The sequence below is a fragment of the Mesoplodon mirus genome (genome assembly GCF_964341445.2).
Source record: "Mesoplodon mirus genome assembly, chromosome: 2".
Lineage (NCBI taxonomy): Eukaryota > Metazoa > Chordata > Mammalia > Artiodactyla > Ziphiidae > Mesoplodon > Mesoplodon mirus.
Genome location: NC_138977.1, coordinates 78,798,970 through 78,943,148, shown reverse-complemented (window position 1 = coordinate 78,943,148; position 144,179 = coordinate 78,798,970). Strand labels below are relative to the sequence as shown.

The 144,179-nt window shown below is 36.7% G+C and overlaps 2 protein-coding genes across 2 annotated transcripts; one reads left to right on the top strand and one right to left on the bottom strand.

Annotated features, from left to right (window-relative positions):
• Nucleotides 1-64,664: 64,664 nt before the first annotated feature.
• On the bottom strand, nucleotides 64,665-142,174 carry DTHD1 (death domain containing 1; the record flags this gene model as incomplete). Its single annotated transcript, XM_082611607.1, is given in 11 exon segments — nucleotides 64,665-65,026; nucleotides 70,067-70,124; nucleotides 104,196-104,440; nucleotides 111,394-111,683; nucleotides 113,387-113,551; nucleotides 131,209-131,453; nucleotides 132,528-132,707; nucleotides 135,328-135,658; nucleotides 139,342-139,681; nucleotides 139,684-139,950; nucleotides 141,904-142,174. Coding segments are annotated over 11 exon segments (2,754 nt in total).
• On the top strand, nucleotides 122,707-123,893 carry LOC309798875 (zinc finger protein 740-like). The gene has a single exon (XM_082611608.1). The coding sequence runs from the start codon at nucleotides 123,116-123,118 to the stop codon at nucleotides 123,692-123,694; it is 579 nt and encodes a 192-aa protein (XP_082467734.1). The 5' UTR covers nucleotides 122,707-123,115; the 3' UTR covers nucleotides 123,695-123,893.
• Nucleotides 142,175-144,179: the final 2,005 nt, after the last annotated feature.

Here is a 144,179-nt window from a genome sequence, read left to right as displayed (position 1 = left end):
TGCTTTTGCCATATTAGCCTAACTTTTATACATGCTATTTGCTTGATATTTTTATTTAGATGAACTCACATTGTACTCACTATATTTATTTTAATGGAAACTTTATATCATAACTATAAATAGAAAATTGAGCATTATGTTTCAAATATGCAAATTATACTTAATAATAAATGTAATGGGAATTGAGCTTAGCTAATGGCATGGTAGGTAATTAGGGCAAATCCTCCTACTAACACCAATAGGAAAAGCTAAACAAGATATTTTGTAAAGTTTGTTCCAGCATGCTGAAAGTCTACCAAGACTTGCAAGAATTTAAAAGGCAAGATCTGGGAGAATATAGGAAACCAGAGGGTTGATTCTTGCATTTACAGCCACTTTTTTCCTACAAGTATTTGTTCTGAGATGCTTCAGAGCCAAGCAAAGCTTTCAAAATAGCTGCACTTCTAAAGAGGGGGGAAAAAAGAGAATTTCAGGACTTGACAAGGAGGGAGGCTAGTAAATAAGCAGGCTTTTGGTTTGGACCCCAAAAGTGAACTAGAAATATGCCAGTCCTCACAAGGGTGAAAGTCCAGCTCTCAATCTCCAACCCTGATTGGATTAGGCTGGTGTCTGTAACCTGACCATTTGTCAGAAACAAAGGTAAATCTTTTCTGGAACAAGATAATGTCAAACAGATCCCAACAATTATCTCTGATTTGTTTTATATACAAGAGACAGGTCATGGATTGATAATTAAAAGAAAAAATAGCCAAAGAGCCATAGTTACCAAGCATAGACTTTAAAATAATTATACTTATTTTTAAAAATATTTAAAATTCCGCTTAAACAACTGTGAAACACAGTTGAGATTTTGACTGAGAACTAGAAAATAGATATAAGAAAATAACCATACTGAGGCAAGGTGACAAAAAGGATGGAAACTAGGTATTTTAAATATAAACCTTATCAAACTAATGAAGTTCCCTTTTGTTACTAATTTTCTAATTTTTTGTTATGGATAGATGTTGCCTTTTATCAAATGCCTATTCTTTATCTATTGAGGTTATTCTATAATTTTCCCCTTTATATTATTGGAATTTTCATATTTTCTATTTCTTACATAAGTTTTGATAATTTTTTAATAGGATTTTGTCCATTTTTATCTAAAATTTCAAATGTATTGGCATTTTAAGTTCTGTAGGATATTCTGTTTGTAAACTCTAATTTTGGTTATTTGTACCTTCTCTCATTTTTTTCTTTTCTTATATCTATTATTTTTTTCTTTACAGTTTCCTTGAGTTAATCTGCTGTTCTTTTTAAAAATCTCTTACATAAATTTGTTCTTTTATCACTTTCTGGGTAACGCAAGAAACTTTGACTGTTTCAACTGCTTTAAACATCTTCCAGCTAATATTATATAGACATTAGGTATTTTAATTTTCTATATACTTTAAATGTCAAAAGACTATTTTCTTTTGTTTTGTACAGTAGAAATTTGGCATTTATTTAGATTTCCATGAGTGTTTGTGCTTTCCATTGCTAGTCATTCCTTCCTGCATCTGTGACCTTCTTCTGTCCAGGATCATTTTCCTTCTGAGGGTCTCTTTAGTCAGGTTCTCCAGGTGGTGAATACTCAGAGTTTCTGTTTTTTTGAAAAGATCATTATCTTCCTTGTTTTTTTGAAGCGAAATCATCTGTTCTGAGTATATGTCTGTTTATTATTTTTTATGAGCCCTTTGAGAATTGGGGGAAAAGGGAGAAAAGAAAAAAAACAAGGTCATGTGCCGTGATTTGAAGCTTGTATGATAGAGGGGGTGAGCACAGCTGAGACTAGCAGGAAATTAGACCACAAAGAGATTTAGGACTAAATCACGTAAAGTTTTAAGGATTTCTTTCTTTTAAGGTTTTTACTCTAAATGAAGTAGAATGTCACTAGATAGTTTTGAGCAAAAGGTTCACATGAATTTACTTATATTTTTAGGCAAAATTATCTCTAACCTATCTTCTGTACTTAGAATAGATTGGGAAGTGATTTGAAAACTGAGATCCCATTTAGGAATCCATTGTAATAATCTACATATAATATGATGAAGAGTTGAGCTAAGATGATAACAATGGAGTGGAGAAAAATGGTTAGATTAATATATTTTTAAGGTAAATCCAAGAGGTTTCACTGATGGATTGAAATGTTTGGTATGAGGAAAAGAGAAAAAGTCGAAAATAACTCTAGGGACTTCCCTGGTGGCACAGTGGTTAAAACTCCATGCTTCCAATGCAGGGGGCTGGGGTTCGATCCTGGTCAGGGAACTAGATCCCACATGCATGCCGCAATTAAGAGTTTTCATGCCACAACTAAGGAGCCCACCTGCTGCAACTAATACCCTGCACAACCAAATAAATAAATTAAAAAAAAACCTCTAAGTTTTTGACCTAAGCAATACAAGAGGGAGATTTTTCAATTAATACTTGGATGGTAAAGGGACAAATATTAGAGGTAAAAATCAGAAGTTCATATTGGTTATAGTGAAGAGGGAACAAGACCCTACTTTCAGACTGAACAGGTACTAAAATGTTGTTCAGTTCACCCTAGGACTAAATGAGTAAGTCTGGAAACACTCTAGTATTTGCCAAATTGATACTGGAAAAAAGGCTAACTCATTATAATTTCTATTTTTGCATTTTAAAAATTCATCCAATCATTTCAAAATTAAAAAGACTCCTCTGGGGAGGCGTGAATGAGTGGAGCACAGAGGATTTTTAGGGCAGTGAAAATACTCTGTATTATACCATAAGGATGGATACATGTCATTATACATTTGTCCAAATCCATAGAATGTACAACACCAAGAGTGAACTCTAATATAAACTTTGAACTTTGGGTGATTATGATGTGTCAATGTAAGTTCATCAATTGTAATAAATGTACCACTCTGGTGAGAGATGTTGGTAATGGGGAGGCTATGTGTGTGTGAATCAGCTCTGCTCATTTAAAGTACAGAACTTGATTATGGTACTTTCTTCCCCTTGTCTATATGTGTTTATCCACATCTAAATCTTAACCACCTCCTGAAAAGACTACTATTTTTTATTGCTCTTACATTATAATCCCAATTCCTGTGTCTCACTGGTTAAATGGTAGTGCTTCATTAAAGATAGTTTAGAAGTTTTGATTCTAACCAAGTTTTCCAGCTCTGTGGAGTTCTAGGACAAAATGGGATACAATGTTATATCTTACAATGGTCAGTCTATCCATTTGGTTATAAAATCTGTCTTGCAGTGCACTATGGAACTATCTCGCACAGTTAATCTAACATATAAGAGATGGAAATGAACAAATCAGCTTCTTAGATCTTTTAAAACTTGTAGGTGTACCTGTGCAAATTGGCTTATGAAGATTTAAAAGGACATATAGATTTAAGATATGAGAACTGACAAATTTCCAAAGGAAAAATAACTTTAATGCTTTAAATATGCTCATTATTTAAGGGGAAAAAAGTTATGCAATAATAACAATGGCCTTTTGAGTTATTTTGAAACCTCATAAAGTCATTAAACTATGGGCTGTGGGTGCATTCATTGTTTTTAAGTGATTTAACAAGTTTCAATAATTGGTATATAGCTCTAAAAAGGGGCACATTCAATTAATATATTTAATCAAGATGAATTATTGGAAATTATACTGGTTTGATAATATGCTTTCCCTCTGATTTTATCAGAATATAAAAATAATAAAATGTAAAACAATGCCAGAAAATATTAATATTCTAACTTATGCAAGACTTTTCTTTTTCAATAGAAAGCCTAAATAACTGGAACTTTCTAAGCTTCCTATTCTGGCTTTACTGGTCAAATGCACTAACACTAATGTTATATATATTTCCAATTATGAAAATAAAAGCATGTTTTTAACCAAATTTATACATAATAGCTAAAGTTTTTATAAAACAGATTGATTATTACAACTTCCGATAGTGCTGTAACTTATGTGAATCTAGAGAACTATCCTACTCAAATAATTTAGATAAATTCTAAAAAGTACTTTATTTTTATAGAACTTTGTAATGTCAACAGTGACCATATTGTTTTTTAAAGAATGACTCTAGGGCTTCCCTGGTGGTGCAGTGGTTAAGAATCCTCCTGCCAATGCAGGGGACATGGGTTTGAGCCCTGGTCTGGGAAGATCCCACATGCCACGGGGCTACTAAGCCCATGCACCACAACTACTAAGCCCGCGTGCTGCAACTACTAAATCCTGTACACCATAAAGCCTGTGCTCCGCAGCAAGAGAAGCCATCACAATGATAAGCCCACTCACCGCAAGGAAGAGTAGCCCCCACTCGCTGCAACTAGAGAAAGCCCGCACGGAGCAATGAAGACCCAATGCAGCCAAAAATAAATAAATAAATAATAAATAAATTTATATACCAAAAACTCTAATTTACTCTGTAAGGCCTGCAACTGGATTTGAGTACTTGAAAGTCATTAGTGAATAATTTTTATTACAAAAAATAAAAATTCCTATAGAAATCAGTCTCCCTAAATCAAAGAGAACAATATATCCCTAAACCAGAGAGAACAAATATACAGACTTGTCGTATAGTATTACTTACAATCTTGCAAGAATATTCTTGCATATACAGTTGACCCCTGAACAACATGAGTTTGAACTGCACAGGTCCACTTAAATGTGAGTTTTTTTCACTATGTCCATACTAAAGCATTACACCGTCCATGGTTGGTTGAATCTGCAGTCCTGGAACCTCAGATTGGGAGGGCCAAATGCAAAGTTATATGTGGATTTTGCGAGGGAGGGTGTTGGCATCCTTAACCCCTGAGTTGTTCAAGCATCAACACACATCTGTGCATTTGTATCTTATAAAGGTTAAACCACAATGCTAAAATCAGTTGTATATAGACACTGTCTTATATATAAATAAGTTTAATTATATTTTAAGGCCAAAAAAAAGAGAAACTTTAAATAATATTGTCATCTAACATTGTACAATATGACTATGCTTTATGTTTAAATATATTATGCCATATCAAAAAAAAGAAAAAAAGTCTTAATTATAATAAAAAGGAGAGAACTGATAGGTAAATGAAAAATGTGGCCTTAGATTATACTTTTAGCTTTTAATATGAGGGGGAAAAATAAGTACTGTTTGGCACTTATGTAAATGTTTTACTCAGTAAATCAAAGCCTTTTTTTTTTTTTAATATAGACTTTCAAGTCTCATGAGTCTAATTTTGTGCTTTCATGCTGTCTTTTACCACGCCCCTAGTTGGTTTTAAATAGAGCAATAAGAATTATTCACTCTAAGAAAAACTAGAATATTCAATATGTATTGTTAAACTATGCATATTTATTTTAAATATTACATGTTATTCTGACTAACAAAGGGGGCAACACACCAAAAATTCTTTGTGTTTTGAGCAAAACGTTCTGACAATGATTTTTAATAATGTCTTTCCTAATTCTGACCCCAGTTGTTTAAAAAATGAAATTGTTATGGTATTTTTTTTTTTTTTTTTTTTTGCGGTACGCGGGCCTCTCACTGTTGTGGCCACTCCCGTTGCAGAGCACAGGCTCCGGACGCGCAGACTCAGCGGCCATGGCTCACGGGCCTAGCCGCTCCGCGGCATGTGGGATCTTCCCGGACCAGGGCACGAACCCGTGTCCCCTGCATCGGCAGGCGGACTCTCAACCACTGCACCACCAGGGAAGCCCTGTTATGGTATCTTTTAAACCTAAACTATTACTAGATTTTCTCAGGTGGCCAGTGGCCGACCATAAATACTAGTTCATAAAAGGTAGGACAGAGGAGTTCATAAGTGGCATACTCTTCGAATTTTATTTATTTTTGTTTTGTTAACTCAAAACAATTTGAAACCTCTTTTGGTTACTAAATACAGGATTCAAAAATACATTAACAAATCAAAAGAGAGTTCATTCCTCCTGAGTTAATGATATATAAGTAATGTGTTATTAAGACATTACTTTTCAGACTGAAAACAGGCATACTCATGCTCTCATAAAAGACTGACACTGTATCTATAATTTGATAACAAAAATGATTTTGCTCCTATATTTAATTGACTTATAATTGTAACATAATTTATACTAGAAAAAAAAGAGCACTAGCACTTAGAACGCTGGGGAATGGTGCCAAATTGGGGATTCAGTGTTGGTTTTTACAGGTCAGACTATTCTGATTACTGCTCTGGGTCCATTGTCCATCATGGTAACCACACTCGCTGTGTCTTTGGTGCCACCACTTGTCCCCTGCCACCCCAGGATCCCATTATCCCCATTGAACTTAGAGATCCCAGTTTGATGATGACAGTTCCCACTGGCATTTCTGACCTGCAGAGAAAAGAGACCACAGAGTTCTGCAGGGTTACGGGGCTCCCTCACAGTTTCATCTTATTCAGTTGCGGAAGAAGGTGCATCCTCTGGCCCCTCCCAAGGTGGGTGAGCACATCTTAACGTGATAAAAATACTAACTTTCCAGTCTCCTTAAGCCGATGAACACCCTCCTCTAAAGTATACCAAGACAGTCTTGGCATTTCAATTTCCTTTAGTGTAGGCCATGTTTGAGTCCATGTTTCAGTTAACCAACCAAACAACTAGAGCTTTTTCCAACCCCTCAAGCTAAAACTTTGAATCCAGAATCTCTTATATTGGGCTCATATCAATAAATTTAATTTAGCTTGATCCAATTGTATATTCTCCCACCATGATCCTAAACCTTTAAGATCCATTCTCACACACATTCCCAAGATTTTTGTCTATATGAATTGAAAAAAAAAACCCATACAGTTCTTTTGATATACAGTGAACCTCTTCTTGGGTTACAATCTCTACCTTAGCCTTTGGAGCCTCCTGTGAATTGAGTCATAATAATAGGCTTAGCATCAAAGAGGGGTGGGTAGTAAGGGTCTTGTCCTGAGAGGAATTAGTAGGTACCTTGTCAGTCAACTGCTTCTGGGAGGCCATTATGGTTTCTTTAGGCAAAGATGAAAGAGCTGCTTTTCCTGGCAAAGAAGGCTTGGCAGAATTTAGGGGTTCAGTAGCCCCTAAATTATTGGGACCTACCTAAATGACCCTCTTCCGAATTTTAGGATTTTATTACTTCCCAGTCAATGCCCTCACTTTAACAGAAGACACCCTGGGAGGTTGAGAATTCTATTTGTATTGTAATTCAGTCAGTCACAGGATGAGACTCTGGGTTTGGTTTTCAGAAATCTTAGCCCTGAAACTACAGTAGACAAAAGTTTCTTTTAGGGAAGATATAGAAGCTTTAAAGTTATTTATACAAAGCTTGTGCTGGGAATTTGAAGTCTGGAGATCATCCTTTTCTTTCTCCACTTTCTATAGTTCAGTTAGGGGCTGACAGTCAATTTCATTATGCTACTTAGTTTGACTAAAACGCCCTATAATAGCAAATACATGCTCATCCAGAACTTTTCCTTCTATAGATATTTGATTAGTAATGTCCAATGCAATATTTTGCATACTTCTGTTGCCACATCAAGCCATGGACTAGGTGCTCTCTTTACTACTGGAAATGGAGTCATTAGTTCCTTAGATCTATCAACTAGAGAACCAATTCCAGAAAACCTAGAACCAATTCAGAAAACTCATCTTTCATATTCTGTTCTTCTAACCTCACCAAAATTTGTATTAGTCGGTGTTCAACAAAAGAAACAGAACCAGTAGGAGGTATATAATCATAGATTTATTATAAGAAATTGGTTTATGTGATTGTCAGGACTGACAAGGCAAGTCCAAAATCTGTTGGACAGGATGTCAAGAAGGGCAGCCTGAAACTCTTAGGCACATACTGAAGTTGCAGTCATCTTCAGGGAAACTTCAGCTCTGCTTTTAAGACATTTCAACAGATTGAATCAAACCCACTCATTTATCTAGAATAATTTCCTTTACTTAACGTCAACTTAATTTGGACTTTAATCACATCTACAAAGTACCTAGATTAGTGTTTGAGAGATAAGTGGGGACTGTAGCCTAGCCAAGTGAACACATCAAAAGACCATTATATGCTTCTTTGTTTTTTTTTTTTTAGTATAGAGCATGTACTACCTTTGTAATTAAAAATAATTATGACTGAAAGCTTCTCTGTTTAAATGACAGCAGACATGTTTAGACTGAAGTTTGTTTTCTTCTTTGTACTTTACTTAGGCAATAACATAATTGGATCCCTTTTTCTTCCCTCATTGACCTTTCTTTCATATTTGGCCCATTTTCCTTGTGTTTGAATTGTCAAAGACAGGTGATGTAGCACACTTAACAGTTTTTAGATGGTGGTTCCAAATTAATACAACTTTCATAGATAGATTTCTTTTCCTAAAATGATAGGTTATACCCTGAGATAATTTTACCTTTAAGTACCAGAAGCTCCATCAAAACCATGAAACATTCTTTATAATATTCTCTATAATATTCTGAACTTTAGGTGAATAAATAGTGCACAGTGACTATTGGTTAATGAAACAAAAGACACATTAATTTAAAAAATAAAGGGGGAGGCACTTTGCCCTAGTTTCTGTAACAACAGAGGGATAGCCCAATTCTACACAGTTTGATATTCAGACTCTTCATTAGCATGGGCTTATTTCCATGGTAGATTCAATTATGCTAAAGGCATAATGCGAAGTCTTTTTAACACATTTTATATCATTTAATTTTGCTCTGTAATCTTGTTTGGTCTCTGTCATTTTCTAAATAGTTCAGCAGCAAGATTTCAAACAACTATCCACATTCACATTGATTCACTTTCCAGGAAATCTCAGTGCTGTCTCTTTTCATTAGAAAAGAAATGACTAACCAGTCAACCAGCAATTTTTGGTGTCCTTGGCAACAAAACAGGGTGACTTCTTTTCAATAAAGACCCTAGAGAAAGTCATTTGTGTTCCGAAAACATTTTTCTCAATATCTTTAAAGGAAAAAAAAATGCCATTCTACTAATTGAATCACCCTGGACAGAAGCCTGTTAAAAGTATAATGAGAAACAAATCATACTTAAAAGAATGCATAATTTTAAAATAGGAGGAAGATGTTGCATAGGAATTAACACAGAGAATCCACCTATTTGTTATTTGTGAATTATTAAATAGGTAACTGGTTTTTACCCTTAAAACTTTTTAGTCTATTCCTGTACTTTTTCCTTTATCATCTTCATCAAAAACTGAGAATAAGTTCTGAGGATCAGATGTACAGCATGGTGACTATAGTTAATAATACAGTATTGTGTACTTGAAAGTTGCTGAAAGTAGAACTTAAGAATTATCACCACAAAAAGATGAAAAAAAAGGAGTTAACTATGTGAGGTAATGGATGTGTTAATTATTTTGATTTTGGTAATTATTCCATTTTATTCCGTGTGTGTATGTGTATATATATATATATATATATTCATCTCATTGTAGACTTTAAATATATACAATTATTTGATATTTGTCAAATATTCATCAATAAAGTCAGAAAAAAAAACTGAATGGGAAAGCTGTCCTATATAGAATTGCTTCCTAAGAATTATTGGTTTGAAACGGAAGTCTTTTCATACAACTTGACCTCCAAGCAGTTGTGGAAGGAAATTGTTTATATTCAATTGGTGTATTTGTCGTCTCTGTCTGAAAGACATGGGTGGAGCTTCCTGCCCAAGAATGATCTGATGCAATCTGAGGTAATGTCTGTAAGGAGATGTTATTTTCGTCTCCCTGAAACAGAAGATTCCCAGGCTGGGTGGGGTGAACCAGGATATGTATATAATTCTTTACAATTTACAAATCATTTCCTTAAAGTATCTTATTTAATCATTTAATCCTCACAGTAATTCAATAAATTAGACACTATTGCCTATGTTTTTAAAAAGAAGTATTTGAACCTTTGACAAACTGAGTCCCTTGCCCAACTTCACATAGCATTTAGCTCATTTCTGACTCTCAATCTCATAGATTTTTCTGTTAGAATGACCTTTTCTCTCAGATGAGATAGCTTATGCAATGCTTCTGTGTTAGTCTGCTAGGGTTGTCATAACGAAATACCACAGACTGGGTGGCTTAAACAACAGAAATTTACTTTCACACAGTTCTGGAGGTTGGAAGTCCAAGATCAAAGTGCCAAAAGGGTTAGTTTCTGAGGAAGATTCTCTCTCTGGTTTGTAGACAGCTGGCTTCTTGTTGTCCTCATGTGATCTTTCTTCTCTGTGAACTCATGGAAAGAGAACTCTCTCACCTCTTCTTCTTATAAGGACACCAGTCCTACAGGATGAAGGCCCTACTCATATTACCTCACTTAACCTTTATTACCTCCTCCTACCTTTGTAAGCTCTATTTTCAAATACAGTTATATTGGGAGTTAGGGTTTAATGTATGAATCTGGGGGGACACAATTCTGTCCATAACAGCTTCCTTACAGAGAGATAAGAATCCGTGTGCTTCATATAGACTCAAAGATTTTTACAGTCTGAAGGAAATTCATTTTAAAGTAAAATAGAGGCCCAGAAAGAAAAATAACCTATTAATATAAACCATCTAGTAATAGTAGAATTGGGACTAGAACTCTGTCTTTAATTTTCATAGCACTACCCTTTCCATTAAACAATTCATGTCTTATGATGTTATTGTTCATATGAAGTTCCACACACAAAGCAGAAAGTAGATGCAAACTCATCAATTTGGAAGGGACTTCCAAGGAGACCAGTGAAATTGATCTAAATTGTAAATTGATCTAAGGCAATGTGGGCCCTCATAGTTGCTGGCTTTAGTTTGGTATCATAGCATCCAGTCTTTATTGTTAGGTGAGTGCTAAGAGCTCTCCTCCAGACACCTATGGCCAGGTATCAAAACAATCATTAGAATAAATTTTGTACACATACAAATGTTAATTAGCAAACAGAAACTAAGACAACCATGCAACCTGTCCCCTTAAGCTCAGTGAAATCCCAGCTTTCTGTCCATGGTTAAATGCTTTGACTATGCTTGGCATGAAAGCTTCGCTGAGAGAAAATGTGACAATATGCTAGAGACAGGAGTCTGCTTATCTATTTGTAAGCAATGTACAATTAGATTCTTTCAAAGTAGCGACTGAATACCAGCCACCTTGGGAATAAAAATCCGAGACCCATCAAAACCACACAGATTGCTGGGTTCACTCTTTGTGTGAGGGCCAGTGTCTCTATGGTGTTTCTAACCAATATAGTCTTGACCATTACTCACTTCATTAATGAAGTCTTTTTTGTAACATCTGTGATGCTAGGTAAATAACACCTTGTGTTGATTAGATAAATAAAGCTCAAGTCTCCTGACAATATCTCAACAATCTCTTTCTTCATCACTTACTCTGTTCTTAGCCCCACTAACTTTCACTAAATTTCTTCTTTGAATATACCAATGGCATTCTAATATACATTTATATTTATAATTGGTTCTGTTTCTCTGGAGAACCCTGACTAATACATCTATGTGTGCCCCAAGACTTTAGTGATATACATATATAAGACATTGTTCTTACACTGCTAGGATTGTATTACTAGGATTTCTTAAAAATATCTCATCTAGGGACTTCCCTGGTGGTCCAGTGGGTAAGATTCCACGTTCCCAATGCAGGGGGCCCAGGTTCGATCTCTGGTTGGGGAACTAGATCCAGCATGCATGCTGCAACTAAGAAGTCTGCATGTTGCAACTAAGAGGTGTGCATGCCACAACTAAAGGTACCGCATGCCACAACTAAGACCCAGTGCAGCCAAAATAAATAAATAAAATTTAAAAAAAAATCTCATCGAGACAACCCCTGGTTACATAATACTATGAAGCCTTAGACATAAAAGAGAAGTCTAAGGGCCAGTCACTTGGTTTAAGAAAAAGGCTACAGTGATGACTTTTAATCACCAGAGAACACCACTGGCTCAGCCATTGGTTCTATAATGAAGAGATATTTTATTATCTGGTGCATAATTAAGATTCCTTCACTTATTCAAAAAAGCAATTACTGAGCACAAAATATGTTCTAGGTCCTGGGGTTTACAGCAGCGAATATGAGAAATAAGGTCTTTATTACTGATCTTGTTTAGGTTTCATTCAAAAATGATGGTTTGGGCAGCCTAAACTAGTTAGAATTAAGACACAAACAAATGGAAGGAAATCCCACACTCATGGGATGGAAGACTTTATATTGTTAAAATGCCTGTACTACCAAAAGCAATCAGCAGATTTAATGTAACACCAATCAAAATCCCAATGACATTTTTTACAGAAATAGAAAAGTCAATTTTAAAATTCATATGGAACCACAAAGGACAAGGGATAGCCAAATCAAACTTGAGAAAGAAGATATCCACAACTGATCTTTGACAACAGTATCAGAAATACACAATGTGGAAATGACAGTCTCTTCAAAAAATGGTACTGAGAAAACTAATCTCCAAAATATATAAGGAACTCCTACAACTCAATAGCTAAAAAAAAAAAAAACAAAAAAACACTGGTAACTCAATTTTAAAATGGGCTAAGAAGTTGAACAGATACTTCTCCAAAGAAGACATACAGATGGCCAGCAGGCACATGAAAAGATGTTCACCATCTCTAATCATCAGGGAAATGCAAATCAAAACCACAATACCATATCACCTCACACCTCTTTGGAAGGCTACTATCAAAAAAACAAAAGACAGCAAATACTGGCAAGAGTGCAGAGTAATTGGAACCCTTTCACACTGTTTGTGGGAATGCAAAATGGTACAGCTGTTATCAATAACAGTATGGAGGTCCCTCAAAACTTAAAAATAGAACTATCATATGATCCAGCAATCTCACTTCTTGGCATTTATGTAACATAATTGAAATCAGAATCTCAAGAGATATTAGCACTTCTATGTTCATTGCAGCACTGTTCACAGTAGCCAAGATGTGGAAAAAACCTAAATGTCCATCAGCAGATGAATGAGTAAAGAAAATGTTGTATATGTATACAATGGAATGCTATGCAGCCTTGAAAAAAGAAAACTCTGCAATATGTAGCAATATGGATAAACCTTGAGGAAATTATGCAAAGTGAAATAAATCAGTCACAGAAAGACACATACTACATGATTCCACTTATAAGAAGTATCTAAAATAATCAAACCTACAGAGTCAAAGAGTAGAATGTTGGTTGCCAGGGATTTGAGGGAGGGAGGGAGAAATGGGGAGTTGCTAATTAATAGGCATAAACTTCTAGTCAAACAAGATGAACGTGCTCTGGAAATCTACTGCACAACATTGTACTTATAGTCAACAATAATGTTTTGTACACTTTAAAAATGTTTTAAGAGTGTAGATCTCAAGTCAAGTCTTATAACAATAAAATAAAACAAAAATGATGAAATGCTGGGGCAGGGGAGACTACTGTATGCCATTGTATTTGGACTGGGTATTCAACAGTGAACAAGACAAGGTTGTCTTACTTATTGAATTTACAACATAGTTAGGGAACACAAAATTAATTTTTAAATGTCCAATTATGACCAGTGATAAGATGGTAAATAAATTGCAAGGTGATGCCACAATACACAATAGGGTAACTTTTTAGAGTTTAGCAAATGCTTTTCTGAAGAAGGTGAACATAAGGATGAGTAGAAATAACCTGCAAAAATTTTTCCAGGAAGACATTCTAGAGAGAAGTAACTTTTGAAAAGAACTCAGTTAACCATAGCATGATATGAGAATGAAGGAAGAACTATCTAAGCACAAAGAGGGTTTGGCATAGAAAAGTGGCTGCTTAGGAAGCTCTTCTAATTTTCTTTTCTTTGTGGTGTTCTAGGACATAGCTGTTAATCTGGCACCTAATCAAGAGTAACCTCAGCCTTAAAACAGCCCCATGACCAATCCAGAGCCATTGACTTCGGGACATCTGGATGTTGCTTGTCAAAACAAAGTAAAACTCACTGAGTTTAATTAGAATGAGACTGACTTTAGACCTATAATAAGTTAAATAACAATACACATGACTCATAAACGGCCAATGATACAAAACACGCCTAGATCCAGGACAAAAATGCAAGATAACACTACACAAGCAAAATCAGTTCCATTTTGAGTAAGATGGCAATTAGTATCTCAAAGGTACTAGAGATAGGGGAAGGACCAATAAGAAATCAAGGTACTCTCATGAATCTGAGGGAATGTGGGATTAGAGATTTCAGGTATATTTAGTTAGCTTCACGAATGAAATAACTAAATTTGTTATATTTCTGCTTTTTAAAAATAGACCCAAGAAATCACTCTTTTTTGAAAAGTGAAATTGTCTTTTGCAAATAATATATATTATTAAGCTTACATAATTTTTTTTTCTTTTGGCTTCCTAGGAAAGTGATTTGAAAACTGTCTGAAATTAAACATTAAAAGAAATTTCTTTAAGAAAAGACTCACAAAGGCTGAATAAGAAGATAAAAGAATGCCAAAACAATGTGAATTGGTACAGCCGCTATGGAGAACGGTATGGAGGTTCCTTAAAAAACTACAAATAGAACTACCATATGACCCAGCAATCCCACTACTGGGCATATACCCTGAGGAAACCATAATTCAAAAAGAGACATGTACCAAAATGTTCATAGCAGCCCTATTTACAATAGCCCGGAGATGGAAACAACCTAAGTGTCCATCATCGGATGAATGGATAAAGAAGATGTGGCACATATATACAATGGAATATTACTCAGCCATAAAAAGAAATGAAATTGAGCTATTTGTAATGAGGTGGATAGACCTAGAGTCTGTCATACAGAGTGAAGTAAGTCAGAAAGAGAAAGACAAATACTGTATGCTAACACATATATATGGAATTTAAGAAAAAAAAATGTCATGAAGAACATAGGGTTAAGACAGGAATAAAGACACAGACCTACTAGAGAATGGACTTGAGGATATGGGGAGGGGGAAGGGTAAGCTGTGACAAAGTGAAAGAGCGGCATGGACATATATACACTACCAAACGTAAGGTAGATAGCTAGTGGGAAGCAGCCGCATAGCTCAGGGAGATCAGCTCGGTGCTTTGTGACCGCCTGGAGGGGTGGGATAGGGAGGATGGGAGGGAGACGCAAAAGGGAGGGGATATGGAAACATATGTATATGTATAACTGATTAAATTTGTTATAAAGCAAAAAATAATAATAAAAAAAATTAAAAAAAAAAAAAAAAAAAAAGAACTCGTACAACTCAAGAACAAAAAGCCAACCCAATTAAAAGATGGCCAAAGGACTTAAAAAAAAAAAAAAAAGAATGCCAAAACAGAGACAGGGAAAAAAGGATAGTAGTACATGTACTTATTTAGTATAATTAGTAATCATCTGTTGAAGACCCACTAAGTGCCAAAAACTGGATTAGACTCTGAAAATGAAATAATGACAGTATTTTTTGAAGTAATGTTTGCATCTTATCTTTAGGATTTTCTGAGTTTGATCAGGGCAAGAAATATAAAAATAATCACAAAGCAACATGATAAATACTGTAATCCAGAATACAATCCAAGGTCAGGTGTGAGAATAGTTAACTACCATTATTTTTGCCTTTTCAGTATTTCTTACCCCTCCTTTCTCAGGTGACAGAACTCTTCTTTTCAGAGAAAAAACATTTCATGTGGTTCTGTAAAGCCATTAGAATATTTCTTATGACCCCAGTCTAGCCAAACAGGGCTCTGTAGAGCTCTGGTCAGAGTGACTAGTTCAGTAATGATCATGTGCTACATGCCAGACAAATATGTCTTTTTATGGACTTTTCTTTAAGGACTATCCTTCCACTGAGGTCAGTAAGCTTGAAAGATATAAGTGTAGGGCTTCTGGCAGCCATTTTGTGAATCACTGCAACAGCAGAGATAACAAGAGATACAGAATCTGAAGGAGCCCCAGGACTTAGCCATGCCTAAAATCGACCATACCTCATCACATCCAAGAAATTTAGCATGAGGTTTTTTTCCTCCCACTTGTAAGTAAAAATAATTCTGACTTACACAGTGGACATCACTATACTACAGTCAACTAGTATATACATTTTTTTAAAAAGAAAAACTATCTTGAATTTCAATCTTGAATATTTCATTAAGGAATTATAAGGTCATAATTTTTCCATTCAAAGGCAGACATGTCTAATGAATTCTGATTTTTTTTTGCTTTGTTGATTAGGTATATCTAAAACAGTTCAGAAACATAAAAGAGAAAAGCAAGTTTAAAAGCAAGTTTATGAGATATTAGAATACAGGACTGCTGAGATTATTCAAACAACACAATGGCTTGTGTTGGATTTTAAGATTGTGAATCTGGCATAAAGGTAAAAATACACACAGCAAATGAGGTGGATTATTGAGTGTGTGGAGAGAATCTAATATAAAACTCATTGTAAAATTTACCTATTAACAGATTAGTCCACTACACATTCACTCATAAGTGTATCTTAATAGACCACAAAATGAAAGAGAATGTATGAAGTGTTTAGCTCCCAGCATAAAGCTGCTGGAGTTGACAAGTTCATTTTTAATATTTGATTTGAAAATCTTGGGCACAGCAGTAGCAAGTTAAGATGCAAATTAAATTTTTCAGTAAACAGCAGAGATGCACATTTTAATGGAATTTCCCATGAATAAAAGGTTATAAAGTCCCCACTGGAGGGGAAGCATCATTGTTTCACAGCCTGAATTTCACTTTGGGTGGTTTGGGAGGAAGACTTAAAGTTATCTTTTTTTTTTTTATTTTGTTCTCCAGTTTGAATTAAGAATCTCAGAATATTATCAGAAGGACTAGCAGAACATAAGCTTTATTTTAAAAGCAGTCAAAGGCAACCAGGTGAATGAGTTCCATGTGATTTGAGATCTGAAGCAGATGCCTTGATAAAGGCAATTCATTCCCTCAAGGACACCTGCCCAGGTAACGCTGGGCTAGTATTTACATTTAAATGCCATCTGCAAATTTTTCTCTGAAAAATCTCAGTGAGCCTAAACTAAATATTAAATCCCTTATTCTTTGACCACCTAAGGGTAGCCAGACTTTTCTCCTCATGTACAGGTAGCTCTTCACAGCTTCATATTCAACTTTTAAGACAAATACAAAAGGTTAAAAATGCTATTATCAACTCTACTAATGTTGTAATGAATTACAATATTCTTTCCCTGAAAGACCCAGAGGCTCACACATGTTAGGCTCCCATTTCGTGTCTGATGCTTTCTCCATAATGCTACAAACATACAGATGCATGAGAGTTTGCTAAGACAAGAGCAGTAGAACGAAAAATGGTATCAGGAATTGCATCTTGAAAGGGAAAAGATTATCATGTTCCTTTACTGATGACAGGGATGAGATTTTGGAGTGAAGCTCCCAAAACAATATCAATAGAGAAACGACAGGAAGGGAGGTGAGAGTGTGGCTTGGGTCCAGAGCCCAGGGCTGTCATGTTGAAGCTGTGTGAAGTCCAGTTCCAGGCTGAGCTGGTCACCACAGTGATAGCTGGGACAAGAGAGGAATGAGACTGAGACACTGAAGCCGTGCAGAAGAGGTGTTTGCTACATGGGGACTGATGGAAAACTTAGATCCAGGTTTGTAGCCAATGAATGCAGAGAACATATGCCACGCATTGTGTATATTAACTCCAGTTGTTTTAAATTGAAATTTTAATTTTTCGGACCTTTACCCAAACTTACTCCATTTATTTTTCTTTGCCTTGAAGCAAGCAGGACTTTGCACCTGTAACCAAATTTGTAACAACAACAGCAACTAAACCCCACTGTGGATAGACTATACTATATGCAGTTTATAAAGGGCTGGTAAAATTCAATGTTGTATACAATGAACAAAGAAAAAAATCTGACATTTCGTTACATTTGAGATAGTTGGAATTCTACCAGTACAAACCTCTGGTATCAGAAACTTCTTTTCCCTCTTATAACAAAAGACTTTTAATATATTGAAAATGCATTTTGGCTTTCATCTTTATATGTTATTTCTATCTTAGAAACTCAATAATTATTTCATAACTTCTGAAATGTCCATAATTAAGTTTTTATTATATGTGTGTAAGGATATGTAGAGTATGTTGTATGTACTACATGACATAAATACAAATAACATATATATACATATACATATATATGTATATGGAGAGAGACAGAGAGGAGGAGTTGGGGAGATTACATACACTTTATTATGTGCTACTCTGATGAAAACATGAAGTTGATGTGTATATCATTTATTCTAATTGGTCGAATGTGCATTTTAACAAATTACATTAAACAGAAAGCCAGTTGCACTTCAGTAATGGCACTGTCCTGATTAACAATGATCCAGAGAATAAATTACATTTCAATTTAGCTGCAGCTATTCCTAGGAAATGTAAGCTAGGATTTTGTGTGGAATTTTGCATATTTAAATATTTATGATTGGTTTATAAATATTTTATACTTTAATAATTCTGTAGATTAAAAATAAATGAAAACCTGCTATAAATACATACTAGAACTGAACAATTATGTGAATGGATGGTGGGTGGTAGGTGCCAGGTTTCTCAGTGTTATAGTGGAAGGTTACAGATAAGCAAAGCCAAGAGGCTATAATGATCTACATGGTAGTGGATTACAGTTGGAGACATCACTATGACTCATTTAGCTTAATGTAGTTTCAAATGGTTACATGTGGAAGTATATATAGATATGTGTATATACGTAGGCTAGTATATACGCATACATCTTGCTTTGTCAGCTGAGAAGGTCTAGAAACAACTTGGTAGCAACAAGCACACCTAGTGCCCTGATCTTGGTTGCTGATACCATTCTCCAATAAAAGACACCAGGGCTCCTTGGATCCTTAGAGAAAGGGTTGACAGTAATATGGGCAGGAAATATACAAGATGAGACTGGAGCACTTTGTGGTGTCAGAAAGTTAGGAAGTGCTAAAATTTTTAAAAATAAATATAAAAACTATGTTGATGGGAGTATGTTAAAAGCACTATAGGAGCCTAATGAAAGAGCTCCAAATGCCAAAATTAAGCAACAAAGTAAGGTATCATTAGATTATAACCCAAAGTATAAAGCAAGTACCAATGAGTCCATCCTAATATAAATAAATGGGTTAGACTATAACTCCCCACTCTTTAGGTGTGCATTGCATATAACAACTGTTATGGGTTGAATTATGTCCCCCAAAACTACATGTGTTGAACTCCAATCTCCTAGTACTTCAGAATTTGACTTTATTTGGGAATAGGGCCATTGCAGATATAATTAGTCAAAATTAGGCCATACTGGAATGGGGGGGCTCCTAATCTAATATGACTAGAGTCCTTTTAAAATGCGGAAATTTGGACAGTCACAAGCACAGGGAGAACACCAACTGAAATGAAGGTAGAGATCGAGGTGATGTGTGTACAAATCAAAGAACTTGAAAGATGCCAGCGAACCGCCAGAAGCTGGGAGAAAGGCATGGAACAGATTCTCCCTCACCACACTCAGAACAAGCCGACTGCTTGACCTCAGATTTTCTCACCTCCAGAACTGTGAGACAATAAATGTCTGATATGTAAGCCAGCCAGATAGTGGTGTACTTTGTTACGGTAGCCCCAGCAAACTAAACTGAAGCGACTTCCTTTCAAAGAGTAGAATGTGGAAAGAAAAAAGAGTAACTTTACAGTGGAGAAACCTGACAAACACCATCTCAGCCAGGTGATAGAGGTTAACATCAATAGTGATGAGTCACATTTATTTAGCCTTAATGTGATGTGATGAAAAGGACACTTTCCCTCTGTGGTCTTCCTCACAAAAACCCATAACCCCAGTCTAGTCATAAGAATAATATCAGACAAATCCCAACTGAGGGACAGTCTACGAAATACATGACTGGTACTCCCCAAAACTGTCAAGGTCATCAAAATCAAGGAAAGCCTGAGAGACTGTCACAGCCTAGAGGAGTCTAAGGAGACCTGATGACTAAAGGTAATGTGCTTTCTGGATGGGCTCCAAGAACAGAAAAAGGGCATCAGGATAAAAGTAAGAAAATGTGAATAAATTATAAACTACAGTTAATAATTTGTCGATATTGGTTAACTAATTATAATAAAGGTATCAAACAATATAAGATGTTAGTAATATCTTATTACTTATTAAAGAATAAGAAACTGGGCCTAGGTTATATAGGAATTCTCTGTATTCTCAACTTTTATGTTAATCCAAAACTTTTCAAAAATTGTTTATTTTAAAAAGTAAATGAAAAAAATTGGATCAGCTACACATCTGGTACTGTACTTAAAATGCGTAAAGCAAAGTATTGTGAAATACAGGTATATTTTATATGAAATTCAGTTTGCAGTAATTCCCAACATGCTCATAAAAGCCAATGTGAACATTAAATAAAAAATAGTGTGATCATGAATTATTAATACAAATTATGCAGTTCAGTGAGGCAGAATGACATTTCAAACATGATCTCTAACAGTTTTTGTATCCTTTCAAAATTGAGACTAGTAAATCGTTTTTCCCTGTCAGTTTACTATCATAATATTCTTTGACATATTATCCTCAGACAGTTACATAAACAACTTCTGCTTCATTTCATTTCAGTTGAATAATTTTTTATGTTCTATAGTAAAGACATAAAAAAAGCAGAGTCAAATATTTATCAGTATTTTTTAATCCTGTGTATTACATGCAAAATCAGGCCTGTTTTGGGATTTGGGACAGACTTGTCAATTTCAGGCTATTGCTTTTTAAAATCAACAGAAGGCAAGGTGGACAATTTTAAAAAGCATCTGAACCTCTAAACTACTAAGTCATGTGTATTATATTAACTTTCCCAACAGGACAAATTTTTTCCATAATTACTTTGTGTGTGTGTGGGGGGGGCAACATTTAAAATCTACTCTCTTAGCATAGCTTTCAAGTATATAATACAGTATTGTTCACTATAGTCATTATGCTACGTATTAGATAACCAGAATTTGTCTTATAACTGGAAGTTTGTACACTTTGACCAATATCTCTCCATTTCCCCCAGCTCCCAGCCCCTGGCAACCACCATTCAACTCTGTTTTTATGAGTTTTATACTCTCTACGAGTTCAGCATTTTTGGATTCCAAATATAATTGAGTTCAAAGGGAATTTGCCTTTCTCTGTCTGACTCATTTCACTTAGCATAATGCCCTCAAGGTCCATCTATGTTGTCACAAATTGCGTGATTTCCTTCTTTTTACTACTGAATAATCTTCCGTGTGTGTGTATATTATTCATTCATCTATTGATGGACACAGGTTGTTCCCATGTCTTGGCTATTGTGAATGATGCTACAATAAACATGGGGGTGGAGATATCTTTTCAAGATAGGAAAAACTTTTTTTTTTTTTTTTTTTTTTGCGGTACGCGGGCCTCTCACTGCTGTGGCCTCTCCCGTTGCGGAGCACAGGCTCCGGACGCGCAGGCTCAGCAGCCATGGCTCACGGGCCCAGCCGCTCCGCGGCACGTGGGATCCTCCCGGAACGGGGCACGAACCCGTGTCCCCTGCATCGGCAGGCGGACTCCCAACCACTGCGCCACCAGGGAAGCCCGGAAAAACGTTTTTTATTACTTTTTAAAAATTGAGATATAGTTGATGTACAATATTATATAAATTACAGGTGTAGAACATAATGATTCACAATTTTTAAAGGTTATACTCCATTTATAGTTATTAGAAAATATTAACTATATTCCCTGTGTTATACAATATATCCTTGTAGCTTATTTATTGTATACATAATAGTTTGTACCTCTTAATCCAATACCTCTACCTTGCCTCTCCTCCCTTCCCTTTCCCCATTGGTAACCACTAGTTCTCCATATCTGTGAGTCTGTCTCCATTTTGTTATATTCACTAGTTTGTTGTATTTTTTTAGATTCTGCATATAAGTGATATCATACAGTATTTATCTTTCTATGTCTGACTTATTTCACTTAGCATAATACCCTCCATGTCCATTCATGTTGTTACAAATGGCAAAATTTCATTCTTTTTTATGACTGAGTAATATTCCATTTTATGTATGTATGTATACCACATCTTTTGTATCCATTCAACTGTTGATGGACACTTTGGTTGTCCATACAGAACACTTTGGTTCTGTATCTTGGATATTGTAAATAATGCTGCTGTGAACATTGGTATAATGTATCTTTTTGAATTAGTGGGATTTTTTTTTTGGATATACACCCAGGAGTGGAATTGCTGAGTCATATGATAGTTCTATTTTTAGTTTTATGAGACACTGTCATACTGTTTCCCACAGTGGCTGAACCAATTTACATTCCCACCAACAGTGTACGAGGGTCCCCTTTTCTCCACATCCTTGCCAACAATAGTTTTTGGTGGTCTTTTTGATGATTGCCATTTTGACAGGTGTGAGGTGGTATCTTGTGGTTTTAATTTGCCTTTCTCTGATGATTAATGATGTTGAGCATCTTTTCATGTGCCTGTTGGCCATCTGTGTGCCTTCTTTGGAAATATGTCTTTTCTGGTCTTCTGCCCATTTTTCAATTAGGTTGTTTGTTTTTTTGGTGTTGAGTTTTATGAGCTGTTTATATATTTTGGATATTAAGTCCTTATCAGTCATATCATTTACAAATATTTTCTCCCATTCAGTAGGTTGTATTTTTGTTTTTTCAGTGGTTTCCTTTGCTGTGCAAAACCTTTTAAGTCTAGTTAGGTCCCATTTATTTATTTTTGCCTTTATTTTCTGTGCTTTAGGTGATAGACCCAAAAATTGTTGCTTAAATTTATGTCAAAGAGTATTCTTCCTATGTTTTCTTCTAGGAGTTTTAGATATCTGTCTTACATTTAGGTCTTTAATGCATTTTGAGTTTATTTTTGTATATGGTGTTAGAGGGTGTTCTAAATTCATTCATCTACACGTAGCTGTCCAGTTTTCCCAGCACCACTTATCGAAGATACTGTTTCTTCCCCATTTTATATTTTTGCCTCCTTTGTTGTAGACTAATTGACCATAAGTATGTGGGTTTATTTCTGGGTTCTCTATTCTGTTCCATTGATCTATGTATCTGTTTTTGTGCCAGTACCATACTGTTTTTTTTAATTTTATTTATTTCTTTTTGTGGTACGCGGGCCTCTTACTGTTGTGGCCTCTTCCATTGCAGAGCACAGGCTCCGGACGTGCAGGCTTAGCAGCCACGGCTCATGGGCCCAGCTACTCCGTGGCATGTGGGATCTTCCCAGACCGGGGCACACACCAGTGTCCCCTGCATTGGCAGGTGGACTCTCAACCACTGTGCCACCAGGGAAGCCCTACCATACTGTTTTGATTACTGTAGCTTTGTAGTGTACTCTGAAGTCAGGGAGCATGTTTTCTCTAGCTCCATTTTTCTTTTTCAAGATTGTTTTGTCTATTTGGGGTCTTTTTGTTTCCATACAAAATTTTAAATTTATTTGCTCTAGTTCTGTGAAAAATGCCCTTGGTATTTTAATAGGGATTGCATTGACTCTGTAGATTGCCTTGGGTGGTATGGTCATTTTAACAATATTGATTCTTCCCATCCATGAACACAGCATCATCTTCAGTTTCTTTCTTCAGTGTTTTATAGTTTTCTGAGTACAGGTCTTTTACCTCCTTAGATAAGTTTATTCATAAGTAATTTATTCTTTTTGATGAAATGGTAAATGAGATTGTTTCCTTAATTTCTCTTTCTGATAGTTTGTGGTTAGTGTATAGAAATGCCACAGATTTCTGTATATTAATTTTGTATCCTGCAACTTTACCGAATTCATTGATAAGCTCTAGTTTTCTGGTGGTGTCTTTTGAGACAACACTTCTTAAGAATAGATTAGAAACATTTTATTGAGAATTATATGTCTGGAAATAAATAATTTCCATCTTGCTTCTCATGTTAATCATAATTAACATTCATCTTTTGTTGGTGAATCATCCCAGTTTCAATGAGCAGAGAAGTGTCAGTCTGAGTGTTTTTGAGCTATTATAGGAAGTAGACCTTACAGAATTGTTGAAAAATACAGGTCCAGAAGAGGTGTTGGATCAGAGGTTGAGTCACCAACCAGTCAATTAGAGAAGCCATGTCCTACCAGCCATAGATGTAGGACCATGAAAGGAGAGTTTGTGGAGAAGACTATGAGAAACCATTGCTTCTGAGTAGCTGCTGAATCACTGAGTCCACAGCCAAGTGTCTGGGGGAGACCCTGAGGTCACTGTTGGTCAGCATGGCCAGGAGCCAAAGAGGAACAACCTCAAAAGTTGCTGTGAGGAATAATAATGAATGTCTATGAAAACTCAGCACACAATGTCTGGCACATGGTTAGTACTCCATAAACATAAGATCCATGAAGGCAGGGATTTTTTTATCTGCTTTGTTCATTACTGGAACCACAGCCCCTAGCCCTGCTTAGTTACATTTTATGTAATTAACTGATTAATAGCAGCTGCTTATATTGCTGTTTTTGTATTTGTTGTTAATGTAAGGTCACGTGGTTTATGACGTTCATGAAAAGTAATATCATGATTTCTTTTTAATCTCCAATCCACCTAGGCAGGGCCCATCCTTAAAATATTGAGGGAAGACAGGTGTGCTGTTGAGTTTCCAATATATCAGGTGTTTCTACCTTCTTAGTCTATGAGAATCAGTCTTTTCTAACATCCTTATTATTCAACAGCATTTACCCCTGCCCCCCATCTCCCAATTCGTCACATGAATTCACTCTTAAAGGCTTGTGGTAGTCACTTTTGATTTTTACTTCTCTCCTTAGGCATTGTAGCATAACCTTTGCTGAACAAACTTCTGTTATTTCCCAGCTCTCAGAGTCTATGTGTAATACTTTATAACACTTGAAGTCATGTGTCATGCTTTCTCCTCTCTTCCTGTTAGTTTCCTGGGTGTAGCAAATGCCATTGTTGTTTCACCTAACCCTTGCAGTGTCCAGCATATAAAGTGGGGACAAAAGTGTGCCCTTTTAAAGGCTACAGCCATTTCTAAATTCTAGGGTGAATGCCAACATCCTCCCTTTGCTCTTTTAAAGACCTCTTTGATGACTCTTTTAGCCTTGCATATATAAGGACATGAGAAAGTGAAAACACTCATGCTTCAGACCAAGCTATTGCTAATATTTAATCATATAAAAGACTGCTTATTTTGAGTTGAGTTAGTCTTTGCAAAGATTATTATGTTGTTAGGATACATTGTTTTCTCTGGCTAAGAACAAGTAGGGAGGGTGAATTAAGAGCTGAGAAAATATGAATTTATTCCAAAGAAAGAGAATCAAGCCCCATTAATATGGAAATAAGCCAGCAGCTGACAAAGATGTGTCTAGTGGGAAAATTTAGATCAAAGATAATGAGCCAACACATTAGAGGAAGAAAATTATCAGAGAGCCAGTTTTAACCTTTCATTATCTAGATTATAATTCCCTTCCATTTAAGAGAATGGACTCTATAGGCAGATTGCCTGGGAATGAATCCTGGGTTGATCACTTATTAGTTAAATGTCTTTGGGAAATTTATATATCTTCCCCATGTTTCAGTGTCTTATCTAGAAAGCAGGGATAGTGATAATACCTTTAGCATAGGATTGGTGGGATAAATAAGTGAATATATATACAGTGTCTAGTCCTAGCAAGTGCTGAATGTATTATTGTTATTATTACCAACATTATGATTATCCCCAAGAGTTACTAAAATAGTAAGGATAAGAGTATCACTCTAGCTATGTTTAGGGGCCTGTGTCCATGTTTTGGGATGAAGTATGTTCAGGAATGAGAAAGTCGTGATGAGACAGCTGGAGGCAACCTGTAAGACAGAAAAGAAGTGATATGCAGGACAAAATGGATTTCTAGGACACACAAGGAGTGATCTCAGAAATACTTAGGAAGAGAATTAGACTTCTTGCAGTTATGTAGTATTGGAGCTCAGATTATTGTTGCGTGTATATTAAAAGTAATAAACATACTAGAGGGCTGAAGAACTTCAGGACACTGAGGTTTTGATTATTATTTTAATAAATATTTACATATGTCACAGACAATTTATTGGCCACTGTGTGAGCCTAACACTTTCTAGGTGTTAGAGATACAGCTGGAACTTACATTTTGGTTGGAGAGAAAAATAATGAGCTAGTAAACAAATACATACAAGATAATTATGGATGGCGATAAATGCTATTAAGCAGGGCATAATGATAGAGAGTAATTTCTAAGCACATACTTTCCATAAGGTTATCAGGAAAGGATTCTCTGAAAAAGAAGTATTTAGGCTGAAACCTAAAATATGTGAAAGACGGAGCCTAAAAAGCCAAGAGAATAGTTTACCAGGTAGAGGGAAAGCCAAGTGCAAGTGTTCTGGAGCAAGAAAAAGCTTGATGTGTTCAAGGCACAGAAAGGAGGCCAGACTGGCTGGAGTTTAGTGCAGCATGGAAAGCAGTAAGAGATGGTGCAGGCAAGAGAGGTAGAACCCAGGTCATGCTCAACCTTGAAGGCAAGGGTGAGGATTGTGGATTTTCTTCTAAAACAAGGAAAAATCATTCATAGGTTTTAAGTGGGGCGGGGGGTGAAATAATATATTTTATGCCTTTAAAATACCGTAGATGAATTTCCATGTTTCTAAAGCAAATCTCTCCACTGATGCCCAAGATCAAGGATATCAAATTATCCTCTCTAGTGGATTTTTCCCAGTAACACTCAAATATGCTTTTTTTTCTACCATCTTTTAAAAAATGTTCTCAATCCCCATTCCCACTTTATTTACCATCTAATTTCTCTCATTTTTTTACATTAAAAAGAAGGAAGGAGGGAAGGAAGGAAGGAAAAGGAAAGGAAGGGAAAGAGAGAGGAAGGAAGGAAAGGAAGGAAGAGAGAGGGAGGGAGAGAGAGGGAGGAAGGAGGGAAGGAAGGAAGGAAGGAAGAGAGAAAACGACTTGAAAAAGTTGTCTGTACTCTCCTACTGCAAGGTATCTAATTCCATTCTCTTTTAATCCCATTCTAAATAGACTTGCACCCCCACTCCACAGAAACTGCCTTTTATCATGGTTATCAATGACCTTCATGTTACAAAGCCACCTTGTCTGTTCTCGGTGTTTTATCTCAGGTGACCTATCAGCAACTGTTGCCTTTGTTCATACTACCTCCTCCTTCCGTCACTGACTTTCAGGATAACACGTTCTCCTAACATCCCTCCGACTCTTTTGGATCCTCAGTCAATTTTGATGGTTTCTTCTTGTCTCCTCAGTCTCTAAATGTTGGCATCTCCTGCACCACTATTCTATCTATATTCCCTAGATTACTTTATCCATTCCTGTACCTTTTAAATATCATTTATATTTCTGAAGTCTCTCACATTTAGAGCTCCATCTTGAACCTCTACCCTGAATTTCAGACCCACATATGTAACTGTCTACTTAACACCTTGGATGTCTAACAGAACATGTTAAAGCAGCGGTCCCCAACCTTTTTGGCAAGGACCGTTTTGTGGAAGACGATGTTTCCACGGCCTGGGTGGGCGGGGAGATGGTTCAGGCGGTAACGCGAGCGATGGAGAGCGGTGGGGAGCGGCCGATGAAGCTGTGCTCGATCACCACTGCTCACCTCGTGCTGTGCGGCCGGGTTCCTAATAGGCTGCAGCCCGGTACCGGTCCATGGCCTGGGGGGGTTGGGGACCCCTGTTTAAAACGTAGCTCCTGGTGCCTGTCCCCCACCTGCACAAAAAGAAATGGCTCCGTTCTGTTCATGGTAGTTTCATTGTTCCAATTGCACAGGCCAAAACCTTGAAGCCATTCTTAAAGCCTCTTTTATCCACTTTATTGTCAAACCTGGTTGGTTCCACTATCAAAATATATTCATAAGCTCTCTGGTTATTTTTACCTCCACTGTTGCTATCCTTGAAAAAAACCACTATTATCTCTTGTGTAGATGCTTGCAAATTGGCTCCTAAATGTTACCTCTGTTTTTATTTTTGTTCCCCTAAATGTATGCTTACTATAGCAGCCACAGTGATACTTTGCAAACAAATTTCTCGTCATATCACTCCTAGATTTAAAGAGGAGTGGTTTTGGTAGATTCAGTGGTGTCCCTTCCCACTCAAAACAAAAACCAAAGATTTTTCTTTTTTGTCTGTAAGTTATGAGGGTGTACATGATCTGGCCCTTTTTGACATCTCTAAATACTTTCTTCTCACTTACTCTGCTCCAATCACAGTGACTGCCTGGCCATTTCTCAAACATTCCAGGCATGCTTCTGCTTTATGAGCTTTGAACTTGCTCCTTCCACTGCCTGGACAATTCTTCACCTAGACATTCACATGGGTGGTTCACTAACTTTCAGCAGATAGTGATCAGCCCGGAAACACAAACCAAATGAAATCTTTCAACAGAGAAGATTTGATATGGAATTGGTGAAGCAGGTGAAGGACCGGAACAGCCAAAAGCAACAGTAAGGTTAACACCAGATAGTAAAGGCAGGAAGCAGCTACCACCTCTATAAGTAGGAGAAGCGAATGGAAGGGTTTGGGGCTATCAGAACCCAACAGCTCAGAAGAGTGGCCATGGAGATGTGGCTCAGACACCTGAGGCTGGCGTGCTGATCATCTGATGTTGGGACCTCAGGAGCTCAGAGGAGGAACCCAGAAGATTTGGTCCCGTATTACAGAGCAAGAACCATTGCCCACATGCACTGATGCCTCAGAGGAGCAAATGAGGGGACTGGAGAACTGAGACCTAGAACTGTGAATTGGATGTTCTCAGGGGTCAGAATGAGACTGGTTCTGAAAGTGCCAACAAAAATGGAAAAATAGAATCAACTTTCTTCCAGAAGGTGCCACTTCTAGAGTGATGCTGACAAGAATAGAAAGCAAATAGGAATGAAGAAATCCCTTCCTTTCTTTTCCTGCATTCCAGTATCTTCTTAGTGAACTCTGTTGGGAGAAATGGTAAGAAACCAGCTGACAATAGAGAAATATAACTTATAGAGCTCCAACCATTAACCTGCAGATTATAGAATCACAATGACTTGATTCCTGGGCTCTGTTCATGGAGAGAAAGTCTGACTCAGTATATGTTGAGTGAGTACCAAAAAATCCCCAAATCAGTGTTGCTGTTGTTGTTTTTGGCTGCACGGCATGCGGGGATCTTAGTTCCTTGACCAGGGGTCGTGCTCCCCTGCAATGGAAGCACAGAGTCCTAACCACTGTCTGTCTGCCAGGGAAGTTCCCCCCAAATTTGTGTTTTTAAGGTATCCAGGTGATTCTGAAATTCAGCTAGATTTGGAAACCCTGACCTGGAATAACCCTTCATTCTCTAGTAAGGAAACTGAACAAAGAGGAGAAGTGTCTTATGGTCTATGATGGCTTTTTTTTTTTTTTTTTTTTTTCTTTTTGCGGTATGCGGGCCTCTCACTGTTGTGGCCTCTCCCGTTGCGGAGCACAGGCTCCGGATGCGCAGGCCCAGCGGCCATGGCTCACGGGCCCAGCCGCTCCGCGGCATATGGGATCCTCCCAGACCGGGGCACGAACCCGTATCCCCTGCATCGGCAGGCGGACTCTCAACCACTGCGCCACCAGGGAGGCCCTGATGGCTTATTTTTATGTGTCAATTAGCCTGGGCCATGGGGTGTCCAGCTATCTTAGTCAAATGTTATTCTGGGTGTTTCTGTGTTTTGGGGTGAGTTTAACATTGAAATTGGTGGACTGAGTAGAGCAGTTTGCCCTTAAAAATGTGAATGTGCCTCATCCAATCAGTTGTTCTATTCAGGCCTGCATAGAATAAAAAGGCTGACACCTCCCTGATTAAGAGAGAATTCCTCCTCCCTGACTGTCTTTGAGCTGGGACATTGGCTTTTTCCTGCCTTCAAACTGGAACTGAAACATTGGCCCTTCCCAGGTTTCAAGGCTGAGGGCTTTGAACTAAATCTACACCATTGGCTCTCCTAGGTCTCCAGCTTGTTGAATGCAGATCTTGGAATTTTTTTGTTTGTTTGTTTAAGGTGTTTTTTTTTTTTTAACTGAAGTTTAGTTGATTTACAATGTTTCAAATGTAGAGCAAAGTGATTCAGTTGTGTACATATACATATATGTATATTTTTTTCAGATTCTTTTCCATTGTTGGTTATTAGAAGACATTGAATATAGTTCCCTGTGCTATACAGTAGGTCCTTGTTGTTTATATATTTTATATATAGTAGTGTGTAGCAGATTTTGGAATTTGTCAGCCTCCATATTTGCATGATCTCATTTTTTTTTTTTTAAAGAAGATGTTGGGGGTAGGAGTTTATTAATTAATTAATTTATTTTTGCTGTGTTGGGTCTTCGTTTTTGTGTAAGGGCTTTCTCTAGTTGTGGCAAGTGGGGGCCAGTCTTCATCGCGGTGCGTGGTCCTCTCACTATCACGGCCTCTCTTGTTGCGGAGCACAGCCTCCAGACATGCAGGCTCAGTAGTTGTGGCTCACGGGCCTAGTTGCTCCGCGGCATGTGGGATCCTCCCAGACCAGGGCTCGAACCCGTGTCCTCTGCATTAGCATGATCTCATTTTTATAATAAATGTCTTTCTATGTATATTGGTTCCGTTTCTCTGGAGAATCCTGACTAATATATGGTCTATAACTCTGAAGTAAAATGTAAGAAAAAAATGAAAACTTCTCTTCCTAAGTATTTGTCATCAACAATCACTGTGTGCTTAGCATGGATCATTTGTTCTTCTATAGTTGGTTTATTGATCCACTGGGTATAAATTATGTTTCACATTCACTTGAATGAAAACATAATCACACATACTAGATTATAATGATACACTGTAGTTTTTCCCAACTAATTAGGAGATGGCCATTAGGGCACCACAAAACCCAGCGTTTAGCCCAGTGATGCCTAACAAATTGTTAGACGTTAGACATTGTTAGATCTGGAAGAGAGAAAGATAATAGCAAATGTATAAAATATGTGGGTGATGCAAAGATTATAAATGATACAACTAACAGAAAGGGAAAAAATGGAGTAAGCATTACTTTCAGGGGATTTTATATATACAGAATGAACAAAGTGGGATTGAATATGGAAAAAAATATCCCAATCAATGTGGTATGAAGTGAGAAAAATATTCCAGTAAGATGCGAGCCATTTGAGAACAGGGTATGATTGTCGTTTTCTGTGTGACTGTGGGGAAGCTTCTCTGTGTGTTAACATGCATGTTTGGTGGGGATAATAGCATGTTTTCAGTCTAGAGCACTGTGTCATAAACCTATATGATTTAGATTTAAAAATACCCCAGACTGTTGATCAAAGGAACAGAATCAATGCAGGCGAAAGGCACTCTATATTTACCCTGTCCTCCATACATTTTGGAACACCATAGTTCTAAACTATGAAGGCTAGAATGCCCATGGAGAATAATTAGAATAATTGTACTTTAAGATTCAAATCTGGGGCTATCTGATTACTTCTTTTCCTGATAGTTTCTCTTCTCACCAAATATATTAAATATCTTAATATATTGCTCTTCTTCCCCCCAATATATTAAAATATAAACTATTTTTATTAAACTTGCTATTTATTCTCAAAGAAAACAGAGATAATTCTTGGTATTTCAAGCCTATGAGAATTTTTCCTTGATTTCCTACACTGCTGTTCTACTGACAGCAATAAATAGAAAAATACATGCACAGGACTTTGCATGACATCTGCTGGTTAAGAGTGTACATTATACAAGAGCTCATGTTTCTCCAGACACATCAGTGAGTAACTTCTCAAGCCTGCCCATGTAAGGACAATGCCCACAGGACCAGAAGTCTTCCTTTCACCCAAAGTGTTCCATAGATCCATTCTTTAAAGGGCACAATTTCATTTTACATAAGTAAACACTAATAAATTAGAAACCAAAAGACAGTCTAATTGGGACATCCAAACCTCCTCATCTCCTGTATCTGATTATTTTTTTGAGTACCATAGCATTTCCTCTGGAAACACATTAACTTAGCAAATCAGCAACTGCAGCTAACTTAAAAGTTGGTGAATGACTGAAAGCAGCAGTGAGTTCTAGTAACACAGAAGGTGTGTGATAGGGATGGCACCTTGTAAGAGATCAGTATGATCTGAGGGTCAAGAGGTAGCCCTCACCAGCCCAAGATATTTCTTATCATTACCTTAAGTTACACTATTAGAAGATTATATCTTTAGTTTAAGGTATATCCCTTATTAATATGCAATAATATAGTTTATCCATTTGCAACATAATTAGAATTACTTTTGTACTCCTAACTCTCCATTTGCCTCTCATCTGGATCCAGTCTCTGACCTCTGCAACCCCAGGTCTTGACCACAGCAGACTGCATCACCCAGGCTCCCTTGCTGTCTGGCTTCTGGGTGGGTTGGCCAGTGCGAGGCAGCAGCAGGAGAACAGGTAGCAGGAGGAGTGAGATATCATGGTGTTTTTCTTTACTCCTTCTCTGCTTGGATGCTGTGCCTTTGACAGGGGCTGTGTCTCTCCATGAGCATAACTCCTATCTAGGGTTCTTCCTTCTGGGTTCAGGAACTTGCCATTGTTAGTTTCTGAGTGTCCCCACCATCCTTTGTTATTCCCGTAGCTTTGATCATGCCTCTTTAAGTAGTGACTTCAATAATGGCCCTTTATTTGAACCCTATCCTTATTTACCAGGACCTTTAATGATAATGTTCTAAGGGAGACCCACTTTATATGAAAGGGAGGAAACAAAAGGAGAGGAGGGGTAATAGAAGAAGGAGGAAGGGTGATGAAAGGTCAGGAGGCTACAACGGTGGGCTCCACACTTTATTTGGGATAGACTTTCCCCAAATGACAACACCTAGGTATGTGATAGCTCCTACTCTCCAAATTAATATTCTGTGTCTGGGGGCGATTTTTGTATATTACTCCATTAGAACTTAAGCTCTATGAGAGCGGGGTAGTTTTTGGTTTTGTGTTGTTTCTTTTTGACTGTTTTGTCTACTAATAACCAAATAGCTAAAACTGAGCACATAGTAACTCAACAATAAGTATTTGTAAAATTGGAGAAGTAACTGGATTATTGTTGGAATGCATAAATTAATGGATGGATAGATGAACAGTCATTTGCTGATTCATTTTATTTAAATAGCCTACATATCCTTGGATCCTATCCTGACTATTTCTTCGAGACACAGTGATATGTACCAACTAAGGTGCACTCATAAAAAATAGGGGATGCTGAAATGATGTTCTGTGATAGCAAAGGATTCTACTTAATTACATTTAACATAAATACACTGTACATCAATAAAAAAATTAAACTTCCCAGTTATTGCAAAGATTAAAACCATGCATTATAACAAACAGGTTTTTATGTTTGTTTGTTTTATCGACTGGGTCATTCCATCATTGGATGACTTGAATAACATATATATATATATATATATATATATATATATATATATATATATATATACAGCAGGTTCTTATTAGTCATCCATTTTATACACATCATTGTATACATGTCAATCCCAGTCACCCAATTCATCACACCCCCACCCCCACCCCCCTGCCACTTTCTCTGCTTGGTGACCATACGTTTGTTCTCTACATTTGTGTCTCAATTTCTGCCCTGCAAACCAGTTCATCTGTACCATTTTTCTAAGTTCCACATATATGCGTTAATATATGATATTTGTTTTTCTGACTTACTTCACTCTGTATGACAATCTCTAGATCCATCCACGTCTCTACAAATCACCCAATTTCGTTCCAATATTCCATTGTATATATGTACCACATCTTCTTCATCCATTCGTCTGTCGATGGGCATTTAGGTTGCTTCCATGACCTGGTTATTGTAAATAGTGCTGCAATGAACATTGGGGTGCATGTGTCTTTTTGAATTATGGTTTTCTCTGGGTATATGCCCAGTAGTGGGATTGCTGGGTAATATGGTAGTTCTATTTTTAGTTTTTTCAGGAACCTCCACACTGTTCTCCATAGTGGCTGTATCAATGTACACTCCCACCAAGAGTGCAAGAGGGTTTCCTTTTATCCACACCCTCTCCAGCATTTACTGTTTGTAGATTTTTTGATGATGACCATTCTGACTGGTGTGAGCAGATACCTCATTGTAGTTTTGATTTGCATTTCTCCAATGATTAGTGATATTGAGCTTCCTTTCATGTGTTTTTGGCAATCTCTATATCTTCTTTGGAGAAATGTTTATGTAGGTTTTCTGCCCATTATTGGATTGTGTAGGTTTTTTTTTTTTTATATTGAACTGCATGAGCTGCTTGTATATTTTGGAGATTAATTTTTTGTCAGTTACTTCACTTACAAATATTTTCTCCCATTCTGAGGGTTGTCTTTCTGTCTTGTTTATGGTTTCTTTTGCTGTGCTAATCGTTTTAAGTTTCATTAGGTCCCATTTGTTTATTTTTGTTTTCATTTCTATTTCTCTAGGAGATGGGTCAAAAAGGATCTTGCTGTGATTGATGTCATAGAGTGTGCTGCCTATGTTTTCCTCTAAAAGTTTTATAGTGTCCGGCCTTACATTAGGTCTTTAATCCATTTGGAGTTTATTTTTGTGTATGGTGTTAGGGACTGTTCTAATTTCATTCTTTTACATGTAGCTGCCCACTTTTCCCAGCACCACTTATTGAAGAGGCTGTCTTTTCTCCATTGTATGTTCTTGCCTCCTTTATCTAAAATAAGGTGACCATATGTGTGTGGGTTCATCTCTGTGCTTTCTATCCTGTACCATTGATCTATATTCTGTCTTTGTGCCAGTACCATATTGTCTTGATTACTGTAGCTTTGTAGTATAGTCTGAAGTCAGGGAGTCTTATTCCTCCAGCTCCGTTTTTCTTGCTCAAGATTGCTTTGGCTATTCGGGGTCTTTTATGTTTCCATAAAAATTGTGAAGATTTTTGTTCTAGTTCTGTGAAAAATGCCGTTGGTAGTTTGATAGGGATTGCATTGAATCGGTAGATTTCTTTGGGTAGTATAGTCATTTTCAGAATGTTGATTCTTCCAATCCAGGAACATGGTATATCTCTCCATCTGTTTGTATCATCTTTTATTTATTTCATCAGTGTCTTATAGTTTTCTGCATACAGGTCTTTTGTCCTCTTAAGTAGGTTTCTTCCTAGGTATTTTATTCTTTTTCCTGCAATGTAAATGTGAGTGTTTCCTTAATTTCTCTTTCATATTTTCCATCATTAGTCTGTAGGAATGCAAGAGATTTCTGTGCATTAATTTTGTATCCTGCTACTTTACCAAATTCCTTGATTAGTTCTGGTAGTTTTCTGATAGCATCTTTAGGATTCTCTATGTATAGTATCATGTCATCTGCAAACAGTAACAGCTTTACTTCTTCTTTTCTGATTTGAATTCTTTTATTTCTTTTTCTTCTCTAATTGCTGTGGCTAAAACTTCCAAAACTATGTTAGATAATAGTGTTGAGACTGGACAACCTTGTCTTTTTCCTGATCTTAGAGGAAATGATTTCAGCTTTTCACCATTGAGAATGATGTTGGCTGTGGGTTTGTCATATATGGCCTTTATTATGCTGAGGTAAGTTCCCTCTATGCCTACTTTCTGGAGGGTTTTTATCAAATTGGTGCTGAATTTGTAGAAAGCTTTTTCTGCATCTATTGAGATGATAATTTCGTTTTTATCCTTCAGTTTTTTAATATGGTGTATCACATTGATTGATTTGCATATACTGAATAATCCTTGCATTCCTGGAATAAACCCCACTTGATCATGGTGTATGATTCTTTTAATGTGCTCTTGGATTCTGTTGGCTAGTATTTTATTGAGGATTTTTGCATCCATGTTCATCAGTGGTATTGGCCTGTAGTTTTCTTTCTCTGTGACATCGTTGTCTCATTTTCGTATCAGGGTGATGGTGGCCTCATAGAATGAGTTGGGAAGTGTTCCTCCCTCTGCTACATTTTGGAAGAGTTTGAGAAGGATAGGTGTTAGCTCTTCTCTAAATGTTTGATAGAATTCACCTGTGAAGCCATCTGGTCCTGGGCTTTTGTTTGTTGGAAGATTTTTAATCACAGTCTCAATATCAGTGCTTGTGATTGGTCTGTTCATATTTTCTATTTCTTCCTGGTTCAGTCTCGGAAAGTTGTGCTTTTCTAAGCATTTGTCTATTTCTTCCAGGTCATCCATTTAATTGGCATATAGTTGCTTGTAGTAATCTCTCATGATCCTTTGTATTTCTGCAGTGTCAGTTGTTACTTCTCCTTTTTCATTTCTAATTCTATTGATTTGAGTCTTCTCCCTCTTTTTCTTGATGACTCTGGCTAATGGTTTATCAATTTTGTTTATCTTCTCAGAGAAGCAGCTTTTAGTTTTATTGATCTTTGCTATCATTTCCTTCATTTTTTTTTCATTCATTTCTGATCTGATCTTTATGATTTCTTTCCTTCTGCTAACTTTAGGGTTTTTTAGTTCTTTCTCTAATTGCTTTAGGTGCAAGGTTAGGTTGCTTATTTGAGTTGTTTCTTCTTTCTTGAGGTAGGATTGTATTGCTATCAACTTCCCTCTTAGAACTGCTTTTGCTGCATTCTATAGGGTTGGGTCATCGTGTTTTCATTGTCATTTGTTTCTAGGTATTTTTTTATTTTCCCTTTGATTTCTTCAGCCATCTCTTGGTTATTTATTAGTGTATTGTTTAGCCTCCATGTGTTTGTATTTTTACAGATTTTTTTCCTATAATTGATATCTAGTCTCATAGTGTTGTGGTCAGAAAAGATACTTGATATGATTTCAGTTTTCTTAAATTTACCAAGGCTTGATTTGTGACCCAAGATGTGATCTATCCTGGAGAATGTTCCATGAGCACCTGAGAAGAAAGTGTATTCTGTTGCTTTTGAATGGAATGCCCTATCAATATCAGTTAAGTCCATCTTATTTAATGTGTCATTTAAAGCTTGTGTTTCCTTATTTATTTTCATTTTGGATGATCTGTCCATTGGTGAAAGTGGGGTGTTAAAGTCCCCTCCTATGATTGTGTTACGGTTGATTTCCCCTTTTATGGCTGTTAGCATTTGCCTTATGTATTGAGTTGTTCCTATGTTAGGTACATAAATACTTATTTACAATTGTTATATGTTCTTCTTGGATTGATACCTTGACCATTATGTAGTGTCCTTCTTTGTCTCTTGTAATAGTCTTTATTTTAAAGTCTATTTTATCTTATATGTGAATTGCTACTACAGCTTTTTTTTGATTTCCATTTGCATGGAATATCTTTTTCCATCCTGCTCTCACTTTCAGTCTGTATGTGTACCTAGGTCTAAAGTGAGTCTCTTGTAGACAGCTTATATATGGTTCTTCTTTCTGTATCCATTCATCCAGTCTGTTTTTTTTTGGTTGGAGCATTAATCCATTTACATTTAAGGTCTTTATCGATATGTATGTTCCTGTTACCATTTTCTTTATTGTTTTCGGCTTTTATTGTAGGTCTTTTCCTTCTCTTGTGTCTCCTGCCTAGAGAAGTTCCTTTAGCATTTGTTGTAAAGCTGGTTTGGTGATGCTGAATTCTCTTAGCTTTTGCTTGTCTGTAAAGGTTTTAATTTCTCCGTTGAATCTGAATGAGATCCTTGCTGGGTAGAATAATCTTGGTTGTAGGTTTTTACCATTCATCACCTTAAATATGTCCTGCCACTCCCTTCTGGCTTTCAGAGTTTCTGCTGAAAGATCAGCTGTTAACCTTATGGGTATTCCCTTATATGTTATTTGTTGTTTTCCCCTTGCTGCTTTTAATATTTTTTCTTTGTATTTAATTTTTGAAAGCTTGATTAATATGTGTCTTGGCATGTATCTCTCTGGATTTATCCTATATGGGCCTATGCGCTTCCTGGACTTGATTGACTATTTCCTTTCCCATGCTAGGGATATTTTCATCTATAATCAATTCAAATATTTTCTCAGTCCCTTTCTTTTTCTCCTCTTGTTCTGGGACCCCTATAATTCGAATGTTGATGCACTTAATGTTGTCCCAGAGTTTTCTGAGACTGTCCTCTATTCTTTTCATTCTTCTTTCTTTATTCGGCTCTGTGGTCATTATTTCCACTATTTTATCTTCCAGGTCACTTATCCGTTCTTCTGCCTCAGTGATTCTGCTATGGATTCCTTCTAGAGAATTTTTAATTTCATTTATTGTGTTGTTCATCATTGTTTGCTCTTTTTTTGTGTGTGTGGTATGTGTGCCTCTCACTGCTGTGGCCTCTCCCATTGCAGAGCACAGGCTCCGGACGCGCAGGCTCAGCAGCCATCGTTCACAGGCCTAGCCACTCAGCGGCATGTGGGATCTTCCCGGACCAGGGCACGAACCCATGTACCCTGCATCGGCAGGCAGACTCTCAACCACTGCACCACCAAGGAAGCCCATTGTTTGCTCTTTAGTTCTTCTAGGTCCTTGTTAAATGTTTCTTGTATGTTCTCCATTCTATTTCCAAGATTTTGGATCATCTTTACTATCATTACTCTAATTTTTCTTCGGGTAGACTGCACTTTTCCTGTTCATTTGTTTGGTCTGGTGAGTTTTTACCTTGCTCCTTCATCTGCTTTGTGTTTCTCTGTCTTCTTATTTTGCTTAACTTACTGTTTTGGGGTCTCCTTTCCGCAGGCTGCTTGTTTGTAGTTCCCACTGTTTTTGGTGTCTTCCCCCAGTGGCTAAGGTTGGTTCAGTGTGTTGTGTAGGCTTCCTGGTGGAGGGGAATGGTGCCTCTGTTCTGGTGGATGAGGCTGGATTTTGTCTTTCTGCTGGGCAGGACCACATCTGGTGGTGTTTTTTGGGGTGTCTGTGACCTTATTATGATTTTAGGCAGCCTCTCAGATAATGTGTGTGGTTGTATACCTGTCTTGCTAGTTGTTTGCCATAGGGGGTCCAGCACTGTAGCTTGCTGGTCATTGAGTGGAGCTGGGTCTTAGCATTAAGATGGAGATCTCTGGGAGATATTTTGTTGTTTGATAGTACATGGAGGTGGGAAGTCTCTGATGGACCAATGTCCTGAACTCGGCTCTCCCACCTCAGAGGCACAGGCCTGACCCCTGGCTGGAGCACCAAGACCCTGTCAGCCACAGTGCTTAGAAGAAAAGTGAGAAAAAAAGAAAGAAAGAAGAAAAAATAAAAGTTAATAAATTTATTGAAATAAATTTATTTTAAATTATTAAAAATAAAAAAAATTTAAAGTACTGAAAAAAAAGGAAAGATGGAAATAAGAGAGCATCCAAAGCAAAAAGTAAATCCACTGATGATAACAAGTACTAAAAAGTATACAATAAATAAATAAATAAAATAACGGACAGACAGAACCCTAGGACAAATGGTGAAAGCAAAGCTATAGAGAGAAAATCACACAAAGAAGTGTACACATACACACTCACAAAAAGAGAGAAAGGAGAAAAATATATATATATCTTTTGGGACATCTGAGGTCTTCTGCCAGCGTTCAGTAGGTGTTCTGTAGGAGTTGTTCCACATGTAGATGTATTTCTGATGTATTTGTGGGGAAGAAGGTGATCTCCATGTCTTACTCCTCCACCCTCTTGAAGTTCTCTCAGGGTATCTAATTCTAACTTCCTGCCCTGATATTTAGGGATGCCAAATGTCAAAGAACAAGAATGTCTGCTGGAGGGAAGTTTCCATGACAAGAAATCCAGCTGTGTCCCATTTCTATTCCTTTTAGGCTCTTTTTGTACTGTTTCAGTCATTTCAATGTGAAAAACAAAGTGTCCTGAAAACAATATACTGATAAAAAGGGACATATTTGTTAGTTTCTCCACATTTTTATCAGTTTTATATCTATAACTCTACTTTTCAAATTTTATTTTGCATTGAACCTAATATATGTTTCAGCATAATATACTGATATGGTAAATATATATCTGATTAATCAGTTTATTTAACAGCCTTCATTTCCAGTACTCCTCCATGTAGGAAACAAGCTTCTTCCTTCTTTGTCTCCCTGATTCTTTAGTTCTGAAAGAATAGGTTGCCCTGCTTGGAGAATTTAGCCTACAGCTCCACCTAGAAGCCACAGAGAATCCATTATATTTTATTAGTATTCTCGGCAAAGTATTAAAAGGAAAAGTCCAAAATAATGATGGCAGACACCTGGCCATGTCTGGTTTTGTTTACTATTATATCCTCAGAACCTAGCAAAATGTATGGCACATAGTAGACATTCAAATAATATATGGTGAATGAAAGAATTACTGAATGAAATCTTCTCTAGAAAAAAAAATGTTTTCAAGTTGTTGAAGTCACAGCATCTAACACTCTACCCAACTCTAGCTGATTGGTATTCAGTAATTAATTTGATGAGAAAACAATCATGAATGAATAAATGCAAGAAATGATCTCCTTTGAAAAATGCACAGATGTTCAATAGGGGTGGATACTACCTCACATTTGCTTTTCTCTATTAGGAGAGATACTCAAAAATTGTAATCTGTCTGCTGACTCTATCATCCTAATATAGTCAAACGAATACAGTCCCTGTTTGTTTGGTGAGCAGAGTACTATGGAAGCCCCAAGACTGCAAACTGATGAATGGAGAAGTACTTTCCCATTGATCCTTCCAAGCTGTGCAGGGCAGCTTTGGCTCTGCATCTGTTTCTGTTGCTCATGGTGCCACAGGTGTACTTGCTGACTTCTCAGCTGCAAAGGAAAGTATATTTTCAGAGTCCAAGGAAAGATGGATGTGTTTTCAAGGATATTTCTGGTGTTCAGTTGTCAGATTAATGAATAGAACAGATATTTCTACTAAGGAAAAAAAATGATATAGTGGATGTTTTTCTCCAAAGCAAGGACCACATCCCTCAGTCTCATGCTTCTGCCAGAGCTCAATAGTGAGACACAATCCTGTTCTTACCTACTTGGCCTCAGTGTTGATCCAGGTGCTTGCTATTCAGTTGTAGAGCCCTTTATAGTCAGCCATAAGTTATCTCTACTTTGACTCCCAATTTACAGGAAAAACCATCCCAGAAGTAATGTTTCTTTTAAAATCATTGACATTTAGGTATTCTACTATTCAAAAAAAATTTTTCCTGAATGATGAGCAGACACTAATTGCACTTCTGATCTATCTACAGAAAATTGAAGTAGAGATATTATATTATAATTCTTCCACATTAGAGTGGGATCTTCTTGAGGAAAACAACCTGATGTATTCATCTCTTTATGCCTGATAGTATAGATGTTCAATAAATGTTTGCTGATTAGTTTGATGAATGGATGGAGAGACAGATGGACAGATGGGAGGGACCTGCATATACCAAGGCCAAGCAGCCCTCAACATGGAACCAGTGTGAGGAGGAATCATCTCATTTATTTGCCCTTGGTCCCAGAGATGTAATGCTAAATAAAACATCTTCCCAGTGCTCAAAGAGCTTACAATCTAGCTGACAAGTGATGCAAGTGATGGAGAGTTTGCTCACTAACTAGTCTTTTGGAAACAGTTCCTCTAAATGGAAATTCTAAAACACTTTTGGAGAAGTGGTATCAGGTAGATGATCACTGCAGTATCTTTCTCAGTCAAGAATGAATGGGGTGGCAGGTGAGGTACTATAGGGAGGTAATTGACTGCCTTTGGCCTCAGTTGGGATGAATAATACTTAAATTAGAATATACGGTAAGTGAGAGGTGATTCAGAGCCTTCCCAGAAACCAGGGCTGAGATCATTGCCAGGCTAACTGGGAAACATTTTTTAAATTTGAGAGCATGCCATTTGGTCTCTTTTCTTCCAGTAGAAAATATTCTATACTATTACATGGAACTTTTTACCTCTTTATGTTCGTGTGAATTTATTGTCTTTTTTCATCAGTAATGATAATAATGGTAATATTTTTTACTCACAATTTTTGTATAAAAATTGAGTTTCATGTATGTTTCATAAAAGATTTTGATGGAAATGTATGAAAAATGCTACTCCAAAAGAGCAGCCTCACAATTAGGCAAATTTAGTAACCTTCTTTGTGGCAAGAACTGAAGGAGGCCAAGAAAGCTCTCACACACTCTACCACTGGCCAAAATGTCTGAATTTGCCCATTGAAATCTCTATATATTACTATTTAAGTGTTTCAGGCTTTCAGAGGCCCCTTGTGAGACTGATAGCAATTATTAGTATCAAATAGTCTTTAAGTTGAATTTGCCAGATATGTGATACATGAGCCTTCATGACATAATCACTCCCTCCTTCACTTTTAAATTGGTCACAGCATTTGTGGTGGTAGAATCCTCAGAATAGACTTCTAGGCAGCCATGCCAAGGGATTAGAACTGAACTACAAAATGATACATATTTGCTCTCCCATCTCTAAACAGATCTACCGAGAGCTGGCAGAGATTAAGAGATTCACCTGCCTTGATCTCAGTATAAAGCAATACAAGTTATCACAGAAAAAAATCCCTGTGACAATTTTGTGATTATCAATTATCAAAATGTTAGTCACTCCAAAGGAAAATATAGCAATAATCTGGGCTTCTCAACACTTGAGATAAATTAGTGATGTAAAATTAAAGAAAAGCACAAGGAAGCATTCATCTTCGTACAAATTGCTTGTGTGAATAAATGCTCCATATCCATTTTGAACATTGTCATAGAGGACCCCAAGGGAATTGAATAAGCGTATATGTTTTGCCCTAATGAAGTTTCCAATCAGAAGGAAAGTTATATTGTTGAGCTGTGAAAACATAAAATACCATTAAGGAACTGAGTAAAAATATAAACCCAGGACTGAGAAATTCAAAATTTTAAAAAATAACTTGACAAAGCAATCTACAGATTCAAAGCAATCCCTGTAAAACTACCAATGACATTTTTCACAGAAGTAGAACAAAAAATTTCACAATTTATATGGAAACACAAAAGACCCTGAATAGCCAGAGCAATCTTGAGAAAGAAAAACAGAGCTGGAGGAATCAGGCTTCCTGACTTCAGACTATACTACAAAGCTACAGTAATCAAGACAATATGGTACTGTCACAAAGACAGAAATGTGGATCAGTGGTACAGGATAGAAAGCCCAGAGATAAACCCACACACATATGGTCACCTTATTAAAGGAGGCAAGAATATACAGTGGAGAAAAGACAGCCTCTTCAATAAGTGGTGCTGGGAAAACTGGGCAACTACATGTAAAATAATGAAATTAGAGCAGTCCCTAACACCATACACAAAAATAAACTCCAAATGGATTAAAGACCTAAATGTAAGGCCAGACACTATAAAACTCTTAGAGAAAACATAGGCAGAACACTGTATGACATCAATCACAGCAAGATTCTTTTTGACCCACCTCCTAGAGAAATGGAAATGAAAACAAAAATAAACAAATGGGACCTAATGTAACTTAAAAGGTTTTGCACAGCAAAGGAAACCATAAAAAAGATGAAAAGACAACCCTCAGAATGGGAGAAAATATTTGCAAATGAAGCAACGGACAAAGAATTAATCTCCAAAATATATAAGCAGCTCATGCAGCTCAATATCAAAAAAACAAACAACCCAATCCAATAATGGGCCAAAGACCTAAATAGACATTTGTCCAAAGAAGATAGAGTTTGCCAACAAACACATGAAAGGATGCTCAGCATCACTAATCATTAGAGAAATGCAAATCAAAGCTACAATGAGGTATCACCTCACACCAGTCAGAATGGCCATCATCAAAAAATCTACAAACAATAAATACTAGAGAGGGTGTGGAGAAATGGGAACCCTCTTGCACTGTTGGTAGGAATGTAAGTTGATAGAGCCACTATGGAGAACATTATGGAGGTTCCTTGAAAAACTAAAAATAGAACTACCATACAACCCAGCAATCCCACTATGGGGCATAAACCCTGAGAAAACCATAATTCAAAAAGAGTCATGTACCACAATGTTCTTTGCAGCACTATTTTCAATAGCCAGGACTTGGAAGCAACCTAAGTGTCCATTGACAGATGAATGGATAAAGAAGGTGTGGCACATATATACAATGGAATATTACTCAGCCATAAGAAGAAACAAAACTGAGTTATTTGTAGTGAGGTGGATGGACCTAGAGTCTGTCATACAGAGTGAAGTAAGTCAGAAAGAGAAAAACAAATGCCATATGCTAACACATATATGGAATCTAAAAAAAAAAAAAATTGGTTCTGAAGAACCTAGGGGCAGAACAAGAATAAATACGTAGATGTAGAGAATGGACTTGATTACATGGGGGGGGGAAGGGTAAGCTGGGACGAAGTGAGAGACTAGCACTGACATATATACACTACCAAATGTAAAATAAATAGCTAGTGGGAAGCAGCTGCATAGCACAGGGAGATCAGCTCATGGTTTGTGACCACCTGCTACCTAGAGGGGTGGGGTAGGGAAGATGGGAGGGAGATGCAAGAGGGAGGGGCTATGAGAATATATGTATACCTATAGCTGATTCACTTTGTTATAGAGCAGCAGCTAACACAACAACGTAAAACAATTATACCCCAGTAAAGATGTTAAAAACAAAAAAATAAAAATTAAGTAAATAAATTGACAAGTAACATGGCATAATAGTCACTTAACTGTTTTAAATGCAGCATTTCCCAAACCTGTTATTTCCATACGATCTTCAAATGTTTTTAATCATTTCTGCATACTACTTGTATAATTATTTAAATGAGATTTAAAATTAAATTATTGAAGTATACATTTTATTTTAGAAGAGTTTTAGATTTTTAAGAAAATTGTGAAGATAGTACAAAGAGTTCCCATATACCCCACATCCAATTTCCCCTATTTTTAACAGCATACATTACTATGATGCATTTGTTACAATTAATGAACCAATACTGTTATATTAATATTAACTGAAGGCCATGGTTTATTTGGAATTCCTTAGTTTTAACTTAATTTCTCCTTCATGTTCCAGGATCCCATCCAGGTTACCACATTATGTTTAGTCATCATATCCACTTAACTTCCACTGTTTTGATAACAGTGACACTTCAGAGGAATATGGGTCATATATTTTGTAGAGTGTATCTCAACTTAGATTTGTCTGATGTTTCTCTTATGAGGAGTTATCGATTTTTGTGAGGAAGACCACAGTGGTAAAGTACCCATTCTGCTTGTTACTACATTGTTGCTAGTCTGATGGTAGAAGGAAGCAGGATCCACCATTGCCTTGATTCAGGTTCAGTCTTAGGTAGGCTCTGTATCACTGCATCTCAGGTCTTTTAGTGATCCTTCCCCTCCCTCAGTGGTAAAAGATATCTTATGGCCTGGGCCCGGGAGATTTCCTGCCCCTACCAAGATGTAGAGAGCTTTTTTCCTTTTCCATTTTCCAAGCCACAGTGAGTCTTGACCTGTGACCTGGATGTGGCAGGATTTGCTGCCTATCCCTCAGTAGCTCAAGGCTTTTTTTTTCCCATGGGGAGAAGCATCCAGGTGGACCTTCTGTCTTTCCCCTACTAGTGGCCCTTCCCCTTTTCCACACCTGGACCATGAGGGAAGCTTCCTCTCTGTTCTTACCTCCTCCCAGTCTTTCTGTGGGCATCCAGTGGAGAGCTGTGGAGAAGAGCCTCTGGGTGGGTGCAAATTCCCCTTGCATCTTCAGCTCTGAGGGGTTCTATACTCTCATACTCCACTTTTAGCAGCTTTTCACTAAATTTTTTAGCTGAATTTCTCCTACCAACATGCAAGAAATCCCCATCTTCCACATGTGATCTTTCCCATGAGTCAGTGCATAAGGCCTGTATCTCCTTGAAAGTACCTGTCTTTCCTTTGCATTCAGGCTAGTTGGTGGACTTGCAACTTCGTCTCTGATGGATTCAAGAAAATGTAGTTAATCTTTCTGTTTCTGGTTGTTAGGGTATAAGCAATGCCTTTCTCAGACTTTTATATCCTGAGCAGAAGCCAGAAGTTCCCAATGCATTTTAAAATGAATGCATAATAATTTTAGTGTTCATCCATATCCACCTGGAATCATCTAGTTTACTGCCAGCATTGTTAAGTATCAGAATTTGAAATATGCTCCTATACTGATAGGTAAATGGACTGGATATCAAGAAACTTGGATCTATTCCTGCTTTGCCAATAATTAGGTGCATAGCCTATGGAAAGTTATTAAAATACCCTAAACTTTAATCTTGTCATTTGCAAAATGAAGGTGTCACGTAGATCCCTAAGAGTCTTTCCAATTCCAACTTCTGTTATATTTCATATTTTTGTAAGTAAACATATTTTTCACTTGCTTTTAATTGTGTGCACATTGTTTATTGAATAGAGAACTGAAATTAGAACTCAAAGAGGCAAATTTTCCCTAGGAGCAAACTACTTCCTGGCAGCAAGTTGGATACTTGATAAATTGCACCGAATGTTAATTGTTACTTTAATAAGTGAAGATATTAAATAGCCCACAAAAAGTTCCTCTGCTTTACTAGCTGAGACCATTAATTTAAAATATTGACTAAATATTGACAAAATGTAGACAACAATAACTCCACAAATTGAAAAATTATAAAAAAGTGAGTTTTCTCTAAATAACTCCCATAGAATTATACCCCAGATTTCTAAGAGTTTATAATTCACTTGAAAGATTAAATTATCAAGAATCTGAATATTTTCATAAAATGTTATATGTATTTGTGTTCACTTTAGTGTTCATCGTTTTATCCTAAATGAAGTATCCAAATAAATACTACTTCCAACTATCCAAAAAAAAACCTTAAGTGTTATGTTTATCTGTCAAGATTTCTATTTGTCTTGACTTAAGATATAAATAAGAATTACTTGTTGAATATTTACTACAGTAGAAAAGCACAAGATTTAATATAATTTATAATAGAGGAAAATATATGCTAACATATTTATTCTTTGGTTGTCTCCAGTAGCAATATTGAATTTTTTCTTTTTTTTAATTGAAATATAGTTGATTTACAATGTTGAGTTGGTTTCAGGTGCATAGCAAAGTGGTACAGATATCTATCTATCTATCTATCTATATATATATATATATATATATAGACATATATATATTACTTTTTTAGATTCTTTTCCATTATAGGTTATTATAAGATATTGAAGACACTTCCCTGTGCTATACAGTAGGTCCTTGTTGGTTATCTATTTTATATATAGTAGTGTATATATTTTAATCCCAAACTCCTAATTTATCATTCCCCACCACTTTCCCCTTTGGTAACCATAAGTTTGCTTTCTATGTCTGTGAGTCTATATCTGTTTTGTAAAGTTCATTTTTATCATTTTTTTAGATTCCACCTATAAGCGACATCATATTATATTTGTCTTTCTCGGACTTACTTCACTTAGTATGATAATCTCTAGGTCCATCCATGTTGCTACAAATGGCATTATTTCATTCTTTATTTTTTATGGCTGAGTAGTATTCCATTTTGTGTGTGTGTGTGTGTGTGTGTGTGTATCTTCACATACACATCTTCTTTCGATGGACATTTAGGTTGCTTGCATGTCTTAGCTATTTTAAATAGTGCTGCTGTGAACATTGGGGTGCATGTATCTTTTCAAATTATAGTTTTATGTGGATATATGCCCATGAGTCGGATTGTGGTATCATATGGTAGCTCTATTTTTAGTTTTTTTAAGGAACCTCCATACTGTTCTCCATAGTGGCTGCACTAATTTACACTCCCACCAACAGTGCAGGAGGGTTCCCTTTTCTCCACACCCTCTCCAGCATTTATTATTTGTAGATATGTTTAGTGATGGCTATTCTGATTGGTGTGAGGTGATACTTCACTGTTCTTTTGATTTGAAAATCAAAGCAATATTGAATTTTTAATCTACATTGAGTCTCTTCTTATTCTCAAACTTTATCTGATAAATGTTGGCATAGAATTTATGTGAATGTCTAATATTACATTAGAAATATTTTTATTATGTAGCTAAAATACAGGTTTTAATCTGACCATCCCACTGACCTATCATACTGAGTATTCCCTGATTCTTGTGAGAGAGCAGTGCTCCTGACTGACCTACATGATGGTTTCCAGGTGAAATGTGAGGCACAGTTTCCTCAGTGTCTGAAAGCAAGACTCAGATTCCAGGTGAACCTCCCAGATGTGCTGGTCCCAAATCCCTACCCTTCTCCTTTGCAGTGTTGTGTCAAACCCAGTCACATTTGTTGAGTGCACACTATGCACAAAATATCAAAAGTGATGATATAGTGAGCCTTAAATATAAGTGAGACAGTTTCTCCTTTTAATATGCTTACAGTGTCAAGAAAAACAAAGGAAGACAGTACCCAACACTGCAAGGATGAGTGTCAAACCCAATACAAGAAAGCTCTTTAGTTTCAAATATCATACCATATATTTTTACAGTGCTTCATAGCGATGATTCTAAAACCTAACTGATAGTCAGAAAGACATAAGGGACCTACAGAATCAGGACAACCAGCTTTGGTCCCAGGAATCTGAATTTTTAGAAAACTCAACAATGACTCTGATAGTCAGCCAGGATTGGCAACCACTCTTTTAGAGTTCAGCAAAGTGAGGAACATTTTGTTTAACCAATTTTTTTCTTCTGGTAAAACGACCACATTGGTATTGAGTGAAATGCCTTAATTAATGCTTAAGTGTAGAAAGAAGGTAAGGTTCTCACCCAAGGCTGAGGTTGATGGTACCAGAGCTTTAAGGGAGAAGAGATGATGTTCATCATAAAGATGGATGGGTGTGTTGATCACTCTGTTCCTTGTCACCGTGAGTGTCCCAGAGCCTGGTACCCTCCTGGTCATGAGGCTCTATTGAGGATGGTCCAAATAGTATGAGGTGGAGGTTTTATCATTCATTTTGGGTGAGAATCTTTCTCTTCAGAAACATGTGAAAGAATCTAGGACAGTCAGCGCTCTGTATCCTCCAGTTCCACATTCATGAATTCAACTAACAGTGACTCAAAAATATTCAGAAAAAAAATTCCAGAGAGTTTCAGAAAGGAAAACTTGAATTTACCATGCATGGGCAACTATTTATGTAACATGTACATTGTATTTACAACTCTTTACATAATATTTATGTTGTATTAGGTATTATAAGTAATTTAGAGATAATTTGAAGTATATGGGAAGATGTTTATAGGTTATTCACAAATACTACACAATTTTATAAAAGGACCTCAGTGAGTTTTGGTATCCATGAACCAACTGGTATCCTGGAACCAATCCCTCAGGAACACTGAGGGATGACTCTATGCTACAACCATGGGTGAAGCCAGCCTGTGTATAGGACAACTCATTGACAACAATGGGTTTGAGAGAATCACTGAGAATTAGTATAAAAGCTCCAAAGCCCTCCCTTTATAGGAGAGGATGCTCTAAATTTGTCCCAACTTGTACACTTAACTGACATATTCATTCTATTATCTTAACTACTTTGAGTTAAATTTTGCCTTTCTTGTACCCTAAACCAACTTAACCAGTTTATTTATTAAATATTTACTGAGCGCCAATTTTGTGTTACATATTATTCTCAACACTTGGGAAATATTAAAGAACAAAATAAAGAACCTGTCTGCATTTTGGTGACCAATAGCCCACATGTATACCACAGGTTACTATTAACTGGAAATAACTAGTTGCTTCTTTGGTGGTGGGGCTGCTATAGTGTTTGCACATAGCCAATAAATCTAGTTCTTCGATTAATGTGATCATTCATTCAGTAATGATTTATGGAAGCCCTATGAACTAATCATAGTAATTAATCTGTAACTGTATTAATTAATCCATATTAATGTATTTTTTGGGTAATGAGCTTTCTTTCCTAGATAATAGACTATTTTAACACAGTTCAAATGCCTCTGCTTCCAGGAGGAACTTAAAATGAGAATGAAGAGGTTTACATATTTCAACTTCCTACGGAAGATTGCCTGCTGTGTATAAGAGAACAGACATTATTTTCACTCTCATCCATGAGTTAGATTTGCGATGTTTACCCAAAACATGATTTTGAATGGAATATATGTTATATTAAATGCTACTCTTTTCCCACTGGCTGGCATTTCCTTCAGGCCCCCATTAGGTCATCTTTCTCTCTACTTTCTATCAAAGCTCCCTCTAAGGGAAGGCTTATAAATACATGTTGCCCTGGGGGAAGACTGTAGCCAAGACCTCTTTTGCTTGTTCAGCATCGGAATGAAGTCCAGTCTAGCTGACACTCTCATATTCTCCGACACCATGAGAGCTTTGCACATCTACATTTTTTAAAAAATAAATTTATTTATTTATTTTTGGCTGCGTTGGATCTCCATTGCTGCGCGCGGGCTTTCTCTAGTTGCAGCGAGTGGGGGCTACTCTTCGTTGCAGTGCGCGGGCTTCTCATTGTGGTGGCTTTTCTTGTGGCGGAGCACAGGCTCTAGTCACGCAGGCTTCAGTAGTTGTGGCACTTGGGCTCAGTAGTTGTGGCTCGCGGGCTCTAGAGAGCAGGCTCAGTAGTTATGGCGCCTGGACTTAGTTGCTCCATGGCATGTGGGATCTTCCCGGACCAGGGATCAAACCGGTGTCCCCTGCATTGGCAGGTGGATTCTTAACCACTGCACCACCAGGGAAGTCCCTGATATTTTAATAATTATATTCTATGGGCTATAAATTGTTTAAGACAGAAAACCTTTTGGTTCATAATCCCATTCCACTTTTTAAAATGGAAGACATCAAAGTGTTTTTTTCTTGTTGGTTATATCTGGTTATAGTTACCATATTATAATTAAAACAAAGTTCATGAAATATTTATTAATTCATTTAAAAATACATTTATAAGTCCATTGTATGTTAACAGAAATAACATTTTCTTTAAAAATACTATATTTTCCAAAACAGAAAAATAATAGGGAAGAGTGGCATGGTTTAAATTTTTGCAATTTAAACAATTTACATTATGTAGTCTCTGGGAAACTCCACTGTATATTAATATAAGAATGAGAATGAAAAAGGCAAATAACATGTTAGTTATATTGCTGAGAGTTTTGACCTCATCTTCTGAGACCCTCTGACAGAGTTTCAGGGACCCCACCACTACCACCACATTTTGAGAACTGTTGCCCTAAGCGATAGTTAAGATAAAAGAAATATCAGTGGCATTTCACTGTAGTGTCATCTACAAAAGTAAAAATAACATGGGAAAGGTTAAATTTAATGTATAGTTTCACTTGTCCGGTCATGTAGCTTGATGTTTACCTGCTCGGGTTCAAAGATGAGAGAAAGGCTTCCCCTAGCACCTTCTGTTCTGTTGCTATCAGATCTTTGAATGGTGTTGGTACAACCAGAATGGTCCTGGTAGGTGAAATATGACTTGATCTCAAAGTCTTTATTATACCCATCCTTTAGGAAGGGAGTTCACGTCTCCTGTCATGAAGCCTCAGGCAGATAGGGGAAGCCTATGACTTCTATTCAGACTGGTGTTTTCCAGTTTAAAATTAAATACATAAAATTACAAAGGAGAAATTATATTGAAGTTAAGGCATCAATATATTTTTAACTGAGATAGAATAGTCTCTGTTCTTTTAGTAACTCATAAAATAATAAAATCTAATGAAGTAAAAATAACCAATGTCATGTCAAAATAGTGATATGCATAAACCTTATCTTAAGAAACTGAAATCTGAAACAATTTGAAATAATTGGAAAGTGATAATAAAATATCCCTGATTTCTATTGTGACAAGGCCAGGTGCTACTACTATTTCTGTGACGTATTGCCTATATTCAGCATTGGTTAGTAAAAACACAAATATAATTTTTTTCAAATATAATTTTTAACCCATCTTTTTTCATGAACTCTCTGAATTCTATCCATAGATACCTTTGAGATCTATGAACTCTAGGTTAATGAATATTCTTTTAGGGAGCAGTGTTTCTCAAAATGTGATCCTCAGACCAGCAAATCACAATTACCTGGAAACTTGTTAGAAATACAGATTCATGTGTTCTACCCTAGACGTACTGAATCATTTACCAGGGTCGGGGCCCAGCAATCTGTGTTTCAACAGATGCTGATGCACACCAGTGTTTGGGAACCACTGCCCTAGCAGTCCATTCTACTCAGGAACAAAGTATGTCCTACCTTAAGGAAAGGGCAGGCAAGCAAGGCACATAGTCAAGAATTGGAGCAAAATGGGACCCTCTTTGAGGTCATGCAAACTTCCTTGTATCAGAAGGTGCAACAAGAAACATAGAACACTGGAAAAATAGAAGAAGATTTGGGAACCGTCTATTCCAGGAGTGGTATATTGTTTCATGTTAAATGATAACTCAATGTTAGAAAGTATATTGAAAACCACTGAGTTTAAGAATGAGGATTTTGGTTGAACTTGAATGAATGATTGTATGAATTGTGTCACGATAAACTATGTGTTATGGGTACATGTAGAGATGAGAGAATAACAACCCTCAAGTAGTAAATAATGCTATCTCAAATATATCCAGTCCTTTCAACTTTAAGTGAAAAAAAATGAGACAAAGATATTAAGGGACTTGCCAAAAGTCAACAGTCAGTGAATTTCAGAGCCTTAACTAGAGATTCAGGACATCTGACCCATAATCTAATACTGTTACTTTCACATATGTCATAAGGCAGTAGGTTGACAGCCCATACTGTGCAATTTTTACATACTGTAACCCAGACTGTTCTCCAAAAGGCAGAGTTGCTCCTCTGCAAGATTTTATAAACTAGGTAAATATAACTCCTTACTGTATTCTATTCAGTGACTAGAAGTGGCAGTTTAACGTCTTTATACGTTATTCAAAACAGTGCAAGGCCCAAACAGACAAGACATGCATGAGCTATTCTCTTCTAGAAAGACAACTTGAGACATTAATTGAAACAATGTTACCGACTCCAAAGGTAATTACATTCCCAAATACATAAGAAGAACGAAGAAGAGGGGGATTGTTTTCTTGAATAGAGATATATAATTCAGTGTAATGAGTTAAAAATGAAAGAAAAGGAAATTGAACCTGGATGAAGGGCAGTCTGACGGCAAATACTAATGAATAATGGAGCACACTTCAAGAGAGACACAAAGAAGATCCATTACTTAGGAAGCTTAGACTACTTTCTCATGGCAAGATTTCCTTTCATAAAACTGTAGGATGGAAAACCAGTTTACTGCTTTTATGCTTTATTTTTGTATTTGGAGTAATATTTTACATAGATCTTGGAATGAGGAAGGGAGTCTCTTAAAATAAAGGTCACTTATTTTCCACGTATTTTAGTTTAATGATATTTTATTATAGATACATATTATGAATAGGGAAAATTGAAACTATTCATGAAGCTTTTGTTACAGAAGAATAGTAAGGTTAAATAAGAAAGGATCTTGAACAAAAATTACAGGGATTTGTCCAAAAAAATTCAAATTGCCAGTGAATATTTAACCCATGCTAGATAAATAAGAAGAGAAGAAAAAACATAACTGAAGAGAAGTCAAGGTTATGGTAGAAAATACATACATTGACATAAAAGACAATAGTAATGAAAGTGCCTTTATACTTGTTCATACTATTCTCGGGGGAAAAGCTTTTGCACAGACTCCTGAGTCTCACATAAGGAAATAATGAAGAATTCTAGTCCAACTGCTGCAGAGACTTGTGTAGTCATAAGAAAGTTTTAAAAATGGAAATGTCTAAATTAAATTTTCACAGCCCTGAAAAATATCTCACATTCAAAGTTATATATTACGGGTGGACCACTACTGCCACAAACTTTTACCTAGAGTCAATGAATAACTCAGTGTATCTGGAAAAATTAATAAAATTCATAGAATAACTTTGAAAAGAAGGGACTTGAGAGGTCATGAAATCATAGAAAATATAATCATAAGCTCTGATTTAGAGGACAGCTTAGAGATCCTCTATTATATTCATTTCTCACTGCTTTTTCTTTTTCCTTATTTTGCCTTGTTCTTTATTGAACATATTTCTAAACCCTACTGTCATACTTTCCTACCTTTTCAAGCAAATAATTCTGAACATAAATTATAGTTTGATTAATGATGACTCAAAGTTATTAGCCTAAAGGAGAATTCATTAGTTTTCTCTTGCTGTGTAGCAAATTATCACAAACTTAATGACTTGAAAAATACCTATTGATATATTTATAGTTTCCATGGGTCTGGCACAGTTTAGCTAGTCCTTCACTCAAGCTTGGTCTCAGAAGCCTGAATTCAAGATGTTGGCCAGCTGTGTCCTCATTTGGAGGTATCACTAGGGAAAGATACACTTCCAAGCTTCATCAGGCTGTTGATAGAATTCATTTCCTTGTGGTTATAGGACTGATGCTCCATTGTCTTGCTAGCTGTCATCAGGGACTGCTTTCTTCTTCAAGAAGCTACACTTAGATCTTTGCCATGTGGCCCTCTTTATATCAGGAATTGAGAACCTTCCTTATCTTGAATTCCTTTCATGCTTCAATTCTCTCTGACTTCTTCTGAGATCAGCTCATATGACTAGGTCAGGCCCAATTGAATAATCTCCTTATTTTAAAGTCAACTGTGCCATGTAACATAACCTAATTCTTGAGTTAAATCCTTAATATTCATAGTGCTGGGGATTATTCAGAGTATGTATGATAAGAGAGTGAGAAATCTTGGGGGTCATCTTAGAATTCCATCAACCACAGAGTCAGATAGAGAGGGATTTAAAGCCTAACTTCACCACCCAGTAATATAATAGGTGCTTAACAAATACTTCTTGATTGGGAATTCCCTGGTGGTCTGGTGGTTAGGACTCTGTGCTTCCGTTGCAGGAGCACTGGGTTCGATCCCTGGTCAGGGAACTAAGATCCTGCAAGCTGCACAGCATAGACCAAAACAACAACAACAACAAAACCAATACTTTCATTGAATAATGAGTTAGTGAATAAATGAACAAATGAAAAAAGGAATGTGTAAATGAATTAACATTTCAAGACCTCTTTCATCATTTAGGAAAGAAAAATAATAGCATCTAATTGAAGGATACTTATGAGAATAAAATGAAATGACATGTAAAAAGCTCTTGGCACACCGTCAGCATTCAATAAATTGGTATCTATTACTAGTCTTTCTTCAGTGCCATAGCATTTGGACTTGTCCTACCTATAATGACTTTCACTTCCCCGCATTTGCTAGAGCAGTCTGCTGTTAACACCAACGATTCCAATCTTTGCATTTTTGCTGCCCTTCTCATCACTTTTTCTTCTTTATGCTTTCCTTATAAAGCCCATGGCTCCACTCCTTTTATTAAAGTCTGATAGCATTGATAACCAATCATACTTTTTTCTTCCTTATGCTTGGTAAATTAATTGCATCAATCAGGAAACCAGGGAGTTACAATGAAATATATTTTTCTCACATACTTTTTATGCTGTGTGTCACAAATAGACTATGAATCTCTTCCATACTCCAGGGTCCAGGCTGATAGAACATTCTTAATTGAGACATTGCTGATCTCAAAGCAGAGAGAAAAGAAACATGATGGAACCACTCGATGGCTTATGTAGCTTCTGCTCAAATATAATACTCATATTTCACTGGGTGCTCTAAATCACATGACCAAGAGTAACAACCATGGGGCAGGAATGCATTGCTTTCCCACAAAGAGAAGTGACAAATGTTTTAATACAATCAATCACATTTTAGTAGTTATCCTTATATATTGACTGTTTTCAGCTCTGCTTATTTTTGCTTTATGTTCAGGGGCTGCTCTATTGCCATCACACTGTTGTTGGTTTATGTGTTTTGTGATGCTTTTTGGAGGGGTAATATTCACCTATTTTTCCAGAATTTAATCTCAGAAATACATTATTTTAAAATCACAACTAAAATATTCTGAAAAATATCATTTGATTATTTTTAAATAATAATCTTAATTCAGAAATCCACTCTGAATGTATGTAAGCCAATTTTACTTACTGGCAAACCATAGCAACACTTTATTCAGAACATTTTAAAAGCTAGAAGGTAATTATTTAGAAATCAAATCAGTTAAATCTGTTTACTTTCTTAGAAAGTGAAGTGAGTCAAAAATACATTTATTCCATAATACGTTCAATAGTTTATACTTTTAATTTTTATTTCGAGATAATTTCAGGGAAATTGTACACAACATTTCCTATGGTCAGTAATAGACTGCAGTCTTATTTCCATTGCTTTGACTGAAGAAATATAAGATACCATGTAATATAAAGGCCTCTAAAAATGCAGGAGTTTCTATATACTTTGTTTCTTTATATCAAATGAGAAGTAGACATTTCAGAACATTAGAGCAGAATTTAGCCAGAAAATGATGTACGATTACACTAACAATATATTGGCCATAAGTGAGGTTATGCCCCAAAATAACTTATAAAAAATTTGTAAGCATCATGCAAAACAATCCCTTGACAACATAAAAGGATTTCTCTGTAGTGTTGAATGTTTCCTTAATGTTATCTGAAACACAGAGGCCATCTTGTGGTGGCATCTAGGCATTTGAAGTGACTATTTTTTTAAGTTTCAACTTGTCTGGCACAGACATGGCCTTTCAGGTGGAGCAAGGCCTGGGTCACTTTCAATTTTTGAGGCCCTCAACATATATAAAAATGGACAAAAAGATGTCTACAAAGAATATAATATAGTGCATTTAAAATTTTTAGCACACCTAATACAATGAAATATAAATTTGCTCTTTAAAATTAGACAAAAGTTCAAAAATACTAATTCACAGTGTACAGTTGGGTGTGTAATCTATTAATGGGACCAAATTTAAAGGCATAGAATAATCAGCTTCCAGGGGAGTCAGTTTATCTTTGTGATTTGGGCACTACTGTTCTCATTAAGACAGATTACTAAAACTCTGTATTTGGTTCCTCTGGGTCAGATGTTCCTCCTTCCCAGTTATCCCAGTTCCCTGCCTCAGCTCTTTATGCCACCCTGACTAGTCTTGTGAACAAATGAATTGTCTCAAAAGAAGACTATAAACTAAGAGAAAAAAATATCTTTTATATTCAGCACAGCACAGAACCTGCTCTGTTTTTTTTGCTTTCCTTCCTGTGTTACTCTTGGGTCCATGCTAATCATGAAAAATAACAATAAAGTGCTTTGGGCAGGAAGTAAATAGAGTAGGCAACATCCTTCAGTTTCTACATATGTAAACATCACTTGAGGTATTCACTGAGAATACAGATTCCTCAGGTCTACTGCCAAAGTTGCTGACTTAGGGGGCTGAGCTGTGGTCCTGTGAAACTGAATTTTAACACCCATTCCAGATTTTTTCAGATCCATTTGGCCAGAAGAATGATTCTTAGCCTTGGCTGCAGAATCAATTGTGGGGGATGGGGGGGGCGTGCTATAAGATTCTGATTTCCGGGCTTCCCTGGTGGCGCAGTGGTTGAGAGTCCGCCTGCCGATGCAGGGGACACGGGTTCGTGCCCCGGTCCAGGAAGATCCCACATGCCGTGGAGCGGCTGGGCCCGTGAGCCATGGCTGCTAAGCCTGCGCGTCCGGAGCCTGTGCTCCGCAACGGGAGAGGCCACAACAGTGAGAGGACCGCGTACTGCAAAAAAAAAAAAAGATTCTGACTCACTCAAGATTACTTCAATCAGGATTTCTCAGGATGGGTCCAGGGACCTCCTGCTGATTCTAATATGCAGCCATTGAAAACTACTGGCTTAGAGCATAGAAGCATGAATGTCGGAGCCCAAACAGCCTAGGACTACCAGGCACACACTTAAAGTTCAACAAAGTTGGGTTGATTGACTCATTGCAATGAGGGAGTTTACACACCAAAGGAACAGTGGTGTCTCAGTGAACAAAGGCAAAGACAGAGTTATTTTAGGTCATAGGCATAGGATGGAGCTGAGTGTTTTGACCGGCTCAAAGCAAAGCAGAGCTTGTGTAAAGGGATCAACATCAGGTCTGCACTGCAAAGTGGGCCTAGTGTTCTGTTTCCTTGGAAACACTAACATTAAGACAGATGTGCAGTGTTGTATCCAGAAATCCTTTATTTGATGCTCTGCATCCAGGTTGTCAATCAAGACTGCTTTTCTGTGTCAAAGTGACTTAAATCCTCCAGGCAAGAGAGGGATATTTCTTTCTTATGGATATGATTTCAAACAGCAAAGTTTCTGATAGTCTGTGATTTTGGAGAACAAAGTTTCTCAGCGTGTAAGAAAGCAGCAGTCACTCAAAGAAAGGGACACTTTACAGCTGTGGTGTGTTTGGGGGAGAAAAATCGGATCCTGGTAACTTTGCAGCAGGTTTCATCTGTGTCTGTTATTCCAACCTGATGAATGACAGAGCATATGTTTAGAGTCCAAGCTAAATTTTACCTTTTCAGACAGAATATCTGCCCACACCGTGTTGCTTCCAGAAGGAAGATGGAACAGGAAAAGAGGGTCCAAGCATGTCAGTATAGAGATGTCATTCATGCATTAATTCAACAAAGACTTATTGAGTCCCTACAATATGCTGTGACATGACAGGGTAATGGAAATTCAGTGATGAACAAAACTCAGTCTCTGCCCTCAAGAAACTTACAGACTGGTTGGAGAAAAACACAGATAAATAGGCAACTAAAACAGGGTAATAGAAGTGCTATAACTAGACTTAAGAATAGGGTGCCAAGGACAATTAACCGAGTCTTGGTTATTCAGGAAACTGGAAAAACGTTGCCCGAGGTTATGGAAGAGATAGGGCTATGGACAGGAGAGGGACGAGGGAGCCAGGGGCAGAGTGTTGGAAGCAGAGGAAAAAGGACTTTGTAAACAGAATCATCTGGGCTCTGATCCAGGCTCTACCACTGACTGGGTATCACTGTAACTCTGAGCTGCAATTTTCTCATCTGTAAAATGAGAATAACAAAACAGAGAAACATTCAGTGAGTGCCAGACAGGGTTCTAAGTAATAGGATTACATCAATGAACAAAAGGAACAAGCTCCTTGACCCTTGCATGACATACACTAAGGTGGTGATTTACAAAAATAAATAACTGTAATTGAAATATGTTATTTAGTATGTGAGGTAATAAATGCAAAGTGAAGAAAATTGAAAGTGCCAGTGGAGGACACCAGGGAGAAGGGGCGAGTTGAGGATAAAGGATGTGACGTCTGTCAAAACGCCTTGACGTAGCACAGGGGCATTCTGATGAGGTTAGGGCCCAGAAGCCGGTTTAGCCAAGATACAGGGGAAACCCGAGACCTGCGTCAGCCACTCTTTCGACTTCACTCAATATTTCCCTTTTCTTCTGACCTACTACTCTTCCAAATTCTTCTAAATTCAGGGAGCCTGACTATGTACCTTAGATGAACTTCTCATTCTAAAGCACAGCTCTGGGCTATACCCCAGGGAGAACCCTCATCGGGGATATTTCTGGGCATGTCATCAGACAGCAGTTAACATTTCTTGCAAACACTGATAGCAGTGAGAGTTTAAGCTAGGACCCTCTTTTGCTCATAAATTTCTAAATTTCCTTTAACTTATTCTTCCCCCTTTCTTTTATGCCCTGCTTCAAGCCAAAGGTTGATTAAGACAGTGGTTCTCAGCACCCTCTTTCAAGGTTCATGACACCCTATTTTTAAGTCCAGTGACAGTACTTGTACTCTCCTGACCCCCCTCTCCCATGCCTGGATGTATGTGGAAGGAATTTTGTTTCTCATACTTACTAGGGTCGGGCGGAGCTCTGTGTATTTGGTGGGCAGAGCTCAGGGTGCTGAATGGCTTACAATGCATGAGCCAGTTCAGGTCACTTAAAAAACATTCCATTCAGGGCTTCCCTGGTGGTGCAGTGGTTGAGAATCTGCCTGCCAATGCAGGGGACACGGGTTCGAGCCCTGGTCTGGGAAGATCCCACATGCCATGGAGCAACTAGCCCCGTGAGCCACAATTACTGAGCCTGCGTGTCTGGAGCCTGTGCTCCGCAACAAGAGAGGCTGCGATAGTGAGAGGCCTGCGCACCGTGATGAGGAGTGGCCCCCGCTTGCCGCAACTAGAGAAAGCCCTCGCACAGAAACGAAGAGCCAACACAGCCATAAATAAATAAACAAATAAATAAATAAAATTTAAAAAATATATTCCATTCAAAATGCCAGTAACACCCCCACTGAGAAACACTGGGTTAGGAAAATAGAACTTTCCTTGCAAATTTTAGCTATTTCAAAAGTTGCATCATGATGCCCTCAAAGTCTACCTCACTTGCTTATTAAGGTATTTCTATTTTACTCTAAAATACTTCAGAATATACAATGTGATATTGTGTATGCATTCATTTAGGTTACATTTTTTAGGAATAATCAATTGTTCCAGTCATGAATTTATACCCCAGATATGGTAAGCATCTGATCAAGATAACTATGATGTAACATCACAGGTTTTGTTCCTTAGAATAATAAATGTTAGAAGTATTTTAATTTATAAAATGTGGTACTTAATGATTAGCAAAATGATGGTTGTAATGGGTTTTCATTAGTGAAATTGATATTAATAGAGCTATGTAGATCAGCTCTAAATGGTAGAAGCATTCTTACCCCTTTATGGTATAAAACAGGCATGTCGGTAATGATGCCCAAGGCTTTATTGCTAAATGGTCCTGTTTGGCAGCCGCTATTTTGAAGCACTCTTGATGTGCCTGAATAGCCAAGTTGTGGTAATGTGGCTCTACTTATTGGTGATTACTGATACCTACTGCAAATAGCACAGTATTTGTGCATCACCAGTTTGTGGTAGGTCAATATGCAATATGATCCTAATCAGTCAGTCTCTTAAACAAGTCTAAGAGAGCATTTAACTAATTGAGTTGGGACAACTATCAATGATCACAACCCCTTCCCACCTCCCAGCCCTTCCCCCATCCACATCCTCAAAACTAATATCTGTTTGTACTGCTGATATGAATTAGAAATACTGTTTTGCAAAATGAGAAGTAGGAATAGAGAAAGTTTAGGCAACATGATATGGTGGGAACCAAACCAACAACCTAACTTTGAGTCCTGTGTCACTTACTTGTGACCTTAAACAAGGCACTCAATCTTTCTAATCTCCAGTTTCCTCTCCTGTAAAACTGGGCTGTGGACCTACCTCGTAGGACACTGGGAGAATTAAATAAGTGAATACTTGTAAAGGGCTAAGCCGAAAGAACATGGTTCATTACAGGCAGTGAACAATATGATGATCTCATTCATTCGATCTCCCTTTATGCAGAAAGCATAACCCAGGGGACTGTCTCTTACTCATTTTTGTACTTCTGGCATTGAACAGATTGCCGATTGCCTGACCCAGTGTTTGCATTCAGTAAATATCTGTTGAATAAATGAATTTAACATTCCTTTTTTTGGAAATTAGCTATATTTGCTAAGTTCTCTGACATCCTGGAATCTGACCATATGCTATATTACTCCTCCTTTTGATACTTTTTAAAGATGGCAATGCCACTAGAATATGCTCTATTCATTAGTAGAAGAAATATTATAAAATATTTAAACCAATATCTGTTTTTTTTCCAATAGAGCAATTGAAGACAATCCAGGCTTACCTAGGATGTAGAATTTCATGTTATGTGCTTCAAGTTGATTAATTTATGTAATTAATGTACTTAAATATACTGTTTTCCTAAGATTCCTCATAACCTGATGATTAGAATATAAAATGGCACTTTGGCAATGTGTTTCAGGAGCCTTAAAAACGTTCCTAGTAAGTAATTCCATTTCTAAAAATGTATCCTAATGAAATAATAATTTATATACATATGTAGAAAGATGATCATTGCATCGTTATTTTTATGAGAAAAAGGAAGTCATCTGAATATACAACAAGAGGGGAAAGGCTAAATGAACTATGGTAACCAATTGTAGTACTCTTTAAGTATATGTTTGGAAGAAATTAATATATATGTTCACTAAAATGTGTCTGAAGAAAGTTCATATAAACCCCATTTGTGATAGCTCCAAACTAAAATCTACTGAAATACCTATTTACAGTGAAATGGATGTATAATATATAGTATCTACATATAATGGAATATTATTTATTAATGAGAAGGAGCAAACTATGGCCACATAAACAACATGGATGGATTTCAACAACATATATTTGAATTTGAAAGCCAGACATAAAAGAATATATACTGTATTATTTCACTTCTTAAATTTTCAAAAATAGGTAATATTAAAATTAATTATTCTGTGGCTATGAAGTGAGATATTATACAGCTATTAAAACATTTAAAGACATTGGAAAATGCCCATAATTTAATAAAATTCAATAGTATTTAAATAATAATATATGACCCCTATTCTGGAAAAAAAAAAAACATGTAAGTTGCTATTAGAAGTACCAGTCAGGGTCTCAATAGGAAACACATGATACACTCAAATTAGGATAATTAGAGGAGGCTTTGTCTTAAAAGGGTGGGCAGGGTATGGAGGACCACAGGGAACAGTGCAGCAATACGGCTGTCATTACCCCAGACCGGATGGGACAGGAACAGAAGTGGTTCCCAATCCCAGGAGAGAGCTGCCCATAGAGGAGAGGGGCAGTGGCCGTTGGGTGAGGGATGCATCCCAGCTTCAGTGAATTCAAGGGAGGAAGAAAGGGGATCATCTAACTCACTCTTCTCCCTCCTCCCCGCCTCCTGCTGGGGCTCCCATTAACCAAGGCCACCCAGAAGCCAGAGCATCACCAATGTGGTCCCTACAGTTCAGCCCACCAGACAGAGAGCAGGATGCACAAGGGTAGAGCATGGATGTGGCACACATGCCACATATGGGACTGATAATTCCTTTGGTTACCCAAGGGAGAGGAGGTGCTGCAGAGATGATCAATTTTTTTTCTTTATATACCTTTATATTATTTTACTGCTGCCATAATACATGCATTTTTAAAAAATTCTGGGGAAAAATGTATGTCAGCATGTGTGTGTGAAGGGATATGTGCCTGTGAGTGTATGGATGTAAATGAGTTTGTGTGTGTGTGTGTGTGTGTGTGAGAAAGAGAGTGCAGGTGTGTGAGGATGTGTGTGTATGTGAAGGTGTACAGGTAATGTGAGAGGGTGTGTGTGTGTGTGTGTGTCGGGGGGTATGCATGTTGACGAGTATATGTGTGCATGTGCTGCAGGAGGGTGGTGTGTATGCATGGGTGAAGGCATATGTGAGGGTGTACACGTGAATCTGAGACTGTATGTTGTGTAAGGGTGTCTGTGCGGGGGAGACGTATATGAAGAAGTGTGTCTGTGTGAGGCGGCAGGAGTGCGGTGTGTGTATGTGAGAGTGTATGAATGCAAGTGAGAAGGTACAGGTGGATGAGAGTCTGTCCCTATAAGGGGCAGGAGTGTCTGTAACAAGTCTGTGGGAGGCTATGCGTGTGTCTATATGAGTGAGCGTGCTTGGGGGGTATGAGGACACAGAGAGGGGGTGTGAGGAAATGTGTGAGTGAGTGATGTGATACATCTGAAGAGATTTGCATGTATTTGTGTGTAAGTGTGTGTGCACATAGGTGTGTTTATATACATCTGCATACACAGAAGTAGAAACCTTTCCTTCCAGGAAAAAAGAAAAACTGGAGGAAAATATTTTCATAATAGTAATCTCTAGTGGCGGAATAAGAGGCAAATTTTATTTTCGTGACTTCTTTTTTACTTCGTAGTCAGAAAAACAATGAATATTTTAGTCTGTTTTCTTCATTCCAAGGTTATGTGACAAATATTGTACCTTTCTGGAAACATGTAAAAATGATAAAAATCTTGACTGCTAAAAGGTTTCTTAATAGGAACGTGTTTGAAAATTGGAATTTTCTTTTTTAACATATAACCAAATAGATCTCTAAGTCTCTGGTTAATTTAATAGAAGGAAATCCTGCCTTTAAATCTGAGAACCATATACATGTTTAATTTTTCATGTAACTAATGTAAGGCCCATTCATGTCATGCTGTTACAGGAAGCTAAAGTGCTTTAGGGTTTCCAAAGCCTCAAAACATAAACATTAACAGGAATTATCAATGATGGAAGGGCTTAGGTAATTATTATCTTTTTCTTTTAGTTTTTGGTTTTTGACAGGTGGTTTTTTAAAAAAATAATGCTCCTGTAGGGCTTATGTAATAAGGTTTCTGTCAAACTGATTTAGTAGCAGGTTGTTTTCCTAAGTCGGTGCAAAAGGTCCTGAGTTCTTTCACTTACGCTCCATGGTCTCTGCGCTGCCCCATTTTACTAATAATAACATACGAGGTTTTCCCGATTCTAGGCTAAATCTTATTAATAATTTGTGGGAGTAAATGGCTGAAGTGTTCTTCTATTTTTAATTTATTTCAACCTTAGATGTTTTCTTAAAGTGATTTGCTATCATCAGCATCAGGCGTCTGCAGCCCAATTTATTTTGTATTGTTATCTGTGGGCTCCATGGTATGCACATAATGTGAATCAGTTGCTTGGAGTCCTGGGTAACTAGTTTACTTTTATGTAGAAAACAATAAAAAAAAAAGGGATTCTGTATACCATACCTTTCCTTTACACTTAAAAAGCAACCCCAGCTATTAAAATACACACAGGGCAAACTCTATTACAAATGCTATTAAGTTTGGCTGCAGAACATGTATCACTGAACCATGAGTGAGGATTCAAACCCACAGATGCTTTTTATTGTCTGATTAGTGCTTCTTCATTTGTCTCAATAACACATCTATCAAAAAGATTCACTTCAAACAATACTTGGAAACTGCTAGTAAAATGTTGACAGAAACGGTCTTCAAACCAACTATGACCCTTTTTCTAGGGCAAAAGAAAGAGCAACGGGGCTGAACTCCACCACATCAGACCACTGCTGGGGTTCAGTGGACACTTTATTTTCACACTTGAATTTGAGCTCTTCTGAGAGGTCACTCCTGCCGATCTTGCGGAGATGGCGAGCCAGAAGGCGAAGTTTGTCCGTGGAATTTGGGAGTGATCTTTTCCAAAAGCAGAGAAGTTCGTGGGTCTGTTCTGTGAGATCATCAGTGTTCTTCAGTTTGATGAGCTGAACGGTGCTGAGGCGAAGGGGGAGGGATGAGGAGAGACACAGGACGTTTTCTTCTGAGAGCTCGCCTGCCAGCCAGTAGAGCAAGTTGTCCCACAGGGCTTCTGCCAGGCACACGTGGGACACTCAGTGTTAGGACCCTTTCATGGAGGGTGTGCTCATCTAACCCTCCAACTGTTCACAGGAAACTTAATCTCTGGCTTGGCCTCTGAGAAGCAGAAAGATTTGGGACCACCCAGATGGACAGTTGAGAGCCTTTGAACCCCTGCCCTTTCTGGGGTCTTCTTCTGAGGGAACCACCTATTGCAAAGGGTTAGAAATGCTTCTCAAATTTTAACTTCCCTGAATCCAGTAGGGCTCATTAAAATGGTGTTTAGGCCCCCACTCCAGATAGTCTAATTAAGTAAGACTAGGATAGGGGCAAATCTTGGCATTTTTAACAAGTTCCCAGATGATGCTGACGCTGAGGTCCCCAACCACACTCCGAGTAGCACTATATTAGAAGACATTTTTAGATTCAAAAACTACTTCCCTTAATTTGTACTAACCTGATGCATAAATTATAGCAGCAGCTAGTCAATCCTCATGCCCCAACCCCCAACTACACACACACATACACACACACACACAAACTCACCAAAATTCAATATCCAAAGAGAAATTCTGTGGAAGGTCCATTTCACCAACATTCCCCCTGGCTTCTGGATTATTTAGAGCTACACACATCTCTGAATATATCCTGTAAGTTCAGCATCTCCCTTCCCTTACCCTGTGACTCCTGGCTACCACCTAAACTCAAGATTCCAATTTTCTGTTGTTTGGTTGTTATTTATTTTATTGTGTAGTTCAAATCCATCACTCTCAGCAAACCCCTCAAGCCCTTCTCTCTCCTTGCACACATCAGCCCTAACCTGCATCACAGTCATTTTCTCCCACTCATGCAAAACTCTGCTCCATTTTCCCCAGTTTGGTGTCAGAAAAGAATTCTATGTCTGCCACCTTTTACTCTGTTCTTTCCGTCTACCTACTCACATAACTTGCACCTGCTTTTACACTCTAAATCATGCCACTTTTCTGTGAAAGCTACGCAGGAAATGGAGCCAACACATCCTTCCCCTCCACTGCCACTTTCAAACCAACAGTCTGCTTCCCCCTTGCAATATATTCATTTTAATGTCCATGCTACATGGGTAGGCTTTCCTCTCCCCATCCACATCATCTGTCTTCTGCCATTGGTAGGCAGCAGCAACAGCAACCCTGTTGATAGTCAGTCATACCTCTGACCACATGATTTCTTAATCTTGTCAACATCACTGACCTGTGTGGTGTCTCCATATTAAAAACTGACTTACATGGCCAATCCTTATGTTTCATCAGCAGCCAGAACTATTCCACTTCCATGGCTTCAGCTGCTCTATATTACTGCCCTAAACTTCCACAGCTTCTCTTCATTTGTTCCTGCTTAATATGTTTCTTGCCCCATCACTAATACAGCAAGTCCTTTGACGCACGCAGTCATTCCATCATCTCTGCCTAATTCCATACTGCCCTAATGATCAGCTGTGTAGGTCAATAATGGTCTTGCATCCACCTTAAAATCTGTTGTCCTCTTTAGCTTTCAATGTTCTCAATTTGTCAATCACCAATTCTGTCTTACTCACATTGCAGTCAAATACAGGGATGCCCAGGGTTATGAGATGATACTGAATGTGATCAACAAGTTCTATGCTTTGTACACAATTTAAGCCTTTAGCAGCTTACAAATCCATTAAAACTCTGTTTCTTGAATTCAATTTAAACTTTTCCAGAGCAATGACATAACACTTTCCTTCCATCCTTAAGCCCCAATCTCACTCTTCTTCTGTTTCACTCAGCCAGTGTCAGTCTCTCCTAACTTTCCCCAAAGCCATTTGACCTGAGTTCTCATAACCTCATTTTCATTTCAAAATCACTTTCTTACAGAATCTCACTCCTCCATGTTTGCTGGGTGCCATCCTCACAGTGTTTTTCATCTAATAATTTCCCTTCACAACTCTTCCTTAACCTCCTCATCAGGTTCTTTCCATTCTTCCCACAGGCACTCTCAGGCCTCCCCTTTCCTTGCTTCTGCTGCTGTTTCAAGCTCTCAGGCTATCTCTCCCTGTCCTTTTACCATAAAATCTTTTCATGCCTATTGTAAATCTGATGCCTTAAGTCCATCACTATCAACTCACTCCTTAAGCCCTTGCTTTAGAGGTTATATAGCCTCTTTAAAAAAAAAATTATTTTATTAAAATATAGTTGATTTACAATGTTGTATTAATTTCTACTGTACTGCAAAGTGATTAAGATATATATATATTCTTTTTCATATTCTTTTCCATTATGGTTCATCACAAGATGTTGATATCCTCTTTTAAAACTCTATTAAAGCCTTATTTTCCAATCTTTTTAGAGCCCTCCTAAATACTACTTAGAGCAACTGATTCTCAGTCTACATCTTCTCCGACTTCCACAGAGCATTTTACTCCTTCCCTCGGGCTCCATGGCCTGCCCTGCTCTTCCTCTTCCCTCTCTTTTCCCTTTGCTGACTGTCTTCCTCCTGACTGTGCTGAATTACTGCTTCCTATCTCAGGCCCCTTCTATTTCTGTCCCCTCCCCTCAGTGAATTCACCAACTGCCTTAACTATCTCCTCTACGTGAAATATCCCATATCTACTATATCTTCAGCTTTGACTCTGTTTCCCTAAATCCTGGTACAGGCCTACCTTATTTTCTTGTATTTTGCTTTATTGCCCTTCATGGATACTGTGTTTTTTACAAATTGAAGATTTGTGGCAAACTTGCATCAAGCAAGTCTATGGGCACCATTTTTCCAATGACATTTGCTCACTTTGTGTCTCTGTGTCACATTTTGGTAATTCTCACAGTATTTCAAACTTTTTCATTATTTTATTTGTTATGGTGATCTGTAATCAGTGATCATTGATGTTACTATTGCAAAAAGATTATGACTCACTGAAGGCTCAGATGATGGTCAGCATTTTTTAGCAATAAAGAATTTTTTTAATTAAGGTATGTACATCGATTTTTAGACAGAATGCTGCTGCACACTTAACAGACTACAGTATAATGTAAACATAATTTTATATGCACTAGGAAACCCAAAAATTCATGTGACTCGTTTTATCATGATATTTACTTTATTGTGGTGGTTTGGAACCAAACCCACAATATCTTCAAGGTATGCCTGTATACCATTTACAATATTCATCTCCTAATTATCTTTACCAGTTTATACTAGAGCCAATTCAAATTCCACATTTCTAATTTTTCTTTATTGGGGTATAGTTGCTTTACAATGTTGTGCTAGTTTCTACTGTACAGCAAAGTGGAGTTCCCTGTGCTATATGGCAGGTTCTCATTAGTTATCTATTTTATGCATATTAGTGTATGTATATCAATCCCAATCTCCCAATTCATCCCACCCGCCCACCCTTTTACCCCTTGGTGTCCATACGTTCATTCTTTACATCTGTGTCTCTATTTCTGCCTTGCATTCCTCTGCACCATTTTTCTAGATTCCACATATATGCGTTAATATATGATATTTGTTTTTCTCTCTGACTTACTTCACTCTGTCTGACAGTCTCTGGTCCATCCCACACTTCTAAAATTGAAATCAACTTTTGTCTTTCCCTCTCTCCACCTGATCCTTCACTCTGTTCACTTTCTTAGTGAATGTGACCACTCAGCTGAGTATGCTAACACATGAAAGATTATTCCCATTTCTCAAAGCCTATTTCTTATCACCTGTACTCAAGTTTTACTGGTCCTAACCCTAAACATATCTTAGATATTTCCTCCAGTTTCCAGCCTTACTGACTCAATCTTAATCATGTCCTACCTCTTTTTTTCTGGAGTACTCCAAGAACCAGGGTTCTGACTCATACCCCTGCTATCAGTGTAGACTGACTTTAGTTTCCTACACAACTAATAGAGAGAAGTGTTCAAAGTCTAATCTGATCTTATTCATTCCTTGTTAATACATCTCTTGTAGCCTCCTTCATTGTCTGAACTTCTTAATTTGCATTTAAAACTTTCATAGTTTTGTCCTGCTCTAACCTCATCTACCATCATCCTGCAACAGCTCAGATGGCATTGGTCATGCAAGACCACATTGTATAACAATTTAGGACTTCCTGGTACACTTAGGAAAGATCACTATACTCTTGTGGTTGTTGACAATAATAGTGGGAGTACTTTTATTTGAACATCAAGTTCTTCAATAGTTAACAACATTATAAACTTGCTGGGCTTTCACCTACTGCTATTGTTGTTTTACTGGGTTTTTTTTCTTTGCGTTTCTGGGGTTTGGGCTTTGATATTTTATGTTTTGTTTTTGCTCTGTCACCTGCTCTCTCTTTGAAAATAATTTTATTGCCTCTGAAAGAGTGTATAACTCTAAGGTTTATTTCTAACCTACTCACTTCTAATAATTCAGCAAAGCTTGTATATTTTCTGTACAAGTCCATAAAGATAACCCCTGAATGAAATGTTAAGCCATCAGTGGTGAGACTGACACAGTAGTCAAATGCATTCAGCGACGTCTGTTGAAGACTAATAGGTTATCACAGTAGTAACAATTAACATCACAAAATGAATTGTTTCAAAGGCTAAAATAGAATAAAAGTGTCAAATTCTACCCTGAAATATGCATTATTGTTATGTAATTGTATTACTTATAACCACAATCAAATTTTACATGTTTCCTATGTGGTTTCATACCTCCATATACACCTCTATTTAAAATCTATTTTAAGATCTGAACCCTAATAATCAACATTTCAGGACAAACTGTAGTAGTCTATTTACCAAACAAAGCAATTACTAGTTATCTTAGTTCAACAATACTTAGTAGAATTCATATTTCTTGTAGATTTTAATAAAATTTTAACTACATCTACATTCAAGAATGTTTTTGTTTATATGTGCATGACTTAAAAAGGAAAACTCATTTATTAGGCTGATAATAAATGATTATTTATTAACTTATTGTTAATTACAAAGTTCTCTATTCTTTCTTACCAAAAGATTCACATAACATATAAAATATAAGAGAAAAATAGCACCATCATAATGAAGACATAGCAAGTATTCCTTACCTAGAGGATCTGTAGAAATTCTTTTGGTAGTCTGTGGACGGTTGATTAATTTTTCATGCTTTAGGGAGAAAGGGACACAGAGAGCAGAAGAAATCATTAATTTGTGAACAAGCTACATATAAAAGTCCATCTGAACTTCACCCCTATTTGGAAAAAGTCCTGAACTGCATGCCTTGCAAAATTAGGTTGTGTATTTGTGCATGCATGCTCAGCAATTGCTTTCCTAAGATAAGGCAACATATATTAACCCAAATCTTTCAGAGAATTTAAATTTAGGAATGCACAATTAAATATTATTTTAGCATTCACATTAACTCTCAATAAACATTTTCTAAACTAAAATTTAAAACTGTTAATACTAGCTAACAAAGATCAAGTTACCTCTATGCTACAAACACAGTATTTTGTAAAAGCTGTCATGGGCCAGGCATCTTGCCTCAACACTCAGCAACAGGCCTGGTACTTAATGGGTACTCAAACATTAGTTTTTGTGAATAAATGAGTGAATCAGGGTGCAGACATGATGCTAAAAACAATCAAATCTTTAAGCAGGTATTATGCTGAAACCAAAACTTTGTCAAGGAGAAATCAAATATATAATCATTACTTTTCTACACTGTCTGCAGTTTGTTCTCATTAATATGGGATCATGAAAACAGCACAGGAGGTAAAATAAAAACATCTGGGTTTGGAAACCTGTTCAGTGCTCTGGACAATTGATTTACCCCCTCGGTCTCAGCTCTGAAATGTGATTTCTTATCATGCACACACACACATCACAAAAGCCTGTACACAAATGGTCAGAGCAACTTTATTTGTAATAGCCAAAAACTGGAAACAACTAAAATGTTCTGCAATAGGTGAATGACTAAACAAACCATGGTACATACACAAGATGGGATACTCTTCAGTAATAAAGAGGATAAATCATTGATAAATGCAACAATTTGCATGGACCTCAGGGTACTGTGCTGAGTGAAAAATTGCAGTCTCCAAAGTTCACATATTCTGATTCCATTTATGTCGTTGTTGAAATTACAGAATTATAAAGTTATAGAACAGATTAGTGATTTCCAGGGGTTAGGATAGTGGTAGAAGACCATAAAAAAGTAGCACAGGGGAGGTCTTTTTTTTTTTTTTTGCTGTACGCGGGCCTCTCACTGCTGTGGCCTCTCCCGTTGCGGAGCACAGGCTCCGGACGCACAGGCTCAGCGGCCATGGCTCACAGGCCCAGCCGCTCCGCGGCATATGGGATCCTCCCAGACCGGGGCACGAACCCGTATCCCCTGCATCGGCAGGCGGACTCTCAACCACTGCGCCACCAGGGAGGCCCCAGGGGAGGTCTTTGTAGTGCTAGAATAATTGTGTATCTTGAATGCAGTAGTTACACAAATCTACACATCTGATAAAATGTTATAGTACTATACATAAACATTGTATCAATGTTAACTTCCTGGCTTTGATATTTTGCTAAAATTATGTAAGGTGTAACCACTGAGAAAAACTGGGTCAGAATATATAGCGCCTCTCTGTACTATTTGGCAACTTCCTGTAAATCAATAATTATTTCAAAATAAAACACAAATTTTAAAACATTTGCTCATAGCAATGATACCAGAATGATGTAAGTGTTCTATGTTAATGCATAGCACACTGGTTCATAAAAAAACACTCAATACAGGTTTATTAAATCTGAATATAATATTTTGTAGGTATTCTTGTCATACACATTACATAAACATGTATATACAACTTCCATTAAGGCATATGAGCAAGATGGCAGCATAGAAGATCCTGAACCCACCTCTCCCCATGGACACAACATATCTACAACCACATATCAAATAATTCCCTCAGTAAGGGACTAAAACTGGACGAACAATGCCTCCACGACAAAGCGTAAAAGGAAAACATTGAGAGAGGTAGGAGAGACAGAGATAAAAGTCTCACCAAGGAAAAATCCAAAACCCAGCCACAGTGATCCACAATCAGGAGAGATCATAAAGTACAGATCTTTTCCCTGAGAAGTGAGGGAATCGAGCTCTACATCCAGCACCCCAAACCCTAGATCCCGCACAGGAGAGATGAGCCCCCAAAACACCTGGCTTTGAAAACCAACAGGAAATATGTCCAGGAAAACAATAGAATTAAATGGAACAAAAAAAACCTCTTAAAGGGCTTGTACAAAGCCTTCCTCAACTCAAAATCAAGTTTAAAACACCAGGTTAAAAAACATATGGACCATAGGTAAAGGGGGCTGACTTACCACTCTTTCAGAGAGGAAGCCACCAGTTGGGATGTTCGCTGGGGACTGAGACACTGGTAGGAGCCATTTTTGTGATCTCATGCTATCTTGTGAATGAGGGCACAGGTGGATGCCATTTTGGAATTGTCCCTCTAAACTGTTACTGCTAATGGGGGTACCCCACTGAGAACTCTGCCCATTCCTGCACCTCAGCCAGCCCTCACAGCCAGCTGAACAATAGCCCCACCCACCAGTATGCACAGTAGTAGCAGGTGGGCCTTGAAGCTGGTGGGAGGCCAGTTCCACCAACCAGTGCCCTGCAGCAGCAGCAGCTGGGCCCTGCCACAACAGGAAGGGGATATCCCTCAACACTTGGCTCTGGTCGCCACATGGGATTATGCTTCTGAGTCCCACAGGACATTTCCTAAAAAAGACCATCCTTCAAGACTGGGAGAGATGGCTAATCTACCTAATACATAGAAACAAACCCAGAGAATTAGAAAAAATGAGGAGAAAGAGAAATATGTTACAATCAAAAGAACAAGACAAAACATCAGAAAAAGAATTAAATGAAATGGAAATGAGCAATCTACCTAATAAAGAGTTCTGCATAATTACCATAAAGATGCTCACCAAACTTGGGAGAAGAATGGATGAACACAGTGAGAACTTCAACAGAGACAGAAAATATAATAAAATACTAAACGTAAGTTATAATTGAACTTAAAAATACACTTAAGGGATTCAACAGCAGACTGGATAAGGTAGAAGAACAAATCTCTGACCTGGAACACAAAGCAATAGAAAACTGAGACTGAGCAGGACAATGAAAAAAAAGAAAAAAAAAGAAAGAAAGAAAAGGAATTTTTAAAAGTAAATATACCTTAATATACCTTTAGGAAAACATCAAATGGAATAACTTTCACATTATCAGGGTCCCAGAAAGAGAAGGAAGAGAGAAAGAGCCAGAAAAATTCTTTAAAGAAACAGTGGCTGAAAACATCCCTAATCTGAGTAAGAAAAGAGACATCAAGGTCCAAGAAGCTCAGAGATTTACAAATAAGATGAACCCAAAGAGACATACATCAAAACACATTACAATTAAAATGGTAAAAGTTAAGGATAAAGAGAGAATCCTAAAAGTAGCAAGAGAAAAACAACTTGTTACATGCAAAATAACCCCCCATAAGTCTATCAGCAGACTTTTCAGCAGAAATTTTACAGGCCTGAAGGGAAAGACATGACATATTCAAAGTGCTGAAAAAAATTTTTTTTCCAACCAATAATTCTCTATCCAGCAAGCTTATCATTCAAAATTGAAGGAAACATCAATAGTTTCCAGATAAGCAAAAGCTAAATTCCATCACCAGTAAACCAGCCCTGCAACAAATATTAAAGGGACTTCCTTAAGCTGAAAAGAAATGGCACTAATTAATAGTAAGAAAACATACAAAAGTAAAAATCTCATTGGAAAAGGTAAATATATAATAGGGGTAGTGGATCAATCACTCGTAAAGCAAGTATGAAGAGTAAAAGACAAAGGTAGAAAATTAAAATTACAATAATTAGTTAAGGAGTACATAAAATAAAAAGATGTAAAATGTGTCATCAAAAATAGAAAATGGGGGTGGGAATAAAAGATAAAGATTTGGAATGTGTTCAGATTTGAGTAGCTACCAACTTAAAACTGGGTACTATTTACATTGAATGTTCTATGTGAGCCTCACAATAACCACAGGAAAAAAATAATAATAGTGAATACACAAAAGAAAATGAGAAAGAAATCTAAACAAAACACTAAAGAAAACTACCAAAACACAAGGGAAGAGAGAAAGATAAGAAGAACAAAAAAAAAAAAAACTATAAAAATAGCCTGAAAACAATTAACAAAATGGCAATAAGTACATACCTATCAATAATTACTTTAAATACAAATAGACCTAATGTTCCAATCAAAAGATATAGAGTGGCAGAATGGATTAAAAAAAAAAAGACCCACCTATACACTACCTATGAAAGACTCATTTCAGAAGAAAGGACACACAGACGGAAAATGAAGGAGCAGAAAAAGATATTCCATGCAAATTGAAATGAAAAGAAAGTGGAGTAGCTATAGCCGTATCAGACAAAATAGACTTTAAAACAAAGACTGCAATAAAAGACAAAGAAGGGCATTACATAATGATAACAAGATCGATCCAGTAAGAAGATATAACATTTATAAATATATATGTACCCTACAGAGAAGTACCAAAATATATAAAACAAATAATAATGGACTTAAAGTGAGAAATTTAAGCAATACAATAATACTAGGGGATTTTAACACCTCACTTACAACAATGAATAAATCATCCAGATAAAAAATCAATAAGGAAATATTGGACTTAAATGACACATTAGACCAGATGAACTTACTAGATATACACAGAACATTCTATCCAAGAGCAGCGGCATACACATTCTTTTCAAGTGCACATGGAACAATCTCCAGGATAGATCATACGCTAGGCCACAAAACAAGTCTTGATAAATTCAGGAAGACTGAAATATTATCGAAGCATCTTCTCTGACAACAATGGCATAAAACTGGAAATCAACTACAAGAAAGAAACTGGAAAACCCACAAAAATGTAAAGATTAAACAACATGCTACCAAACAAACAATAGATTATTAGGAAATCAAAGAAGAAATATGACATACTAAAATCTATGGAAAACCACCAGCAAAAGTGGTTCTAAGAGGGAAATTCTTAGAGATGCAGGCCTACTTCCAGAACAAGAAAAATCCCAAATAAACAATTTAACTTTACACCTAAAGGAACTAGTAAAAGAAGAATAAACAAGTAGAAGGAAGGAAATTAGTAGAAGGAAGGAAATAATAAACATCAATGCAGAAAAAAATGAAATAAAGACAAAAAATAGAAACAATGAATGAAACTAAGAGCTGTTTTTTTGAAAGATAAACAAAATCAACACATCTTTAACTAGACTAACCAAGAAAAAAAGAGAGAGCACTCAAATAAGTGAATTCAGTAATGAAAGATAAGTTACAACTGATACCACAGTAATAAAACAGATCACAAGAGACTATTCTAAACAAATATATGACCAAAAATGGGCAATCTGGAAGAAATGGATAAATTCCTAGAAACATACAATCTCTCAGGGCCGAATTATGAAGAAATAAATCTGAATAGACAAATTACTAGCAAGGAGATTGAAGCAGGAATCAAAAAGTTCCCAACAAACAAAAGTCCAGGACCAGATGGCTGCACAGATGAATTCTACCAAATATTCAAGAAGATTTAATACCTATCCTTCTCAAGCTCTATCAAAAAATTGAAGAGTTGGGAACATTCCCAAACTTGTTTTACAAAGCCAGCATTACTCTGATATCAAAACCAGTCAAGGACACCAAACACACACACACACACACACGCACACAGTCCAGACCAAATCACTTGATGAATGTAGATGCAAAAATCCTCAACAAAATATTATCAAACTGAATCCAACAATGTATTAAAATAATCATATACCACAACCAAGTGGGATTTATTCCAGGAATGCAAGGATGATTCAATGAATCATTAGCCACAAATTAATGTGAAGAATCACGTTAACAAATGAAGGATAGAAATCATTTGATCATTTCAATAGATGCGGAAAAAGCATTTGACAAAATTCAGCATCCATTTATGATAAAAAAAAAACTCTTAACAAAGTAGGTATAGAGGTAACATACCTCAACGTAATAAAAGCCATATATGACAAACCCACAGCTAACATCATACTCACTGGTGAAAAGTTGAAAGCTTTTCCTTGAAGAACAGGAATAATACAAGGATTCTCATGATCACCACTGTTATTCAACATATTATTGTAGTCCTAGCCATAGCATTTAGGCAAGAAAAAGAAATAAAAGACATCCAAACCAAAAAAGGAAGAAGTAAAACTATCATATTTTCATGTCCATGGATTGGAACAATTAATATTATTAAAATGTCCATACAATTCAAAGCAATATACAGATTCAGTGAAATCTCCATCAAAATTCCAATGGCACATTTTACAGAACTGGAACAAATAATACTAAAAACTGTATGGAACCTCAAAAGATTTCAAATAGCCAAAATAACCTTGAAAGAAAAGAGCAAAGCTGGAGGTGTCATGCTCCCTGATTTCAAACTATACTACAAAGCTAATCAAGAGAATAGTATGGCCATAAAAACAGACACACAGATAAATGAAACAGAATTGAGAGCCTAGAAATAAACCCACATAAATATGGACAGTTAATTTATGACAAAGGAGCAAAGAACATACAATGGTGAAAGGATAGTGTATTCAATAAATGGTGTTGATAAAACTGGACAGCCACATGCAAAAAAAAAAAAAAGAAAGAAAGAAACTAGACCACTCTCTTACATAATACACAAAATTGAACTAAAAATAGATTAAAGACTTGAATGTAAGACCTGAAACCATAATAATCCTAGAGAAAACCATAGGCAATAACCTCCTTGACATCATTCTTATTTATGTTTTTGTGGCTCTGACCCAAAGACAAAGGAAACAAAAGCAAAAATAAACAAATGGGACTATATAAACTAAAACACTTCTGCAAAGTGAAGGAAAGCATCATCAAAATGAAAAGGCAACCTACTGAATTGGAGAAGATATTTGCAAATCATATACCTAATAAGGGGTTAATATCTAACATACATTTAAAAAACTCATACAACTCAATAACAAACAAATGATTTTAAAAACTGGGCAGAGAATCTGAACAGACAGTTTTACAAAGAAGACAGAGATGGCTAACAGGCACATGAAAAGATGTTCAACATTTTTAGGGAAATGCAAATCAAAATGACAATGAGATATTACCTCATACCCATCAGAATGGCTATTATTGAAAAGAGAAGAAATAACAAATGTTAGAGAGAATACAGAGAAAAGAGAACCCTAACTGTTGTGGGACTGTAAATTGGTGCAGCCATTATGGAAAACAGTATGGAGGTTCCTCAGAAAATTAAGAATAGAACTACCATATTTCCACTTCTTGATATTTATCCAAAGAACACAAAAACACAAAATTGAAAAGATAGATGCACCCCTATGTTTATTGCAGCATAGAAACAACATAAGTGTCTATTGATGGATGAATGGATAAAGAAGATGTGGTATATATATACACAATGAAATATTACTCAGCCATAAAAAAATAATGAAATCCTGCCATTCGTGACAACATGGATGACCTTGAAGGTATTATGCTAAGTGAAATAGTTCAGGCAGAGAAAGACAAATACCACATGATTTCATTCATATGTCTAATCTCAAAAAACAAAACAAAGGAACAAATAAAATAAACCCAAAACAAACTCATAGATACAGATATCAGAATTGTGGTTTCCAGAGAAGAAGGGGATTGGAGGGTTAGTGAAATGGGTGAAGGGGGTAAACTGTATGGTGATGGATGGTAACAAGACTTGTAGTGGTGATCACTGTGTAGTGTATACACATGTTGAATTATAATGCTGTACACCTGAAATTTATATAATTTTTTAAAAACTTACATTAAGAAGTTTTAATGGGAGGAGGTTAAGAATCAACATAAGAACAATGTAAATTTAAGTATATTGATACTGTAGCACTGTAAAATAAGTGCATAGAATTTTTGAGATATTAACTATGTACTTAATCCTCTCAAAAAATTGAGAAATACCAACTTAAATAGTGCAGCAGATTCTATCATTCCCATCAACAGGCATATGACCTGAATTGAGTCTAGGACAAGAGGTGCACATTGGATTTTTTCTTTTCTTTGTGTAAACAATTTACCCCCCTCAGTCATTCTTTCTTCACAGATGTCTCATAGCACCTTGATGCACTGAGAGTGATTCTAGTGTTTAAGTATAAGTATTTTTTCACATACGTGAAAATTCAAGCCACATTCTTTATCTGGTGCCCAACCACAGAAGCAGTGGATTGTGGATGCACAGGAAATCTTGGGCTCTTTTACACTTCCAGGCACTGTGCTGGTCTCCCATATAGCCTCGTTATTCAGGGATTTTCAGTGCCCCCTTCCTATTCCTTCCCTTCCCTTTTCTTTTTTTTCCCCCATGGTTTTTTTCTGTGCACTATTTTTGCCTTGCATACCACCTTTTAAATTTCACTGGTACTCAGGGTCAGCTCCAAGCCAAACAGGGAAGCCTCTGTTTGTCCTGGAGTGTCCCCTCCCACAGATTCTGTGTCTACATGTGGTTCCTTGGATGCCTTCATTGGCAGGACTGGCTTTAATTTTTCCCTACTTTCCTCTCTTCCCTTCTTCCAATCAAAAAGTGCTATTCTGTTGCATCTTCTGAGGATCTACTATTTGCTAAAGGAATTTTTATTATTCCTCTCAGGTAACCTGATTTTATGTTAATATTTTATATTTTATTTTGCTTAATGCAGTTTCTAAAATGTCACTGTCAACATGTTACTGCTCAGGAAGATTGTCTGGCAAATTTAAACCTGGCTCTCAAGTTCTCAGTAATACACATATACCTTGTAAAAGGGTGTAGTGGGGCTTATGTGGCAGTTTTTCTTTCACTGTAAGTCTTTCAAGGGCATCAGTATAAAAGTATAAATAACTCGGATATGTACAGATATGTCTTATTTATGCTGCAAAGCACAACAGAGATCTCATTGACTTAGAAGTGTTTTTAAAAGATTGGAACCAAAGACAGGCACTCACACCTGGAAGGGGTATGTGTCTTGAAGTTTACAGGCCACTGTTTTTTAAGACTCCTTCAATTACTGAATATTCTTTCCATCCTTCTTAAGTACAACCCTGTTATTGAATTCTTAAAACTAAGCAAACCATTTTTTAGTTCAGATCATACATGTACCAGCTTGATCTTTTGTGTGCAACCCAATAAATTGGACTTGGGCACAACCTTTATTTTACCCAACATTGTTTTCCATGGCACATCTTAAAGTTTCCTTTCGTTGTATCTTTACACCACTCCAAGAACCAGCCATGATCAGTCTTGGCTGTACTTGTTAGACTGCCATCTCTTTGAGGGCCAATAATTTATCTTGTTCCTATATTAATTCTTCACCATGCTTTACATGGTATTGACATATACACATAGGGTAGTAAAAACTGTTTATATGATACCTTCTCTTGACTTGAATGATCTCCTCCTTCAAATCCTACCATATTTTCAAAGCCATTGGTCAAATTCCACCTCTTTTATCAACTACTCTAGTCCCTGGTTTCTTATTTGTGAATTTATGTGCTGCCACTCAATTTATCTCTTAACTCAATATTGTCTTGTGTTGTCATCAATGCCGTTCATATATCCTTATTTGCATATGTTTGTTTTTCCTCCCCAATTAGACTTTCAGTAATTTTTATATCCTTTTATTTTCAATCAAATAAATAATTTTATTAACATAATAATTTTTTTCCTCATCATAAAGTTTTGATCTCAAATAACTGTCAGGTCTGCTACTCAAATGAATTTATAGCTGGACAATTTATGGAACCCTGAAGATACCTGTTCCCTGTCCAGGTTAGTGTCCATTGCAGATAGTTCTCACCTTCCTTCTCCAGCCCTTCAAAGGCCTTTGCAGATATCTCTTTCATTTTATGCCCAGAATCCCCTGAAATGTATCAGGGTATAACATCAACTTGTACAGAATACCAAGACCTCATCTCCTATTCTAGTTTCCCTGTCAAAAAAGCTGAGTTAAGCTATCCAAACAAACTGGCCAGACAGATTATATCAGATAGTGTGTCACACAAAATTTAAATTTTCAACAAAATACATCTTTCCTTCTTTGGTCTCACACAGAAACTAAAGTCCCAAAATACAGAAAATACCATCCTCCACCCCTTCTTCTGATTCATCAACCTTAGCCAAGTCAGCCCCATTCACACTCCCAGTAGGAGTCTGGTCCCCTGTTCAGCTTCTTTAGCAGTTGTTGCATGAAATCATCTTCCAATAATAATGCAGATCCTTTGGCACCTCCAGAGCTAGAGAACTCCATCTGTGAGTCTCATAAGCCACACACACAGACCCAACATTCCAGGGAGCTATCTGGTCACACAAGAAAGAGGAAAGTACCTCAAAATTTAGAAATAACCCAAAGCCCAGGAACAAATGTGATTACAAGATTCCTTACAAGAAGCTTGCAGCTTCTCTTACCACTGCAAGAGCCTTAGGCACTAATTCTCATATGTAAGAGCATTTCCCAAATAAAAGTTACTTCCCCAAACAAAAATTCTTGACAGTTACAACTCATATTGAGGTCATTAACCACAGACCATAGCAGAACCTTAGTGTAAGTGAGGACAGTGTGTAAACAGAGAGAAAAAGAGAAAACAAAAGACTCTCTTGCTTCAGCTTCTTTAGGTTGTCAGCCAATCTCCATTGTTTGACCAGAATCCATTAGCTATAAACGGCTGACCCTCTTTCAAGACAATTGCTTTTCTTTATCCACTGGACTAGGTCAGCCAACATCTATCTCTGTTATCTTTGCAGTTTCCTTCGCCTTCTCCTCCACCTTTTCACACCTTTCGATCACTCTGCCCTCAATTCCATCATCTGGATTCTGAAGATGACTCAAAGTGCTTTTCTCCAAGGCTTCCACCTGGGTTTTTATTTGGATGAATATATTGTCCATGTCCTACAACTTGTTCCTATTCTGCCTCTATGCTCTCCTGTGCACTCTGGTGCAAGACACAATAGTCTCCTGCATCTTGCTGATGACTGGAAACAGGAACTGCTCAAAATATTCCTCAGGCCCCAGCACTTTCCCTTTCCCTGGTTCCGTCAGTTCCATGACGTCCAAGAGCTGCATTTCCCCTGCTACTTTAGAATCACAGTGTGGACCTGAGCACAGAGTGGTGGACAAGCAGTTGACCTAGAGGTCAACCAGAGCTCTGAGTGTCATGGCCCCTTTCACCACAACACTGTGCCTCTATTGAAACAAAGCTCCTTTCCAGGGTGCTACATCAGCAAACATTCATGTCCCTGTAAATGCTCTGCTTGACCAGAAAGGCAGTGTATCCAGTCAGCCAGTCCCCAAAGGCCAAGCCAGCTATGGGCCTTCTCACCCCCAACAAGAGTGACTATGTGACCCCAGCCAATCAGATATTTTCTATTTGTCTCATCCTTGTTCTTTTTCTTTATCTTATGAAAGTTTCTTGCCTTCCGCCCCATTTTGTAGTTCTCTGAAAGGAGACTGTCCACTTCATGAAGTCTTAAATAAAGTTTATTTGTATGATGTAAATTGTCTTCTTCAATCATTTTAGCACCTCTTACAGTCATGCCACTGGTAGAACCTATTGTATCATTTTCTGTGTTTTCTTTTATATCAGCACTTCTATTTGCCACAGGGTTACCACACCATACCCTCAATCAATTCCTGATAGCTTCGCAGACTCTCTGTGGACAATTATGAAGATTATTATCACCACAAATTTAAAGTCTGTAGTTTCAGCTGGGCACCAGGGCTGCTCAGCAATATTTTTATGTATCCCTGGAGATTTCTTCCACCATTCCCTACAGAAGACATTGCAACTCTTTACTACTCTTTGCAAGACCTCTACCTCACCCTTGGCTACCACTCCCACCAAGGAGTTTGGTCTTATACTCACTGAGAAAATAAGGCAGTATTCTCAAATCTTAATATTCATAAAAATGAATCTTGAGAAAAAGGCAAAAAAGTAAACCCACATTTTGATAAAATTGGTCTCAGATAAGGCCACATTTATAACATGGGTGATTCTGATAGCGAAGTATTGTGGCTCCACTTAGAAAAGCACAATCAAGTAGGAATTACATCAATTATCAAGTTGCATTCCAAAGGTATCCCAGCAAATGCATGGAAGAATGAAAGAAATATCTTTATCCAAGAAGTTATGAAGATTTTCAATATCATGTCAGCACCAAAGTGAAATTCTGATTTCACTTTAGTCCTGATGCTATAGAGAAGCAGTAATAAAAATAATTTCTGATTTATAAATTGCCCCATAGATGTCATACAGATGACCTAGCTTTGGTGCATTCCTCCTCATGCAGGAACTCCAACTCTGGCAAAGTCCTCTCCAGGTATTTCTGGCAGTCCTATGGGCTTTATTCTCTTGGTATCCACATGTTCCACCAGGTACACCACAATGCTCAGCCAGGAAATGCAGCCATCCACGCTCTTTTTGTGGGCACAACAGTTTCCCTTCCTGTGTCTATCATGGAGTCTATCATGCGCACTATCACGTAGTGCACCATGTTGGTTTCTACCCATACCACAGTTTTGCTCCCAAGGTAACACATAAGCACAGTTGTTCCACATCAGTGGTCACCATAGGTTTGTTCTGCTGCAGCCCCAGCACCGTTCTGCTGGATCCTTTTAGCAGTGATACCATTCTGACCTACTCTATATGAAGCCCATGATCTCTCCTACTTTTCTCCCAAGCAAAGCAACTCTCCATTAGTGGCCACCCTAAGTCCTCTTGGTACGTAAGTTGTATGGTAAAGTGTGATAGAACGAAGGGAGTATTTTTGTTTGTTTGTTTGTTTTTAGTAAATTTATTTATTTATTTTTGGCTGCATTGGGTCTTCGTTGCTGCGTGCGTGCTTTTCTCTATTTGCCTCGAGCAGGGGCTACTTTTAGTTGCGGTGTGCGGGCTTCTCATTGTGGTGGCTTCTCTCGTTGTGGAGCACAGGCTCTAGGTATGTGGTCTTCAGTAGTTGTGGCATGCAGGCTCAGTAGCTGTGGCTCACAGGCTCTAGAGTGCAGGCTCAGTAGTTGTGGCACACAGGCTTAGTTGCTCCATGACATGTGGAATCTTCCTGGACCAGGGCTTGAACCCATGTCCCCTGTGTTGGCAGGCAGATTCTTAACCACTGCACCACCAGGGCAGTGGTTTCCCATTCTGCACTTCATAATATGTGCGATATCATTGTTTCCTAATGGACAGTGGGAAACAATGATATTCTTGACACCTAGAGCAATATCCTATCTCTTTTTCTCTTTTACTGAAGTATAGTTGATTTACAATATGGTGTTAATTTCAGGTGTACAGCACAGTTATTCAGATATATATATATGGAGAGAGAGAGAGAGAAGAGTTCCCTGTTCTACACAGTAGGTCCTTGTTGTTAATATATTTTATATATAGTAATGTATATATGTTAATCCCAACCTCCTAATTTATCCCTCCCCCACCTTTCCCTTTGGTAGCTATAAGTTTGTTTTTTTATGTTTGTGGGTCTATTTCTGTTTTATAAAATAAGTTCATTTGTATTTTTTTTAATTCCACATATAAGCAATATCATATGATATTTGTCTTTGTCTGGCTTACTTCACTTAGTATGATAATCTCTAGGGCCATTCATGTTGCTGCAAATGGCATTATTTCATTCCTTTTTATGGTTAAGTAATATTCCACTTGGGCATATATTCATAGAAAATTATAATTTAAAAAGATACATGCACCCCAGTGTTCATTGCAGCACTATTTACAATAGCCAAGACATGCAAGCAACCTAAATGTCCATTGACAGATGAATGGCAATATCCTATTTTAAATTGTAACTTGGGTGGTCACTAATTTCAGGGGCACCTACAAGAATATACTATTGCTATTTGATGGATATAGAAATAACAAGTGGTAGAGTTTTCTTCTTTAATTTCTACCTGCCTACTGGCTCTTGGAGTCTCTACTGAAGAACCAGTTTTTGTGTAAGGTAACATGCTAAGAACTTTCTGATACTTGAAGCACCACCTAACATGGGTGCTTCACAGCCTTACAGCTAAACGTCATTGTAACATATCCAACAACAACAAAAAAATGTGATGCTAGCATTAACATTTTTATCATTTTCCCTAAGGCACTTATCCATGAAGAGATTTTTCACAGGTGATTACTATAATATCGTGTGGCAACAACTCCTCCATCCAGCCTTAACCCCCATACTCCTCCCACCTCCACGCACTTATTGTAGATTTTTCTGATAAATAGCTCATTTATTTTGTAGTTAGAAGATATAGAAGTGAGAGTGGTATGAATAATAAACCAAGGGAATATACATAATTAGTATATTTCCATGTATCTTTACCACCGATTTTACCAGAAGACTTTACAATACCATAGCCAACCAAGTACCAGTTTTCACTGCTTACTCTGCTCTGTATTTATTTCATATAGAGGCCTCTTCACCTAAGTAATAGTTGACATTTGCTTAACTTGAGTTCATTTATTGAATCATCATAATAAACTGTAGAGTCTCAAATTTTTAATGTATGACTCCTATAAGATTCTTAGTGGGTTTACATTGTAAATACATTAGAATATTGATCAAAGAAGTAATCTGATACAAAAGATTAATGTCAGCATAAAAACTCTGTGCTTCAGTTATGGGTCCAACATAATACAAATCAAACAAGAGCTTATATCAGTGTTGGGTGAGGACATACTGGCATGAAGAAGTGGGCTAGACTTTCGGTTTCCAGTCTAACATGTGAGAGGTAAGAAGTTGCCACTCTGTCCTAAAAAGTAAAAAAGCAGAACAAACTGAAAAATCAACAACTCTCTTTAAATCTATCAGAGAAGTAAGGTCACAGGGCAAACCTCTGCGCCAAATTCGAAGAGACTGACAGGCAGGTACAGAGAATCCCAACTTAACGGAACAGAAACCCACAAGCAGAAACCACCATGGGAACTAGGGCCAGGGTAAGGAAACCTGAACCAAAATTGGTAAATTGCTAGAGGCTCAGTATGGATAAGTCCAAGAGTTGTAAACTCCAGGGGGACCCCATCATGGGATAATTTCCACACTTTTGTGAATTTTAACTCCAGGAGCTTAATCGGGTTCTCATAGTGAACACCTGAGAAAAATCCCCTTGTGCTTCCTGCAGGGAGAAAGGAGAGGAAGCATTCTGAAATATCCCCGAACACTCTGTTCTTCTGAGCCAGGCCTGCCCTCTGAAGAAACTATTTAACCAAAGCCTAATCTTTTGGTGTTTTATCAGAGCCTAACTGACCTGGGGAAGGGAAATACCCAACTTCAGGCCCCTCTAGCCATCCTGTCCTGCCAAAGCTGGGGGTGGGGAGGAGACTGAGACTGAGAATCAGGGAGACTGAAGTTCACAGGCTCACTGAAGACTGAGACATAGCCACAGGCCTATAGAACACTTCCCTGCCCTCACACTTACCATCACATCACAGAAGGGCTATTTACAGCAGTTCTTTTTACCCAGTACATCGCATTCAGCTATCAAGAAAAACAATTACAAGACATACCAAATGGAAAAAAACACAGTTTGAAGAGACAGAGCAAGTGTCAAAACCAGTCTCAGATATAGCAGGGATGTTAGAATTATCAGATAAGAATTTTTTTAAACTATCATTAATATGCTAAGGGCTCTAGTGGAAAAAGTGGACAGCATACAAGAACAGATGTGCAATGTAAGCAGAGAGATGGAAATTATAAGAAAGAACCAAAGAGATATACTAGAGATCAAAAGCACCGTAAGAGACATGAAGACTGTCTTTAAAAGGATTATTAGTACATGTACATAGCTGAGGAAAGAATTTGAGCTTGAGGATATCTCCAGAAACCCCAAAACTGAAAAGCAAAGAGAAAAACACAACATCCAAAAACTGTGAAACAACTATGAAAACATATGGATAATAGGAATTCTAGAAGAAGAAAAAGAGAAAGAAACAGAAGTATTTGAAACAATAATGAGTGAGGGTTTCCCCCAAATTAATGTCAGACACCAAACCACAGAGCCAGGAAGCTCAGAGAATACCAGGCAGGGTAGATGCCAACAAATGAGCTAAATGTGTAACTGTATTATTTCACTCCAAACCCTTAACAGTAGTCTGAAGAATTGTCATCCCCATTTCACAGATGTAACTTCTCCAAGGTAACATGGAACTAATCTTGAAATCCAGGTCTGGCTAAAGCCCTGACTTAAATCATAAATATTATTGCCTCCAGATAATGATATCAGCTGCTATTTTAACTACTTACCATGTACCAGTAATTATTCTAATAACTGAGAATATATAATCTTGGTAGAGTCTAATACATCTATAACCTTGTGAGGTAGTTGTTATACTTACTTTACAACTGAGAAAACTGAAGTTTATTTTTTTAATTGAAGTATAGCTGATTTACAATGTTGTGTTAATTTCAGCTGTACAGCCAAGTGACTCAGTTATACATATATATATATATATATTCTTTTTTCATATTTTTTTCCATTATGGTTTATCATAGAATGTTGAATATAGTTCCCTGTGCTATATAGTAGGATCTTGTTGTTTATCCATTCTATATATACCAGTTTCCACCTGCTAATCCCAAACTCCCAATCCAACACTCTCCCAACCCCATCCCCCTTGGCAACCACTGGTCTGTTCTCCATGTCCATAAGTCTGGTTCTGTTTTGTAGACAGGTTCATTTGTGTCATATTTTGGGTTCCACATATAAGTGATATCATATGATATTTGCCTTTCTCTTTCTGAGTTACTTCACTTAGTATGATCACTTTTAGTTGTATCCATGTTGCTGCAAATAGCATTATTTCAATCTTTTTTATGGCTGAGTAGTATTCCATTGTATACATGTACCACATCTACTTTATGCATTCATCTGTCGATGAACATTTAGATTGTTGCCATGTCCTTGCTATCATGAACAGTGCTGCTATGAACAAAAGAGTGCATGTATCTTTTTGAATTATAATTTTGTCTGGGTATATGCCCAGGAATGGGATTGCTGGATCATATGGTAATTCTATTTTTAGTTTTGTGAGGAACCTCCGTACTGTTGTTCATAGTGGCTGCACCAACTTACATTCCCACCAACAGTGTAGGAAGGTTCCCTAGAAAACTGAAGTTTAGAGAGGTAAAATAGTTTGACTAAAAACATACACACTAAGTGGCAGATGTAATATTTAGCTAACATTTATAAGACTATGGATCCTTTATTTATAACCTATAAGTTAAAACATACATAAAGTGAAGGATGTGAGGTAAGTCTTTCCCTAGGCCATTCTAGTACCTCTTGCATTATGCTCACCATTCACAAATATCATCATCACTGCTCTGGACTTAGAAGCAGTATTAGATGGAGGGAAAGAACTCAACTCCTAATCATATTACCTTTAACCTTGTGATTTTATAGGTTTGTGCCTTGCTTGCCTCATTCATAAAATGACCATGATAATAGTATCTGCTTCATAGTGTCATTAAAGGAAACCTTTAGCCATATCATGTAACTTAGAGCAGGACACCATATGTAATAAGTACTCAAAATAATAGCTGCTACTACTTAACATTTTTCTTTAGAATTACTTTTTTACCTACACAACTACTTTTTAAAAGAAACTATATTTCAGTCATAGGCGGAAATACTATATAACATGTATAAACACACGGAAACCTTAAAAACACAGTTAAAGCAAAACTCTATTATTATATTCTCTTGCCAGTCAAGATCTCTGAGCCTGAGAGTTGTTCCCTGTTTGTTAACAGGGAAGTTTTGCAAGTGTTAGAGAGAGATAAAAACATGCAAAAACCAATCTGAGATCTACTCAGAAGATCATGGATTAAAAAGGATTAAAAATAAAATAACTGCCTCACCATGTGAATCCATTTTATTCAAAGCTGGTATGTTATTGTCCTAAAAAAAAGTACCTACATTCCAAAATTCAGGAAAAACATGACTGAGCATTGACTTTTATTTGCCAGGAATCATATCTTTTATTGTAAACGTGCATGGAAAGTATATGTGTTCTTTTAAAACCATAGAGAACATTTTGAGGGCATCTGAGTGATAGATCATCAAAAAAAGCAAGGAATGTGAAATAACCTAAGCCAGAGAAAGCTGGAGCCTTCATCATGTTAAAAGGATGGCCATTATCTCTGCTCTGAAAATGAGGAGCTATGAGCTGATGTCACTATGTGGAAAGAACAGAGGAACTTATTGGGCTGTTTAGAAGTGACTATGCATTTAAAACCAAGATGATAGAGAAAGTCTGCTTCTGCCTCAAGAGCTAAAAATTCCAAATAACAAAGGAAGCCACCATCTGAGGCTATGGTTGCTCTATTATTTTCAGCAAAACGTACAAGCACTCTGGCTCTCTGGAAGATCTAGATTTGTCAAACACACTGAAGGGGGACAAACGATATGTGAGGCTATATGACACAGTGACAAAAGTGGCAGACATAAGGAAACAAAAGACCCAGCTTGCACAAGGAATGGGGGGAAGTGGAAAAGAATGAGAGAAGAATGACTTTGAATACTGGGTCCTCACACAGCCTCTGTCCCCATGAGGTTATACAAGTCGAGGCAAACCATCTAAAATGCTCTTGCTAAAGTCTCAGACTGCTGAAACAAAGATGATGGTTTCTGCCTCTGAAGTATGCTATGAGGCTAGATTAAGATGATGTCTGTAAAGGATGTCACCTACACTGAGAATTCAACAAGGGGTGGAGGAGACCCACAAACCAAATGCAATGTGTGGACAATTTTTAGATGTTGTTTTTGAACAAATTAACTATAAAAAGAGAAAAGTAAATCAGTAGGTGAATATAGGGCTGGGTAGTAGATGCTATTAAGTAATAACTACTAATTTTATTGGGTTTTGCAATGGTTTTGTGGTTATTTGTTTGTTTTAAAAGTCCTTACCTTTTAAAGAAACTGATAGAATTATTTACAAATAAAGTTATAGAATAGCTGTGATTTGCTTTAAAATACTTAAACAAACAAACAAACAAGAAACCCTATTACATGAAACAAGAATGGCAGAAAAATGATGAGTGATGGCTCCACATAGGTTCATTGTATAGTTCCTCTATTTTTGTGTGCCTCTGAAAATTTACACACACACACCTTTTAAAATAAATATATAGAGATTAAAATACACCAGCATCAGTTAATAAATATCCTGTTATTGTTTTCATCACAGACATTGTTTTAACTACATACTCAGTGTAGACTTCCTGTAGGTTTGGTCCACACAATAAAAGGAAGGGCTTCTACATAAAAAGATCTAAAGACCAGAATAAGCCCATGGAGAAGCAAGACTACTGCTCTAAACTGAGTTTAGAGCAAGAAAAACTGACCCAGAGTGGTCTCACTTGGAGATAAATCTAGGAATTAAGATTTTTGGAAATGAAATCAGGCTGTTACCAATCCCAGAAGAGTGTCCATCCATATCTTTCTTTAGCTCGGATCTTCTTTAGTTTTAAAACTGTACACCTTTTACTGCAGCCAAACTTATATTTTGTTTCTTCATTATTTTTTCAATTGCTCCTTAGAAAATGACTCTTTAAGGCTTCAATTTGATTATGACTTTGTCAAGAGGAAGGGATTAAGTATCTCTCAGCCTTTGAAGGAGTCAGTCACAAAAGAAGACAGCTTTAGGAAACCCAGGAAACCAGACAGACCAATTCAAGGCACCCCAAATGATCTAAAGAGCTGGCAGAGATAGAAGGAAGGGGCCCTAGGGATGGGTGCAGGTATAAAGTAATCAAGGTCTGGATAATTCAGGAAATATATATGTAATACACATGGAACCAGTAAAGGAAAGTTGTCAAAAGCAGTCTGGAATAGGTAAACCTAATTTCTAAATTAATGTCTCCAGATTCATTTTTTTTTATCTACCAAAGGGTGAAGCAGTAGACATACTACGTGGGGTTGCAGTGAAGATTAAATGACATAATGCACAGAGAATACTTCAAACATGCCTGGCACTTACAAAGCACTCTGTCAGTATTAACTATGGTGAATATGGTTAAAATTTTGCTCACTACCAAGCAGTTCTGGCCAAAGCAGATGCTTTTGATGCATAAGTGCAGCTATGTGTAAGACCATATGGATTTTAAAAGCAATTCACCAAATCAAAGATACACAGCACTATTAGAACTTGCATAAGCTTCTACCTTCTCTCTTTATTATTTCACTTATAAATTATAATCCCAACAAGTTTTTGTCAGTCATGAAGACCTGTCAAGTTTCCTGCTCAACTCTGAGCAAAATTCTTTCTAGAATATTCTAACAGATTTTTAAAAATTTCCTGATTTTTTTTTTCTTCTAGATAGGAATAGCCTTTCTGACAGAAAGGGTGATGTGAATGTGCCAGGAAAGGCCTGGATAGCTACAAACATCTTCCTCCCATATCTGGCCAGAGTGTGTGAAATCCCCACATTAATCATTCCTTTGTAGGCATGAAAAGCTACTCCTAAATGTAACTGCTAGCTGGGAAAGGATACACGTAAAGCTTTTGTCAGCTATTAAGACTCCACCTTTAATTGTTTTATCAATTTCCCCAGCATGCATTCATTTATTCTTTAATAGTTCAACAAAACATTATTGAATGTGTACTAGAGATGGGATTACAAAATTGAATGAGCTATGCTTCCAGCCCTGAGGAACTCTATCACAAAAGAAGACACTGGGTATAGTGGTTGGGAGTGCCACCATTGGAATCAAACAAACTTGGGTTCAAACAGTAGCTTTGCCATTCTCTACTTATTTCCTCTGGAGCAAACCTCTCTGTACCTCAGTTTCTTCAACCACTGACCTTTTTAGTAAATGGCTTAATAGGTGTAAATGCTTTATCAAGTTACTATCAGGGAATAACAATAAACATTAGTTATTATTATCATTACTTTTCTTATTACATGAATTAAAATTATAACAGACCATAAGTTAGTACACATTCAAAGTGCTTTGGCTGCAGATACAGTGTAGTACCTTATTCTGCCTGGGAAATTTAAGGGCTTCCTCTAAAGAGATGATAATAGAGCTAAGTGTGGAGGCAGTGCTGTCACAAGGGCAGCTGTGGGAAGAGCCACGAGGCAGTTAAGGCCACAATATGTAAAATAAATGAGACCTTAAGTGGAACTAGGGCAAAAGATGTTAGTTGGGTAAATGTAATATGAAGGGTTTGTAAGGGTAAGTTGTGGGGCTTTGTGAAGGGCCTTATAGGCCAGGGTAAGTGGCTTGGACTTTGATCAAGAGATAGAAAATTCCAATTGAGAAGTTTTAGGAAAAGAGTGAAAATCATATTTGCTTTTGAGAAAAATGACTATCACTTGTATAGCCTAGAGCAGAAAAGGGGACTGGTGATAGGCCTTCAAGGAGAAAGTTGCAATCATCTACTGGATGGGACAAGATTAGGGGGAATAGAGATGAAATGCAAGTTTGAACACACTTCCAAACTAAAGTCAGTGAAACACCAAGTTGTATCATAGGACAGCAGCACAAACCAGTGTCCTGGGAGCCACCCTAGGAAGCACCCACTCCACAACTTCCTCCATCTCCCAGTGCCCTCTATGTACCAACCCCCATATGTGTTTACTCTATCACCAAGTCCATTTGATCCCAAGGCCTAAATCTCTCTCCAGTTCTGATCTCTACTTGCCATCCTTACTGCTATGGTCTGAACATCAGGCCATCACCACCTCTTCCAAGGACTATGTCATTAGCCCTTTATTTCACTGTTGCTAAGCTTATCACTTTCTAATTTATCCTTATAGGCTGTCACAGTGATATGCTAACAAAATTTGATCATGTCACCCTCCTGGTTAAAATTTTCCAATCACTTGCCTCTACCTATAGGACAAAAGATGAGCTCAATGAAAACTAACTAGATACCTACTTCTTCATCCTCAGTTATGGCCAGAGTCATTCCAAGAATACCAGTGGCTGGGAGATTTTGTTGTTTATTCATATGCTAAGGATCTCTGGTTTGAATCTCTTCTTTGCACATGATCTCTATATCATGAAATCAATCACATTCTTCTGACAAATTTTGACAAAAGGATCCCCCTATAAAAATTTCACAGAGACATTTGGATGACCTAAATAAGACATTCAAGGCCCTCCATAATCTTTACCCATCTTATTTCCAATATGATTTTTCCAAATCTTTCACTCAAGCCACAATAGGTCTATTCATCTTCCTTTCTTGAAACACACCTGGTGCTTTGCTACTTCTAAGTTTCAGCTCATGGCATCCCTCTTATGTGGAACCCACTGCCTCTTTCTCTCTTCCTCTCCAGAACGTAAATATTCTCTACATGTGTCTTGCTCTGTGAAGTGTCCCCAAGTCACCTCAGCCCACCGGAACCACTCCCTTTTCTGAAGTGTCCTAGTACTTGCCATCTCAGCCACTTATTTGCAATTTATCATCAGTTCCTGTCTTGTGATATTACTGTATTTTTGTATTCAATTATTTATCTCTTGCACTGTTTTATAACTTTTAAAAAGTTTATGTTTTATTTCCTGCACCAGAGTGTAATTTCCTTGAAAGCTAGGACTTTGACATGTATTACTTTATATATATATATATATATATATATTATATATATATATATAATATATATATATTTTATATATATATTTTTTATATATAAAAGTGCCTCCTCCTTTTTAAGAGGGCCTAAAAAGAAATCAAACATGAGTAATATGTATATAGTAGGCACTTAATTAGTAATTAACAATTAATTAGTAATTGTTAATTGACATGGCTGATATAGCTACAGGAGAAAAAAGATTTGTAGTTCATGAACTAGAAAATAGTTTGAATTAATAAACATCATTTTTTACTTATTAAATGTTACAATTTTAACAGAATATATCCAAATACATCAATTACCTATTTTTGTTACGTTTTCCCAGACAGGAAAGAATGTATGTGCTTCCTTTATAAAAGAATTATTGAGGGCTTCCCTGATGGCGCAGTGGTTGAGAGTCCGTCTGCCGATGCAGGGGACACGGGCTTGTGCCCCGGTCCAGGAAGATCCCACATGCCGTGGAGTGGCTGGGCCCGTGAGCCATGGCCACTGAGCCTGCGTGTCCAGAGCCTGTGCTCTGCAACGGGAGAGGCCACAACAGTGAGAGGCCTGCGTACTGCAAAAAAAAAAAAAAAAAAAAAAAAAGAATTATTGAAAGTCATATGACAAAACAGTGCACAGTTCTTAGTTTTGTTATACTGCCCACTGAGCAGAGAAAACCTTCCCTTTTATGGACAGAGGGTTAAGGAGGAAGGAGGAGGAGGGACAGAGATGGGGGGAGAAGAGGGGAGAATGACAAGGAAAGGGAGGGGGAAGCAGAAGAGGAAGGAGAAGGAAAAGAGAAGGGAAAGATTCTCTTCTGATTAAATCGGTGGGCAAAGCACTTTCCAAAAAAGAATGCAGTATCCTGTGGCTGACTAAACCAGTTTTGCTCATTTTCTTCCTTTCACATGTCATGTACAATATAAGATCTATTTTTCACTGACATGGTCAAAACTGTGTCTTTGAAGGTCATTCTGATGGCTTAGAGGAAGTTTAGACTACAGGTAGGAAGGGCATGTCTAGGCAGTGCCAGGGGCGCCAGCATTGAAGCACCAGGAAGAGTGAGGAGCCTTTGAAAACTTTCCCAGGTTAAAGGAATTGACATGATAACTCTACTTACCAAGATTCTAGTGACTTTCTTCTATAACTGGTAGGGGGTGGAGTATGAAGCAACATAGTATTGTAATTAACTCTTGTACAGAAAGCATGAAACTAAGTTATCAAAAAAATTTAAATTACTATTTTAAATTCACTATTGTTATTTTAAATTCACCATTCCCCCCAACACACACAACACTGATTTCTCTTACAGGTTTTTTAAGATCCATGCTTTTTCTAATCTGCTTTCTTAATAGTTACCAATAGTGTTAAAAGTTCCATTTCATTGTTGAACCTTAATATAATTTTGTAAACTATTACAACTAAAAAGCCTGGGTAGAATTGAAGTGCCTGTGAGTGTAAACATTTTCAGTAGTGGGAAACTTCTCCTTTATTTAAACAAGGTTGTTCTCTAGTAGTTAATATCATTAGGGGAAAAAAAAATAATCAGATAGAAAAGAAAGTCAAGGGACTTCCCTGGAGGTCCAGTGGTGAAGGTTAAGACTCCACGCTTCCACTGCAGGGGGCGTGGGTTTAATTCCTGGTTGGGAACTAAGATACCGCATGCTGCGCAGTGCGGCCAAAAAAAAAAAAAAAAGAAAAAAGAAAAGAAAGTCAACCCTGACAGGGCAGGGATATGGCAATGAAAGTCCAAAGTGGTAAGAAAGTGGTGACTCTGAAGAACTGAATGTCGCAAAAGCCTCTCTTTGACACATGCTTCCTCTCTTTGACACAGCAAGTTATTTAATGTGGTGAGAAAGTAAGTGTTGAAGCAGTATCATTATTTACTAGAAATCACATGTCAGGAGTTCAGTTTAAAAAAATAAAGGGGAAGTTCAGGCTAAGCAAAACTTGGGTCAACAGTTGGCTTACGTAAATGTGAAGGTTATGTATGACTGGGACGCTGCAGCCTCAGAGTCCACAGAAGCAGCCACCTGGAGCCCTTCTCTCCTTCAAAGCAAAGCCTCTGAGCAGACAGGAAGAGTCAGCACTCAAAGGCAGCCACAACGTGAGTTGGTGCAAATAACGGAACAGCACAGACAGTCACCTATGTGACTTGATTTCAGAAGCACACACGCATGCCACTTCCTGCAACCTAAAATAATCTTTGACAGTTCTCTGAAACTTGCCTTGTTTCTGCCAAAGCACAAATAGACATAATCCTCACAAGCATGAAGTAATGAACTGAATTGACTTGAATGTTCTGTAAAATGAGGAAGTTTGAAGCATAACTTAGGAAAAATTTAGAGATAAATCATCCTTCTTTTCAGCCATACATTTTCACATATATTGACTATGTGATCGTTTTCAGAAGATCATATTGAAACGTGAACTATCACCAGGACCCCCTTTGTCTCTCAGACCTCATCCCTTTTCTCTGTCCCTCATGTGTGCATTCACCATGATAGTCTTCCTTCGAGTCCTTGATGAGAAGCTTATACCCATTGCAATCTGGGTGCTTGCCATTTGCCTCCCTGGGTGCTCTCCTGGCCGCATGAGCACACAGGCCTCTTGTCACTGTAACTCCTCAGCCCAGAAGACACCTCCACAGCGAAGCCCTTACTGGCCATCCCATCTGTAAGTGTCCATTGCGAATTCTGTTTGTCCTCTTATGTTAATTTACTTTTCTTTTTGATGCTTCTTATGTTCCTCTTTAAACTTTTGGTATTAAACACGCAAGCTCTTTTTATGAATTCACCCATTTAACAAACATTTGTTGAGCACCTAACGTATGCCAGACATTATTCTAGGTCCTTGTGATTCACCAGTGAACAAAACAGATAAAGGTCCCTGCCATCAAGGAACTTATGAACTGATTGTGGAGTGGAGGTGCTCCTATGATAAACATAAGAAATGAGGAAATACATGTTCAAAGATAAAAATGCTTTCGAGGAAAGAAAAAAATCAAAGCAATTTAAGGAGGATCAGGAGTGTCAAGTTGTGTGTGTTGCAGCTGATTGCAATAAGAAATAGAATCAAGGTGGGCCTCAGAGAGAAGATGAAATTTGATCCAAGTGAAGGAGATGAAGGTGTTAGCCATGCAGATATCTGAAACCAAGTCATTGCAGGGTTTGGAGCAGAGGCAGGAGTTGGCTGATGGTTTAAAGGCTCACTCTGCCCTCTGAGTTGAGAGTAGTCTGTAGAGAGGCAAGGGAAGAATGATACCGTATACATAGGAACACCACTGTATGTCTGGCCCATGAAGACAAGAAGTGTTTGTTGAATGAATTAATATATGAATGAATGGAATATGGAGGCTGAAGAATAAGAGATCCTCACAAGCATGAAGTAATGGGTGATATGTTCACATCTTTGGGAAACAGACATAGTACATTAAGGTCACATCTTATCATTATTTGTATGTGAATATGTGCGTGTTTATATCTATATACATATATATGAATATCTACTGCTTGCCTTCTCTGTGGAAAACACTTTGAGTTTTGACAGATGCCTTCACCTAATTTATGCCACGTCCATAAATGTGTGCATAATGTAGTTTTCATTAATGCTAAGCTCCGTATAATGTGACTACTTCCATTTCCTGAAAAATAGCACATCTTAATACTGCGTAGCTGAGATGCCTTTTTTTAAAATTCTGAACTTTATGGAAGAAGTCTGTTCTCATAAAAACAGAGGTCATGGTTTCAATTCTCATTTAGGTATGTTAGTTTTAAAAGAGGAAAAAAATTTCTCCAGTCACAGATTCTTTCTCAACGCCAAAAAGTTACTTGTGAAAACTTAGTTTAGGCATGAGAAAGGGCCAAAAGAGTGAATCTGGAAAGCCCTATACAAACCAATTTGGAGAAAAAAAAAAAAAAAACAGGTGGCATACTGGCTATAGATTAATATATGAAAGGCAGCAGACATTTAAAATGTAATGTTTTTTAAAAATGCCAATATAGTTTCAAGATGATAAATTTCAAGGTTGGACAATTTTAAGGTTTGAAAAATTGTCTCATTTATCTAATAATGTGCAAATAATTATCAAACGTGTACTATGCCTGGCACTGACAATACAAATTGAGCACGACACTGGATGTGTTTGTATGGTTGATTGCACTAATTCCCAACCAAGGTAACATCACTCTCAAGCAGAGAAAATTTGCTCTTAGGCAAGACAAAAAAGCTTAAACTTTTAACGTATAAAACATAGATATACATACAATGCATAAACAGACATACAATCTAAAGATCCCTTAGGAAGGCAAAAACAAACAAAAAAAGGTTGAGAAACACTTGTCTATTGGAAAGCTAGGGATTATGATAAAATAAGATAACTGCACTGATAGGAAAAGTATAGAATGTTGTGGAAACACACACCAGGAACACCTAACTTGGTATGAAGGGGAGGTGGGGAAAGGCTTCCAGGGAGAAGTCACACTTCAGCAGAGCTGTACGGGATGACCAGTAGGGACTGCTCAGGCAAGCAGGTGGAGAGTGTTGTTCTAGAATCAAAGCAGAGGAAGAGCTCATGCAAAAGATATGGACAATCACTAGCACAGACTTTCCTTGAGGAAAACCTATATAAACCCCTTAATTATATAGCTTGGCTAAGTTGGCTAATTAACTCACAATGTCAGATAGGCCACAGAGAAAACACTGCTAACTGAAAGTTGAATTTAGGTCACATTTTGTACCTCAAGTGTGTCCTCTCTCACATAGGAGTCTTTCTTTCCATTGTCCACCATCATCACAGTGAGACTTTCACCACTTCCTACCAGAGAATTCCAACACCCCTCCTTACTTGTCTCCCTCTGCTCACCCCATACATCAGAACAACACAGCGATCTTAGGAAGTAAAGTGCTAAATCAAGCTACCAAGAGATCACCCCTGATGTATCCTTTCTCTGCTCTCAAATCTTCATGTTGATCCAAATCAGCTCCCTGGCCTGCCAGCTAAGTGTTTGAATAGCCAGGCTCTAAACCACTGATGTGAGAGAACTCAAGTATTCCTTTAAGTCAACAGTTCCTAAACTTTTAGGATCTAATGAACTCTATAGACCTCCCTGCATTCATCCAGTCACAAATATTTAGTGCCTACAACATGCCCAACACTGTTCTAATTACTGACGCTAGAGCCAGAATAGGGTAGACAAGGTCCTTAACTCATGGGACTTGCTCTCTCAAGGAGGAAAGTCAAGTCGAAATTAAATAAACAAATAAATAAATCTAATAATTTCAATTGATGATAAGCATTATGAAGGAAGTTTTAAAAGGGTCAGGAGTTAAAGAGTGACTTGAGATAAGGAGATGGAGGAATAAGGATAAGGAGGTGATAGTTGAGCTGAGACCTGACTAATGAGAACCAGTTACATTACTATCTGAGGGAAGAGGCCCCCAAACATAGGGAACAGAAAGGGCAAAGGCCCTAAGATGGAAATGAAAACTCTCAGAGGAAAAACCGATAGTGGGTATACACTGCCCTAGCTATACCATTCTTAAAATATAATTTTCACTATCAGTCATTTACTAGACTATGCTACCCTACACATGCCTCCCAAGAACTCCAGGATCTTCCCAAAACCAGCAAGTAAAGGGTTAATGTCTCTAGGACCCTGCTCAAATGGCTACTTTCAATGTGAATGACGAGAACCCATGTCCTATTATTTGTGAAATAATTTTAATATCACCTCTACACTAATGCATGGTATACATGAAATTGTCATACAACTTCCTGGGAGAACCCGAATGTCCTAAAATCCATCCTGTATCCTTGACTAAGAATCCTAGTGTTATCTGCTAAATAGGAAATAGCACACAGTGGTTGCCTATGTGTGAAGCAGATTTTCTGGGTATGAATCCCACTTCTGACACTTACTTAGTTACGGGTCCATGGGCAGGTTGCCTAAAATTTCTATGCCTCAGTTTCCTATGAAATGAGAATAGTGATAATGCTTCATATGATTTTTGTGAGGATTTAATGATACAGTGCATGGAAAGCATTTGAAAGACCTTTGGCACATTAGAAATTATTTTAATGGTGGTTATACGAATTCTGAATTCCTGCCTACCATCCCCGGTCAGACTCATTCCATTTCCTCAGCCTAACATACTTTTTTCTTCATTCCCAATGGCCAAATTTCTACAAACTTACAAAGCACAGATAAAATGCCACAACCACCATGAAACTTCTATTGATTTTAGCTTCCAGAAAAACAATTTCCCTCCTCTGAATAACTATTCATACACTGTTTATACCATTAGTCTAATTATTCACAATCTTACAAGGTGATTTTGTATACATGTTTTACATACTCTGCTAGATTGTAAACAATTTTGAGCAATGATGTCCTATAGAAATATAGTTTGAAACACATAATTTCAACTATTCTAGTTAACCACATAAAAACTTTTTAAGTATATGAGATTAATTTTAATAATATATTTTTGTTTAACTCCATAACCAAAATATTATAACTTACTATGAAATCATTATGAGCAAAATAATGAAATATTTTCTATCTTTTTGTACTAACTCTTTGAAATCCAGTGTGTATTTGACACTTGCAGTACATCTAAATTTGGACTAGCCATATTTCAAGTGCTCCATAGACACATGTGGATAGTGGCTGAATCCAGGACAACATAGCTTTAGGGCATGTATTATCCTATATAGCTCTGTATTTATCAGAATGCCTAGCATAGCACATTTCCTATTTCAGAAGTTCAGTTAATATTTGTCAAATTAATGACCTACTTTACTAATTTATTCAAAATCAGTACAAGATCTTATCCCATAGAAAACATGTTTCTGCTATTCATAACACAAGTAAAACCATGTAAAACTACTTCTGGCTTTCTTTAAATGATAAAAAGTTTGTTCTTCCTCTGGAGTGATAAATTTTTCAGTTATATTTCTCAGTAGAATGTAATTTAGAAGTACAAGTCCTGGATCACTGAAAGAAATAGTACATACAACAATAAAATTATTTACTTTTTGTTTCACGTGTTGAGAGAATTCATTCCTACACTCCTGATAAGAATAAGAATTTTAGAAAAAAGTAATTAACTATTTTAAAAAAGTGAGGTAAAATTTGTATGTTATCAATACATTATATACGATTCAGGTGTACATTACAATTTGATATCTGTATACACTACAAAGTGAACAACACCAAAAATCTAGTTACCAACCATCACCATACAACTGACATCTTCAACCATTTTGTCCCCCAAACCCCCCTCCTCTCTGGTTGGTAATCACCAATCTGTTATCTCTATCTATGAGTTTGTTTTTGTTTTGGTTTGTTTGATCATTTTTTTGTATTTTAGATTCCACAGATGAGTGAAATCACATGGTATTAGTCTTTCTCTGTCTGACTTATTTCACTTAGCATTGTACCATAAAAGTCCAGCCATGTTATTGCACATCTCAAGATTTCATTCTTTCTATTGCTGAGTAGTATGCCATTGTGTATATATACCACATCTTCCTTATCCATTCATCCATCAATGGACACTTAGGTTGTTTCCATAGCTTGGCTATTGTAAATAATACCGCAATGAAGATAGGGTGCATATATCTTTTCAAATTAGTATTTTTGTATTCTTTGGAGAAATACCCAGAAGGGGAAGAGCTGAATCATATGGTAGTTGTATTTTTAATTTTTGAAGAATCTTCATACTGTTTTTCATAGTGGCTGGATCTATTTACATTCCCACCAATTTACATTCCCACCAACCCCAAAGTGTATAAGGGTTCCTTTTTCTCCACATCCTCTCCAATACTTGCTATTTCTTGTCTTTTTGATAATAGCTATTCTATACAAGAGGTTTGAGATGATATCTCATTTTGGTGCTGATTCTCATTTCCCTAATAACTAGTGATGTTGAATATCTTTTCATATGCCTATCAACCACCTGTATGTCTTCTTTGGAAAAGTGTCTATCTGGTTTCTCTGCCCACTGTCTAATTGAGTTGCTTCTGTATTTGTTGTTGTATTATATGCATTCTTTATATATTTTGGATATTAACCCCTTCTCAGATATATGATTTGTAAATATTTTTTCTCATTCAGTAGGTTCAACTTTTATTTGGATGATGATTTCATTCACTATGAAGAAGCATTTTAGTTTGATGTAGTTGAATTTGTTTATTTTCATTTTTGTTTCCTGTGCTTTTGGAGTCAGATCTACAAAGACATTGCTAAGACCAGTGTCACAGAGGTTATGCCTATGTTTTCCTCTAGGATTTTCCTGGTCTTACATACAAGCCTTTAATACATTGTGAGTTAATTTTTAGGCATTGTGTAAGATACTGGTCCAGTTTCAGTCTTTTGCATGTGGATGTCCAGTTTTCCCAACATGATTTATGGAGGAGACTATCCTTTCTTTGTAGTATGTTCTTGGCTCCAATGTCATAATTTAATTGTCTATATGTATGGGTTTATTTCTGGCTTCTCAATTCTGTTCCATTGATCTGTGTGTCTATCCTTATACCAATACCATACTGTTTTGATTACAATAGCCTTGTAATATAGTTTGAATCAAGGTGCTTGATCCCTCCAGCTTTGTTTTCATTCTCAAGATTGCTTTCAGGGCTTCCCTGGTGGTGCAGTGGTTGAGAGTCCTCCTGCCAATGCAGGGGACCCAGGTTCATGCCCCAGTCCAGGAAGATCCCACATGCCATGGAGCGGCTAGGCCCGTGAGCCATGGCTGCTGAGCCTGCAGGTCCGGAGCCTGTGCTCTGCAATGGGAGAGGCCACAACAGTGAGAGGCCCATGTACCAAAAAAAAAAAAAAAAAAAAAAAAGATTGCTTTGGCTATTCGGGATCTTTTGTGTTTCCACACAAATTTTAAAATCACTTGTTCTATGTCTGTGAAAAATGCCTTTGGAATTTTGATAGGGATTGCATTAAATCTGTAGATTGCTTTAGTTAGTATGAACATTTTGACTGATTTAATTCTTGCAATCCATGAACACAGGGTATTTTTCCATTTATTTGTATCTTCTCCAATTTCTTTTATCAGTGTCTTACAATTTTTACTGTATAGGCCTTTCATCTCCTTGGTTAAATTTATTACTGGCTTTTTTTTATACAGTTGTAAATGGGATTGTTTTCTTAAATTCTTTTTCTGATAGTTCATTATTAGTGTATAGAAATGCCACAGATTTATTTATATATTGATTTTGTATCCTGCAACTTTACTGAATTGATGAATTAGTTCTCACAGCTTTTGGTAGTGTCTTTAGGGTTTTCTATATATATTATTATACCATCTGCAAATAGTGACAATTTTACTTTTTTTTAAAATTTGGATTCCTTTTACTTATTTTTCTTGTCTAACTACTGTAGATAAGACCTTTAGTACTAAATTAAATAAAAGTGGCAAGAGTGGGCATCCTTGTCATGTTCCTGATCTTAGTGTAAATGCTTGCAGCTTTTCACCATTGCATATGATGTTTGCTGTAGGTTTGTCATGTATGGCATTTATTATGTTGAGGTAACTTTTCTCTATACCTGCTTTGTTGATAATTTTTATTATAAATGGATGTTGAATTTTGTCAAAATATTTTTCTGCTTCTATTGAGATGATCATATGATTCTTATCCTTTATTTTGTTAATGTGGTATAACACATTGATTGATTTGCAGATGTTGAACTATCCTTGCATCCCTGGGATAAATCCCACTTGATCCCGGTGTATGATTCTTTTAATGTATTGTTGGATTCACTTTGCTAACATCTTGTTGAGGATTTTTGCATCTACGTTCATCAAGGATATTGGCCTGTAATTTTCTCTTTTTCGTGGCGTCCTTGTTTGGTTTTGGTATCAGGGTAATATTGGCATCATAAAAAAATTTTGGAAGTGTTCCCTCCTTTTCAATATTTTGGAAGAGTTTGAGAAGGATAGATAGTAAATATTCTTTTGAATGTTTGTTAGAATTCATCCATGAAGCTGTCTGGTCCTGGACTTTTGTTTGCTGGGAAGTTTTTGATCATTGTTTCAATCTCCTAACAAGAAATCAGTCTATTCAGATTTTCTATTTCTTCATGACTGAATCTTAGAAAATTTTTTTGTTTCTAGGGATTTATCCATTTCTTGTAGGTTGCCTAATTTGTTGGTATATAATTGTTTGTAGTAGTTTCTTACGATCTTTTTTATTTTTGTGATATCAGTTGTAACTTCTCCTCTAGATGTAACATTTATAAATATATATGCAGACAGTATAGGAGCACCAAAATAAATAAAGCAAATATTAACTGACCTAAAGGGAGAAATTGACAACAATACAGTAATAATAAGGAACATTAATATTCCACTTACATCAATGATAGATCATCCGTACAGAAAATTAATAAGCAAACATCAACTTTAAACAACACATTAAACCAAATGAACCTAATAGATATATATAGAGAAAGAACATTTCATCTAAAAGCAGCAGAATACACATTTTTCTCAAGTGCATGTGGACCATTCTCCAAATAGGTCATGTGTTAGGTCACAAAATAAGTCTCCATAAATTCAAGGAGATTGTAATCCTGTCAAGCATCTTCTCCAAACAACAGTGACATGAAACTAGTAATCAACTACAAGAAGAAACTGAGAAATTCACAATAATGTGGAGATTAATCAACATGCTACTGAATAACCAATGAGTCATTAAGAATTCAAAGACAAAATCAAGAACTACATAGACAAATGAAAACGGAAATAGGACATACCAGTATCTATGCTAAAGCAGTTCTAAGAGGAAAGTTCATGACGATACAGGCTTATTTCAAGAAACAAGACAAATTGCAAATAAGCTAACTTTACACCTGAAAGAACTAGAAAAAGAAGAACAAAAAAGTCCAAATTAATTGAGGAAGGAAATAATAAAGATTAGAGTAGAAATAAATGAAATAGAGTCTGAAAAGGCAGTATAAATGATCAATGAAACTAAGAGTTCGTTCTTTGAAAAGATAAATAAAATTAACAAAACTTTAACTAGACTAACCAAAAAGAAAAAAAAAAAGAACTCAAAATCAGAAATGAAAGAGTAATTAACTCTTAAAACAAACGTGCAGGATTTGGTAAGTCTCACTGAAAATATTTTGATGTCATTTTCCTTGTCACCACAGGATTTTTCAAAAATTGTTGTATTCTGAAAGGTATTCTATGTTTTTATAAATGATTTTTTTTTTAGCTACTCAGAATCAGTTACAGAAAATGAATGACATTTTTGCAATAGTCATTAACAACATACTGTCAGGACCAGACCAACTTGAATTGTTCCTATTACAAAGTTGATATGGAAGAAAGTAGAAATCCTGACATGAATTCTATCACTCTTGTAGCTTATCCTTCCTTATCAACATTATTCCTATCTCTCCTTTCAACCATAAGTATCTGTATTTATGCAATATTGAATTTGGTAGAGAATTATAGAGAATTAACAAAATACAGTAATTAGGGAAGTAAAATGACTCACCTTTGGCAATTTCAATGGTAATTTGCAAATTGGCAACTGATAATTGTTTTCATTAAGTATAAGAGATTGATCCAAGTTGTGGACTATCTTTTCTTTAGGTACTTTATAAACTACAATGGTACCCTTATAATGAGGGCAACTATAGTTTCCAAATTCATCCACCTCTTTGATTAGGCATTCCAGTCTAGGTTTCCTTTGTAAATGAAAAATAAGCTTGTAGTCTTTTCCATAATCCTTCCCATTGCCTAAATAGAAGTAAAATGCATTTGTTACTATTAATATATACTACATTTTTTTACTTATTTTTAAAAAATCCAAATAATCATTCATTTTAAAAAATTTGTCTTTTTTGTGTCAATACTTCTTGTCAAAACATAACCTAATAAAGCAACACTAGGCTGAGACTGTATAAATTACTAAAATGATTCTCATCTATACTTGGACCAGGTGCTGTCTGGCTGCTTCTAGATCTAATAATCTTTGATTTTCTTTTTCTTTTTTTATGCATTTGTGGGAGTCATCATTGATCTGATTTTCATTTTCTATTCCATTTTGCTACAACAAGAAACCATTGGAAATACTCATCTCTTTCTCTACTTAGAAAATTATTTTCACTTTTTAAGAATGATATTTTTCCTTTCACTTAACTATTCATATCACATTGCACACTATCACGACCTCACAACAGACATTCTAGAACAGTGCTCTCCTATACTGTAGCCACTAGCAAAATGTGGCTTTTAAAATTAAAGTTAAAACTAATTAAGATCAAAAATTCAGTTCCTTAGGTGCTCTAGCCACATTTCGAATGTTCAATAACCACATCTGTCTAGTAGCTACCATGTGGGAGAGTACATATATAAAACATTTTCACCATGCAGAAATACAGTGCTGTTCTAGAACTTCCAAATGGAATAGTTTCTAGATTTAATAGTTACTGAAATTTCTATTAAAACCTGGTGAATTCTCCCCAAACAAGCATATGTAAAAGTCTTCTCAACTGTCCACTGAAAATAATGGAGCTTTAGTGAACATAACATTTCACTCTTGGGGGTTTTACCATGACAGGATATTTCACATTCTCATTGCAACAGTAAAACAGACACTACGATATTCGTAAGGCAAGTGTGCATTACCCTTAGCAAAATTTAAAAGTAAGCTGTAATGTAGCGGTTATAATATGTTTCTGACATAAAGATCTAGATCCATGTTCAGCCTCTAATATTTACCTACGCCATAATATTTAACCAGTTCTTGCACATCTCTGAACTTCTTGGAGCCTTAACTTCCTTACCTTTAAAACGAGAAATAAAACTTACCTCCTAGGATTGTTCTGGGAATGAAATGAGGTAGTATGGATAGAATGATTGGCACAGGGCCTGGCACATAATAAAGGCTCAGTAAATAATAGCAATGACAGCAAATGAGAAGAACGAAGATGGATTCTTACATTGTTTTGAATTTGTATGACAAAAGAAACCCACTTAAATTTTTAAAAAACTATCAGTATGAAGCTTTTATATCTAAGTTGCAACTTTCTGCTGCTCTCAGAGGCCTGAAAGTTGACTGCCCAGAGCTTTCTCTTTCTCTCTCTCTCTCTCAAGGGAAGCTTTCCCTCTTGCATTCTGTGAGAGATGTAGATGACACTAATACTTTTCTCCTTGTTGTGACTGCTAGAGGTCATTTTGGTGAATTTCTAAAGCACAATTAAATCTACAATTAGAATAATTCAAGGTTATGGAAGGTATAGGAGTATGTCCCTTTGCTTAAGTCTACATTTTAGAGGCAACCTGGCTCCTTGAATAAAACAGATTCCTAGGACATCCTAAGACAGGCATGACTAGCCAGGGTTTGCTTTAAAAGTTTCATTCTGGTAAGAAAGAAAAAGAAAGGGAAAGAGAAAAAAAAGATAAATTATTTGGAGTCACTGAAATGTCATCTAGCAAATAGTAAATTAGAGTTTCTAGATCACTGTGGGAACACTTAGCAAACTTCTACTTCCATGCCACTAGAGTACTACCAAGAAAAATGTTGCTACTTTTGTCCCAACAGAATATAATTTAGTAAATTTCTCCTTCCACCCCTTGAATCATACTCCCTGCCAGGTATACAATTACTCATAAGGGATAATGTATATCAGTATATAAAGATTGGAGGATGAGGCATAGTCACATTGGTTCTACCTATTTCTAAAACCTATCTACCTTGTATTGCCAGTTAATTAAAAAAATAAAGATTTGTAATGTAAATCTCTAAGAATCACATTTATATATGAAATAAGGATGAAATTATTGAGGATTTACTGATAATAAATAGCATGATCTTAGTGTTATCAAAGAAAGTATTATGTAGACTTAAGTTGGAGTTTCACTGTTGCTAAGATGTAACACTATATTTTGAAGACTCTTTGTCACAGAAAAAAAAGAACCAAAAAAAGAACAAATAGCACAAAGAAATTGCATTATTTTATTTTTTTCTCTCACTCTGGCATATTTAGAGAAGTAAAACCAAAAGTCACTCATTACATACCAAAATTATGAAAACAATCATTAGTTGACATTTTGAGAACCTCTTTCTCGTCAACATATTATGTACATAGTTCCTAGTACGGATAGTAGGATAGGAGCTATACGATAAATATTTGTCATTTAAAGAACTAAAGAATTTATTTATTTATTTATCTTTTGTGAGTTACTAGATATTTTTTATAGCAATGTATTTTCTTCTCAATAATGTATATTGGAATATTTTTCATTGAAGACATAGGAGGTACAAACATAGACCTATATGCTTTTGCTTAGAAAAGTCACATGAAGAAGTGACATGCTACCAACACAGAGAACCAGAAGACTCTCATGAGAACCACTGGCTCAGGATATTTCTGTGTCCTAACACATCTCCACCAGTTCTAGGTACTTTCATCATAAGCATCTTTGCTGTAGACATCTTTGCCACAAGCCTTTTTTCCACCACATTTTTGCCATATAACTATCTGGCCATAAGGCAATTTTTCTGTAAAAGATAAAATAACTGGTTAACAGTTTGGTTTGACATATACAACAAAAAAATCATGACAGATGACGATGTTTTACCCCAAGAATTTGTTTCTTATTTTGAAACACACTACACTGGGGGAGAAAGAAGCTGAGACTGAGAGCCTGGCAGGCCCAGAGTTGAACCCACATTTCCCATAGAACTTTGGAACATCTGTCAACAAACATGTGACAATATGCAAAGGACAAACAGTGTAGAAGGTTTTGCAATGCAACACAAAGCTCAGTTACAAATATGCGTCCTAGTATATGGAAACCGATACCTCTCTCAGTGAAGGATGAAGTTTTAGTGAATAAGAAAAAGTGCGATGCCAAACAGAAAGACAAATAAACAAGTTAAAAAATGTATAAAATACTATGAACAAAAGACTTGGAAGACAAGTGCTTAGGTACAACCCACAAAATAAAATCAGTTATCTGTGCAGCATTGTCATGAATCTACACACATTTTAATTGTATTTAAATATTTTGTGTCGCAGTAAAGTCTTTATAATTTTGTTATTCATTTTTCATGTTTCATTATGTGCTTTTAAATGTCCCTCTTTTATTTTTTGCCATTATACCTCTTATAGCAAAATTGTCTTATGGCTAATTAGTTATGCAGTAAAAATACTTGCGGCAAAAATGTCTATGGCAAAGATACTTATGGCAAAAATACCAGAAACAATTTCTAATACCTTTGCCTCTAAGCCTCCATCATCCCTTGCTTGATTCATTGCAATGGCTCATTAACCTGTCTCCCTGCTGCTACACTTGCCTTATACCATCTAATCTCAACACAGATATAATCTGACCCAGATCATGTGACGCCCCTGTTGAAAACCCTTCTTGGCTCCCCACTTCATTTAGAATAAAAAGCAAAGTCCTTGAAATGGCCTTCAAGGCATGACCAGTACCTACCTCATCTCCTCCAACTCTCCTCTCCCTCCCTCTCATCCAGCCATCCCAGCCTCCTTGCTCTGCCTGGGACAAATTCTCCTGGGATAGGATTATGGCTTGCTCTCTCATCTTCAAGTCTCTGCTGAAATGGCACTTTCTCTGATGAGTCTATTTAAAATTGCAAATCTGCCACTCTCTCTGAGACTTTCTATTTCCTTTCCTTTATTCTTCTGTAAGGAACTTTCCACCTCATTAAGCTATACATTTTATTATTTATTTGCTTCTTCTCTGTGTCTCTCCAGTAAAATATAATGTACATAAGGACAGGGAATCTTTGTTAAATGAGTAAAAGGAAGGTCATTCTGACATTCTAACACATGTGTCTAGGAAAACTATTTCTCTGGGCCAAAGGGCATTTGGGGCAACTTGGACACACACAGACCTCTTTGGGGCATTACTCGATGTTATGAGTGGTGCTAAGGTGTCATTATATAAAATTCTGTCTGCCCGTTTCCTAGCACTTTATGGATTTTCTGAGCACTGGGGGCTTAGATGTGATGCAATAGAAAGCTTAAGTGCTGAATCAACAGCTCTAACCTAGAGAGAGAAAGAAGATTCTAGTTGTGTCCAGAAGAATGCCAAAGGCCAACATAAAAACCAAAGGAATACTTATCTTATTTTCTCTTAGAAGTAGAAATTATCTCCATGTCCCAAGGTCCTCAGTCAAAAGAATCATCTGTATTCTATATAAGGAATATAGAGATTTTGATATTTCTCAGAGGGCAGTCATCTAAATTTATTAATTAAAGTTTTAAATACTTTTAATCACATAATACTATAATATTAAGTTTGTTCCAAAGCTTTTGTCTTCATTCTTCAAACAAATACTTCTAGCTTTTAGGCACCCCCCTAAAATAAAGCAGGCCCACCAATAAAACAGGCCCTCCTTTCATGGCACTGTAGTCAGAGACACTGACATTGATCAAGCAATTAAAAAATAAATAGAAGATTATATCTATGACCATGTGCACTAAGAGAATTACATAAGGATCTGAATAAGTAAAATAAGAAGAGATGTAATCAGGAAAGATAGGAAAAGCTTCTCCAAACGTGATCATTATAAGTGAGATAGGAAAATACAGTAGGAGATGACTAGAGAAGAGGGTGGGGATGGATTGAGGGGAGGACCTCCAGGCAGACAACCTCTGGCAGTTTGTATCTGAGATTCACAGAGGCTACCACAGGCCCTGCTGGAAGGATCAGGTATCAATTCTTTACTGAGGGTCTTGCTCCTCTTAGATGGAGAAAATCCAGTGAAGCTCCAGATCTGGCCATGAGTCTCTAGAAAAGGCAAAGGAGAAAGAATCCTGGCATCCTGACTGACTCATTTTCTTTGAGTGAAGAGGAGTTCTTCATTCCTATATGGAGGGACCACACACATGCTGCCTGTCTCCAGGCACTCTTATTTTAGCATATACTCCCTATTCCCCATTATAGGCAATAGTACACTCAACCATTGCCTATGAGAAGCACAGTAACTCTCTCCTGTTTGGAGCAGGAGGTAATCAAAGCTGCTGTCCCAAGTACTACAGGAAGTCATTTGCATCACTAGTTTGGGTGGGACACTTCCAGGTTTTGACTCTCTCTTCTTAGAGGGATTATCCTAGCGTAGTTTCTACTCCGGAAGCCAAGTAGGAAGGGATATCTTCCACCCTTCCTTCCTCTCCTCCTCTCCTTTCCCTTCCCCTTTTTCTGACATTCTGTCACTCACTCCATAGGTCCCATCAGCTGGCTCAGATGGCTGAGACTCTGCATGCAAATGTGGAAGACATACTTCAAATTGGGACATTTTGAATCTCACTTATTTCTGAGATACCAAAAACAGGGCAGCCTCAGCTTTAAGCCACATCGTTTTTGAAGCCACAGAGAACAAAGAGCCAGTGGAGCTTAATTTCCAGAATTAGAGAGAAAATAGGCACCATTTAAGAATCAATGAGATCTATATTAATTTATAAGTAAACAGGGACTCTTACTTCAAGTCAAGTCTATCACAGGACTCCTGGGCCAGAAATTCCCACAAAACCCATTCCTGAATTTCCCCCACACCTCATCTTTACATGCATGCTGTTCAATATTATTCTGCCTCAAGGAAAGGAGTTAGAAAGGAAAAGGGGTTGAATCAATATAAAAGAAATTGCTGTGATGGCAACTCCCCCAAAGCTCTTTTTCTCTCTTCTTTCACACAGCTGTTTTCTCTCTGTGTTCTTCTTTTTCTTCCTTTTCTCTTTCTCTCATAGTCACTCACCCTGTTTGTCTTCCTCAGCATCATCATATATTCATTCATTCACTACATATTTATTGAAAGCCCTTGATATACCAGGCACTATTCTAGGCTCAAGGGTACACAGCAAGAAAGACACAGTCACTGCCCTAATGGAATTTACATTCCAGTGAAGAACATAAATATAGGAATGAAAAGTATATAAACAAATAAATAAGTAAAGTAATTTCAAGTTGTGATAAGATTTATAATGGAAATAAAAGATCACTAGATAAATATAAAGATAAGAGGTAAGCAGGGGTGTGTCATCTGGATCTGAGGTTCTTAACCACTTTTGTGCGATGGTCTCTTTTGGACTTTGGTGAAGCTTATTGATTCCTTCCCAGTGTAGTCTTTTAAATATATAAAATAGAATAACTGGAATTATAAATAATACAGTTATGCTGGAATATAGTCTATCCACACATCTCTTGGGAGTCCACTGACCTCATGTTAGATTCTTTGTAGGCCAACATAGAGTTTGGGTATTATTTACAGTGGAATAGGAGGTAATTACAAAGTTTTAATCAGGGGAGTAATAAAGTATGACTCATATTTTTAAAAGATCACTGTTATTACTCTATGGAAATATTGATACATTCCATTTCACATGGCTAATAGTGAAAACAGAGGAATATTTATGAGACAATGACACTGACACTAGGAAAGAGATGATCCTAGCTTGAACTCAGCTATACAAATTATGGAAAAGATTATTTCTAAAAGTGTCACTTAGGGTCTGCCCATTAAGGAATGTGCATGCCCTAAAAAGAGAAGAAGCAGACTGGAAAGAAAGAAGTAAATAAGTCCTTTTTCTCTTCCTACTTTTCCAAAGCTTCCCCTCAGTTCTTTGAAGCTTTCCTTAGTAAAACCTGTTTAGTGGACTCCTTCTGAAGCTTGTGGCTGATAGCCCATAGCATATGCAAAAAGATTTCTTGATACTTACTTGAAGCAAATATGTTTCCAGTAAACCTTAAAAAGAGTTGTTCTCCTTCTTTCACTTGGAAATGGCGAGATGGCTCTGGAGGACCACTAGACGCTTCCAAGAGCAAGTCCCTAAGCACCTGATGTAAATCTTTAGAAGGCACCACTAAAATAACGATTCTATGTGGGTTGTGTTTCTGGTGATAAAGTACAATGCAAACAGTGATGCTGAGCATGGCTTCCTCCAAAGACTTCACAAAAGAAACCAAATGGCTATTGTCCACAATGGAAGACGGATGAAGCACTATAAACCTGCATGGAAGAAAGAAGGAGTAACCTGAGGGAAACAGCCAGTTTCAAAAATATCAAGAATAACTAATAACACCCCCAAAAAGCTATTATTAACCAAACCTCCTTTAAAAATCAAGCATTCTGATGACTAATTGATTAAATTCATGAATGACTTGAATGAAACTCTTGGTAGTCAGGAAACCAGCTTAAACAAATCAAGTTCTAAAACAGATGCCCATAAACAAAGAAGTCATCCAGCCTCAGCTTAGCTCTAAATATGGCAGCATATTTTAAATTATATTTTAATTAGCATTACCAAAGAGTATTACTTCAAAAAGAGAAAGATGATCCAGATAATCTGTTTACTATCAATAGGACACAAAATATATGTCATTATTAAGTGGGGATTGAAATATTCATCTCTGTCACTGTGTGATAAGGGTTGTTATGGTGGACCCTGTATGGGTTGAATTGTGTCCCCTCCACCCAAATCCTGTGTTGGAGGCCAAATCCCCAGTACCTTGGAATGCAACCTTATTTGAAGATATGGTCTTTACAGAGGTAATCAAATCAGTGTGAGGTCATTAGAGTACATCCTAATCCAGTATGACTGGTGTCATAAAAAATAAATTTGGACACAAATATGCATACAGAGAGAATGCCATGTGAACATGAAATGAGCCATCTATAAGCCAAGGAAAGAAGCCTGGGACAGATCCCTCAGAGTCCTCAGAAGGAATAAACCTTGCTAACACCTTGATTTTGGACTTCTAGCATCCAGAAATGTAAGACAATACATTTCTATTGTTTAAGCCACCGTGTTTGTGATACTTTATGATGGCAGCCTAGCAAACTAATTCAAATCCCTCTTCCTGGTTTGGCCCACCTGTTGCCCAACTGTTCTCCAGAAAATTGCTCTATAAGAGCCCCCTCCCCCAGAACAGCACCACATCCACAGACAAAGACTAACTGATGCAAAAGTGTAAAGCCAGCCTCCTTGGAACTCACACTTCAGAGCTCCCCTGAGGTATCAGGCTGAGGTAAAACTTAAGCTCAAGCCATAATTTCTCCCATTTCTTCCCTTACCCTCCCTGCTTTCTTTCATCACTCTACAGGAGTCCTCTGAGAGCCCTCTCTCAAAGAATCACTTGCATTCTCATCTTAGATTCTTTTTCTAGGGAACTGACCCAGCACAATTATAGATGTAAGCTCTTCCTTTATGAGATAAAGGCTATCTTTGGACATGTGATTGCCCTCTCTTTATGAGTGTCTACTTCTCAGGAACCTTAACACATCTAACTCTTCTCATAATGAGCTGTCTAGAAAACATGGAAATGAGAAAGCAAAATGAGGACACTGGAATAACAAATTCAGTTTATATATACATAGGAGATAAGCATAATATGAATGGTTAATTACTATCTCCATGAAACTTCAGAAATGAAGGTGCTATTTTAAAACTATTTTGGAGTTAGAAGAAAGGTGTAAAAATAAATTTAAGTTAAGAGTGGTTTCCAACAGCACCTATTAAACTATCATGAATGAAATTACAGATAGCGTATTCATGTCAGGCCTAGTTTGCATTTTAAGCACACCCTAAAGGACTACTCATATTTCTATTTGAGAAATAAAAGGTTTAATCCTATGATTCTACTTCTGTAAACATCAATTACGAACCATCAGGATATAATATCATCAATATTTATTGTTTACTGTTGTATTACCTCTCCAAATGTTCACGCAATTCAAATGATATCAAGCCACTTTGCACGGTTCTCACTACCACACCATCAAGCACAAACCAACCACTGTCTTGGCTTCTGAATCCCAATAATTTCAAAGATTCACAAGTATTGTTCCCAGGTTTTCTTATGGAAGTGCTTTTTGTCCTATAATCCGGAAGCAGAAGAGAAACTGGTAAACTTTGTGTAGCATAAATCATATTTAATGCATTCATTCTTTCATTAAGTGAATAATCCAATAACAATTTATTAAGTATATATTATGTGCCAGTAATTATGCTGTGCACCATGAACACAAAGATAAGGTGTATATTGCCCTTGCTCGACAGAAGCTCACAGTATTACAGTATTAAACAATCACAGGACAAGGTGATCTGTGTGGTAATGAAGAGAATGTACAGGGTGGTTTAACAGCAGAAAGAAGGTGTTCAGGAAAGCTTGCAAAGTGAAAATGCTAGTATTGAAGATGAGCTTTGGAGAATGAGAAACATTTTACTACTGGCAAAAGAGTTAAGGGAATATCCCAAGTCAATAAATTCACTGATGTAAACTGATGCTCTAGGATAGCCAAGTCTCGTGGTATAGCAATCATAGACTCTGGAGCAATACTGCCTACTTCCAAATTCTGAGTGGCTCTGCCTCTTACTAACTGTATGACCATGAACAAGTTATTTGACCTCCCTATATTTCAGTCTTCTTATCTGTAATATGAGTGTAATAATACTAAATGAGTTAAATGAGTTAAAATTTGTAAAGCACTTAAAATTGTAGTAAGGATAAATGGTATTGATATTCTCATCCTAATTCCTACAGCAGACATGGCCAATTAGCTTTCTTTTACAATTCTCCTTGCTAACCTGCCCCACCCCAAAGCCTTAAAAGAGGCAGCTGTATATACTATATGATACTTTCCCCCAACCAGAGCTGATTTCGCTGACAGTAGATCAACTTCCAACACACAGCCAATTTGATTTCTTTCTTTGAAATTTGACTAAGAAAAAGGCCCAGAGATTGTAACTTATTGTCCTTTGGCCGTAGTACCCTGGGCTATGAATATGAATAAGCAGAGAGATTATTAAGAAAGGAAAAACAGAGCAAATGCTAAGAGAGAAAAGGAAAAAACCAAGGTGAAATAATTAGGGTAATTTTAGAGATGGAGAAAGCAGAGAGTACCTATCGTAGCCTTACAATAAACTCTTCTTAAATTCACTTAAATGGGTATCTTAAATGGGTATTCACTTAAAAGCTACAGAAAGAAAAATACTTGATACTGAACATCTTACTGGAAAAAGGGAAACAAAACCTGGTCTAATGCTGCTGAAACCCACAACGGGGACAGAACCATTCTAGCTAGGTACTAAAGAATGAAGACGTAAGTGTGAATCCCACATCTTTATTTGTGAATAGAATTAGTTACGGGTTTAAAACCACTTTAGTTTCACAGGTTTAGCTGTCCTATAAATCATATATTAGGAACTGAACTAGATTTAAAATGTCTACTTTGAAAACTTTAGACTGTGTTGATCAACCAGGTTAAAATCAAGAGGATAGGGGAAAATATAACAGTTTTTGGCTTTTGGTTTATAACCAAAAATATGGTAAAATTTTTAAAACTTGGAAGTTAATAATCTATTAACACAGGAAGATATACTCATACTGAATCTAGAACTTTGGTCATTTACTAGAAATTGACTTAATTATATGTAATATATATTTTTTTCTGATAATAACTCCTACTTTTTTCCTAATAATAGTCTGTTTTCTGTGAAAACCTACATGTTTTCAGCTGCAGTGGGGCTGACCCTACTCCCAGGTCTAGGTGGGTATATGACCTGAGCCAATTATTACATTTGGCATTCATCAGTGTTGTTTTCAAAATACCCAATTTCCCCCTACCATTCTGAGCACATGATACAGTTTCACTTCCTTGTCCCCTATGGTTGAGTGGGGCCATGTGACTTGTTCTGGTTAATGAAGAGTGAACAGTGTCATTTTGTCATTTCCAGGCTAAGCATTTAATTACGAGTGTGGGTCTATCCAAAGGTCTTTCTTCTGCCACCATGACAGCAACCAAACAGTGGCTGCCCTTCAGCTTAAGTCTAGGAGTGGGACGACCAAGCCTGTCTTTGATGAATCAGGTTTGTGTTACCATGCCGTAAACTAGGCTAGCCTGCCTTGTACAGCACGTCATCCTTTTGGTTTTAGTGATCTGTTCAGTGATGGGTTTGTGACAGATTTGGAGTAAGAATAAGAGCCAGGGCTTTTATGTATACTCATGGGGAAAAGAAGTTTCCTCTTTTCTGCTGAACTTGGAGTTTTGAAGACATAGCAATAGTACCAGCATGAGGAATAAGCATGTTGGAGGATGGAAGTGGAACAGAGGAAGCAGAAAGAGAAGAGAGACTGGGTTTTTCCTGGTCCAAGAGAAATATTAAAATAAAAATATCCCCAGATTTGTAATTTATGTGGACCAAAGAATTCTTTTTTTCTTAAGCACTTTGGGTTTGTTTTTCTGTCACTTAAAATCAAAAAAGTCCTTAATGATATTAAGGCCAAATTTAAACTATTTTTTTTCCAGTTGAGATATAATTGACATGTAACTTTGTGCAAGTTTAATATGTACAATGTGATGATTTGATCCTTGTATATATTGAAAATTATTACCACAGGTTAGTTAGCATATCTATCACCTAAAATTTAGACTTTAATATGATAATAGATACAACTCATATTGAAATTAAATAATTTAGTGGCATCCTTATTTATCCCAGCTGTTCTTAACAGCACTGCAACTAAACACTTTTTTTAAAATACATATTATTAGCAAACTTTGACAACTAGTATCACCAGGCAGTGAATAGCCCTTGATTATACTCCACAAAAGATGACATTTTGATGTACTAATAGTTCTGTAAAACATAATCAACCTTTATTAAATCAACTTGTTTATTCAAGAATAACTGACTTTGCTCTTTCTTGAGTTCAAGGCTCTTTCAATGTCCAAAATTCCAAGCATTAAGGGAATTATGATTGGCCCATTTGGGGTCAAATATTCAAATATAATGAACAGGGACATTGAAGAATATGGAAGCTCCTTTAGATCCACTAGGATAGAACATATAATTTCCAGAATTTCTGGTATAATTACCCAGAAATAAAATAGCAGTATAGACAAACCAGCAAGTGTCTTCCCCAGGCTGCCTTTTTCAAGTCTAAGAGTGTCCTGATGCATCATTCCCAGGTACAGGCCATAGTGCCACACAATTAAGATTTTTCCCTGAGATAAAAAAGATTGTTCCAAGGTACCTCAATATTTTGTCTCTGCAAGTAGAAGTAGACATTACAGGGAATTTTTCAAGGATAGTTTCTTTTCTTGTTTTTTAGACTATATATTATTAAAATTTTTATTGGAGTATAGTTGCTTTATAATGTTATGTTAGTTTCTACTGTACAGCAAAGTGAATCAGCTGTATGTATACATATATCCCCTCTTTTTTGGATTTCCTTCCCATTTAGGTCACCACAGAGCATTCAGTAGAGTTCCCTGTGCTATAGAGTAGGCTCTCATTAGTTATCTATTTTATACATGGTATCAGTAGTGTATACATGTCAATCCAAATCTCCCGATTCATCCTACACCCCCTTCCCCCTTGGTATCCATACATTTGTGCTCTACGTCTGTGTCTCTATTTCTGCTTTGTAAATAGGATCTCTGTACCTTCCTCTCAATTTTGCTGTGAACCTAAAACTGCACTAAAAATATAGTCTAAACAACTAATCCATCTCACTGATGACATATGATGTGGACCATCTTTTCAAATGCTTATCTGCCAACTGTACATTTTCTTTGGTGAGGTATCTGTTAAGGTTTTTGGCCTATTTTTGAATCAGGTCTTTGTTTTTTTATTGTCAAGTCTTAGGAGTTCTTTGTAAATTTTAGATAAGAGTCCTTTACCAGATGTGTCTTTTGCAAATATTTTCTCCCAGTTTGTGGCTCACCTTCTCATTCTCTTGACATTGTCTTTCCCGGAGCAGAAGTTTCTAATTTTATGAAGTCCAGCATATCAATTATTTCTTTCATGGACTACACCTTTGATGTTGTATCTAAAAAGTCATTGCCATACCCAAGATCATTTAGATTTTCACCTGTGTTATCTTCTAGGAGTTTTATAGTTTTCTGTTTTACATTTATGTCTATATTCTACTTTGAGTTAACTTTTGTGAAGGGTATAAGATTTGTGTATAGATTCTTTTTTTTTTTTTTTTTTTTTTTTTGCATGTGGATGTTCACTTGTTCCACTGTCTTTGCTCCATTGTATTGCCTTTTCTCCTTTGTCAAAGATCAGTTGACTATATTATGTGGATCTATTTATGGACTATTTATTCTGTTCCATTGATCTATGTGTCTATTCTTTTGTCATCAATACCACACTGTCTTGATTACCATAGTTTTATAGTAAGTCTTGAAGTCACGTAGTGTCGGTCCTCCACTGTTGGTCTTCTCCTTCAATATTCTGTTGGCTATTCTGAGTAATAGTTTCTTTTTGATTTGGAAATTAAATTAAATCTTCCTCACTTGGCTTTCCAATCCACAGGTAATATTATACATTCTTAAGTATAAAAGTATATAATAAATTAAAAATATTTCTAGTATACTACCTCCAAATTTAATAAATGTGAAAAATCATATTTGCTCAGTAAGCACTTACCTCAAAATTTTGCTGAAATCATTTCATTCTATTAAATGAGATTAACCTGTGTCGACAACATTGTACTGGCTGATCAGTACAGAGAAAAATATGGCATGTGTGGTTTTACTTTTTATAAAATTACCATTTCTTAATGTAAAACATGGTGATTATAGTTGATAACACTGTTATATAGTTGAAATTTGCTAAGAGAAGAGAGCAGAGTTTAAATGTTCTCACCAAAAATTTTTTTAAAAGATTAATATGTGAGGTGATGAATGTGTAAATTAGCTAGATGGGAGGAATCTTCACAGTGTATCCATATATAAAATCTCCATGATGTATGCTTTAAATATTTTACAATTTTCTTTGTTAATTATACCTCAGTAAAACTAAAAAGTAAATAAATAAAATGATTTTTTAGGTGGAATCTTTTAAATATTATAAATTAAATATACAAGACACAAGATTATAAATAACAAATTGACACTAAGTAATCTAATTTCTCTATCTCCCTAAGGCTAAACAACTAAATCCTGATAAATATGCTTTCTAATGTGTTTATTTTTTGGCTTGCAATAAGCAGGAGGAATCTTAAGGGAATGTCCCAAATTCCCCTCCAAAACATCTGTGAAGCCAGGGTCAAATATCAGGGGGCAAACAGCCAGGAATTATGGGATTACTATGAGGACAAATTCCCTTCCAATAACTTAGATACAGGAGAATAAAACTGTAAGTGATAATCAAGTGAGCAAAACAAGGAGCTGTGATCCTTGAGATCTTCACCATAAAAGGTGAACTTGAGAACTTGACCAAGACTCTCAAAGAGGTTGAAGTAGTCCCAGGTAAGTAGCACCTGGTTCTCAGCATAGACAGAAATAAATGCCATCTGGAGGAAAGCAGCTCCATTTACACCTGTAGAAATCTCATATATACATAATCAAAAACAAAAGTCCCCAAACATATAAAGAGATAAATACCATGAATGACAGCCAGCAGAAGTAACAGGCAACACCCTCAAAAACTGCAGGTATCAGAATTAGTAGTTACAGAATGAAAAAACAACTATATATGAAAAGTTTAATAAGATAAAGGACAGTATCATAAAAATAAGCAGTCAGCAAGAGACTATTGAGAATGATGAGGGAAATCTGAATATGAGCTAAATAGAACCTTAAGATATACAAAAATAATTGCTGAAAACAAAAAGTCGATGATAGATTAAAAGTATATTTTAAAGTATATAATATTTGTGGCAATTGAACTGAAATGTGAAAAAATTACACGGAATATAGCATACAGAGACAGGAAGATGGAAAATGTAAAAGAGAAGAAAAGAAACATGGAATTTAGAAAGATATGGCCTAATATACATCTCACTGGAAATCCAGAAGAATGGAGTACATAAAATGGAGGTGAGGCAATATTTGATTAGAAAACATATAAGAATTTTTCAGAAATGTGAAAATGCTGTATGATAGCATTTATATGTGGAATCTAAAAAATACAACAAACTAGTGAATAAAACAAAAAAGAAGCAGACTAACAGATATAGAGAAGAAACCAGTGGGGAGAGGGAAGGAGGGAGGGACAAAGTAGGCATAGGGGAAAAAAGGGTTATTATGGGATTATATGAAATCATGTGTGTGAAACTTTTTAAAATTGTAAAGCACTATAGAATTTTAAAAAATCTTTCATTTAAATAAGTAAATAAAGTCCTTCAAAAACACAAATCAATAAGTAGTTACAAGAAGGTCTAAAAGCAATAAAATTTATTTTTTAAATCTAAAAAAAAGATGTAAATCCACTTATTCAGAAAGCATAATGTATTGTATTCAGAAAAAGTGTTTAAAATTTACATCTAGATACATCATAGAAAAATTCAGAAATCCAAGTACAAAGAAAAGATATTAAAAGCAGCCAGCAAGATAAAGCAGATCACCCAAAATGTTATGAAAATAAAATTCACTGAGATCTTCACGGCATCGATAATTAAGTCCATGAACAATGGCATAATATCCCCAAAGAAATTAGGAAAAAATCAATATAAATCAAGGATCTTAAGCCAGATCGGTAGCTGGTGTCCAGAGATACTAACCATACCTCTCAATATTCATGTCACTGTGTAGCACTTTCCCACAATGAACTAGAGACAGTTCTGAGACGGGCTTCAATCAATAGAATATTTCAGAAATGGTGATCTGATAACTCCGGGCTTAAAAATTAAGAAAGCCTGGCAGTGTCTACTTTTGTACTTTTGAAAACCCTGATCTTCCATGTCAGTAGTCCAGCTATTCTTCTGGAAAGAGCCCATGACAGAAAGAGGCCATAAAGAGAAGTCAGGTGGAAAGAAACAGACCTTGAGACTACCTGGAGAGAGAATGAGGCCCAGCCATTTCAGCATACCAGCAGAGTCCAGGCTTCCAGCTACCACTGCCAGGGCTCCAGACATGTGAATAAACCCATCTTGGACTTCCCAGCCTCAGCACCATCTTACTGCAATGCATAACAGACCCTAAGCAAGATAAACCAAAGAACAGTCCAACTGAGACCCCAAACAACCCACAGAATCAGGAGAACTAGTAAAATGGCTGTTGTTTGGAATAGTTTTATATGAAGAAATAGATAACTGAAACACACAGCAAAATTCTATTTCAAGAAAAACAATATACAAACAAACGCTTATGGATTGGAATAATTAATATTCCATACTACCCAAGGTGATCTATAGATTCAATACAATCCCTATCAAAATCCCAATGGTACTCTTTATAGAAATAGAAAAAAATTTTCTAAAATTCATATAGAACCAAAAAAGACCCTGAGTAAGAAATATTGAGTAAGAACAAAGCTGGGGGCATCACATGTCCTGATTTCAAAATATATCACAAAGCTACAGTAACAACAGTATGGTACTGGCATAAAAACAAACATAAAGACCAATGGAACAGAGTAGAGAGCCTAGAAATAAATCCACACATCTATAGCCAACTGATCTTCTACAAGAATACCAAGAACACACAATGGGGAAAGGCTACCCTATTCAATAAATGGTTTGGGGAAAACTGGATATTCATATGCAGAATGAAATTGGACTTATCTCACACCACATGCAAAAATTAACTCAAAATGGATTAAATACATAAACATTCTGACTGGAAGGAAAAACAAAACGTCATTGTTTAAAGTCGATGCAAGAGAGTTTACATAGAAAACTTGAAGGAATTCTCGAAAACAAATATTAGAAATAATGAGAAGGTTTAGAAAGGCGGCTGGCTTCAATACCACTGTAGAAAAATCTAATGCATTCATATATAAATATTTATATGAGAAAACAAAAATTTTGCATATCATTTATAATAGCAGTTTAAACTATAAGGTATCTAGGAATAAGCCTAGCAAAGCATGTGTAGTACATATGTGGGACTTTGATAACACTTCATTGAAAGACATTATAAAACTACACAAATTGAAGCATATATTATAGGTAACAGATTTAAAGACTTAATATGCTAAAGATGTCATTTTTCTCCAAATTGACCCATACGTCAGAGGAAATTACTAGCAATATCCCAACAGAGTTCGTTCTTGTGGACCTTAACAAACTGATTCTTTTTTTTTTTTTTTTTTTTGCGGTACGCAGACCTCTCACTGCTGTGGCCTCTCCCGTTGTGGAGCACAGGCTCCGGACGCGCAGGCTCAGCGACCATGGCTCACGGGCCCAGCCGCTCCGCGGCATGTGGGATCTTCCCGGACCAGGGCACGAACCCGTGTGCCCTGCATTGGCAGGCGGACTCTCAACCACTGCGCCACCAGGGAAGCCCAAACTGATTCTTTTTTATATGAATGGGAAAGTTTCAATAAAAAGAGTTTGAATAAAAAGAATATGATATGGCTTACCTATCAGATATCGACTTTTTAATTATAAAGCCTTAATAACTATGACGGTGTTAGATTGGCTCAGAACTATGTAAAAAGACTGACCAATGGGACAACTCAGAAGAAGAAAACTTGTTATGTGACAGAGGAGGCTTTGCAGGTTGTTAGGAAAAGAAAGAATCATTCAATTAATCATGCTGGTAAAATGTTATCCACATGCAAAAAAGAGAATTCCTACCTCACACTGTATGTAAAAGTCAATATCAGATGGATTGAAGACTTCCTTGAAATTCAAACTTTAAAATTATAAGATAATAAAGAGGACCATTTTTATAATTTAGGAGATATAAGTATTTTAGGACTGGGCAAAAAGCACTGATCATAAAAGTAAAACATGATAAATCTGTCACATAAATATAAAAATACAGGCCACAAACTGGCAAAGGATTAACATTGAGACCATAAACAATCCTACAAATCAATGTAAAAAGTTCAAAACTGAGCAAAGAAATTAAGATACTTCACATATAAGAAAACACAATGTCTAACAAAAGCCATTATGAAAGATGTCACATCCACTCGCCAGCTGCACTCCCTCGGTGAGCCCTCAGCCTCACCCCCTTTCTGTCGGCCCCCGCCCGTCCAGGGTCGCGAGCCCGGAAGTGGATAATGCTGTTCAGGGGGGAGAGGACGAGGGGGGAAGGGGAAGTGCTTCCCGGGAAACGGGTCCCTCGGTTCCGGCGGGGGCAGTGGTGGCCACGGGGTTGGCACGGCGTGCTGCGGCCTGGAGGAGGGGCCGCGCGGCGGGGGAGACAGCAGGAGGCCGCGCCTGGCAGGTTTCTGAAACAGATCGTGAACTTCATCTAGAGAATTCAGCTGGATAACCAAGACTGGAAGACTCTTTTTCTTCAGACAGTAGGCAGGAGCCAGGCAGAGACCAGGGATTCTTGGAACATCTATCTTCCTTTTGGAGGACACTAAGTTCTGTTTGAAGACAAAGACAGTTCAGTATGGCAGCAGGACTGAAGGGACACGAAGGAGTTGTTACAGTGATTTGGTGACAGTTCTTCAAACAACAGTGTCTTAAGGAGAGGTGGATCGAGAAACTCCTAAACTTTTGGGTTGCATTAAGTGAGAAATCAGCATGGCTCAGGCAAGTCTCCTGGCTTGTGAAGGCCTAGCAGGTGTGAGTTTGGTTCCCACTGCAGCCAGCAAGAAGATGATGCTGAGCCAGATTGCCAGCAAGCAGGCCAAGAATGGAGAGCGGGCAGGTAGCCCTGATATGCTGAGGTGCTTGAGTCAGAGCCACCGAAAAGACAACGATAAGTCCCGGAGCCGCAAAGACGATGACAGCTTGGCTGAGGCCTCTCATTCAAAAAAGACTGTTAAAAAGGTGGTGGTAGTGGAACAAAATGGTTCTTTTCAAGTAAAGATTCCCAAAAATTTTGTTTGTGAACACTGCTTTGGAGCCTTTAGGAGCAGTTACCACAAGAGGCACATCCTTATTCATACTGGTGAGAAGCCATTTGAGTGTGACATATGTGATATGCGCTTCATCCAGAAGTACCACCTGGAGCGTCACAAGCATGTACACAGTGGGGAAAAGCCTTACCAGTGTGAACGGTGTCATCAGTGTTTTTCTCGGACAGATCGATTACTCAAACACAAACGGATGTGCCAAGGGTGCCAGTCCAAGACTTCCGACGGGCAGTTTTCTCTATAGGCGCAAGGGGCCCCGGGTGGTGGGAGTGATCAGAAGATTCTACTGAAGAGCGCACCCCTCTGGTCTGATGGTCCCACCACCACCCCGTCTGTACCTGTCCCCCTCCTGGAGGAGTGGACCCAGGAGACCAGAAGAGTGCATCGGGGACAGCGGGCCCCAGAGCTTCAGCTCTGTAAATAATCTGAGACTATGAGTATCTCGGGGGAAGTTCCTTCAGCATTCCTGGGTAGGGAAGCTAGTCCCTGGACCCTTGTCTGAGGTCATAGGTGGGGACTAAAGGTACAGGACCAAGACTGAAGTGTGGCTCCCACAACCTTGGACTTCAGCTGGCAGCTGAAGTGGAAAAGATCGGGGAGAGGGATTTGTTTGTTCTGTTCTTGTTTTTGTTTATCCAAAAACAATTTCAGCAGGTGCACTGTGGAAACAGGTAATATGGAGGTATAGAGTCCTGGTCAAAGTAGGGACTGTGGCTGGTCCAGCCCTCCCCCAAAATTGAGTTTGTAGTTGCAGTTGATCCTCAATGTTCCACAGCCCTGTACCTCATCTCCTGTTTGAAGGAGAATAGGATCAGGGATGGCAGCTGAGCTTACTTTGGTCTCCTTATACACTGTAGGGACAAAAGGAAGAACAGTGACAGGAGCAGACAAGGGCTGGATCCAAGAAGAGTGGACAGGTACCTCTCATTTCCTTCGGGGAAGAGCAAGAGTTGTGGCCATGACTGTTGTAATGGCCCATGCCACACTGGTACCTAATGGGGTCAGCTCAAGTGCCTTCTGGAGGAAACTTGGGTGAGAGTGGCCCGTGAAGCCCCTTTCCTTTCTCTCTTTGGGCAGTTGGTCTTGGAGATAGTTTTTGGCTACCTCGCTGATATTGACTCCTAAGCCAGACCGATGTTGAGCAGGAAGTCATGGATGTCAAAGTGGGTTCTCTCTCCTTGTGACCTCTTAGGAGCAACCCAAGACTAGCCCCAAGTTGGGTAACAGCTGTTGAAGAAACGAAAGGAATTTGGTGTCCCCTGACATGACTGTTGAGCAGTGTGAGCTCTTCTCCCTGCCCAAGTCCTATCACTGTATTCAGGTAGAGGAGATAGGGGTCTGGCCTTCAGTCCCAAAGAACAAGGTCTTGGCTTCCTTCTTGATGGCTGTCCCTACCCAACCAAGAATTGCGGTGGGTGGGGATGCTGCGGAGAAAAAACTGAGGAGGAAACCTAATGTAGGTTTTACACTTAACTGTACTCTTTGCTCCTCTCTGCTCCGACCCCACACCCTGTCCAGCCCAAAAAAGCGATCGGGGGTTGTGTGGGGGTGTGTGTGTGTGGTATGTGAGTGAGTGTTTTTGTATGCTTGGAGATGGCATATTATTGAGCCAAACCCTTCTCTAGCCCTCAGCTCAGGGGAGGATGAGCATAAAACAGCCTCTCCTGACCACCTCCCCCACCCCAACAAATCTGAAGGGTGCTTGAGGTCCCAAGAGAAGCTGAAGAACTCAACTTAGGGGACTGGAGGGCTTTGTTTTGGAGGGTTTTTTAAAGATTGATTCAACAGCCTGGTGGTTAGGATGTTTCTAACCCAAACCAGGGCTTGTGAATATGAATTTTCTAAAGTGAAATAAAAACCCTCTTCCTGCTAAGGAAAGGATCCTTATAGGAGGTTCTGGGTTTGGTTGACTCCCCCCCAAAAAAAGAAAGATGTCACCTTCATTGTAATCACAGCATTGCATATTAAAACCACATGAGATCCATTTTACACCTATTAAAATTTCCAAATTACAAAATCTGACAATATGCAAGGCTAGAAAATATAAAAAGCAATAGTGGGAGCATGAAATTTAGTTCTACCAGTTCGTAAAACTTGTAAAATTGTACATGTGCATACCCTATGACTGAACATGACTTCTAGGTAGATACTCTAAAGAAGTGCTTACACAAATACACTTTGAGTGAAGAATAATCATAATAGTACTATTCGTTTTAGCAAAAAAATTGAAACTACCCAAATGTCCATCAGTAAGAACACTGATAAATAAAATACAAAGTTATTCAATAGAATATTATATAGAAGTGAAAATGAAGTCTACACAATTATAATTGGAAAAGCAAGACTATAAGACTATGCACAGTAGGGTACCACTTTTACAAACGGTAAGCACAAAGAAAACCAAACAAGGTATTGTATAGTGATGAATAAAAATATATTGATAAAACTAAAAAATAAAAGCAAAGGAATGATTCATAATTTCCTAGTAGTGGTTAACTTTGGTGAGGATGAAGAGCAATTAGGGTAGCGAGGTAAGGGATGGGATGGGGAGAGATAAGTAAGGAGATGTAATTGTATTGATAATATCTAATTTCTTAAGTTATGTGGTAGCTTTACCAGTTTCTCCATTTTATTATTTTTTGTGATATGATGCATATATTGTACAAATATTCTTGTGTATGACTCACATATTACATTTTAATAAGATGATCTTAAAACCAAAGCATTATATAGAAATGGCATTTTTCATGCAAAAAATTTCCCATCTAACTCTCTAAAATATTTCTTGCATAATATGGAATAAGTTTCTATTTAAGAAATTAATTTCTCCTTTCATTACTGTCAAAAAATCTTTTCTGGATCATAATTAACTAACTCTCATCTTTTCCCCAGAAATCATTCACATATGAAGGAATGAACTGCAACAAAGACCTTTTATTCTTTATATTCAAACTATGTTTTGGCCTCAAATCGTTTTTGTCTTTTTAATCTTCTGAGGTATGGATCGCTTCATTGTGTTTCTATTTCCACAGAAAGTGTTCAACTGGCTTTCACCCTTTGATGAAAGAATGTTAAATAAATAGTTCACATAGGTTCTCATTTAATTGTTTTATGATACACTGGATGGGGAAAATGCACCGCCCATGTCTAGCTCTAGTAGCAACAGAGCATATTATAACTTATCAATTTAGTATTGCCAGAAAGTATAGAAAATTAAAGACACAATTTACTTTTCCACAAATTTACTCATTAATTTATTTAATTCACCTAATTCAACATAGCACCGACTATGTTATAATTATGCTGAGGGATGATAAATGGAAAAGGGAATTTAATAACACTATGGTGTGATTTAGGACATACAAAAGAATAGGGCTGGCACAAAGAGAGGAGTGTTCAATCACTCCTGGAGATCAGAGACTGTCTTGACAGATAAGGAAAGAGCTGAGCTTCAGCTTATAGAATAAATGAGAGTTCTTCAGCTAAACATGGTAGAAAAAGCGAAGAGATCATGTACTAAGGCAAAGAAGTGGAGAAGAAAAAAGAAATTGACACTGGCTAGTTGAATTGATGACAAATGGCAATCTTAGAATGCTGGATGAAATGTCACACACACACACACACACACACACACACACAAGTTGGAGGAACTCAAAAGCTGGAAAGAAAATCCCCTAGATCTGGGGGAAAAAATCTCCAAAAGCTAGAATCCTCTTTCCTTCCTTGGGAACATGAGGGACTGATTCTGTGAATCCTCCCACCCTCATCAGCCTGCTCCCCCCAACCAACCATGCACACACACCAGATGTGTGCAGTCTAGAGTCTAACCTGTACTCAGGCACATTAGATACAGCCTCCAGCTGTCAGCTGGAACTAACTCAGTCAAAAAACTGGAATCCCTAAAGGGCAACACTGGCTATGAAATGAGAAACAACAAAATCAACCAAAATCCCTTTGAACACTAGCTCAAGAAAGCAACAAAGAAGCACACAGAAGCTGCTCTGGGTGGAAGGGATGGGGAGAAGAAAAGCTGATCTGATCAAAAATTATAATCAATAATCAGAAATGAATTTCTAAGGCTAAGAGTCATAGAATGGAATTAGTATGATAGTTTACTAGATTAAGCATGATAATAGATAACATAGTTAATATCATGCTCATAGGTGATAGAATAATCTGAATGAAACTTTTTAAAAAAGTGTTTACAATGATTAAAGGAATAAAAGAAGAAATAGGAAGCATAATGAAACAAAAGAGCACCTTGGGAAAAGTTTTCTTAAGACCTTTAAAATATAGCAATAGCCTTCTAGAAATGAGAATTTTAATTAATAAAATGAACAGCTTAAACAATTGACAGTAAAATTGGTAATATATATAATAAATCTAAGGAAACCTCTGCAAATACGGCATATAAAGTATTAAAAAATATTTAACATTAAGGTGGACGACAGAATAAATTATGTTTAGCCCATTTATATTTATTTAATATAACTGATGATTTTATTTATATGATATTTTCTCTTTAATGTCACCATGCTGTTTTCTTGTTTTCTTTCTGTTGTCACTTTGCCATATGAATTTTTACTTTTTCTTTTGCTTTTATATTACTTATATTCAATACCAGATATTTGAAAATAAGAATTACTCTCCTATTCTTGATTTCTTAAATTTTATTTTATCCTTAGCTCATTAATTTTATCTATTTATTTATTTTGCTAAGAATAAGTGAGTAGTACATTTTGTGAGCCCTTATATTAAAAAACACAAAAAAAACTTGTTTGTTAGGTGAAAACCCTAATTCCACAACATCTTCCCTTCAAATCTTTGAAGGCTTTAGTCCATTTTTCCTTGATAGCTCATGCTGCAAAGAATGAGCCTAGGTCTAGACTAATTTTATTCCTTCTTAATCTGTTTGTGCTGAATGGATGCTTTTAGAATTATGTTTTATTTAAATGTACATTTCAATTTGCCATGTTTTATCTAAGTATAGGTTTCTTTTTTGTAAATTTTGAAATCAACACTTTCTAACTCAAGGTTTTAATCAACATCAGAAAATCACATTTTCATGCCTTTGATTGTTGCTTCTTGTATGATTGTTTTGGTCTCTTTCAATGGTACTTATAATTATTAGGTTACATCACTTCTGATGAGTCCTTATCATACCTTGGTGACTTTTCATCTGAGCTTTTTATCTTTGTATCTCATCCTGTTGTTCTTCATTCTTTTCCTGGTCTATCCTGATGGCTTTCTGTTTCTTAGAAATTTTGCTTATTGAATACTACTTAAACTTACAAAATAGATTTCTATAAAATCTTCCAGGTAACTGTAATTCTCATTATTCAAATTACTGTGAAATATCAGGATGATATTCTTTCCTTATTTCTATAGTTTGTTTTTTGTTATTTTTGTTCTTCTTTTGAAGTCTTGGTACTGATTGGTATTGTTTTTTTTTTTTTCCTTAAGACATCATGGAGGACTTGGGTTTTTTCTTATCCTTGAAAATATTTTTCTGCCCACTTTCAATTTGGTCACTGTTTGAATCTCTTTCTTAGATCTAGAGGGCAGATCCATGTGCATAATTTCTAAACCAGTTTTCAGTGTCTAGTCATTTTTACTGAGTATAATTTCTCTGGATGAAGGTGTAACCTACTCCTATCTGTGCTGATTGGATTTACAATGCTTTGAGTTGACTAAGTGTATGAAAATGTGCCACACTCCGCATGCATATCTTTTAGAGATCTTATCGCCTCTACCATTATCCCTATACTTTTGGCAATTTCATTTTTGACAATGCAATACGCTGCCTCTAATTTCTTTCCACATTCTGCCCTGTTGTTTCTGAGGGATATGGAAATAAAGCAAAGGAGAGGCAAAGAAACACTGATCTAGTCACTTCCACAAATGATATCTGTGTATTACAGGGATACATTTTTATTCTCATTGGTATATATAGACTATGGGATCAACAATCAGGGACAGGCAAATTGGTTTTCTATTATCTTTCTGTCAAATAGAGCTGCTTTGTTTTATGATGCAAAGTACATGTCAGGCACAAATTATTTTTATTAATCCTTTGCAATCTACTCTATAGACAGTAGAAATACTAGATTCTAGCAATAGGTTACCAGTCAGAATCAATTTTTAGAGTAAAGCTCTCATCTTTAATATATATATATATGTATATATACATATAAAATGTATATGTATATGAAGTACATATTTCTATATATTTTAGGGGCTTTTGAAAGAGAATGTCTTAATCTGTTAGACTAATACATTTAAATAGGGAGCTCCAGGATATTTCTTCTTTTAAATCTTACCTTACCATGATATACAGGAACATGGATTAACTCAGTGCCAATTGGGAGAGATATATATATCCCAAGTAGCGAAAGCAGGTACAAATGGATCGTGTTTATATTTCTATGTTCTCTCTCACTTACCTAATACTAGGGAAAGTTTAATTTCATCTCCTAGCCACAACACAATGTTCTTCTATTGTCAGCTTCCTAAATTAGAAACAGTGATAAAGAGCAAATAATCCACTTCTCTATTTCTAGTCTTGCAGCCTCAAACTAAATAGATGATGGCTACATAGAGCCATGATTAGGAATAGAGATATGTTGAGTCCAGACCAAGCTTGCACACTTCTCACGTACAGTCCTTCCTTGGTATACAGATGCAAGAGGTTGATTCTAGGACCCCCAGAGGTACCAAAATCTGTGGATGATCAAGTCTCTTATGTAAACTGGCGTAGTCTTTGCATATAACCTACACACATCTTCCCATATACTTTAATCATCTCAAGATTACTTACAATACTTAATACAATGTAAATGGTATGTAAATAGTTGCCAGTGCATGGCAAATTCAAGTTTTGCTTTCAGGAACTTGCTAGAATTTTTAAAAAATATCAACCCACAGTAGGTTGAATCCTCAGATGTGGAACCTGGGGATAACTGTACAAGTTCTTAATCTCATTGAGTTTCAGACTTCTCACTGATAAAATGAAGGTAGGGTGGTGGGGAGATTGGATGAGATAATGTACATAAGGAACCTGGCAAACAGTAACTTTTTAATAATAGTTTTTATTTCTTTCTGAACTTGTTTCTCCCTCTGATGTTTTTTCAAAGAAAAAAATTTCCCTTCAGAACCAAAGAATAGAAAGGTCCCCTTCTTTTTTTTTTCCTTATTAGGAAAAAAAAAGTAAGTATTAAATGAAAGGACAGAAAATAAGATCAGGGTTACTATTATTCAGTGTATCCTATTTGTTGTTAGCATTTCATTTCTGATTTCATTTCTGGCTGGTAACTCAATATGTATATTAGTCTTATTTGTGGGGATTTTTTTGAATTATAAAAATTAGGAAAGAAAGGAAACTGCCTATATGGCAAATATAGACTCAAATTTAATTTATTTTTAAAAAGATCAGGTTAATCTTTTCCCACATCAACGGAATGCTCTTAAACATAGAAATTACAATCATCATATCACATCTTTGTATTTAACCATATCATAAATTTTTTGAAAACAAGGATTAATTTTATCTCTTTTGTGTCAATCTTTTCACATAGCATACTTGTGAACCCGTTACAGCTAAAATAATTACCCTTCTGGATCCACAATATTTTATTTCCATATTAAAAATATTTCATCATATTTCAATACTGATATTTAAATACATCTGATTACACTTTTAATCATTTAAGTTTCTTTGTTTACCATCAAGTCAACTAGAGACATTAGGGTCTAACTCACCAGTTGAGGTATAAAGGTATGATTCTGTTTGTTGTGACACTAGCTGTTCTTTTATGATCTATCTCAGACCCAAGATTTTTTTTATCAGGGTGTGGAGAACAAGGTAGGAATACAGTGATTGGCTTCTGGAAAAGATGTGTTGATGGGTGCTGAACATGAATCAGAGGGCTTGTGGATAGTACTGAGTAGGAAGTATCTTGCTGAGTTTTTAAATATGCCACCAGAGATGGGTCAATTGGTTGGACCTATACAAAGAAAAAATAGATATATATTCCTATATTTTAATAACAGAAGATACAAAGTATCAGCACATTTCTAAGTCAATTTCCTGAGAATTTAATAGAGCATAGTTTTATACATTTTTCTCTACATTGTTGGTTGGAATCTACACTATATTAATTTTTAAAAGATCACAGGATTTGGTCTTCTTTTTACAAAGTCTTTCTGAAATCTAGGTTCCTTGCTCTATGTTATAAATAACTGAGAAACACTCTTAATTGTAGGCAAAAAAAATGACCTAGAAAACAAAATAGACATTTTATATAATTTCTAATTAGAACTATTGTTAGATCAAGTGATCTTCAGAAACTAGAAAAACAAGACTATATTTATTTGTTTCCTCTCACATAAGAATGACTGATAAAAATAGCTAGCATGATTCCAAAATTTCAAAGTTTATGGGAAATATTCATGAATAAATTGTATATAATATGATTTCTTCCTAACTTTTCTTCTTTGCTTACCACTTATGGTAACAACTGGGAGAAATTAGGAGAGCATGAGGGAGAGTTAGGCTAGAAGGAAATATTGAGGAAATATGTCTTCTAAAATGTACATTGATATGTCATTGTACACCTTGTAAATAATGTTTGTATGTATTAAATTCTTATCCCAGAAAAGTACTGTTTAATAATTAAATATAACCAAATATTTACAATCATAAGTATTTTCATTGATTAGCCTCTCTTTTAACCATCCTCTCAGGTGGAAATCTTGAATCATATGAAAGTCCCAATGTCTGGCATTAATTCCATCATAGATACTCAACATTTGTTTTTGTCAACAAATATCATAAATAAAACAACACAAAAAATTAGCTAGAAAAAGCTTTAAAATAAGGCAGGGATTTATTTTGGAATGAGATTTAATATGCTCCAAATCATCACTATATCAATGATGACACTGTAAGTTAGGTCATTAAAAGTATAAGAATTCATTTACTGTTATATTAAATATTTGTATCTTCTCCAACCTTTTCAGATGATGTTTGATGACCCACAAAATCTAGGAGAAGAAACTCACCAGTTTTTAATATTTACCTTTAGTTGTACGAGTACTGATGAGCTGAAAACTCCTGGAGGGTAATTTAAGGATATTTGAGAATCTATGCTTGGCTTAAGAGTAAGGCCTTTCTTTGTTACTGTAAAGGACTCTTTCTTTAAACAAGACACAACAGAAAAGATACCCAACTTATAAACTTTCACTTCAGCACAGGTGACCTGTGTGGATTTAAGGACATTAAGACAATGACATTAAAGGACATTAATAGTGCATTGCTCTGGAAGTACATGCTGTACATATTCTCTGGCTGTGGGAAAAAACAACAACAACAACAACTATATGCTGTCCTTGTAATCTCCCACAATTGAGAATTACTTCATTAACCCCAAATGGATGGTCCTTTCATGAGATGAAGTAGAAGTAGAAGTAGATACTAGGAGTTTCTCAAATTTGAACTACACGATAGAAAATAAATAAATAAATGTATTTTAAAATTTAAATTATTCCCCCCAAAAGGTAAACAGATAATGGGCAATCAAATTTAGTGTTTTCACAAATATTAATTATATCTGGAATCCTATCCTCCTTTACCAGAATGGACTTGGACTTTAAATATTGGCCTTTATCCAGAAGATTTAACAATGTTTTAGGAATTCCAAGGACTGAAAAATTTCATCATTTGGGTAGTTTACACAAATCCTACAGCACCTGTACTATCAGCAAATTCTTCCTGCTGACAATTCACTATCTCTTGATAAAGTCATTTTCTCTATTTCTCTCTTCCATGCAGGGGGAGCAGATGATTGCAAAGAGACACATTTGTGTTTCTTTTTTATATAGTGACATTTAAATTTGGAATGCATATATGCAGGGACATATTCAAGCTTTTTTATCACAAAAAAAGGAATTGAGTACATAAGTGAAAACAAAATTATCTACTCATATAATCACCAAAGCTTAAAACGAAGAGGAAGACTTAGAAGTAATCTGGTCTATTCATGCTTCCCTAAACACCAGCTGGGCTCCACCCAGGCATGAGAGGATAATCATGCAGACACACACAAAAACATTTCAGGGGCAGTAACAATGGAAAATAATCTATCATTTGAAAACTGACTAAGGAAGAGATTTCACAATATCATGTCATGAATCCATTGTTGGGAAAATTCAGGGCATGATGGATGTTCTTAATTGGCTGGAGAGAAAATGGTGAGAGGTAAGAAAGAAAGGTTTTCTGGGAACTCATTATGGTTGCCATGCAGTTAGAGTACATTTGGTAGGTTCTGGGGAAATGGAAGGGTTTTTAAGCAGGGGAGTGTCAAGAGCAGAACTCTGATGATGGTTTATCTGACTCCAGAATTAGAATTCTTAAATGTTGTATGAACCACGTAAAAATTTGGAAGGAACCTAGAGTTTAAATTTTCTTGAGCTAAATATAGGGATAACAACCATTAGAAAACTATAAAAGAAAAGTATATGCTTTTATTTTTTTCAGTAGACAATGGCTCTCTTATTTTTTTCTTTTGCATTTTCTATTTACTAATCATCTTGCCTACCCATTTGGTGAAAAGCATATGTGCTATGAACTGTTTTTGTTTTTATTATGATAGTCACACAGACGGGTCAATATTAAAAAGCCACACATAAGGGCAATGATAACTAGACTATTATACTTATAGACTTCCTAGACTAAATATAAAATGTTTTAGTTGCATGAATTGGCATAAATAATTAGAACAGGCTTAGTTTTCATATTCAACTGTATAACTTTGTTTGGAACTCAGAAAAGACCCAAATCAGAAGAGATAAATTAAAAATAATTGTTTACATGTGTGGCATTTTCTTTACATTTATTCCCTGCCCTCTTCCTCAAATAATGATAGCTTATATAAAGATGAAAAGACAAATATTTTAATTTTTTAAAAATAAGTTCAGTGATCCACAGAAGAACCTTAAACTTTAACTCCCATCAACTCTATGCTAAGTTTAATAATTATGTATATATTCTTTCTTCAAAACATATGAATTTGTCACCATGGATGGCTTGAGAGTAATTATAAGAAAGTTTACCATGAAAATGATAATTTATTAACTACTAACATGTGTTTATAGACTTCCTTTTATCTTAAGTGTATTTTCTCATTTAATCCTTATTACTCTGTCCGTTAGACACTATTATTGTATTCATTCTTTAGATGAAAAAAATTAAGTCATATCAAGGTTACATAATTTACTCAAGTTCACATAGCAGGAAAGTGTAGGAACCAAACTTCAGACCCAGCCAATCTTCTGTGACAACCCACATCCTAACTACCACATATACTCTTTTCCACGTACAGACTAATAACTAGACTTAATAACTATCTCAAGGCATACACATATACACACACACACACGAATTGTTTAATTTTTACATATTTTCCCAACCCATGAATGATAAAAATAAAGCTAATGTCATCTGGGGATTCTAGAATTCTTAAATTTAGACAGAGGTCCATCCCATTAGAAATGTTAGTCTAAATCTAGTCTAAGGTGTGAAGCTAATTAAACCATGATGTTGGCTTTGCTTCCCAGGCAAAAACTATTAACACTTGCTGGGTCTTAGACTCAAGTTCTTCACTCCCAAATTTGACCAATAAGCTCTGCTCTTTTATCTTTATGGATAGCAAAACAAAACAAAACAAAACAAAACAAAAACACATGAATTCACCAGCATAAATCTTAACAACCCTTCCATTTTATACCAATGGAGTAATTGTATCTGTACTATGATCTGGTAGTCTGAGTAATAGTTAGAAGTCAAACAGCAAATGTATGTGTAGTCAAGGATTTACCAACCTTGTAACTTCCTCTCATTCCTTCCAGTGAATTTGGAGTCAGGTAACTTGATTGAAGGTCTACATCAGACACTTTCACCATGATGTCTCTGTAATTTCCCCTGTAATGTGCAGTAAATGGAATGGCAATGCATAGGGGAAATGGAATTCTCTTTTCCATATCTGAGCACTCTACAGTGATAACATTGCTGACCAATTCTTCATTATCACTCACTATTAAGGAACTCATGTCATTAATTATCCAGCATTCTAGATGTTGTAGAACATAGGATGGTGCTGTAATATAACAAGACACTTGAGTGACAGTATCATCACTCAGCACATCAGGATACCTGCAGGGGAAAAAAGGACATCATTTTTTCAAATATTTGATTTATAGACTGTATAGTGAAATGCCTAAGAGCACAAGCTCTAGAGACACGTTGTCATGGTATGAATCCCTGCTCTCCCACTTAGTAACTCTGTGACCTTGGGCAAGATACTTAACCTCTCTATGCCTCAGTTTCCTCAACTGTAAAATAATGATAAAATAATGCCTATCTCATCGGAAGACTGAGAATTAAATGAACTATTATACAGTAAGTAATTAAAAAGCTGTGCCTGGCACATAGAAAGTACTATATATATTAAGCTATTGTTACTATTGTTATTACTATTATTATTTAAGCAGACAATTCATTCCCATTTTGTTCACTTCAAATATAAATCTGAAGATTGCTGAAGCTTCTTGATAAACCAAGTACTAGTGCCTGAATAGTCTTCTAAATTTTGAGGAAAAGTATAGATATGGTACTGGAATTGTTTATTACATATTTAAGAAAAATAGAGAAAGGTACAAAAGTACTGTGAATGTATGTTTAATCAAAGTAAATAGAAACTGAATATTTACAGTTCTCAAAGAATCAATACAAAAACTGATTTTGACAATTGGTTTTACTCTTGCTTTTTGTACCATCACTTTTGCCTAAGATTTTAGAGTCTTATAAATTTGAATTCAATTTTGAGATCAGTCACTTACTATTTGTTTGACCTTTAACATCAACTATTATTATTAAAATAGCTAATATTTTAGATCTTTCTATGTACCAGGTTTTAGGCTATACATTATTTCTTTCAAATCCTCACACCATGGGTATGAGGTACTACTCACCCACGGGCAGGTACTACTGCCATTACTATTTTACAGATAAAGAAACTGAAGTTTAGAAATTTTAACTTGCTGAGGATCACACAGGTGGTAAGTTGTAGAATCAATAAATGAGTCCATCTATCTTTAACACAAAAGCCCAAACTTTCTAATATAATATCATACTTCCTCAAATCATTCCAAAACACTGGTTACTTTATCCATTACAAACTGAAACGAATACCAGATCCACAATAATGTGAGGGTTGAATGAGATAAAATATTTCAACTTCTTATAATTGTGGGTTAACATAAAAGAGTGTTCAATAAATGTTAGCTCTCTATATTACAACTACCAGCTTGCATTTCCTCTCTTCTCACTATTTCTCACTTCATACCAGTGAAATGATTGAAATATAAACAATGTCAAAGAGAAATAAGAGGATCTTTATAAAATGCAGCATTAATATCAAGTTCTAGAATAATCAGCTTTCAACTATTTTTCAATTAGTAAATTGAATGTTATAGTGCCCCTTAACACAGAAATCTAGAAAATATGTTGAAATTTCAGAGAGGGTTATTTATTTATATTTACAATTCTGAACCCATAAAGTTAGAAGGAATAGAAAATTATCCAGCACTTGGATCTGTTTGAGTCTTCTCTGATCATGGTGATAATGGTATTTCAGAAAATTAGATACATTGTTTAATATAGGATACAATGTTCCAGTCTTTTTTTAAATCATCATAGCATTACTTTATTCATAAATTAATTTGTTTTTAATATCATAAAATAGACAGGGTTCAAATTTCCCATTGTTGTTTTTAGTTTCTTTTATCTGGATCCAAATAAAAGCCACAAATTGCAGTCAGTAGAACGGGTGTTTGCGTCTTTTGCATTATATATGTTTCCCCTCAATTTCTTCTGTCCTTCCTTCCTCCCTCCCTCTCTCCCTCCCTTCCTTCCTGCCTTTTGGTCTTACTATCACTCTCTTGGTCTCTTGCTCTCAGGCTGGGGGAATACTACAGATCCAGTCTTGTATAATTTCAAAAACGACTCTCTTTTGTGCCCTGGAAACCCAATTCAATACACTCTTCTTGCAAAAGACTGACAGACGAAGTAGGGCAAGGGGCCCTGTAAATGCTTCAATTTCCCCTAGACCTAATCAAATAGATCTAGTCCAGCCACTAAAATAATCACATTGGTTTATTCTAGTGTCGTTTCCCTTTGTGTACACTAAGACAACTACCCTGGAAGAGATAGGCTTTTTTCAAAACACTCTCCAGGGAGGAATCACAACAGATTGTGAGCTAGATTTGTTTATGACTCTCATCTTTCTTGTGGCATGATGGCTTCCTAGCCTGAGGAACTGCAATGAGTAGTCATCTTCTGAAACATGCAAGCCAAACAAAATTGGTTTTCATGCCACAAAGAGGAAATCACTAACTAGGAAACACCTAAAGGAGGTGTTAGAGGGAGTGGTTCAGCAATGACTCATTAGTTGATGCTTTGAGTCATTTCTGAATGTAAGGATATGAAGTGTTAATATTTTTCTCAAGTGAAATGGGCAACCGCATATTGACTATTTTCATAGTTGTCTTGCAGGAGCAGTAAGCCTTTCACACCAAGGGGGTCTTTCATGGGTTAAATATTACTCCTATGACACCTATAGAATTCATTAGATTTTCAGACATGCAGGGAACCTTTCAGCTAAACCAGCTCAACCTCTTCATTTTATAGATGAGACAACTAAGGTCAAAGTGAGCAAAATGACGTGCCTGAGATCATAGACTCATTCATTGTATTGTCCTGGAAATGGTATTGTATTCTGAAAGAACAGACACGGGATAAGTGAAGTTTGGTGGTGTGTGGGAGTGGAGAAAGTGAGGGTTGTTGGGGGTGAAATAAATCAACATACTAATATTTAGCTGAGAGTGAACATCTGCCAAGCAACAAGGTGCTAGGCCCTTTAGGTGATTTTCTCATTTGACCTTACCAAATAATCCCAGCAATAATTTCTATAAATAAGAAAATGGGGCTAAGAAATGGAACAAGTTGCCCAGGGTCACAGAACTAGTAAGTAATAAAACAGGAGATAAATTTAAGTCTTTCTGTCTCCCAAACCAATGATTTTTTTTTTATTCCCCATTACCTTCTAAGGGTCTTAATTTTACTGTGAAAATATGGCTTGTGAATATTTTAATTTATTTGGACAATTATGGATTATTATCCCCTTGTATAGGGGAGATAATTCACAAAATAGATCAGACAGTTTCAACATATTTTTTCGAAGTCATGGGCTCTTTGAGAATCTGGTGAAAGCTCTGGACCATCTCCAAGGAGATAAAGTAGGTGTGAAAATATACATTCAATTTTAAGAACCTCCTGAAGCTTATCCATGAGCCCTCCCAGAGTTCTACAGACACGGGTTAAGAATTTATGATGATTTATAAATAAGATAAATGTGAGAATTCATTTGAGGATATAAATAAAATAAATCTGAGGCTTGGAAATTCTCTTCTAATATTTGAACTCTGCAGTCTCCTAGTTTTTTCTTATGATAATCTAAAGAGTAGTGATTTAGGAATGTGTCCATGTTCTTGACAATTGTTCATTTTAAATACTTTCTTATACAGTCAATTCTTTCTTCCTTTAAAGAAACCTTTAATATTTTTCCTGAAACTATAAGAAACAAACAATATTAGTAATAGCAGCCATAAACATTTTTATGGGAGTAATTTAAACTGAATTATTGATTTGTAATATCCTTTGGAGATCTGAAATGTAGATATAAAATTTTATTCATGTATAAATATTGTTTTATATACAAGTAGAAACACACATATAAGCAGGAATATACAAGCACCTCTCACATTGCATTTACTTAGTCCTTTTCCATGATGTTATGCTTTTGCTTTAGACTCTCTGAATCACTGGGAAGAGGACTATTCCCATATTTACTGGAGATATCACATGTTATTGAGGATGTGGTAATCTCTTCACTTTGGCTTTCTGAGGTCTCTTGAATTTCTCTTTCTCTTGTCTGGATTATGTCATGCATCTCTCCCCTGTTGCCATTTATGTTCTCAACAGTCATGTGTTCTATTTGTTTATCATCTTCATTTTCTGCATTATCTGGGAACATTTTGTTCTGTGACTCTTCTTGCCCTGTTACATCTCCCTTCAATGATGTATTATTTTCTTTTCCCACTAGTTCTGAACTCCTATTTTTTTTTTTAACTGGACCTGGTTTGTGTAATGACTTTCCTCTCCATTTGTGGAAGAAACAGTAGCTGTTTCTATGACACTTTGTTCCCCTCTTGCAGCAATGTCTGTTGCTTTGATATCTTGAATGGCGGACATTGTCTGCAGTGGAGTACATTCATCATGCATGCTGCATAAATTACACATCTTCTTTTCTTCTTTCTTTAGAAATGTAGCAGTGCTCCCCAAATATTCACTTCTTTTCATGAGGCAATCTATGAATGCAATGATTTCTACACACATATACACACAGAGACACATTAAAAAGAGTAAATACAAAACTAAACCAAATTATGTTTCTCCACTGACATGTAATGAAATATAGAGAAATCACCCTAGAAATCTACAAAGACCCTTACTAGGCTTTTAAGCCTACCTCCCTTCTGAAGAAGTCATTTGCACAACTTTAATTCTTTTAACACATCTAGAAGTTGGGAATAAATTGCTTTTTAACATAGTAGAAAAGACTAAATCTAATCCCTCTTGCTTGTGAAAATGCTTTGAATATTTTCAGAAAGATATCATGACCCCCCTCCATAAGATGCCATTCAACTGAAGTCAATATCTCCCTCAGTCATTCCTCATTTGGTATGATTCTGAGAATTGTTTTTCTTCTTTGGATGTACTATGCAGTTTATCAATGATCCACATATAATTATTCACCTAAAGTTTAGCAGAGCTCTCCAGATGAGACTTGGGTAGAAGGCATACCATAGCTACATTATTTCTGCTGATGCAGATGCTGTATTTTATTGGGTATTTTATTTGTTTGTATTTTATTTGTTTGCTATTATGATTGGATTAGGTTTATACTACTTCTCCTGCTGGACTTGTGATGACTGGAAAGTTTCAAATGAGTCTTTCAAAAATAGCTCTAATTATATCAATTCTCTGATTAGAACCTGGCTACTCAAGGACTAATAAACCAAGTGAAGCCTCTTTGCTCTGGTGTAAACCCTTACCATGATCTGATCTGATATAATCTCTCACTCCATCCCCATTTCTTATTATTTTCCTATTTGTTCATTCCTCCTCTCCTCACAGCTGGGGTCACCTGATGGCTTCTTACAGGCTTAGCAACTCTGCAATCTTTAGAATTCAATTCTGAACTCAAGAATATGTAACTTAAGGCCCTATAGCTCAGTGTTTTCAAAATCAACAGTAAATCATCCTTTAACTAGTCTAGCCTTATCATTGGGCTCCAGTTCTGACAAGTTGTTTTTTTTTTGTCTTGTATCTGAGACCCTGTCTTTATTTTTGAACTCCTATTCCGGTAGCTGAGTCATCATCATTTTCCATGAATGATCATTTGTGTTGCCTAGGACCACATTCAGTTCTCTCCAGAGATTCCATTCCTGGCTATGAGATCCAGCTGATGGTCTCTAGGTCATGCTGCCTTTGGACAGGTTTCCCTCATGTCCACAATCTGCCCTCTAGACTGAATTTCTTAACGTTATCTGGATTCCTGATTGATGATACCTACGTGCTTGCCTTGACACTACATTATTTAGAGTTAGATTTGATGATGCCACCTATCTCCTTATCTAGAGTAACTTGTTGTTGTCTGACATCATAGACATCAGATACCATGTTCTTCCTGCCATGCTGTATTTCGCATCCATAACTGGCCCTATTCCCAAGAACCTGCACCCCACTTCGTGTGTGTGTGGGTCTAATTTCATATCTCATTCCATCCCATTCTTCCCAGTGTTTTTTCAATTAACAGGTTCAAGTTCAAATAAGTCTAAAAATAGAGTATCATACTCCAATATGAAAAAACTGCTTGTCCTGCCTCACACTAATCCTATATTTTCCTACTTCTAAGTGTTGGGTCCTACTAATAACATCTCTGCTGGAATGCTCTTTAAGGCGCCCAGTTTCTGGCTGCATAAATTCATTCCTTAAGCTTCAGATTAGATACTGCATTTGTGCTAGTGAAATTCCCCACTCTCAAAATGGAACCTCACCTATTTCTGAAGACTTAACGCATTTCATTTTTATGTCTCTAATGGAATTAGCCTCAACGTCCCTTGCATTATTGTGCAATTGCCTTAACTGATTTCCCATGTTAAATTGTTAGTCCCTTGTGGACAGAGACTCTATTCTGGTTTTTGTATGCTCCTTAGCGCTCTCACAGTGGCTACTCAATCAATATTTCTTAGAGAAAGAATAAAGGAAATACTTGCCTTGTCTCCAGGTACAATGATTCTCTTTGTCAAGCAGTACATACAGCTGCTGGCAGGTGGAGCGCAGAGTCCCTGCAGTGTGTTCCAAGAGTTGGTGAAGGGCCTCACTGAGTTCTTGACCCAGAAAGACCACTGTGGCTATCCAAGTGGCCCCGCCAGCCCCTTCACAATGGTCTTCACCCAGGAGCGCCTGCTTTAGCATCAGGTTTTGTCTCCAAATCTGCTTCAGTATTTGGCCTAGTTTACCTGAGCCTATGTCTTCTGTATCCATTTTATGCTCCACAGGTGGGATGTTTCCTAACAGCAAAGCCTAAATGTTTAGCAAATTCAAGCTTGGCTGTGGTTTTTTTCTTCTAAAATCTAGGAGATGATCCAAGTCAGCTAGCCAAGTGCTTTCCTGCAACATAATAGTTTATTCAGCTTCTTGTTGACCAGTGAAGTTACTAGGTGACCAGAGGAGGGACATTCCTTCACTGTGGGTACTATGTACAGAATAGATTAACCACAGGGATGGAGTTAGCTCACACAATCCCACTTTACATGTAAGTTTTACACTTTCGATATACTATGGAAGCCTCATATACTTTTCAAGTTTTGAGGCAACAAAATATGAATTCTGTGGTAGGATGAGGAGTATATAGTCAAAGGTGAACTCTTTTAAAAATACTGCTAATAATAACTCTATATGAGACTCAAAAATACTTATGAATAAACTAATATGTTGTCTGAATTGCTTCAAAATAAGCTGGGAGTGTGGGAGCAGTGTATAGATGAAATAAGATTGCCTGTAAGTGAATAATTGTTGAAGTTGGATATGGTTACATGTGGGGGTCTTTACAATTCTCTCTAGTTAGCATAGAACATTTTTATAATAAAGAATTTTAAAAATATTACTCTGCTGGAGCAGAGTCTATTACCACTCTGCTCTGTTAGGTTAGTCAGTACCTTCTTCTATGACAGGTCTGCAGTGAGATCGAGATAGGTACTTGGCCTCTTTCCTCTCTGATCATTTCTCTCTAATTGGATAAAATGCTCCTCCACGAACAGAAAGCAAACCTGAAGAGTGGCCTTCTCTGAACTAGCAAGGAATCTTCACCATGTGTAATTAAAATTCAGTCACAGCACGTTCTCACTGCTGCTGGCCCCTTCGTCAGCACATTGTATGTGACACGATGGCGTCACAGGACCTGATACCAGGCGGAGACCCGGGGTCCGCGGAGGAACCCAGAGCAGCCTGCTTCTTCCTCTGCAATCCCCTCCTCTCATAAGGGAGAACATGGCACTGGAGGGAGAGGGCGGTGCATTCCGGAAGGGCTCATGTTCTCTCAGGGGCACTGGAATGAAAGGAAAGCTCCCAAAACACAGCCTGAATCCCTCCTGCCCACAGCCATCACCTTATCTCATCTTAAGCACTGGGCCTCTTAGAGCCACACTCAAGAAAAAGGAGCCACACCTGAAAGAGGAGACGGGGAAACAGAAACCCAGTGAATAAGGAATAGAAAACGAATGCCACCACAGGCGTAAATACTGCCCAAGCTGCTTGTTGTCTGCAGAGGCTGAAGGAAAAGGAAAGGAGCTGCGGTACGAAGAGGGTTGGTGAGGGTGAGGTTCGGGGTGCGGCCTCATTCTCTACTGGAAATCTTATTTTTCAGTGAACTCTGTTCCTTTAACTCCTGAAATATATGTGTAATTCGCATTATGATGCATACGTGGCTTTAATTTGATGCCGATTGTGAAAACTTTCTGTAGCATGTGCTGTGGGCCAGGCACTCTCTACCTGCTGGGAACTTCAGAGAGACTTCGGAGAGAGGCAGGCACCTGAAAAGATGACTAAAATCAGCTCAGACTGTGTTGAGAGCTAGAACAGAAGTATGAATTAAGAGTATCACCAGAGCTTTGAGGAGTAAAAATTTCATTCGGATTGGAGGACTGGGAGATGTTTAAATTAGGAGCTAAGTGATGAGCAGGATTTGAGAAGGCTTGACAACAGAGGGAAGGAACATTCCAGATAGGAAATAATATCATCAAAGGCAGGGAGACAGGAAATGGCACGGTGTGATCAAAAAGGGAAAAGGATGGCTCTAGAAGAGGGTTTATAAGTCTGGGAAGTGGCAAGAGAAATAATTATGGAGAGTCAGGAGGAGAAGCTGGAATTTTGTTTTGCAGACAAAAGAGAGAAATTAAATATTTTTGAACCAAGTAAATATATAGCCAAATCTATGCTATAGGAATGCAGATGGTTTAAATGGTAGAGACACAAGAATTAAGTGACTTGA

What these genes read in the sequence shown, in the direction of transcription:
- LOC309798875 (XM_082611608.1), top strand. Translation starts at nt 123,116, where the DNA reads ATGGCTCAGGCAAGTCTCCTGGCTTGTGAAGGCCTAGCAGGTGTGAGT.